The sequence below is a fragment of the Cyprinodon tularosa genome, unplaced genomic scaffold, assembly GCF_016077235.1.
Source record: "Cyprinodon tularosa strain WSP-4 unplaced genomic scaffold, ASM1607723v1 ctg337, whole genome shotgun sequence".
NCBI lineage: Eukaryota > Metazoa > Chordata > Actinopteri > Cyprinodontiformes > Cyprinodontidae > Cyprinodon > Cyprinodon tularosa.
In genome coordinates, this window is record NW_024039049.1 from 581,207 (window position 1) to 719,987 (window position 138,781).

A 138,781-nucleotide genomic window follows, 5' to 3' on the forward strand; every position below is an offset into this window, starting at 1 on the left:
GGGTTGACTGAAATATTTCTCTGCCTTTTCGATGGTCCCCGTCAGGTTTCACTTATTTAGGAATAAAAATCTCACCGCACCTAAAAGATCTATTCAATCTGAACTATACTCCTTTAGTGTAATCAATCAATCGTGATTTAGAAAGATGGTGCAGCCTCACTCTGTCTCTTTTGGGTCGTATACACTTAGTCAAAATGAACATTCTACCTCGCCTTCTGTACCTATTTCAGATGTTGCCTCTTGTTTTGTCTAAAAGGGTCTTGTCACAATTGAATGGTTCAATTATCTCATTTATTTGGAATAAGAAAATTCCCAGATTAAGGTATAGTTATCTTTGCTTACCTGTACGGAGGGGTGGTCTTGCCGCTCCTTCCCTTTCGTTATACCTTTGGGCAGCACAGTTTAAATTCCTTATGGAATGGTTTATCAGTGACCCTGACTCCATTTATCTGAGCGCTGAGGCCACCCCATTAAAGGGTATTCCTTTGCGGAACTTACTATATACATCCACTGAGAAAGCCTCAGTACTCATCCAAAACAATATGGTTTTAAGGAATATGATTGCTATCTGGCGTAGGGTCAGGCGGTTGGAAGGATACAGTAACTGCTTCTCCCTTCTCACTCCTATTCAAGAAAACCCTGACTTTTCTCCTGGTCTTAAAGGTGGTTTCGCAGACTGGTCTATAAAAGGGATTAAAAAGGTTGGTGACCTGGTTCATGAGGGCTCACTTCTTAAATTTAATCAGATGAGAGTGAAGTATGGTCTTACTAATAAGGATTTCTTGAAGTACCTCCAAGTAAAGAGCTTCATCAGTTCTAAATTGAGAAAGTATAGTGGGGGATTGGCTGTCTCTCCTATTGAATCGCTGATGTTAAAGACCACGCAGCTTAAGGGTATAACTAAAAAGATTTATGATATCTTAGGTGATCTTAAAACTGTTAACTCTAACAAAGTTAAGGACCTGTGGGAAGTGGATTTAGGCCCTATAGAGGATGTGGCCTGGGTTGAGTTGTGTAGCCGACCCTTCAAGGCGTTAGCATCGAATTCTACTTGGGAGAGACAATTTAAAATCCTACATAGAATATATATCACACCTGAGAAGAGACATAGAATGTTTCCAGCGTTATCAAACCTTTGTAACAAATGTCAGTCTGCTGTTGGTTCTTTGTTTCATTGCCTGTGGAGTTGTCCTCATATTCTGCAATTCTGGGAATCTGTTATAGACAAGTTACGGTTAATATTTAGGTACCAACTGCAATTGGGTGCAAGAACGTGTCTACTGGGTCTGAATGATGAGCTGCCGGATAACTTTCGTAACAGGGATCTTCTACATATATTGTTACACTGCGCTCGAAAGTGTATTATGGTGTTGTGGATTTCTGATAGAGTTCCATCCATAAGCCAGTGGACACAGACTATAATAAGTATCATTCCAATGGAAGCCTTCTCTACGGCGTTGAAAAACAAACCATTTCTTTTTCACCGGACATGGGACCCTTTTTTGGACTCTTTGGATGCGTCTGTGGCTCAGAGATTGAGACTGGGCTTAATTGACTTAGCCTGGCAAAAAGAGGACAATTCGTAGTGTTATGTTTGTTTTTCGGCTTTTGGACACCTGTTATTTATTTATTTATTTTTTTATTATTATTATTAATATTTTTTTTTATTATTGTTATTATTTTTTTTTTTTTTTTTTATTCTTATATATGTGTACATCCCTCTCATATGCTTGTAGAGTGTTTAATATTTGATGTTTCCCTGCTTTGCAAAAAAGCTAAAAAGTAAAAAAAAGTAAAAAAAAAAAAAGGACTATGTGGGATTAAATGTGATCTTGGGGGTGATGACTGGCCTGATTACATTAAATTCACCTGCCTAGCTCCCAGTTTCTCGTCTCTTCATCTGTTCCAACTGTGCCAGCCTCTATTTAACCAGCCTTCTTCCAGTCATCGGGGCCAGATTATTTGAGCCCTTGGTGAGAGTCTTCTAGCAGATAAAATTGTTTCTGATTTCCTGACCCGTTTTACTTTTGGACCTCTGAACCTGCCTGTTCCCGTTCTGATCTGTTTGCCTGACTTGTCCTCGGACTCCTGCGGGATTCTGCCTGTTGGCCGAACCTGGAACCGATTCCTGACACCGTCCTGGATTTCCCTACAGTCCCTGTTCGTATCTCTGATCTCCTGGCTCTGACTCCTGAGCACCTCCTCTACGATGACTTTGGCTTCGCCCTCTAGATTGTCCTGCCTTCCTTCGTCTGCTAGGTTCTGATCTCCTGCCAGTTGTCCGACCTTCGGGACTTTAGCGTCTGAGAATCTCTGGGCAGCGCCTGCTGTGTTTTATTGACAGGCGACCAGCTGGAACACTGACACAGACTGAACTTTAACACCAGGTTAGTGACTTGCGTGTTCATAATTATCCTCTGTCAGTTTTATGTGGTCACTTACCCTGTATTCTCTTTCTGCAGAGGTTACTGCCTTAGACGCCCTCGCTGTTCCCTGCAAATCAGTTTACTTAATATATGTTGTTGAGAAATCCAACTTTCTATCTGCTTTGAAAACTGGCTCCTCTGCCCTGAGACTTGACAATTAAATGTTTATACCGGAGCAAATGTCATATAATGTGACTCTGCTGTACAATATTTGGTGCTTCAGGTTTAAATTCCATTACAATATTAATCTATTAGGTTTTGTTTTCATTGATAAAATTATAGAAACACAATAAAGAAATCAGCTTTTTGGTGTTATTTTTGTTTTGAGGACTTGGGGAAAGAAATGGAAGAAAGTTCCCATCCCTGCATCAGAGCACTACAGATCTATGAACAGTTTTCTATGCTTGTAACCAAACTAGCAGCAGTAGTGGAATTTGGAGATGCAATCTACTTCTTAAATCTATCTTTGCTCTCCTCTAATTTATCCAGAAGTTCTGCAATCACACTTTTTCTCTCCTCCCAGCTTGGTGGTTGGCTGCATATTTAGCCTTCCCTGGAAATGCCTTTCCTAATAACTCTTTTTATTATTTGACAACTTCTCATTCCAAAGCAAACATGCAGGCGATCCTTCCTGATTGGTGATGAAACCAATTGATTCGCTCCATTCTTCTTTGAATCCTCTTTTCTCATCATCTATCTTCCTTTTTTTCCCTTTAGGATCCATGGCCAAAGACCAGACCAGGCCAGCTGACAGCTTTGCTAGGGCCCTGAGTCATCCTCAGTTTATTTTTAATATTTACTCCTAAAATCACTCAAGCCTTTGATGTTATCTTCTCTTTTTCTTGTGAGTTGCAGGTTATGATGCAAATCTCTGTTCACAGAAATGTTTACATTTATTGTTTAAATTAATTCATTATACACATTTATACAGCATTGGATACATAATAAATGTTTGTTTGACCTCCGTTGCATTTCCGAATTCTCCCGAGTGGTGCACGACTTTACACCAGTGAATAAAGTGAATTTGATTGGTCGATTATTGAGGGGGCGGGATTGTTGAGGCGGAAGGTTCGCAAGCAAGTTTTGTTGTGACTGGTTTGTGGGAAGCATCGTTGCTAACCAGTTAGCAACTTAGCGCTAGCAGGTTCCCAATGGGAAATTCCATTGGGACCAAGTAGCACTAAATTGGTGACTTAGAAACGACGCTGTCAAGGAACGCTATGGACAGCGGAAACATGCAAGAGGAGGAGAGTTTAGTGTCGGAGGTCGTGGATGAGTCTCCTCCGTCATCCATTTTTTATTTGTTGTGGAAGAGGACGCCAGGGCGGCAGAAGCTTGGTTTGGTGTAGAAGGCTTCCAGCCGTACATGTTTGAGCCCTTGCCTCGCAACGCTGCCAGTTCTGTTAGCTCTACGCCTGCCGAAGACACAGACGTCCATCCCCGTGAACACTGGGACGCAACTCAATGGGAAAGGAAAGGATTCTGATTTCAACCGTTGCGTATATTAGCTGCGACATATGAATCAAGATGCTATGACCGAAAACATTTGATTGACAGATGACCGTTGATATATGATTGGCCGAATTTAGGTGTTCAGGCTGACGTAGAACTAACTGGCCTGTAGAAGGTAACGAAATAAAAAAAACACAGGTTTTAGGACAGGATTAAAAAAATATATATACATAGAATTTTTCTAACTTTTGGGACAATATCTTCTGATAACGACTTTTATATACATGTTTAAGCCAGAATGATTTGACATTTAAATATGATTTCCCTATGATTTTAAAGTCTCCATTAATTTAACTATAATAACTGGACTCTTTTCACTTACAGTACTTTAGATCAAAAGGGCGATCATGAAGGATCATGAAGTGAACTATAATAAAAACTTTCATTTTCAATAATTTACCTTAAAGCCAACTTGCTCTTCTGTCTCAACAGATTTCGTTTTAGATGTTTTTACATGGAAAACATTGGAGATAAGACATCTATGTTTGAAAGGTTAAAAAAAGGGCACTTGCTTAATGTTACCAGATTATTCACCAAGATAGATGAACTGCACATAGTTTCAACATGTACTGTACAATGAAGCTGCCGTTACTCTGGAAAACAGTTTAAAAAGAATTTAAACAAAGGAGGGCCTCTAAGGTTCACATGCGTAAAAATAGCCTCTAGCCAAACAGCCGTAGATCAACGGATAGGAACGCTCTCAGTCATGCTATGATGATGTCAACTTCTAAGGAGTGAATTTTCTTCTCTTATTGCAAAGAGCAGGTTCTGTTAATGGGAATGTGGAAAATACGCAATCCAGACATTTTTTTTTTTACAGCAGCAGCACTGCTGTTTTCTCATTTATTTTCTTATTTGTTATATCATATTTTACTAATTGTTTTTAGATTAAAAAAAAATATTTTTCATTTATTTTTTTCTTCATATTTAATTTTCCAAATTGCATTTTTTCAGATTGTATTTTTCAGATAAAATTCTCTCTTTACTTCTGGGGGCGGACTTTCCTCTGGATTGAGGAGCAAAGATGGATTTCTATTGGTCTATTGGATGCTGGCGGCGACTGTTGGTCACTGCGTGGATCATGAGTGAGCATTTAAAGAACATTTAAAATAAAGAGAATCTAATTTGGGAATTACAATTTAAAGACAATGCAATGAATAAACCTTAATCTGAAAACTTTTAATTTGTGAAAAAAAAAACCTTTTTTTTTCTTCATTTCGAACATGCAAGAGAAAAACAAAAAAACAATAAAACAATGTTTAAAAACATTGGAGAGAAAAACAACAAACAATGTACCCTTCTTTCCTGAGTTGTGCGAAAAGGAGTAGGAAGAAGTAAAACTTATGTACTCCTACTACTTTAATTCTTGTATTTCTTCAATTTACAATATTTATAATTATGTTGTTATATTTATCCATATAAATACATACCTACATACACATATACATACATAAATATTTATACACATATACTTTCAGACATATATACAAATAAACAAAACAAAAAACACAAAACTTTCTACAATGCTTTCTAAAATGTTTGGGCATTGCTTTAGGTTCTCATTCAGTTTGTTCCACAATTTAACTCTGCAAATTGATAAACATAATCTTTTTCTTGTTGTTCTACATCTATTATTAAACTTGAATATAGAACTTTTGTCAAAGAAGTAAAATCTGAAAAAAGGAAGAAAGTCCCTCTTAGAGTAATTTGTTTCACCGAAGAATTTTTATTTCTTTATTTTATATTTAGTTTCCATTTCCAAAATCTGTTGTTTGCTTTCAACAACATCTGAACAAAATTTAACTCACTGATTGATCTGTGTTTGTTGTAAAGCCTGTTATAAATAAAATTTGACTGGTTGATTGACAGAACCAGATTCATCAAAACAGCTTCATTATAATAATATAATTATAATAGTGAGAATGGGGATGGAAGCCAGAGAGGCAGAGAACACCATCAAGCATGGGCGAAATTTTAATTTTCAGAAGTATGGGTGGTGGAAGTCTTTTTTAATATAACTAACTTCAGCGTCTTTGACCGTCCAATCACAGACCAGATTCAGTGATATTTCTCTCCAGGATGGAGTCACAGCCAAACAGGAACAGACCAGATGAAGCTACTATGAGAAAAAGCAGAGAGAGCAGAACGTTAGAGATTGAACTAACAGATTCTGCAGAGTGGGAGAATAGAGATAGAATGAAGCAGAATGATGAAAAAGGGGTCCCTATGTCCTCCAGCAGTCTATGCCTATAGCAGCATAACTATAGAGATAGCTCAGGATAACCTGAGCCACTCTAACTCTATTGAGAAGCACGTAGACATTACATTTTAGACCTTCAGAAAAAAGGATATTGTATATATCTTTTAATAATAAGTTTTTTTTTAGCAGACCTCTAGTTGGAGCTGATAGACTGGATACAAACGGTGTTATGTAGCGCTGTGGTGTAGCAAATAACAATCTCAAAAATTAAAACTATTAGTAGGGACATTAATGCTGCAGAGCAGCCAAGTGAATAGAGCCTTTATGGATTCTCAGTTCAGTTTGTTATCAACAAAAGTCAGACATGGTTTAGAGTTGCTGCTGTGACTGTAAACCGTTTTCAACAACACGATGGCAGAAACACCAAACAATGCATCACATTATGATTGATCTGGTATTCTTGGCTAAGATTATTGGAAATCATTACTGTCTCTTGTTTTTCTACAGAACTGTGAAAATGTGAATGTTCTTAATTTTTATGTTTCCTCACTGATTGGCAGAAACCAGGAAATAACAGTGAATTTAGCTTAAACAGTTAAATACTGCAAGTAGAAATCATTGCTATTATAACAGATTGTGATAATTGAACCTTGGCCAGGACTCCCTTAAAAAAGAGGTATTTTAATCTCCATGGGATTTTTTTCCCTGGTTAAATGAAGGTTAAATAAGAAAAACAAAAAATGTTTCTGGAACTATAATAAGACCTGAGAAGGGCAGATGGTGTGGAGATCTACAGAAAAACTAAATGCATCAATGAAATACATTTTAAAACAGTATTTATTTCTGTTTTGTGTGGAATTATAGTAAATAAGTACAATCCATTGTTATTTTAGCAGCTGGCTTATAAAGGTGAGTCCCAGCTGTATCCTACATGCTTCTGCCTTTGAAATCAGTGGAAAGGAAGCGATGGTCTGGACCTGGTCCCTCTGAAATGGGTCTAGAACTATAACCAACTATCTGTTGATTATAAAAAGTAATCCGTGTTGCTTTAATTCATCCTACTGTAATAATAATAATCTGAGATGCGGCTGTCAGGAAGTGGAGGTTGATGTTTCTTAGCCAGAAGAGCTTCAGGCCGTCCAGTGTCTGTCAGAGAAGCTCACTTAAAAAGAAAAGTACTTTTATTAGCAAAAATGTATTTTAACCTACTTTTTACACCTATTTAAGCTATATCTTTGTGCTGCTATGTTTCATACTTTATTTTTTATGACTTCTATTTTAAAAATTACCGGTTTCTCCAATCAGCACAAATACCGTTATATTTTCTGATACATACATTACCTACTCTACGGGTTAGTTTTTATACAATTATGCTAAAAAATAAAAATATAAAATCAGATTTTGGAAAAACTTTTGTTACTTTTCAATCTTGTTAGTTTTTTTTTTATTTCAGTACATAACTTTTTTTGATTTTTCTTAATTTTTTTTATTGAAATTTTTTTTTCATTTATTTTCTTTTTTATTTATTTCTTAGTAGTCCGTTTTTCCATTAATCAGTACATAACTTTTTTTCTTAATTTTTTATTGACATTTTTTAATTAGTTTTTTTTTTTATTTTTTCATTTATTTTATTTTATTTTTTTCTTAGTAGTCCGTTTTTTTCATTAATCAGTACTTAACTTTCTGTCTGAATGCAGAATTTTAGACATTAAATCTGATGTTTTCAGGGTTCTGCCCTCTGCTTGGGTTTATTTTTAGTTTCTGTGTCTTTGTAGTTTATTTCTACTGGTGCTGAGTTCTGTAGTTACTCTCTGCTGCCCCCTGGTGCTTGTTTTCCTTTCCCCTTGGCTTCCTTCTAGTTGTCCTGCCCACACCTGCTCCCAATCTGCTGATTAGCCTGCCTTGGTTATATTATCCACCTCTGCAGTCACTCAGTGCTGGTTTGTTGTTTTGGTGTCCCTTGTCTCTGGTTTCCCACGTGAGTTTCCCCTGAATCTTATTTTCGGTTCTCAATATTTGGCATTTCTGTATTTCTGCCTCAAATTTCCAAGACTCACCTGGGTATACATTTTGGGTACCATACCCACCTCTGCTAACATGCAAGGCCAGGTGCCAGTAGGAAATGAATGAGGCCTGCTCTTAGATATAGATGAACACTTGAGCATAAATACAGCTTAATTTATAAAATATGTTTTAGTAAGCATGCTCCTCTGGCCTGAATTATCCACACTGCAAACCTAGGAAAATGTTGTCAGTATGTAAAAATATGGCCCATAAATTTCACCACAATCAACAGATTAGAAAAACTCTTTCAGAGAATTTAATGTCACTGTTGGATGAAACAAAAAGGCTTTGCTTTCTACTTCTACCTGTTTTCTCTGCCCTACGTTCCCCCCTGGAATCGGCCAGAATAAAATGTTTAGACTTAGCTGTGATTTGTTTCTATTTATCACAAGTAGCTCAGCTCAGTCACTAGTCACTAATCCTTTAAGTTTTAAAATCTCTCACACAACTAGCTTAGAACATTTTTTTTTATTTCCATTTAATGTTATGCACGACAAATGCACTGCATTATAAAGTATAAATCAGACTAACCAGATCAGGCCAAGTAAAAAAAGAATATAAATAAATAAAACTCTTTGAATGAGAAGGTGTTTCCAAACTTTTGGTCTGTACTGTGTGTATGTATATATATATATATATATATATATATATGATCATTATTTACAGGCAGAGAACAAAAAACAAAAGCAGAACATAAAATATATATAGTAATGGAGGGGGTATCACGATTGCCTTGCTACCGTGATTCCTCGTGACCGCTTTGGGAAATGGTTCAGGAAGCGTAAGAACTTTGACGGGCATTTAAACAGCCTCAGTGTTCAGTCAAGATGTGGGAGTTTGTTGGAGAGTTGGACAGTGTTTGGATAGATTCTAAGAGTAGATTGGTTGAAAAAACAAACCTCTCTAGTTGGTTAAAACTGTTTAAGTTAGATCAAACAATGTAATTATCAAAATCTGAGCTAGCCGCCGGACACAGATGTAATTTTAATGTTAAGTATTATTGCTATCTGTCACCAATAGCCACCAGTGTTGGTAGAGTCAGCTGTAAGACATTCTTTCACTCCTGAGGTTGATGGTTAAAGACCTGTATTAGACTTTTGAAAGTTGCAATTTTACTTAAGTATTTTGGCTAATGCGACTATTGCTTTGCTCTAGTAGAAATATAGATTAGGTAAAAACACTGCCACATTAGATTGGCTCGTTTATCCAAAAGATTGGTTGAACACGCAACTTCCAACCCGATTAAAACCAAAAACCATTGAAAACCTAATGTTTGAATAAAATGACAAACACCTTTGATTTTAATCATCTTTGCCCAATTTGCACAAACACTTTTACTGCCTGCTTGAGCTTATTTCATTAAAATGGCAGAAAAAAAATAATGTACCTTCAATAAGAAAATATTTTATTATACTCACCAATCATGAACAATTGCAAAGGAACTTGAATAGAAAAAAAAAATTTGCAAAAAAGCCCGGATTTTATTACTAACTGTAGTTGTGCACTCCACCAGTAGGTGGCGTCATGTTCACCTGAAGCTTCATGAACTGTGGGGGGATCAATGAAGCAATTTGACCAAAAGGTTCAACGAGGCTTCATCCCAGCATCACTAATATATGAACATTGATGCTTTTATTTTGAAAGGTAGTCTCAGGCGTTTCTACCGTAACTCTTGTTGTTCGCGTGAAGCGCGTGCGATGCTGGCTGGGTGACCGCGGTAAATTGACTTTATTAAAGCACGTGTTTAGGTAAGTTTGGCGGACACGTGGAAGAGCTCATTGTGTCTGATGGGGGGGGGGGGGGAGGAGCCACCCCGCAGCAGCTCAGCTGTGGTACGCTCCGCGCTGGATGCGTTTGGCTCCACTGACCGGCGGATCATCCTCCTCATCCTCAGAACCACGCAGAGACCCCGGATCTTCCCTCTGGTCCCCCCCCTCCCTCCCTCCACGCAGCGAGCCGCAGCCTGCAGCCTGTCCGTCCTGATGAAGCAGAGTCTGGGCGAGCTGATGAGGATGAGCAGGATATGCCGGATGCTTTTTGCCACTTGTTTGGGATCCTTTATTCTGGTCATCTTCTATTTCCAAAGTATGTTCCAACCAGGTAGGAGCTTTTCCTTTTCTTTCTGCCACTTCCATGTGTTTGCAGCAGACAGACAGACAGACAGTTGGCACCCTGACACGTAGAGGCTCCAACCTCCCTGCTGCCGGATCGTGGATCAGGCGTCCGGAGCGCAGTCTCTGTGCGCTTTGTTCCAGTGGGGACTGATGTGCTTCCTCTCATCAGTGGCACATGGGCATGGGTGCGCTGACAGGGGGACAAAGCGCTGATTGAGGGGGGGCTTTGTCCTCTAAAAAGAAGGAATGAAATGTGATTTGGAGGAGGGAGGCGCTGCGGTTTGGACAGCGGCTCTGATCGGAGGAGCGCAGGCTGATCCCTGAGCAGAAACTCTCCAGGGAACATTTAGGATCATGTGTCTGTGATGAGAGAAGCGCCACACATCAAAGGAAACCTTCACCCCCCCACCCTCTAAATTCTGACTTTGTTGGTTTGTTTTGTTTCAATGAGGAGATCTGCTTAGTTTCTCTGCTAAACATCGGGTTTTTGTGTAATCCACGCCCCTGCGTGGAGGTGGCACAGCAGCGTGTCTGTGAGCTGAATGAAAGAAGGCTGTGCGCGCAGAGGCGCACATCGAGGGTTCCCCTCTGCTTGTCCGGATTTGAATTAAGGTGATTCAAAATATATTTTAAGAGACTCTGATTGTGACCCAAGAGGATAAGGGCCACTGAAAAACTAACAAATAGGTTAACTGTTTTTTAAGTATTATTTCTGTTTAATATGGGAAAAAAGTCAGAATTCTGAGATTAAAGTCAGAATTCTGACTTTAATCTCAGAATTCTGACTTTAATCTCAAATTCTGACTTTAATCTCAAATTCTGACTTTAATCTCAGAAATCGGACTTTAATCTCAGAAATCTGACTTTAATCTCAGAAATCTGACTTTAATCTCAAATTCTGACTTTAATCTCAAATTCTGACTTTAATCTCAGAAATCGGACTTTAATCTCAGAATTCTGACTTTAATCTCAAATTCTGACTTTAATCTCAAATTCTGACTTTAATCTCAGAAATCGGACTTTAATCTCAGAAATCTGACTTTAATCTCAGAAATCTGACTTTAATCTCAGAAATCTGACTTTAATCTCAGAAATCTGACTTTAATCTCAGAAATCTGACTTTAATCTCAAATTCTAACTTTAATCTCAAATTCTGACTATAATCTCAGAAATCTGACTTTAATCTCAGAATTCTGACTTTAATCTCAAATTCTGACTTTAATCTCAGAAATCTGACTTTAATCTCAGAAATCTAACTTTAATCTCAAATTCTGACTTTAATCTCAGAAATCTGACTTTAATCTCAAATTCTAACTTTAATCTCAAATTCTGACTTTAATCTCAAATTCTAACTTTAATCTCAAATTCTGACTTTAATCTCAAATTCTAACTTTAATCTCACAATTCTAACTTTATAATCTCACAATTCTAACTTTATAATCTCACAATTCTGACTTTATAATCTCACAATTCTGACTTTATAATCTCACAATTCTGACTTTATAATCTCACAATTCTGACTTTATAATCTCACAATTCTGACTTTATAATCTCACAATTCTGACTTTATAATCTCACAATTCTGACTTTATAATCTCACAATTCTGACTTTATAATCTCACAATTCTGACTTTATAATCTCACAATTCTGACTTTATAATCTCACAATTCTGACTTTATAATCTCACAATTCTGACTTTATAATCTCACAATTCTGACTTTATAATCTCACAATTCTGACTTTATAATCTCACAATTCTGACTTTATAATCTCACAATTCTGACTTTAATCTCACAATTCTAACTTTAATCTCAGAATTCTGACTTTAATCTGAGAATTGTGGATGTTAATGTAGATGGGCACCATGAAGGCAAAGATGGGAGTAGTTTGGGAGGAACAGGAATACATTGGTGGAAAATGATGGAATTAGGAGACTTTTTCTGTCCCTGAGGGTCCCTGCTGATGCTATTTGATTAATGGAAGATCAGAAGATGATTAGAACATGAAAGCTCGTCTCTAAAACAGACATGGATACAGCTTGATGCTAACATGTCAGAATTCAGACTTTTTTTCTCACTATACTGAAATAAAATTTAAAAATCAGTTAACCCTTTTTATATTCAGTGGCCCTAATCGTCTTCCGTAGACAAGAGCTCTAAATAAACACATATTAATATATATTTAGTTCAGTGCAATAAGAAAGGAGAGATTCAGAGGGAGAGGTTTCTCTGCTCAGATCAGACGCTCATTCTAAAACATGGTGGTGGCAGCATCATGCTGTTGTGAGAGTTACCCTCAGTAAAGCTGGGTCGTGGTTGATGGGGGGACCTGTTAAAGCAGAGGCTCCTAAAGAGGATTATTTTCACCATCATTTTGATGTAACACCACAGGGTGAACAGAGGATCAATAAATACGATTAATACATTTAACATTTATTTATGTATATGTATCTCATTGACATATGAAACAAACATTTGAATAATTAAATGTTCCAATAAATGATCACAAATCCATTTAAAATGATGATTTAAAGAATGAAATGTCACTTAAAAAATGTGTTTATGTGTAGATTCTGTTTGTTTATATGTAAAAATTTGTTGCGTTGTTAGTTTTGGGGCCAGAGACGGAAATATTTAGGGTGAAAAAGTCTTTGTTCTAGAATCCAGCGGGATAAAACCTTTATGTTCTAGAACGGTCCAGTCAAAGTCCAGAGAAATGTGACTCTTTGGTGGCTCCTTTTCCAGAATCATAGCAGCATTTATAAATACAGAAGTTGCTTTTATTTATTATTTTTATATTTTCACAAGAGTCTCTAACAGACTGTAATGGTACACCTGTTATTTTGTTTTAATCATTCAATTGTTCGTCTTTCTTTCATAAAATTCCAAACTTTTATTAAAGAAAATCAGTTTCCGCTCCTTGGAAAAGAGAAAAAGAAGATTTTCCTTTTGTTCAAAAATCTAAGACGTAAAAAATGTCGCATTACTGTTTTGTGCAAAAATATTTACGGTATATTTTAAAAGCAATATCTGTAAGGATGAAGAGCGTTGTTTGAGTTATTTTTTGGAAGGATGATGAAGGGTTGATTTATTCTGATCGGGAGCTTAACTGGGAATTAATTAAGCCTAAAATCACTTCAGTCCAGCTTAACGAGGTTGAGATGCAAAGAACGACGGACAAGACTTCAGTTTCTAGCTGTGCAGCTCAGGAAGAGACGGAGCCCAGAAAATCAAGTTTTGGAGGAAAATTTTTCAATTATTTCACGTTTTCTTCGCATTCTGGAAAAGTTTTTCTTTTAATCTCAATTTCTCCTGGTCTGAACAAAGTGGTTCACTCTTTCCATGAAGTTATGTGTCCTTTTAGATCCCACAGTAACATCTTCCTTATTTCACTTTTCCTTCCTGGTTCCATATGTCTCCTTTTTTATTATTTCTTTTTGTCTTCTTTTTTTCCTTCCTTCCTTCCTTCCTTCCTTCCTTCCTTCCTTCCTTCCTTCCTTCCTTCCTTCCTTCCTTCCTTCCTTCCTTCCTTCCTTCCTTCCTTCCTTCCTTCCTTCCTTCCTTCCTTCCTTCCTATGTTTCATATTTTCAGATTGAACAGAGCTAGCTCCTAATTCTCAGTCAGGAACTGTCATTAAAACTTTTTTTTTTTTGATGTATTTAATTGGATCTGGGCTGATTTCCTTTCCTGATTTTTAAAAATTTTTGTTGTTGTTTTTTTGCATCCAAGTGTTTTCAGCAGTTTTCCTGAGTTCCACAGGTAGCTTCAGTGGTCAGATGTTGGGATTTAAAGTGATTTAAATGGTGAAACGTAGCAGAGAACAGAGCAACGCTTCAGGCAGACAGTTATCAGATTAACCAGAAGCGCTGCCTTAGATCCAGGCAGACCTAGAGTGTCTAGATTTACTGGACTTTTATGACTCAACGGTTCTGCTGCTGCCGGCAGCGCAGACACTTATTATTTCTAATCCCCTGAAGGAAAATCGCCATGATGCTCCAATGTGGGAGGCTAGTAGTCACTCAGGAGAGCCGTTACTGTGACTGAAGAACCAGACTTTCTGTGGTTGGGAAGTTCTGTTTCTTATTATTCTGACATTTAAAGCAATCTTGCTTTACTTAAGTTATAAAAAGGGCTTGTTTTAATGGCATAATGTACTGTAGTCAAGGTCTGGCCTGTTGTTAGTGAGACAGATTTGCTCTGGTTTTTGTTTTAGTCCGATATTTCACCATTTGAAATATAAACAGCATAGACACCCCCTGAAACAATCAACCCAGGTTAATTCAGTTTGTTTTTTTATAGCACCATTGTCCAACACATGTCAGCTCAGGTCACTTCACAGAGACACTTCAACCAGACCATCTAAGGAAAACCAGCTGATTGCATCCAGTCATTGATTTTGCAGGATTCTCTCCTCCTGGGTGAACATGGCGACCGTAGATATTCTCTTGCAGTTTCTCATTGACTCCATTGCAATCCCTTACTGTGGGAATGCATGCAGTGACAGTGGATAGAAACAAAAAAAACTCCCTTTCAATAGATGGAAACCCCCAGCAGAATAAGGCTCAACTCTATCATCTACATTAGAGATCGAACTAACAGATTCTGCAGAGTGGGAGAATAGAGATAGAATGATGAAAAAGGGGTCCCTATGTCCTCCAGCAGTCTAAGCCTATAGCAGCAGAACTATAGAGATAGCTCTTCAGAGGAGAGGAGCCTGATAACTAAAAGATCTGCCTCCCATTCTACTTTTAGAAATTCTAGGAACCACTGACTGTTTGAAAACTAAAGGCTATATTTTAGACTTTAAAAAAGCCAGCTGGATTTACTGTCATTCACTTTTTTGAGTTTAATACAAATTGGTAAAGACCAAGAACATTTTGAAACTCCGTTACTTTATATTGGATGCAAACTGAAAATAAACATGCTGCACATTTTGTCTCTTTTATGGGCAAACCAAGTGCAAACACATGAATGTGCAAATACAAAAAGTGATGCGAACAAATAAACATGATGAATAAACACAAAGTTCACACCAAAACACAAAACGCATGCAAAAAAAATGTGGTGAAAAAGAGAAATACTGCAATTCAATAAAAAAGAGCGGCAAGTGCAAACACACTGCAAACACCTTAACTCCACCCTACATACTGTAAATGTGCTGAAAAAACAAAGCCTGCTGTAGAATGAATCTGATTGCATGATTTCTCCTTTGCAGTATCCTACCACTACGTGCGCGTTAGTCTCATTTCTGTGTTTGTGTTTGCTTATTTTTGTGAATGTTTCTTATTTCTGTATTTGCAACACGCATTCACCCTTTGGCCATTATACATTTGCGTATCCAGAAAGGAGAAAGTCATTAAAACCAGATTGATCTGATCCGTACATCCATGTTTATGATGTAAATTCAATAATTGAAATCAGTTAAAAAAAAAAAGGACTGAATTTGTTGAATTGGGAACAAGTTGGCCATCCAGAGGGACTAGAGAATAGAAGCACGTGTTCACTAGGGGTGTAAATAATCGTTTTGTATCGTTGCAAGGATGCAACAGCCGACGATCCGATGCATCGATTCATGTTTTTTTTCCCCCTCCGGTCTATTTTGATCCATTTGCTCCTGGATGTAATTCTCCTCCCGTGCTGCGGTGGCGCTAAACCTATTTTGCCCTCCTACCTGGTTATACTCTTACAGCAGTGTGTCGCAGTGAGCTTGATGCAGACATTTTTGATTTATGCTCAATATTGAAGCGTGGTCTGAGCTACACACTGTGGGTCTAGATACGGCCGAGGCGGCGAGGAAGTGGGGGCGAGTTTAGTCCGACGACGGAGGGACATGAGGGCCAAAAAGAGCGGAGATCCAGGTGGAAAAAGGGTCCCAGCGTTCTCGCGCATCTCGCTCTTCTAGCGGGTCAAACTTCACGAGTTGTTTTCTGCAATTTCGGTCATAAAAACAAAACAAGCCGGCCTCCTGTCTGCGGTCAGCTACAATTTGGGAGAGGAGCAGCGGAGCGTCTGTGGAGGGGGTGGGGCGTCTGGAGCCGAGGGATTGCTTTGCACTGATTTAATGCAGTATTTTTTGATGCAACTTTTCTACTTCTGTTATTTGTTGTTGTTTCTAAAAAAAAAAAATAAAAATAAATAAAAATATGCATTACGATATTACAGCTTTCATTGATTTATTTAAAACTTGAAACTTTGTTTAGCCTGTAAAATTAATAATAAAAAATAAATGAACCAATTAATCGAATCGTGGTGTATTCTTGAGTATCGAAAATAAACGAATCGTTGGGTCAGGAAATCGATACTGAATCAAATCGCCATGATGGATGTGATTTACACCCCTAGTGTTCACCACCGAGAACATTTATTTTAGGGCATCATAACCGACCAGTCTGTTAGACATCAGGTAATAGTATGTAGATTTTGTATGGTGTGAATTTAGTTCCTTTTTATATGAGGGGCCGTTTAGGACAGAAACTATTTTTCCTCTCACGTACACCAATAAAACCATGCACACACCTCAGTAGACACACACACACTCTAAAAAAAAACTATGTTTTCCTCTCAAACACACTACTATGACATGCACACATCACAGTAGAAACACTAAAATTGAATACATGTCTTATGTGTGTGTGTGCACTAATACTAGACTGTATGAGAGGGCATAAGTGTGTGTGTGTGCACTAATACTAGACTAAATGAGAGGATATACATATGTTTGTGTGTGTGCGCATATGTGTGTGTGTGTGTGTGTGTGTGCGCGCGCGCGCGTGTGTGTATGTGACTGATATCGTAGCAGACTGAATGAGAGGCTTGTACTTGTGTGTGAGAGTTCAACCTGTCACGGAAGAGGCGGGGCAAATTGGCTAGCGCATGCGTGGAACCCAAACTGAGCAATATAATGTAAAACGGGGTGGGCAATAGGGGGCAGCACACAAGCCAGTTACCTGCTGAGCCAACAATAATGAGCTTCCGAGAAGAAGACATAGCATGGCTGATACAAAACCTGAAAATTATAGACCAATTGCATTAACCTCAAATATTTGTAAAATAATGGAGAAAATGAATTTTGAAAGAATGATTTATTATATAGAATCTAATGGATATTTATCAAAATATCAAAGTGGTTTTAGGATGGGTAGGAATACTATGGATGCAGTTTTGAGTTTGGAATTTGAAATCAGAAAAGCTCAAATTAGTAAAGAAAGTATTGTAGCAGTGTTTTTTGATATTGAAAAGGCAAATGATATGTTGTGGAAAGAAGGTTTATTAATAAAAATGTTAAAGATGGAAATTACTGGTAGGATGTATTGGTGGATCAAAGATTTTCAAACTGAAAGACAAATATAAGTTCAAATAGGTAAATATCATTCTGAGAAATATATTGCTGAAAATGGTACTCCACAGGGAAGTATAATAAGTCCTTTATTATTTTCGGTAATGATAGATGATGTATTTCAAAATATAGATAATGGAATGGGTTTTTCTCTTTTTACTGATGATGGAGCAATGTGGAAGAGAGGTAGGAATTTGGAATTTATTACTAAAAAGATGCAACAAGCAATTGTTAAAGTTGAATGGTCATTAAAATGGGGATTTAAATTCTCAGTGGATAAGACTAAAACAATGTTCTTTTCAAGGAGGAAAATTAATGATCGTAAATTAAAATTATATAATCAAGAAATAGAAAGAGTGAAGCAATTAAAATTTTTAGGGGTTTGGTTTGACGAAAGAATAACATGGAATATACACATTCAAAAAATTTTAGACAAATGCAAGAAAGTAATAAATATTATGAGATGCTTAATTGGTAGGGAGTGGGGAGCAGATAGAGTAGCTCTAAAGAATATATATACAGGATTAATTCGATCGGTGATAGACTATAGTATTGTGTATAATTCAGCAGCAGAGACAAATCTTGAAAACTGGATCGGATTCAATATCAAGCATTGCGATTATGTACAGGAGCAATTAAAACTACTCCAACAGCAGCATTGTTAGTAGAAATGGGAGAAATGCCACTTGCATTTAGAAGAGAGCAATTAACATTAAACTATTGGGCTAATTTAAAAGGTCATAGAAATGATCACCCAACCCTGCAAGTAATAAAACCCTGTTGGGAAAAAGAAGTAAAAGATATTATAAGTTTTGGTCGGACTGTGCAAGAAAAAATAACAGAATTCAAAATAGATCAGATTAGTATAAGCCAAACAGTTCCATTATCAGTTATACAACCATGGATAATTACAGATGCTAGGGTAGATTTTACTTTGTTGGAAAGAAGAAAGGATAAGGAATTCATATTAAACTCATATATAGTACAGGATTATATTAATCATTATTATTAGTATGTAAATTTATACAGATGCCTCTAAAAATATAACAAATCAAATAGGAGTAGCCTTTATCGTACCAAAATTTAATGTTAAAATTAGGAAAAGGATAAGTGATGGACTTTCAGTTTATACGGGAGAAATGATTGCAATATTATTAGCTGTTCAATAGGTGGAAGAAGTTAAGCCATTAAGATCAGTCATATGTTCAGATTCTAGTTCATCTTTAATTAGTTTGCAGTATAGTCACTCAGAAAGCAGGCCAGATATAGAACAGAATAGAAATTCAACAGACACAATATAGAATAAATATGATGGGTTTAGTTATAAATTTTGTATGGAAGCTCATTATTGTTGGCTCAGCAGGTAACTGGCTTGTGTGCTGCCCCCTATTGCCCACCCCGTTTTACATAATATTGCTCAGTTTGGGTTCCACGCATGCGCTAGCCAATTTGCCCCGCCTCTTCCGTGACAGGTTGAACTCTCACACACAAGTACAAGCCTCTCATTCAGTCTGCTACGATATCAGTCACATACACACACGCGCGCGCGCGCGCGCACACACATATGTATAGCCTCTCATTCAGTCTAGTATTAGTTCACACCCACACACACACACACACACACACACACACATATGCGCGCACACACAAGCATATGTATATCCTCTCATTTAGTCTAGTATTAGTTCACACACACACACACACTTATGCCCTCTCATACAGTCTAGTATTAGTGCACGCACACACACACACTTATGCCCTCTCATACAGTCTAGTATTAGTGCACACACACACACTTATGCCCTCTCATACAGTCTAGTATTAGTGCACACACACACACTTATGCCCTCTCATACAGTCTAGTATTAGTGCACACACACACACTTATGCCCTCTCATACAGTCTAGTATTAGTGCACACACACACACTTATGCCCTCTCATACAGTTTAGTATTAGTGCACACACACACACTTATGCCCTCTCATACAGTCTAGTATTAGTGCACACACACACATAAGACATGTATTCAATTTTAGTTTTGTGATTGTGTGTGAGTGTTTCTACTGTGATGTGTGCATGTCATAGTAGTGTGTTTGAGAGGAAAAATAGTTTCTGTCCTAAACGGCCCCTCATATTTTTAGTTGCATTTTCCGATATGCCGATATTTTAAAACTCCTGTAGCCGATAACCGATATCGATACTGATGTTAAAGCTGGACAAAAATAAGCAGTCATTGAAAATAGCAGTTTTGTTATCCATTTCTGACACTTTGAAAAATAATATACTCAAATATATTTTCATATGCTGATATCAAATAGATTTTTAAAAACACGGTATCGATCTATTTTACTTTCAAAATCTCGTGAAATTTCATCGTTCTGTTACAAACTCTCGTGATATTTTGCAAATTCTTGTGAGATTTTGTTAGTAAAATAGATCGATACCGCGTCAATATATCAACATATAAAATATGGCAACATTTGGTGAATTTTGGGGGGATTTCGTAGCATAACGATGACATATAGCAATATTTCATTAGTAAAAGAGATTGATATGGTGTTTTTAAATGGCAATATATCAGCATATGAAGATATTGGGATATTTTAATGGATCAATATTTTTTCCCTCGTTTTTAGAAATTTTTAAGTCTGTAAAAAAGAAGTTTTTGAGGAAGAAGTATTTTTTTTTTTTTTTTGACTTTAGAAACTCAGCTGATCAAATATCGGGTTAAATATCGGTGGGGGGGCCGATGTCCGATATTCAGTTTTAAGGCCGATACCGATAGGGGGCCGATTATATCGTGCATCCCTACTATTTTTAATCCAGAAATGAAAATTTGGAGAAAACTTTTAATGAAAAAATGTTTTTGAGAGTAACATTTAGATTTTTCAGATTTTATTTCATCATATTTTTTTTACAGTTTTGTAAAATGTAGCTTCCATATTGTGTTGCGTTACCTGGCACCCAGTCTTATCTGATGTTTCATGTTCGGATCTGCTTAAAAGCCGCCATTGTTCCAGTCAACAACCAATTATTCAGTATTTCCTAAAAGCTGTGAGTGACTCATGGTGAAAATGTAACTAAAACATATTTGACCTCCGCTGTCTGTCCTGAACTGTCGTCATAACCCATCGACTCTCCAAGTGAGGTTAGCGATGATTCTGTCTTTATCGTTTAAGGTGGCTCTGTTAAGGTGCCCCCCCACACGGACATAATTAACGTCCTTTAACCTCTACGTCTTGTTTAACATCATTAAATTGTCTCCCAGGCAGAAATCGGATTATTTGAATTGAACCCAGACTTTATTAGGGAGACCCCTGCATCCTGATCTCACAGGTTTGCCAACCTTTGCAGACATTGCATCAGAATCCACACACACACATTTTCACACGTAGCTCACTAAGCTGATGTCTTACTCAGCAGTGACGATGACAGGCCTCTGGGTGCTGTGATTGGAAAGGAGCCGTCCTCAGCAGGATGTTTGTGCAGGAGTCTGGATGTGGACTGAAACGCTGCAGCATGTATTTATGCTGTATTATACTGGTGCTATTGGAGAGTGTGTGTTTAGTGATGTTTACTTCCCCTAAAACACTCGTTCTTGCCTCTGTCATTAGTTGTTTGCTTTTTAACCCCTCCTGAAATGAATTAATCACCTCCACTTGCCCCGACTCCACGCCGCCCTCACTCTCGCTTTTCTCCTTTGCCTTGGGGACAAGCACCACTGCCGTCCATCAGATGGAGTGTCTCGCAGCGTCTCTATGGTTCAGGCATGTTTCTCTGGCCTGGGAATCCTCTTCAGCCCCTCTGTGTAAACTCTCACCTCTCTCCCAGGACCTCGGGGGTTCTGACCTCGTATAAAAAAGATGGGAACAAGCAACACCATCGTTTTTTATTTATGTTTCACTCCTTTTCTGCTTCTTTTCTCCGGTCTCACCAATCCCTTCTGTTTCTTTACAACTTTAAACAGTGCTACTTGGTTCCCAATGGAATTTCCCATTGGGAACCTATTAGCACTAAGCTGCTAACTGGTTAGCAAGATGCTTCCGACAAACCACCCACAACCAAATTTGCTTGCAAACCTTCTGCCACAACAATCCCGCCCCCTTGAAAAAAAACGACCAATCACATTCACTTAATTCATGCGTGTAACGTCGGGTCCCCCTCTGAATAATAAGGAAATTTTACTGGTTTTAATGGTCGCTTCCCTACGACTTTAAAACAACATTTACAATTTGTGACCTCTTCGTAATAATTGCAAAAAACAAAAATCCCAAAACCGCCTAAAACCCGCATCAGATGCTTAGTAGATCAATAATAATAAATGGAATTCATTTAATTGACCTGATCCTGAAATACATGATCAGATTATATATAAAACATATATCATAATATTTTTGTCCCAATTATATAAAATGAATACTACAGTGACTGAGTGGTGCAAACCCACTGCAGATACCTAAACACGCTGCAAACATGAACAATTAGCCGCGCAAATACGAAAAGGTGGCTAATACAGAAAAATCATTCAATCACAGAAGATGGAGAGAAGGAAAATACAAATGCACTGCAAATACGAGAATGATGCAAACACAAAAAAATATGCAGTGAAAATACGGCAAGTATAAAAAAAAACATGGAAGTTAAGGAAAACTGCAAACTAGCTCTGAATAGCAGAAGTGCTCCAGACCACTAGGGGGAGTCAACCATCACCTCATAATTGGACTAAACCTTCAGTAAAGCCATAAATGGACAATTAGAGAGATTTATGGTTTTGAAAGATATATTTTAAAAAAATGTAGCCTTTTTCCCTCCTAATGCCCTCTGGGTAATAAGCACCAGGTTTGCAGGGTGTTTGCACCTCATGGCCAAACATTTAAACTTTCCTATAAAAACTTCAGAATGTATCTTTCCATTGAAAATAGAAAGAAATCCTGCAAAGGCATTAATTGCACAGAAACGCTGGTAGTTAATTGTGAAAGAAGCAATTAAACGGTGTCAAACGTTCACACATTCGTTACTTAAGTAGAAGTATAGATACTGCAGTTTAAAAACACTCTGGTAAAAGTTAAAGTATCAACTTGACCTCTTTACTCAAGTAAAAGTGGAAAAAGTATGTGCTCCAAAAACTACTTTAAGTATAAAAGTACGGAAGAGGATTAGGGCCACTGGAAAAAAAAAAAAAAAAAGAGTTAACTGATTTTTAAATTTTATTTCAGTTTAACATGGGAAAGTCAGAATTCTGACTTTTTTTTCTCAGAATTCTGACTTAAATTTCAGAATTGTGACTGAATTCTGACAATAAAAAGACTTTAATCTCAGAATTCTGACTAAAATTTCAGAATTCTGACTGAATTCTGACAATAAAAAGACTTTAATCTCAGAATTCTGACTTAAATTTCAGAATTCTGACTGAATTCTGACAATAAAAAGACTTTAATCTCAGAATTCTGACTAAAATTTCAGAATTCTGACTGAATTCTGACAATAAAAAGACTTTAATCTCAGAATTCTGACTTTAATCTCAGAATTCTGACTTTAATCTCAGAATTCTGACAATAAAAAAAGTCTGAATTCTGAGATTAAAGTCAGAATTCTGACTTTTTTTCCCATACTCTGCTGAAATAAATAAAAAAAAAAATCATTTTTTTTATTTTCAGTGGCCCTAATCCTCTTCCGTATAAAAGTATAAAATAACCTTTAAAAAAAATCAGCCAGATGCCGCTATATGAATGAAAGCTCAATTTTTGGACTATTTCTATAATTCTCTGAGATAGAGCCAAGGATGAGGGAGGTCTTGTTGGTCTCCGTCTCCCGATACGCTCTCGCCTGTGTCCGACCTTTCAGACGTTTCAACATCTTTTTCTTAATCCCACATTGTAGCATGGCATAGACAATTCACGTTAGCAGTTTGAAGAACTCCTGCTTGCTTCTGATGATTTCCTTTAGCTAACCGAGTGTTTGCGTTCTATGACTCATCCAATCACACTAGTTTTCACTAGATGTGGGCGGAGCCAATGATCTGCATTGGATGGAGCACATGACGGGAAATAAACATTTAGAAACATTAAACCGAAGCCGAGAGTAACGAGTAACGATTGATTTTAAAAATTTAAGGAATAGAAAGTACAGATACTGGTGTGAAAATGTAATTAAGTCAGAAGTAGGAAGAAAAATAAGTAATGGAGTAAAGTATAGATACCTAAAAGGTGTACTTGAGTACAGTAACGAGGTTTTTGTACTTCGTTAATCTGTAATTAAAACAGCGCCACCTGGCAGCAGTCTTCCAGCTTTGCTTTAAACAGTGAAATGCTGATGCTGGTTGGACCAAATGAACCAGTTTGGTATCTGAAGGCGAGCTGCAGGTGGTTGATCTATCTACTCTGGAACGGCAAATCAAAGAAACAGAAGGGATTGCTGTTAAAAGGAGATTTCCCCGCCTGCCGCGATGCTTCCTCTGAATGGGGCGGCTTGTTTGCTTTAGCTACTGCTTGCTGACAGCTGTGAGCGAGGAGCCGTGCTCTGCTCTGTCTCTGCGCTCCAATTGAGCTTAAGGTCACTTTATAGCTGTGATGGATCTTTTCAGCCTCATCGGTCTGAAGCTCGGCTCCTTTAAAGGTGTTGTAGCTCCACAGAGCGGCACCGCTAATAAGGCAGTTAGCTCTGCAGGCTGCTTGTTTTGTCTCGGTGAAGTGCCCCGGGGATATTTTGAACCCTGGTGTGTGTGGAAGTCTGTGTGCGAGAGAGAAGGAATGGCAGCTCTGTTTACCACATCTTTTTTTAACCCCAGCTTGTGCCTGGAAACCTGCCACAAAGTTTAAAGTCACGTTTCCTGTCTCCCAAAAAGCCGCTGCGCCTCTAGAGGGGTCAGCTGCAGCCAGGGTGACCCTAGCAACCGCATTTCTCATCACCATGATTATTCTCCTCCACTTTGGTGTTTGTGGTAAGCAAGAGCAAAGGAAATTAAATAACACATGTGAGGTGGAGAGAAGGAATGGGCAGAGACTTAAAAAACAGAAAATTCTTTGACCCGGAATTTCTAAAGGAAGCTTGAAATTCCTCACCTTTCCTGGTCTGTGGTGGAAATGTTATGTGGAGCGAATGGGAGGACACAAGCAGAGCTCTAACGGTTGAACTGCAATGTAAGAAATAGATTAAAAGTTTACAACAAAGTGCACTTTGCCGACACGGTTCCAAACAATCCGACAAATAAAATCCCATTCAGTTCGATTTTAGATGGACATTAACTTCATCCTCTATGGAGGGCTATTGGCCAGGGTGTAACTGAGTGATGAAAGTTGGTGGGGGCGCTCTAAGGGTGGGGGCTGATGGACCTACAGCTACTCCACCCGAACGCTTTCATTCACTGCGTTCTTTCGCAATATGGAACCGGACGACAATGGAGCAGACGGTACACTCGGGTTTTGGCGATTTTTATATCGTGGTGAAGTTGGATATTCTATCTCCGCAGAGTCAGCGGGATCTAGCAAACGGTTGATCCAACTGAGGGACTCCGATATCGGCCAGCGTCTCTCAGCTGCTCCCTGCTCCAATAGCTTCCAAGTCATGTGACCCAGTGACTCGATTATAATGCATCCTTAGAAGTCCAGAAAAATATGGATATGCTGCAATTTAAATATAGCATAGCTCAGTCTGTCTAACTAACTCTAAGATTTTTTGGTGGCATCTCAAATTTTTTTAACCAACCCGTCTCCAAACTTTTACTCAAACATTCATCAAAGTATCTGCTGGTTAATATTCACTGAGTGCTGCTGTTTGTCTCTCCTCCAATCACGTAGCTACTTTGTACGTCAGTGAAATGCGACGGCAAATCAGATGTCTGAAAGTGACAGATCCGATGATGTCACACCGAAAGGCGGGACACGGGAGCAGCGTGAGAGGAAAAAAAAACACAGACTCAAAACAAGCTAAAAAATCACCTACATTCGAAGAAAACGACCCAAACGCGTTGTCGGCGCCATTTTTGTTTTGTACACATTCTCGCGTGATTTGAAAAGATTTTCCACCAGATGGTGTGATTTTTGTCGGGGATTTGGCGCGAGTCAGACACATTTCCAGAAAAATATGGATATGCTGCAATTTAAATATAGCATAGCAGATTTTTTTTTTTTTTATTGTAAAGTTTTCGGAAACTTGGAGATATATTTTATTGCATGCTGCATATCCCAGTGAGGGCTCGATGTTAACCATCGCCCGATCTCCCGGGCAAGTCGTTTTTATTGTTGGGAGAGTACAAATTTCATTGCAATTTCCCGCCAGATGCCGTGATTTTTGTCCACCTAGCGGTAATTTTGATGTCGTTACCAAAACGACAAACAAGCTAAAAAACGCCATTGTACCTGTGTTTCTGTATCATTTTATTCGCATAATCACTCAAAAATCACCTACATTCGAAGAAAAGGACCCAAACGTGTTGCTGGCGCCATTTTTGTTGTTTTGTACACATTCTCGCGTGATTTGAAAAAGCCCGGTGATTTTCCGCCAGATGGCGTGATTTTTGTCCACCTAGCGGTAATTTTGATGTAGTTACCAAAATGACAAACAAGCTAAAAAACGCTATTGTACGTGTGTTTCTGTATCATTTTATTTGCATAATCACTCAAAAATCACCTACATTCGAAGAAAACGACCCAAACGCGTTCTCGGCGCCATTTTTGTTGTTTTGTAAACATTCTCGCGTGATTTGAAAAAGCTGCGCGATTTCCCGCCAGATGGCGTGATTTTTGTCCGGGAATTGGCGCGAATCAGACATTTTTTTTCCACTTGGCAGGCTAAAAAACAACAAGGCAAAAAATGTAAGTACAGAAACACACCTAACCTTGCTCCGCATATCCATCTGGAAACCTTCCGTTGAAGTAATTTTGGGAAGGGGCGAAAATACTGGTTAGCTGATTGGCCTATGTTGGTGATAGACGGGCCAAATAAACCAATCAGATCAACGAAGCATATGACGTACTAACAGAGCGACGACGAAGAGGAGCCAATTGATAGATCAAACTCTTGCCGAAACCAGTCGGGAGAAGAGCAAAAACATCTTTTCCTCTGAGAAAAGCCTCCAGAGCAGTGTTTTGCTCTTCTTTCAGTGAAGAAATACTCTGTAATTCTGATAAAACTTGCTCGATAGCCACGCTAACGCTAGTTTCATCGGCTGAAGCCGCCATGTTCTTTAGACTGAACTGTCGCGCTTCTCGTTGCGTCACACCTCAACCCGCCTCAAAGCCAACGCTGATTGGACGTTCGTTTGGTGAACGGCTCCAAATTTTCTTTAACGGAGAGTCTCCAGACTGATCTGCGAGTGAAACCTTGAAAGCTCGCGAGATCAGGATGGTCTCACCAGGCTATAACACCCACCACCTATTTTACCCTCCGCCCACTTAGCATCGGAGATCCTTTTTACCCACCACCCATTCTCATCCATTCACTAAACAAAAAAACATTTAAAAAACAAACATGTTTCATTGATATATATACAAAAATGAATATTAGGAACTATATTTATCAAACATTATACTAGGCAAGTAAAAATTGTTTCTGGGCAAATGAAATGTGAAAGTCACTTGCCCTTTGGACAAGTGGTAAAAATCTTTAACGTCAACCCCTGCCAGTAAATCCGTTTCACCTTTAAATATGCAGCTCTACCTCCTTCTCTCTCTGCTCTGTTTAAAAAGATCTATAACAAAATTTCTAGATCTGTAGAAGCTCTGCACTCTGATTCTGTCTGTTCAATAAGAAAACATTTTAACCTGGAACTGGGAGTCATGGTCCTTTGGAAGCTCAGCTTTTTTTAAGTAGTATAGAAGAACAAACTTTGTTTTCTCAAGCTTCTTGCATTATGATACTTACTTGTTTAAACTTACAATCTGTACCATTTTTAGCTGAAAAAGCTCCGTCTGTCTAACAGATTTTTTGGTGGCATCTCTAATTTTTTTAACCAACCCGTCTCCAAACTTTTACTCAAACATTCATCGAAACATCTGCTGGTTAATATTCAATGAGTGCTGCTGTGTGTCTCTCCTCCAATCACGTAGCAGATGTCTGAAAGTGACAGATCTGATGATGTCACACCGAGAGGCGGGACATGGGAGCAGCAGGAGAGAAATAAAAAAACAGACTCAAAACAAGCTGAACACAGTTAGCTGCACCCGACCTCTGCTACCTTTGGCTAAAGTAAATGAGTGGAAAGTGGAAAAAAGCGTAAATTATTGGTGGGGACTGTCCACACCGCCTCTGGTTATAGGAGACAACATTAGATTGATTAATGTATCATGAAACAGATAAACATACAAAAGTTGATTTAATACATCGTTAAATCATTTAATGTTTAATTAAATGAACCAGTAAATGTAAAATGAAATGAATAAATGTCTCAATAATTGTTCCATTAAATAATTAAACATAGCATTTATTTATTTAACCTGTTTTAACGTCACATTTTATTCCGTATCTAACAGCGAGCTTATTTGTGAACAAAACAAACACGTTGTACCTCTTTGGAACCATTAAAACAAGAAATAGATTTAAGCATGTTTAGATGAAGATCATTCATATTGGGAATTGGATCCGTTTGCAGCAGCTTTATTGGACCATTTTCAGTAGTAAATGTGAATTTGGTTCAGGCAGTTGTAGAGGACGGCCCCATCGTTAGAATGAGTTGTTGACCAACAGCTAGAGTCTGGTCTTCATTAGAGAGGTGAGGAAAGGGATGCCACAAAATAGGCCTCGAGAGTAAACGGCCAGGGCAAGGCAAGGCAAGTATATTTATATAGAGAAATTCAGTCCACGGACAAGGACCCACTGTTTGGACCCGAGGGACACGTGAAAGGAGGCGCAGAAGGGAGAAATCATTATTAACCCTTTATAGGGCACTCAGGGAAGTTTTCAGCCAATAGTGTTGTTGAAATCCAGGACAAGACCTTTGCAACGTTAAAAAAATATGGATATTTTGATGGGAAAAATGAATTTTAATGTAATAACAACAAACGACAACTTGCTCGAATATATATCTAAAAAAAAATAAGAGTTAAGTGTTTCTAGAAGAAATTCATAAAGATTCTGAGACTGAAAAACATATTTTTTTTGGGGTCCAGCATAACCTTAGATGCATTAATGCTGATACTGGCACTGACATTTTTTAGTGTATAAACCTAAATATAATTGTTAACTATGCTTATTAAATTTTTAACTTTACTTTTTAACTTTTCAATTAGCTTTTTACTTTTTTCCTTGACTTAACTTTTTTTTCCAACTTAATTTCCAGCAGATAATATATCATTCAAGGCTCATCTAATTGGTCAAATGCTAAAATCAGATGTACAGACATGTAGCAGGATCTTTGCTGAATGGATATAGATCTAGTGCTTCTAGACCTCACTTTTATGTGAGGTCTAGAAGCACTGTTATGTGCTTTATGAAAAAGCATCCAACACTGAACCCAGAGAACCGACAGCAGACAGTGTTACGCATTTCCTCAACCCAGACTAGCAATTAGGCCTAAAAGTGAGAAAAAGAGACAGTCTAGGATATAAAGTGAGCAAGAAGGCCCTAAAGTGCCCCCGCCCCCTGATAGCTTCAAGTGTGCGTCATCAGTGAGTCGACCTGCCTGGGGGATTTAAGAGACACTTGCCTGATGTCTCACAGCAGCGGACTTCCACATCCCCCCCCCCCCCCCCCCCCCCCCCCCCCCACTGCCCCTTTGCTGTCTGAAAAAGCCACAGCGCCTGGGGAACAGCAGTCTACTGTGTCTGCGGTTCTCCTCAGCTAACAGTGCTGATGAAATGACACAGATGATCATATTTTCCAGATGGTTTTCGCTTTAAGCTTCATTTTGATTTAAAATGTTAGAAGAAAAAAAAAGGAGAGTCTATTAGAGCGGATCTGCGTTACACTTCAGCGTTAACCCAAATTGTTCAGACCGGATAACTTACTCAATACCGACCAGACTTCTTTAAACATTTTTCTGCTATTAGTAGATTTCAGTGAAACTTGGTGAACTTGGTCTCATGTTCGGCCTTTTCCTCCCTGGGATGGAGGATGAGGATGTTTATGATGGGAAATGTCAGCGTCAGTCATGTTGTTTTTCCACAGCTGCCAGCCATGCAAGGTAAAGAGCATCTTGGGTCAGTCGGGTCGCCTAATGGATGTTTTGACAGCTAACTGTCCGAGTCATTTTCCCCACGGCAAGAACCGAGCTCTGCCAAATAGGCAGGTGTGTGACGGGCTGGATGGAAGGTCCTAAACAGAAACCCTGCAGCCCAGTGGCTGCTGAAGTTTTCTCCAGGGGGCGCTATAAATTCAAAATAGACGTATACCAAAAAACAAATCAAATGCATCTAAAGATTAAATATTTATCTTCCACATCTAAAAAATTTATATTAATATATTTCCCAAAAAAAATGTAAATTTAAATTTACAATAAATTTTTTTTACTAATATCCTAATCAGGGTTGTTGGGTGGGTGGGGCGGCGCCCTAGCGCCCTCTATTGACCATCCGCTACTGCTGCTAACACATGTCAGACCATCATGCTCGGCAGTGACATCTGGACTGTCTATTGAAGGTAAAAAAATTGTTTTTATGTCTTAACTAGGGGTGTAAATAATAATGGTTTTGTATCGATGCATCGATCCAACAGCCGACGATCCGATGCATCGACGCGTCCGCAAGAGAATCGATTCATGTTTTTTTTTTTTTCCTCCGGTCTATTTTTATCCATTTGCTCCTGGGCGTAATTCTCCTCCCGTGCTGCGATGGCGCTAAAACTATTTTGCCCTCCTACCTCGCTTCCTGGTTATACTGTTACAGCAGTGTGTTGAAGTGAGCTTGATGCAGACATTTTTGATTTATGCTCAATATTGAAGCGTGGTCTGTGCTACACGCTGTGGGTCTAGATACGGCCGAGGCGGCGAGGAAGTGGGGGCGAGTTTAGTCTGACGACGGAGGGACATGAGGGCCAAAAAGAGCGGAGATTCAGGTGGAAAAAGGGTCCCAGCGTTCTTGCGCACCTTGCTCTTCTAGCGGGTCAAACTTCACGAGTTGTTTTCCGCAATTTCGGTCATAAAAACAAACCAAGCCGGCCTCCTGTCTGCGGCGCTGTCTGCGGTCAGCTACAATTAGGGAGAGGAGCAGCGGAGCGTCTGTGGAGGGGGCGGGACGTCTGGAGCCGAGGTATTGCATTGCACTGATTTAATGCAGTATTTCTGCAGTATTTTTTGATGCAACTTTTCTACTTCTCTTATTTGCTGTTGTTTCTAAAAAAAAAACGCATAACGATATTACAGCTTTCATTGATTTATTTCAAACTTGAAACTTTGTTTAGCCTGTAAGTTCTAAAACAAAACAAAAATTATCGATGAATCGAATCGAATTGAATCGTGGTGTATTCTTGAGTATCGAAAATAACCGAATCGTTGGGTCAGGAAATCGATACTGAATTGAATCGCCATGATGGATGTGATTTACACCCCTAGTCTTAACTTTTGATTTGGTTTAGAGTTAACTAAGAAGGTGTTTAAAGCAGCTGGGAGCTCCTGTGTGTGTCAGAATAAAGAGGGTGACAGCAGCGTCCCTGTCTGCCAGATGTAGGGGAGACTGTGTGATGTTGAATCATGGCTTTAATTAAGTGGAGTTGGGCTGAACTGTGTCTCGTTAAAACTCTTTTCCAGCCTCTGTATTTATGCAGAACCTCCTCTCTTTCAGCTTCTTGCTTCTGTGGATTTTAAACAGACTTTGGCTGCAGTTTACACCAAAAACACAAAATAAATGAAACATCACCGGATTACTTTAGTTACAATATTCAATGCAGCATGATCCCCTCTGCTAAAACAAAAGGAAATACAGCGATTATTACGTAAAAATAGCATTATTTACGCAAAATGACACTACATAGATATTTAAAAATAGGGATGCACGATATTGGGATTTTGGCCGATATCCGATATGCCGATATTTTAAAACTCATGTAGCCGATAACCGATATCGATACCGATGTTAAAGCTGGACAAAAATAAGTAGTCATTGAAAATAGCAGTTTTGTTATCCATTTCTGACACTTTGAAAAATAATATACTCAAATATATTTTCATATGCTGATATCAAATTGATTTTTAAAAACGCGGTATCGATCTATTTTACTTTCAAAATCTGGTGAAATTTCATCGTTCTGTTACAAACTCTCGTGATATTTTGCAAATTCTTGTGAGATTTTGTTAGTAAAATAGATCGATACCGCGTCAATATATCAACATATAAAAATATGGCAACATTTGGTGAATTTTCGGGGGATTTCGTAGCATAACGATGACATATAGCAATATTTCATTAGTAAAAGAGATTGATATGGTGTTTTTAAATGGCAATATATCAGCATATGAAGATATTGGGATATTTTAATGGATCAATATTTTTTCCCTCGTCTTTAGAAGTTTTTAAGTCTGTAAAAAAGACGTTTTTGAGGAAGAAGTAGTAGTATTTTTTTTTTTTTTAGACTTTAGAAACTCAGAAGCTGATCAAATATCGGGTTAAATATCGGTGGGGTGGCCGATGTCCGATATTCAGTTTTAAGGCCGATACCGATAGGGGGCCGATTATATCGCGCATCCCTAATAAAAAATATAACTTGTTAAATTTAGTTGTAGTTTTAACTTGTTAACTTTCGCATTGTGTGCCTTCTAAAGCCTTAGAAGTACCACAGTAATGCAGGATGGTTTTATATGTCGAGCTGCACAGCTGCTCATTTCATTGATGCTTCTTCAGGTGTTTTTGGTGATTTTCTGTGTGGCGAGTTTGCAGATTAAAATATTGCATCTGATGAAGGTAAAGAATCCTTCGGCTCTTTGCAACCTTTCTGCTCACATGGAGGTCATGAAAGTCTCGAGCTCTGGGCACCAACTGATGGATGCAGGCCGGTCAGGCTGAGTTTCTGCCTATAGGAGAGATATTTTATTCAACCCTGATTTATCAGGATAGCCTCTGATTTAAAAACACCTTTTTCTCTGAGGAGTCCTGGCCTGAAGTCAGAATCTGGATGTTTTATTCATGTCTGAAGGATGAACGGTAGATAAACGTTGATCTTTTGTGGTTTTCTGGGAGACCAACATGCTAGAGGGACTGAAGTTTCCCTCCGAATGGAAAATCCTCCTGTAGGAGGTGAAGTTTGTCCCAGAGGAGACGGAGGCTGTAGTTTCTCTTCTACCAGGAGCATCACTGTGTGTATACCTTTGCTATTTGATGATCAATTTCATAAATACATACTTTAACGCTGAAATTTCTATTTTTTTTTTCTGTCTACTTTTTGGGGTTGTTTTTTATTTTTGTTTTTTTTGGAAAGGCTGACATGATGTCATGTTTTGTGTTCCACCATATATTTCCTGATCCTTAATGAGATCCTCAGCTGTGAATACTTTGAGCAAAAAGGTTTAGGGGTCCCTTAAAGGAAAAATCCGCTCGTATTTGGAATAAAAACGTCTGAAAGTTCTTTAAATTTTCATGTGAATGTGCTTTACTGGAGGCATCCATGTTTATCAAAGAACACTACTGCCACCTACTGGTTTGTGACGTCACGGTGCGGTATCGGCTGTTGATCAAGTCCCAGTGCTGTATCTGGTGTTTGTCACAACGCGCTATTATCCAAGTCATCTTGAAAACATTCTTCTTCCAAATGTTGGCTACATATTACGGGTTTTTTCTCTGGCCAGAAGTTCGATGGCAAATCCTCCCTCTTCAAGTTGGCGATCCAACGACCAACCCGTCCGTGGAGGATCAGGAACCAGAAAGGTGGAATAACTCTTTTTTTCCCTTTTACCCGATGTATTCCAGCATCCAGCTGCCATGCACGTGGGCATTGTCAGTTTCACTATAGCTCTGGTGAATTTCAATGGTGAAGTCCTCTGGAAATCTTCAATAATTGTTGTTGATTGCAGATGTGTCTAGTAGTTCCCATTGATTTAGCTTGGAAAGCGGGGAGAATGGCGCTAGGCTTACCGCACCGTGACGTCACTGCTGGAAGATGGCAGAGGGAGGGGCTACTATATTTGGGCAAAAATGGCTGCTCCCAGACTCAGTGGTCGCACAAAAATTTTCAAATTTATAAATTCATCAAATCACTGCAAATGTATTAGTTTTAAGGTATAAATGATGATCCATTGATTATTCCTTGCTGACCGGACTTTTCCTTTAAGATACACAGACTAATGCTCCCAGCATAAAAAAAGCTTTTGGGTTGGGGTGGTTTTTCAAAAAAAAAAAAAAAAACACCAGGATTTTAGGATGGTGTGATTTATATTTATTTTTACTTTTTCCACATTATGAAACAGAACTGATGGGAAAATGTTCTTTTGTTCTGGGAAAAACTCTCTGACAAAGACGTTAAATCGATTTAAGCTTTAAAAAAAAGCCTGTAATGCCCTAAAGGATCAATGTCTGAACAAACTGTTTAGGCTTTTTAACATGACGGGGAATAAACAGAAGCTGCTGTTTGCATGACAGAGAATGAACGGCCGGCTCTGTCCTCCTGGAAGAGCCTAAAGACTCAGGCTGCTGAGGAATGACTTGGTTGGAAACTCGTGACTTGTCTGCCTTCACCGAGTTGCTTCAACACCAGAAGTTTGATTGGACGTCAGCGCATCATTAAACTAGTTTATTTACACTCTAATCTCAATCTTCTCAGCTCTCAGATTAAAAACCAGCATGTTTAATCAAAAAGAAATGGGAAAGTCTTTAAAGTGCTCTTTTTTTTAAATTAAATAGCTTGGTTTTCTCCACACATTCTGTTATATTTCCATTATAGCAGCTTCCCCAGGCTTGGTCAGTGAGCCAGCATGGCTGCTTTGGCCCGTCGACTCGGTGGTTCTGCCACAGACTTGGCTGCCGACCCATGGTGCAGCGGGGCATACAGAAGCCGCTCAGCTGGCCGCACAGATGGATTCTCAAAGACTCCTCTCATGATCGGTGTGTGAGGTCAAAGCGGACATGTTGGCAGAGCCAGGCGAAGGAAACTTTCCATACTTTTCTGACTCAGCGAAAAACTCGTCATCTCTTATAGCTGGAGCTGCACAGGCGCACGCCGCCTCGCTGAATTTATGCTTCTCCCATTAGAGCGAACTTTGTGTAAATTCCCACAATTAAATGTTTTAATTTAAGACGAAAAAAGCAAAAGAAAAGGTGCAGTTGTCATTTAAGGTTAATGAAAAAGTTTAAATGCATTTCGCCATGGGCTGGTATGAAACTCATACTAGCCCATGGCGAAATGATAACCTTAAATAAAAAAATATCACAATTTAAAAAATACTGCTCTAATTCTTATTTTTTTAATGTTAGAAGAAAAAAAAAAAAGAAAAATAGTGTTTGACTCCAGTATCTCTAGTCAGTCAGCTTTAATTATCATTGGAAGCTGTTTTTTTTACATCACATCACTTGCTTCCCTTTTAATTCACATTCATAGCTAACGCACTAAAGCCAGATCTAAAGCATACTTTGGTTCTGTGCAGTATCTTCTTTTGATTAAAACTAATCAAATCCAACAAATCTGACACGTTCTGATCGACAATTATTGACGCTAAAGGGAAAATTTACCTTGAATTTATTAAATAATTATCAAATTTTATTGCATCACCTTTATTTCAAAATGGCCGTGAGCTAAATAAACATTCTGGCATGCATGTTAAACTACGTTAAATACTTCTGTGCATTTTTTGAACTACCACTGCACAATAAAATCACACATTCGTGAGAAACTGCTGCTTCAAGAGGAGAAAATAACGACAGATTTTTTTTCCGCGCGTGAAGGAAAATGCGTTTCGACAGGTCGGCCGGAGACCAACTTTTTCTGTAAGCCTAGTCCTGATTGGGCCATGCAGTCACCATCACACAGGAAGTAGTGTATGGAAGCTTTTGACTGATGATTAACACTTACACCACCTACCGTAAAGAGGCCTCCGCCACTGTCCCGCCTCCAGCTGGCGTCTTCACTTATGGATGACCAGCTGTCAGTCAAAGGCCAGTGGACTGGCTCTACAGTCTCTGGGGTTCTCAAAGGTCCATTGGAGTTGCCCAACCAGTCCACATGTGCTTTGTGGACCTGGAGAAGGGATTTGATCTGTCCCTCGTGGTGCCAGTCAGGGGCCCTTTACTAGGGGCCATCCGGTCTCTGTAGAAGCGGAGCAGGAGTGTGGTCCGCATTGCTGGCATTAAATAGCCCCGTGAGACCATCCTGATCTTGGGAGCTTTCAAGGTTTCACTCGCAGATCAGTCTGGAGACTCTCCGTTGAAGAAAATTTGGAGCCGTTCACCAAACGAACGTCCAATCAGCGTTGGCTTTGAGGCGGGTTGAGGTGTGACGCAACGAGAAGCGCGACAGTTCAGTCTAAAGAACATGGCGGCTTCAGCCGATGAAGCTAGCGTTAGCGTGGCTATCGAGCAAGTTTTATGGGAATTACAGAGTATTTCTTCACTGAAAGAAGAGCAAAACACTGCTCTGGAGGCTTTTCTCAGAGGAAAAGATGTTTTTGCTCTTCTCCCGACTGGTTTCGGCAAGAGTTTGATCCATCAATTGTAGGGCTGAAACGATTCATCGAGTAACTCGATTACAAAAAATCCTCGAGGAAATTTATCTGCCTCGAAGCTTCGCTAAATTTATTGTATTGTAATAAGCAATGCTGTTAAATACGCAGCACACTGGTCTAGCCGGAGGGTTTTTGTGTTGCACAACGCTACCACTTCCGTTAGCGCCTGGAGCGCTTGTGCTAAGTTTGTAGCTATGGAGGGAACCGGAGAATGCTCAGAAGGTGAACCCCGAAAGCGACAAAAAATGTCAAAAGTTTGGGAACATTTTAGGCTAAACAGAAAGGACAACACAGCGCAATGCATCCACTGCAAAGCAGAATTGGCGTACCACAACAGCACGACATCAATGTTGCAGCATCTGAAGAGAAAACACCCGCTACATGCATCCAACTCGTACACGGTTGCCAACAGGTAACGTTTATGTTCTCTTTGCTAACTACGTTGTGTGATAATCTGCCATGTTATAGATGTAAATTGAGGCACATTATTTTGCTAACGTTACATCTAAACATAGCGGTTACTTAACCGGGTGTAGTGTAAATTGTATGTGAGGGTGGAACTGAGAGAAATTATGCAGGACTTAATGTAAGTTTGTTAATAAAAATACGCAGCAACAGATTACAGGCATAAGCTGAAAAGCATTTATTTATTGGTGTCTTTCCATCCTGAAAAGTTAGTCTTTTCTTCTCGCTACTGTTATGTATGAATTAGAAATTTTTGATTAATATTTTTTGTAGTAATTCTATATTTGTTTATACCTAAGCAATCAAGAATAAATAATAGCATCGTTTTAATAAAAATAGCAACATTTTTGCATTTTATCATGACTAGTTAAGGCTGCAGAACTCTGTACAAACTCAAACCTTTACATTTAGACATTTTTATAAGCATATTTGTGAGCCTGCCACTTTATTATTTGAATATAATTTAATATCTTATAACTTTTCTTCAGGTTAAAGCAAACTACTGTTACAAGTAAACTTTCTAAACTACAAACATTTAACTGTTAGGGATGCTCAAAAAGGAGATATTGGACTGATCTGGACTAACTGGTGTTATTGCAGATTTGCCAATAGTTTATTTTATAATTTTTTTTTATCCGATTACTCGATTAATCGTAAGAATAATCGATAGATTACTCGATTACTAAAATATTAGTTTACAACAGCCCTAATCGATTGGCTCCTCTTCGTCGTCGCTCTGTTAGTACGTCATATGCTTCGTTGATCTGATTGGTTTATTTGGCCCGTCTATCACCAACATAGGCCAATCAGCTAACCAGTATTTTCGCCCCTTCCCAAAATTACTTCAACGGAAGGTTTCCAGATGGATTCTAACTTTATGTGGGGCAGCTGGCCTTTATGAAATATGATCAAATGTTGTATGACCTCTGCGTCATATAAACCATCTCCCTACAGCAGAGCATGTCTGAACTCTTCTGTGAATACTGAGCGTCCGTATGGACAGAATGAGAGACTTTATTTAAAGATGCAGCTGTAAATAGAAGCAGTCATCACAGATCTATGATATTAGAATACAGCTAATGACATAGGATAAGCTCTTATTTTCCACATCTAATCTCCTTTTTTTTATTAAAACTGAAGCTCAGTGGTTTGGATTAAAATAACATTTTGACTGATTCTTTGCATGTCCCAATGCAAGTGGTTCCTCCTCATGGTTTGGCTCGCTGAGACACCCCAGCCTGTTACTAAGAGCCTCAGGAAGATAAATGGGAGTAGTTCTGCAAACTCCAGTCTCCTGATGAACCCTTCTGTAGACATAACCATAGGTTGACTTGGGCTTCTACTGCTGTGTTCACACCGAAGGCGTCAGGGGCGTCAAAGCTTCTGGTTTACTTGCAAAGTTTATGGGGTCCAGCGGCGCATTTTGAGCGTTCTGGCATCGGAGCATGTCTTTCGATGCTGGAGTTAGATAAATTGAACTTTTCCCGCAGCGTCAACCAATCAGAAAAGCTGATCATCTGCTGCCACCAACTCCTTTGTTTCTAGATGTTGGAGCTTGGCCTGTTTTTCAGTGTAGTCCTGTTTCTCTGACTGTGACTAACTGGATGTGCTCTCTTCATCCTCTCTCAGACGGGTCCAATCTATATCCGCTCTACACTATGCGTATCTCCTGTTTGGTACCTAATGGCAGAAACTCTGGCTGTAGCTCCGTCCACAACGCCTCGGACACTATCCCAGACACCATGCAGGACGATAGTTTGTAGCTCTGTGCGACGTCTGCACCTGAAGCTAAAACACGCAGCGCCACAGCCAGTCTTTGGGGAACACTCACGGGTGAACTGTGTGTCGTCCGACGTTGGATGAGGGGTTGTAGACGGCGAACAAGCTTGTCAAACTGACACACAGACACCCACAATCCTAGCTAGTTCCTGATTGGCCCTCTTGCATTGATGCGTGGAATAACACAGCTTCAATATTGGGCATAAGTCAAAAATATCGGCTGGTTTTCCTTAGATAGAAAACTTTGAATAAATCTGACTGGATGATCTGGTGAACTGTAACTCTAGATGACATGTGTTGTGAATTGGCGCTATAGAAATAAAGTGAGTTGAATTGATTCAGGAGTTTATTGGGGGAGACAGACACTACCTGCAAGCTGTCATTGCTTCTGCAGACATTCTGTAAAATAAATAAATACCAAGCAGTTAAACTCCAAAGGTTTAAAAAAAGAAACAAAAAACTGGAAGAAGTAAATAAAGCCAAGCTGCTCTCTAGCTTGAAGTTACAGAACAGAGCAGCTAAACAACCAGAATAGAGCGTCCAGAGCCTCAAAGCAGCAAAGCAACTTCACCACAGTTTGATCAAGTGTCCAGATTTCTGCGTTTCAGCATTTTTGATGCCAAAAATGCCTTTGATGTGAACGCAGCATAACAGTAAAGTGTTTAAAATCCTCCCTGTAGGTGAGCTTTGGATGGAATACCAGGAGAAAACTGACATGTTTCTCTGAAGTCCCCAATCAGCTCGCTTGCTCTGCAATTTGACCAAGTAGATGAGCCCTTGAATGCTAGGTTACCTACTGGAATTAAGTTGGGGAAAAAGTTAACAACAAAAAAGCTAATTGAAAAGTTAAAAAAGTTAATAAGCTTAGTTAACAATTCTATTTAGGGTTATAAACTCAAAATGTCAGTGCCATTGTCAGCATTAATGCCTCTAAGGTTATGTTGGACTAAAGAAAATCTGTTTCTTTCATTCTCAGTGTTTTTCATTAATTTCTTCTAGAAGCACTTTTGTTATTTTTCTTCATATATAATCGGGCAAGTTGGCGTTTCTTGTTATTACAGTGAAATTAATTTTTGCCATCAAAAAGATAAGATCTTGTCCTGGATTCCAATAACACTATTGGATTGACATTTTCATCTTTAAAGTATTTCAGTGTCCTCTAAAGGGTTAAGTTTGAGGTCCAACTGTTTGATCTGTACTTGCTTTTATTCTGCGTTGCCTTGCCTTAAAGTCTTTCCTTTCTGGAATGCCTTTTTTTTTTTCTAATTTCCTTTTATAAAACATTTTCTTTGCAACAATAATGAAACACAGATCACTCCATATCCAGGCTACATTAAGCCTCTTTTGTGGTAGAGATAAGAAGTTTATTCCTTTTTTCCACTTTAACCAACAGGATGTACAATAAGCATTAATTGCGACTCCGTCTCTGGAAACTGAACCTGATGTCTCGGTTTTAAACCCAACAGTCTGAACAGAACTGGTTGTTTTCTGTGACTGAGTCACATCCTAACAGCGGTGACTGTGTCTGGCTGACTGTGTGTTTAGACTCATACAGCAGAAGGTTGTCATACCAAAGACTTAACAACAGCTGTCTGCTTTGCCTCTATTTGCTTTTTGTTTATTTTCTGATATAAATATAATATAGTGTCAATCATAAAGCCATTTTCTGAAAAGTGTCACTTATTAAAAAAAAAACCCAAATCAAATCAGTATTGTTCATCAATGGAACTCAAACCTTTTATCTTTTGAGGTTGGTGTTTATCACTCCAATTTATTCAAGCACTTGGAGAAAGTCGGCCTTTCTGGTCAACAACTGGTCTGGTTTAAGAGGCAGGGAATGTTTTTATATCAATAGGTAGCTTTATATCAGAAACCACACAAATCTGAAATGGAATTAAAATAAACTTGCCTTGCTTTAGTGAATGTAACCCATCCCCTACTAGGAGAAGCTGACTCAGTTATTTGTTTTCTGTGTAAGTTTGGGGTTTAATGAAAATGAGATTTAAAAAAATTATATGAAAACTAAGTTTTAAAGAAAAGGGTTTTTTTTTACACCAAGTTCCAATATGTTTGCAGGTCATTGAGACAGTCTCATTGGGAGCTGCCTTTTTTTTTAATAACGAATTTTAAACACTGATTTGTTTTTTTTTTACACATTGGTTTCCTTACTTCCTTACTTAAAAATTTTCCGCTGCAAAAATATTTTGATGCAAAAAATTCAACGGCAAATGTGTTGACCTTCTGGTGAACTCAAGCCAAAGCAATCAACGCTCGATGCAGTCGAACAGCTTCTAGCCAATGAAATGAGCTCATTTGGTCACGTGACACAACAGTTGGGCGTAGCTTTGTTCCCGGCTAAATGAAGCTGAATGAGGAGTTTTTCTTGTTAAATAGATGATTACAGAACATCAGGTAGCTGCTAATAGACGGCAATTAGAGTTTTTCATCTAATGGGACTGAGTGGAATAACTTAGCCGATCACAGCTAGTGCGGCACCCCCGTCTGCCAAGGCTCTTGGTTTGATCCGGAACAAGTGCGCGGTGACAAACTGTTATTTTCTTTTCTGACCAAATCATTGGCTAGAAGCTGCTCGACTAGCCTCGTGAGACCATCCTGATCTTGCGAGCTTTCAAGGTTTCACTCGCTAATCAGTCCGGAGACTCTCAGCTGATGAAAATTTGGAGCCGTTCACCAAACGAACGTCCAATCAGCGTTGGCTTTGAGGCGGGTTGAGGTGTGACGCAACGAGAAGCGCGACAGTTCAGTCTAAAGAACATGGCGGCTTCAGCCGATGAAACTAGCGTTAGCGTGGCTATCGAGCAAGTTTTATCGGAATTACAGAGTTTTTCTTCACTGAGAGAAGAGCAAAACACTGCTCTGGAGGCTTTTCTCAGAGGAAAAGATATTTCTGCTCTTCTCCTGACTGGTTTCAGCAAGAGTAGCCTGGCTGTTAGTACGTCATATGCTACGTTGATCTGATTGGTTTATTTGGCCCGTCTATCACCAACATAGGCCAATCAGCTAACCAGTATTTCCGCTCCTTCCCAAAATTACTTCAACGGAAGGTTTCCAGATGGATATGCGGAGCAAATCCATCTGGCGGAGTCAGGTTAATGCTCGACTGCATCAAGTGTAGATTGCTTTGGCTAGAGTTCACCAAAAGGTCAACACAATCACAGCTGGATTTTTTTGCAGGGGAATTTCCACTAGATAAAAATTCAGTGTAAGGAATTCAATTCGTAAAAAAAATGTCAGTGTTTAAAATGTGGTGTATAAAAAAAAAAGGCAGATTCCAATGAAACAGTTTTTCTCCCGTAGAGCAGGGCTTTTAGAACAGATAACAGGAAGGCTGGAACGATTATAGCAGAGTTGTTAGAAGCTATTTTAACCTTTGCCTTTTATAAAACATATTTTTAAATGTCGCCAGTCCCTTGGAATGATCAAAGTTGGAGAAATGCTCTACTTTGAGGAACATTACTCTAACGGACCACATCAATGTGCTAGTGGCTAATATGTCCACTCTATCATGTTGCCAAAGTTTTTAAATGACTAAACCAAAAACAAATGCTGCGACTGCATCTAATATAAATACTTTATCCAGTCATGTTGGAAAGGCTGGAAAAAACATTTTGAATGTTGTCTTGTTTAATGATGTAGGTCAGGTACAGAAACCTGAATCAACCTTCATTCCAATCAGTGATAAAAACTTTCTTCAAGCCAGGGATGGCTGTTATCCAAAGCATAGTGCAGTAGCACTTTACATGCAGATAGAAGCAGCCCTGCAGCTCCCACCTGGAGGAGAAAAGCAGTTTGCTCCTAAGCTTTATTTAGGGTAAACATTCAGACCCAGAATTTTGGATTCAAATAGCGTGGGAACCACTGAGGGGAAAAGGGATTAAAACATCCATAAAAATACGGTAAAATCTAATTCCTGTCCGTCACACTGAAGACTCTTGAGCTGTGAGTTCCTACCTTAATCCTATTTATGCCTTAAGCGTTTTCACATTGCGCCATTCTGCAACAACAGACTGCAGGGTATTTTGTTGGGACTCTATGCTACAGAGTGACACAGTAGTGCAGGATTGTGATGCATTCTCACTTTTTATTTTCAGTCCTCCTGTGTTTCTTAGATCAGTCAATTCGATTTTTAATGAGGCTGTAAGACATGATACCATTTCCCAATTCTTGGCAGCATTTGATTGTCACATAAACCAGCCTGCCCTACATGTTTGGACAGGTCAAGAGTTTCCCCAGAGCTGCTTGTTTAGGCCTATTGATACGCCCCACTGTTACACAACCCAACCGCCACTAAAACATCACTGTCACTGCAGACGCTTCCCTCATCTGGAAAGGTGGGTTAATCAAACTAAAAGTGAAACTTCAACAATCACAGATTATTCACCCAATAGCTGTCTGGAAACGTGGACTCCTCTAAGAGCATTGATATCTAAATCCCAGAAGATCCATTGATTGTTCAATATAAAATAAATGTAACCAAAAATGTGTGTTTGAAAAGAAAAGAACGTAGCCTGTTCCTGACGCAGTAGAAAACTGAATTTCACCCAACTGATCAAAGTGAGACGGACGGATGGAGAGTGAGATCGATGGATGGATCCGTGCCGCATCGGCAGTGATGCGGTCGCTGTATCGGACTGTCGTGGTGAAGAGGGAGCTGAGTCGGGGGGCAAAGCTCTGGATTTACCGATGGATCTGCGTTTCCAACCTCTTGGTGATCCGGATCCGGGTAATGAATGAAAGGACAAGATCACAAATACAAGCGGCTGAAATGAGTTTCCTTCTCAGGGTGGCTGGGTGCTAACCTGACTCCGCCAGATGGATTTGCTCCGCATATCCATCTGGAAACCTTCCGTTGAAGTAATTTTGGGAAGGGGCGAAAATACTGGTTAGCTGATTGGCCTATGTTGGTGATAGACGGGCCAAATAAACCAATCAGATCAACGAAGAATATGACGTACTAACAGAGCGACGACGAAAACACAACCACAAGCCAGGCTACTCTTGCTGAAACCAGTCGGGAGAAGAGCAAAAACATCTTTTCCTCTGAGAAAAGCCTCCAGAGCAGTGTTTTGCTCTTCTTTCAGTGAAGAAATACTCTGTAATTCCGATAAAACTTGCTCGATAGCCACGCTAACGCTAGTTTCATCGGCTGAAGCCGCCATGTTCTTTAGACTGAACTGTCGCGCTTCTCGTTGTGTCACACCTCAACCCGCCTCAAAGCCAACGCTGATTGGACGTTCGTTTGGTGAACGGCTCCAAATTTTCTTTAACGGAGAGTCTCCAGACTGATTAGCGAGTGAAACCTTGAAAGCTCGCGAGATCAGGATGGTCTCAGCACAGCTGATATTTCCCAGTGAGAGCAGAACGTTAGAGATTGAACTAACAGATTCTGCAGAGTGGGGGAATAGAGATAGAATGAAGCAGAATGATGAAAAAGGGGTCCCTATGTCCTCCAGCAGTCTAAGCCTATAGCAGCAGAACTATGGAGATAGCTCAGGATAACCTGAGTAATTTGGATGAGGCATCAGAAAGGTAGAGCCAAGTAGAAACCTTTATCTGGACTAATTTCTCCCCCACCGGATGGTTAAGGTACCACCATAGTGATAGTTTAACTGAGTTTAAGCTATTTTGCCAAGAAGAATGGACATATTCGAAGAAGACAGCTGATTACTGCAGTCAGAGGTTGTTCAAAATCAGAAATCCAAGACTTGTTTATTTTTTTTTTCGTGGAGGCAAACAGTTAAGATTTTGTGTGAAAGTATTTCATGCATCTTTTAAGAAGTGAACCCTGGTCGCTGTTTTTATTCAACAACAAAATTGTAGACAAAAAAATTCTCTGAATAGAGTCTCTGGGATATTGCTTATATAAACGCCACATATTCCTTCCTCCTCTCATCCTCCGTCTGCTCGCCTCTGGCTCCTCCTGTTATTCTCCCTCTTCTCTGCCCTTTGATCTTCTCCTCTCTCCTTTTGTTGCATCCTTGTCCTTCCACTGCTCCCGTCATTTTGTCGCCAAGAACCTGAAAGTAATCAGTCACTCAGAGCTTGTGGGTAGCTCTCTGCACCCTCTCCATGTGTATGTGGGAGGATTGTATATATGCACCTGAGGGCTGCCTATCCGTGGGCCTCATGAATCATCACTGATGGTGATCAGGGAATATTTATGATGTCTGGCTCAGCACCTGGTGCTTGCTAATGGAAACGGGCAAAGGACTGGAAGGGGCGTCAGGTACAGAGATTGACAAAGAGTAATGGCAGGAAGTGGGGATGCAGAGGCGTCCATACTTTCCTCCTACGACCAGATTGCTTGTCGGATGGGTCAGGGTTGCCATGGAGAGGGAGTCGAACCAGAGGCCTGTAGAGCGGGGTCCTCGCTGGTTGAAGTGCAGCAGGCTTCTGACAGCGAGTGCGTCTGGAGGAGCTTTGGAGTCTGTTCACACCTCGTTTTCTGTGTGGGAGGTGGAAATCAACCGAAATGTGAGCAGAAGCATAAATTACGCCCAGTCAGAGAATCTCTGTGTTTTCAGTTTGTTTACTCGGTGTCGTCTCTCAGAGTAACTTTTCAGTGACATTGAGATGGAAAATGTTTTGCTCCATTTTGCTCTTTCTAAATGTGATTTTTACAGCATTTTATTGGCTCTGTGATGTATAACTTCTTCTGCTCCGACAGAACAGAGGCTTTAACTGCGGCTACAGAAAACATCATAAAAGCTGGAAGAGGACATTCGACAGTGGAAGACTAGAGATCTTCACTGATACTGATTCTATGGGGGGAATTTAGTTTCATTATTGTTGTAAGCAAAGAGAACATTTTGGAAATACCCATACATCCATTTTCTACGGTTTATTCCTTGTCAGGGTCACAGTGCGGCCAAAGCCTATCTCAGGCAGGCTACGGCGAGAGGCGGGGTCCATCCTGGACAGGTCGCCAGTCTATCGCGGGGCAACACAACTATGCACACACACTCACACTGGAAAAAATCCAAATCTAGATAAGTAATTTTTTCTTAAAACAAGTGCATTTGTTCTTGGATGGATGAGGTAAAGGAGACATTTTGCCAATGGAAAAAGACAATTTACACTTAAAATTAGAAAACACAACTGAATTGTCTTTATTCAAGTGCATATTATCTAAATATCTTATTTTAAGAGTAAAATTGCTCATTCCGTTGGAAAACCATCTCATTTACCTGCTCAAATTAGGGTAAATACACTTAATTTAAGACATTTTTTACTAATTTTTAGATCGTTTTTGCAGTGCACACCTAAAGAGAATTTAGAGCAGCCAATTAACCTAATAGTCATGTTTTTGGCTTGTGGGAGGAAGCTGGAGTACCCGTAGAGAATTGTTCTACCATACAGGCCGAATCCAATGAAACAGAAAAATTAAAAAAAAGAAACTTTGCTGGGTTTTTTTAGATTTTATTTTTTCTAATAATTTATAGCAAAATTATTATTTTAAATTTCATTTTCCTTTTGAGTTTCAAAAACATTTTCACATTACGTTCTACTGATCACATTTTTTTCACTTCAAGCCCTATAGGAAGGTTGTTTCTGACGTCCAGCCAACCAATAGATTAGATTAAATGAGCTTTATTGATCTCACAGCGGAGAAATTCACTGGTCACATATTGGCATAGTACTTAAAGAAGGTGCAAACAAGGAGGAAAAGGTGCATTAGGAATAAAAATAAATATAAATAAATCACAAAATAAGAGATTATGATGCATCATCTATCCTCGAACCCCAGAAGTGAAGCAAATATAAACATTTATTTCAAATGCGGTTTTAAATGAAAGAAATTCTTAAAATGTAACCTGGTAAAAAAAAAAAAAATGAAATCAAAAATATATATAAAAAATTTGAAAATATTTTCTTCAAAGAATCTAAAACATAAAATCTGAGAAAATAGAAAAGTTATTTTCTATACCTTTCAAAATAAAGGTTTTTGAACCCGTTGTCTGATACCAATAACAATGAAACAAAAATTCGCCTCATAAAATAAGATACTTATATATATTCTAAGGATTTAAGTTCGACATAATATATGTTTGCGGGTCAAGTTCTTAACCCTTTAAAGCCCGATCCAAGAATAAAACAAAACAGAAAATTACTTTTTTTTTTGTTTGAAGTCCTTATTTGGCCTTTTAACAAAATATGTAAAAAGAAAAAACAGAAATACATTTTTGATATCAATTATTTATTAGTATGTGATAAGTCAAGATATTTTTTTGTGTAGTCTTCTGCCCTCTGTTATCAGGTATATCTGATTGTGTACAATAGGATTTTGAGCAAAGTTTTTACCATTAAATTATGCAAAAGGTGTCAGACGCAAAACATTTCAGAAACCATATGTATCAAATATGATACATTTGGCATTATAGGGTTAAATGAAAGAAATTCTTAAAACGTAACCTGATAAAAATAATTTTTTAAAAAATGAAATCAAAAATGTATATAAAAAATTTGAAAATATTTTCTTCAAAGAATCTAAAACATAAAATCTGAGAAAATAGAAAAGTTATTTTCTATACCTTTCAAAATAAAAGTTTTTGAACCCGTTGTCTGATACCAATAACAATGAAACAAAAATTTGCCTCATAAAATAAAATACTGATATATATTATTATTATTATTATTTTTATTATTATTATATATTCTAAGGATGTTTGCAGGTCAAGTTCTTAAAAATCTAAATATATTATGTATCTTTTTTTATAATGTTAAAAGTATCAAAATTAAGTATAAAAACTTAACCTTTTTAATTTTTTTTTTTTTTTTTTTTTTTTTTTTTTACTTAAGTTAAGTTTTTCTAAAGAAAAAAGCCAAAAGTCGGTCCTGTCCAGTAAAGCTGCCATCGGTGCTTTAGTCAAAGAAACAACCTGGAAGCGTCTTTCTGGCTAATATCGTCCATCATATTTATTCCTTCTTAATGCTTAGAGACCAACAGGCAAACGGGCGCCTCCTCTTTATCGTATTAATCCCACCAGTCAGACACCCGCATAAAAACAATTATATTGCAACAGTTTGGTTTTGTTTGTCATTTTGATTGCCTCCCTTTGCATTCAGCGTTACATCCCTACAGCTGCTGCAACTGTATTTGACTGCTTTTCATTTTGCTTTCATAAGCACTTCATAAGGTGTCCTTCATCATCCAGGCTGCTGGGGCCTTAATGGGCTCCAGTGAAACATATCTAAAGGCTGAACTAAGCCTGAAGCGTCTTCCTTTGGAAATGAGACACACAGAGCGTTGCTATTAAAGCGTATGCAGCATTTTTATGGAGGGAATTTTGTGCCTTATTGTTCCAAGCGTAGAGCAGATTTAGTAAAAACGTATATGAAAAAAAAATATGATTAGGAAATGAAAATTCTTGAAAAAATTGTAATTTTTTAGCTAATTCTTTGTTGTTGTTTTTTTATTTTATATAATTTTTTCCCCCCCAGATTGAGTTTTAAATGAATTTCATTCTGTTCAAATTGCAAAACTGCTTCCGTTCTGGGGTTTGGGTTAAGTATCGGGATTGAAGTGAAGATAATTTAATCAGTAAATTGCAATTTAAGCACTGGAAAAATGATCTAGAAATAAGTGAAAAAAATTCTTAAATTAAGTATATTTACCCTTGAATTGAATAGGTAAATCAAATGATCTGCCAATGGAATGAGTATTTTAACATTTAAAATAAGATATTTAGATAAAATGCACTTAAAATGAGACAATGCAATTGTGTTTTCTTATTTTAAATGTATATTGTCTTGTTCTATTGGCAAAATGTCTCTTTTACCATCTCAATTCAAGAACAAATGCACTTATTTTAAGAAAAAATTACTTGTATAGATTTTGATTTTTTTCCAGTGAGGAAAATGTTCAATCTGAAAAAGAGAAATTTGAAAAAAAAAAAAAATTAAGAACAGCTAAATTATTCTCAAAACATTTTTTATTATGATATTTTCCCAAGTTTAATTTCTGGATTCAATTTCTTCCAATTGCGCAAAACAATTTCTTCCAATTGTTTTGCGCTTCCTCATTAGAGATTGAAGTAAGTTACTAGCAGCACTTTATGCTTCCAGGTTCCTTTTGTTTGTAGCAAAGATAAAAACTGTGTTTGCACTTTTCTCTAATGTTCAAAAACTGCCTTTCATTGATCCCGGCATCTATGGAGGCTCTGTGGTTTAATCTGAGAATCCCAGTTCTTCATCGCTCATGTCTCGCCTCTATAGATCTGCTCTAATATTCTGATACGATAGAGTTTGACACGTGTTCCTGTTTGGCTGCGATGCTTAATCAATTTCCCACGCATCCCCTGCCAAGTCTGCCCTGCGTTAGAACTGACTAGCGGAGGACAGATGTTTTCCCTCCTCCGTGTCTCACAGGGTCTGAAACTTGGGCACAAAGGGTTTCTTTTGCTCTGCCGTCTATTTTAAGATGGTAAAAAAACTAGAAGCTTTACATAGACTATAATTTCCAAGCATATAACAGCAGCATGTGTTTAACGCTCCTGAGTGCAGTGAGATGGAAACCTCACCAACAGAAACACGAGTTCAGAATAGCTTTTAGCAGAAGCAATCAGTCGAGTCGGTTCATTTGAGTTTATTTATTTTATCGCAGATTAACAGCACATGTAAACTCAAGGCTCTTTTCTTAATCAGATCATCCAGCTTTGTTCAACGTTTCCCATCTAAGGAAAACCAGCTGACTGCATCGAGTCATTGACTTTAAACAAATGTGAGACCTGTTCAACAAACATCTCTGGCATTATTTTCTTTCACTGCAAATAAATTCAATCTAAGGCTACGTTCGCACTGCAGGCATTGATGCTCAATTCCCATTTTTTTTTGCGTTGTCGTTCATATTTCCAAATATATGCGACTTGTATGTGATCTCCTGTGTGAACTGCATTCATACAACCTAAGTGTCCCGCATGCACAGTAGAGGACGCAATGACATCACAGGCCAGCGTGCTCTGTGTTTACGGAAGTAAACATAGATGGTATGTTTACCATAAAAGTACCATAAAAACTTGGGATGCACGATATAATCGGCCCCCTATCAGTATCGGCCTTAAAACTGAATATCGGACATCGGCCACCCCACCGATATTTAAAAAATTCTACTTCTTCTTCTTCCTCAAAAACTTCTTTTTTACAGACTTAAAAACTTCTAAAGACGAGGGAAAAAATATTGATCCATTAAAATATCCCAATATCTTCATATGCTGATATATTGCCATTTAAAAACACCATATCAATCTCTTTTACTAATGAAATATTGCTATATGTCATCGTTATGCTACGAAATCCCCCGAAAATTCACCAAATGTTGCCATATTTTTATATGTTGATATATTGACGCGGAATCGATCTATTTTACTAACAAAATCTCACAAGAATTTGCAAAATATCACGAGAGTTTGTAACAGAACGATGAAATTTCATGAGATTTTGAAAGTAAAATAGATCGATACCGCGTTTTTAAAAATCTATTTGATATCAGCATATGAAAATATATTTGAGTTTATTATTTTTCAAAGTGTCAGAAATGGATAACAAAACTGCTATTTTCAATGACTACTTATTTTTGTCCAGCTTTAACATCGGTATCGATATCGGTTATCGGCTACAGGAGTTTTAAAATATCGGATATCGGCCAAAATCCCAATATCGTGCATCCCTAATAAAAACTTAATATTTTTAATATGGTTAGACATAAATACTGCTCTCTGCATCATCATGCGCCATGGTTGTTGTATTTCTTGCCGCTTCTGCGTAGCAAGACGCAGAATATTGACCACTGTCTGTTATTAACGCCGTTCAGGTCGGATAAACGCGACGCAGGTTGCATTTGAAAAGATCAGATTCGTATCGGATTCAGGACCATATAGCCAAGTGGCCTGAGTCGCATTGAAAAAAATCGGATCTGTGTTGTTCAGACTGTCATGATATGGGCAAAAAAATCGGATTTGGGTCACTTCAGGCTGCGATGTGAACTAGCCTAAGTCATTTTTTCTTAAAATAAGTGCATTATCTCTTAAATTGAGAAGGTAAGTCAGACAGTTTGCCAATGGAATGAGAAAATTTACTTTTAAAATAAGAAAAAAACAACTGCAATGCGGTGGCGGCTGGTGGAGTTTTCTCCAGGGGGCGCTATGAATTCAAAATAGACGTTTACCAAAAACCAATCAAACGTATACTAAGTAATTACACCAGTATATTTATATGAATACCGACAACAAAAAACATTATAAAAACAAACAGTTTCATGTCCAGGTTTAAAGTTTGTCCATAAATCTTTCCCTTCTGAGGCTGTGAAGGTAAATCTGTGTTTTTTCCAATAGTGTCACAAACCTAAAAAAATAATGAAGAATCTATTAGTCAGCTTTATATTTTTAAAATATATAAAGACAATTTATTTTCTGAGAATGTGGTATTTAAGAGCAACTATGCAAATGAAAAACTTCTAGAAAAAGTAGACTTTTTGATGTCCCACTTCCCACTTTTCTAATTTCCATTTATGTTCATCACTGCCCCTCTGTGGTTTTTTGCGGGTACTGCACCTTCATCCGTGTCAACTATTAAAGGCACACTATGCAACATTTTTCAGTTAATTAATGTGTTCCATAACGTTTTGGAAGATTAAATGAGTCATTTCAGGTTGAACAAAGGTATTATCGGCCGCCCTGGTGGTCTGTAGGGGAAATACCGTACTTGCAATTGCAGGAGCCCTCGGCCCGCACCCACAGGCTCAGAAGTCTCGTGCATCGCGAGAGTCGGTCTTGCTTTACGGCGAGAACTTGGCTAACTACAATCTTTGTTATTTAGACACATGCATAACAAATAACTTATTAAGATAATATCCTAACGTTGAATCTTTGGCTTATCTAAGACTTTTATTTGTTATTCAGTAAATCTTTGCTGAAGTTAAACTTAAAAACAAGATAATTTCCTCATTTGACCGATGATATGGGCAGTGATCTAATCATGGCGTTATTGTTCTGATCCATTCATTGTAGGAAAGTCGGGTCTGGTTTTAATTGAAAGGCTTAAACAGGATAAAACACGAGTTCAAACTTTTTCTCTCAAAGGAATCAATGCTCTGAAGAGCAGAGCTTTTCTCTTTCCCTTTCATTCCAGGTTCTATTGTCAGTTAGGGAAGAAAAAACCCAGTTTGCTCGTTTGTCATCGTCCCACTAATGAACTCTATTTTCACCTGGACTCGGCCAACAGCTTTCACCAAAATGATTTTATCAGATCCTGTTTCATTCAGGCATCTGCAGATACTGAAGCTAACAGTTTGCTCTGTGTCTTTCAAGGCATTGTTCCTAAATATCTACTAATGTTCTCTTATTTTACCTGAAGGCTTTTCTTTTGGTTCCATCATATTAATCTGAAGTCAGTCCTGAGCCATGCAGACTGTAATACGTGTCCAAAAAAGGAATGTTTTAAGGAAAAGGATGTGTTTGCATCAAAGTAGAGGATTTACTGCACAGGAAAAAAACTGTTTGAATCATGAAAAAGCTGTGTACCATCTAAACTTTAGCCAGGCGTACACTGTACCATTTTACAAATGTTGCATGAAGCTACAGTTCACACTGTAAAATGAAACCGCAGGAGGTCACCGATGAGCGGACTGTGGTCCAGATCCGGACCCAACCTGATTTAAAACATTTATAATTTACCGCATGTTGTCCAACGACAGTGTCTAACTTCACTTGCTCCTCTTCTCCTGTTAATACGGTAAAGCCCTGGGGAGCGTCCGGCTCCAGGCTGCACGTGATCCAAATGAGCCAATGAGCTGTCAGTCTGGGTTGCTGCTGCTGCTACTTTTAGACCCAGCAGGCAAACCTGTGGCAAGCCGGGCGATGGGAAAGAAGGAGAAGACCATGAGAAAAAGAGAGCAGAGAAAGTGTGGACTGCTGGAAGAACTGCGGTGAACTGGTGAAAGAAAAGTGAAATGGCGTGCTCAAAGATGCTGCTTTACTTTAGATTTTAAAATGGAAATTTTTTTTTTTTTTAGATTTTTTTTATAAAAAATGTCAATGTATAACATGGGTTCATAAACACCTCATTTTATTTCAGTGTTTAATTCTGTTAAAAGTAACAGATTATAATTATAAATGTCTCCGGACCTTTACTGGTTGATTTTGTTTATTCAGACCACGCTGGTTTTTATTTTGTTACCGCAGGGTTTAAAAGTTCCCAGCTCACGATGTTTGTTCTCACTGTGCAACCCGACGCTCTGATGCGATCTACCTGCTCACACTGTACGTCTAAAAACCAGGTGGGACTCAGCTCCGCAGTGAGATGGCGCTACTCGGACTCGTCTATCCGGAAACGAGTAGCAGAGGAATATGAAGCTCACTAGAGTGAAACGCGCTGCCTTGGATATTTGGGCAATTTAGTGCTGAAAGCCCTAAAAAGAAAAGGAGACGACATATTTGGACAAAGACATGGCTGAGCAAACGTGGCTACTACGGTCTGTCAGTTTGACAGAAAGAACTCCATTTTTCTCATTGCCCCCCACCATGATGCTGGGTTTTCCTCTGAGAGGAAGAAGAAGAATCCTTGTTTGCCCACTGAGCGATTTGCCTGCGACCACCTTAAGACGGCCCACTGAACTTCAAACGTCTGATTTTCTCCGACCCTATGATTCCTGATGTGGAGGTGGTCGTTAGAGGCTGATCGCCCCTCGTTACCCCCTCTACACCACGCACCATCAGGATGAAAGTCGGCACGATCGAAAAATTCTTGCACGACTTGAAAGTCGGCCCAAAAACGGCAAAAACAGTCTATGCCAGGCTTTAGCGGCCTTTAAAGGCTGGTTGGTTCTGATGGATCATTGCTGATGCCATCTCAGATCTTATGATGATTATATATAATGAAAGATCAAAGCAAAGAGCTCCATGATGTATTACTGAACAACAGGAAATTGCTTTTAGTATTATGGACTGTTGTGACCATAAAGTAGATTATAATCAGTTTCCCTCCATAAAAGTATTATCCTCCAAAATCTTGCACACAGTGCTGCTTTGGTTTTTACTGGAAAAATTGTGCAGCTTTATTATTTTGTGGCCTGCATCCCTGAGTTATAATTCAATGTTTGGTTTGCCAGTTGAGTTTCCTGGGTTGCTATTAGAGACATGGATAAAAAGTTGGATTGATCAGGTGTGGAAATGCATATTTCTACAGGAAGTCAATATACAGAAATGAAGTTGATTTTTATAAGGCAGCTGAAAGATCATCATTTGGAGATTTTATAAATGTGACCAGAAAATATCAGAAGACTGAGAAAGTGAAGCTGGTTTCCAAAAATCAAATACATTTGGTATAACGGTTGTTCTATAAACTGCAGGAAACGATGGATCGCCATCAATCCGCATTTGGCTCAGAGGTTCACATCCAGTATGTCTGAGATACAGCACCTAGAAAACATTTAATTCTTATCGAAACCTTTGAATTTCATTAAATTCTTTTACAGAATACCATAGAATTATAAAAAAAAAAAATTCAGGCCGTGTTTGCAAACTAAATCCAAACCAATTAATCTCCCACTGCTGGAAAATAAAGCCATTTTCAAAGGCATCAACCAACGCTTTGATGGCGAGAGCCGTTTAAAGTGAAAAGATTGAGAAACATAATGAAGAGAGAAAGCAGAAGAAAGACAAAAAGGTAATAGGTTCATTTCATTCGCTGCCATAATGAGGAATTGATTTCCCTAAATGCATCGGGGGATGAAAGCGGAGCGTGTGCTAACTGCTGCCGCCTCTGTAGGAGCTAATGAAGAGGAAAATGACAACTTTCTTTCTGCATACGCTGAAAGCCGATGACTCTGAAAAGTAACACTTTACTCTTATATGGAGCTAAAATTAGACATTGCATCAGTTTTTTAAACCAAATTCACTAATAAATTCAAACGTTTGTATATGCACGTCTATCTCCGCTGATGATAAAGGACGTTTACTGATTGCTAGTCATGCAAACAGAAATAGAAGCACTGTCCAAGCTCTAACACAAACTGAAATTTATTGCACTGCTCAGTTAAGGCCGCTGTAACCAGATGCTGCACACCCACTCATTTCGAGGCTATTTTCATCCATACATGCACACACACTCCCTGCATGTTAATTATCCATGATCATACAGAGCTTATAGCTTATCTTCTACGCTGTGCACGCTCATTTAGACATCCACACAGAAAACAAACCAAAACAGACAATATGTTTGCAAACAAACAAACTCTAAAGGATTTTATAGAGTGAAGGAAAACTAAAGATGAATGTGTGAATATATAACCAGCCTTGTACTTGGATACCCCAAATAAAAATCCATCATTTCCTTTTTTTTTAAATTACCTATCATCTTATCTGAGACGTTCCGGAGAGAAAACAAAGGTTTTCCAGTCAACATCAGCCGGCCAGTCACCCAAACGTAAAGCTTTTTGCATTTAAACAAGTCAAAGTGCATGATTAAAAAAAAACAGACCTTAAAATAAATATTAAACACCCACAACATTACCTGTTATAACAGCTAACAAAGAAAAAGAGCAACGCAGTCGTATCAATTTTACTGTCGTTTTCTAAAATTGTAGTGAGATGGAGATTAAAAAGTTTTTAAAAAAAAACTTTAAAGACTAAAAGACAAAATTGTATAATCATTTGTTTTAACTTAAACCCAAATTAAATGCATAGGATGCATATTTAGCTTATTTAGCCAATAATCTATGGAAAGCTAATAGTATATATAAACTCCATTCAAAGGCGATGTCTGTCAGAATAAACACATCCTCTCCTCATCACCTATCAGACACAGACTGGTAATCTGTGATAGCGGGCATTTTCCCGGTGGGCGGGTCCTAATTTCAGCGTGCGATGGCCGGCCCTCCTTAAATCACACCGACCCCAACACTTCCTCTCCGGCCGAAGCTCCTACCTGTGACAGTAAATACAGGTGCTGGTCATAAAATTAGAATATCATGAAAAAATAGATTGATTTCAGTAATTCCATTTAAAAAGTGTAACTTGTATATTATATTCATACATTACATACAAACTCATATATTTCAGATGTTTATTTTGTTTAATTTTGATGATTACAAATTACAAAGGAGGCCCAACTAAATACTGAGTGCTGTACATGCTCATACTTTTCATGTTCATACTTTTCAGTTGGCCAATATTTCTATAAATCCTTTGTTTTTATTGGTCTTCAGTAATATTCTAATTTTCTGATATGATGAATTTGAGATTTTCATTTGTTGTCATTTGTAATCATCAAAATTAAACAAAATAAACATCTGAAATATATGAGTTTGTATGTAATGTATGAATATAATATACAAGTTTCACTTTTTAAATGGAATTACTGAAATCAATCTACTTTTTCATGATATTCTAATTTTATGACCAGCACCTGTATATAGCCCATCCTGGTGACGGTTGGCATACAGTGTCATTTTCTATTTCTTCTAACTGTAAAATCTTTGCAACAAACTAAATTATAATAAAACTAAACTGCTTTTTTTAAACCAAACTACAATGTTTGTCTGATATTTGGCGTATTTATGTTAGAATATTTAGTAAAACTATGTTGCGGTGCATGATGGGGTTTTGCATCTGTTTACGTTATTCCATTTCTTTGCCCACATGCCGCCTAGACTGGCAATGAACGCTGAAACGCCGCTGAGCTTTCATGGATTCGTTCTTGAAGAACTGCCTGTCTGCCTCTATATTGTATAGTTTTATGTTGGTGTTTTTACAACAATCAGGCTGATGTTGAAGACCTAGTATATGTGTGTGGGTGTCTCACTGGCTTCATGCAGTGTGTACGTCACGTAGCAGCAGCCACTGTGGCGTCCGTGTTAATAACCAAAGGCGGTAAAACCGCATTATGGAAGTCTTGGTGATGGTTGTCGTATGATGCTTGAAGATAAATTGGTTGATACACCATGTGTAATTGTATTTTGTTTCACATTTGAGACGCATGCACTTGACTGAGCTCCTATTTTGGGCAGATGGGGTGGGTCCATAAATGGGCTGTTGTAGATGAAAAAACGCCAGGGCCGAAAATCGTTCCCAGTCCGAGCCTGTCACCTATTTTCTGTTTGCATATGGCTTCCATTAACCTTGTCCATTCATTTTAACTGTCGCTGTAGACGGGCCAACGTTGGCCCTGGCCGCTGCAGACGGGCCAACGTCAGCCCTGGCCGCTGCAGACGGGCCAACGTCAGCCCTGGCCGCTGCAGCCCGCTCTCTGCGTAGCCATTTGTGAAGCACCGCTGGCTCTAATGGATGATTTGATTGTTTTATTTGGCAAAATGTTCATTGGATTTGTGTTTATCTGACTGTGTTGATTAATATTCCCCCAATAAATAAAGTAATAAGTAATTATCATCTAGAGACTATTGATAACAGGAGGTGAATTGCAGTTCCAGACTAGCTTTGAATGTGGTGATGTCATCAGTACGCTTCTGTTCCAGTTGACCCAGATTTATTCTGCTGCCGTTCTCCCAGAGTCCAGACTTTCCTGTGTTCTTGTCAAGAACGGACTTGGTAAGAACACGAGTCCGTAGTGGCGTATCTACGGATTGAGAAACGACCGGTCTCTGATATGATCCTTTCAGTTCTTTTAACCTGATATTATGTACAGTACAGCTATACATGGATGACCTCAGCTTTCCTTCTACAATCCTCCCAGGATTATAAAACATGATGCACTTTGCTTTGCTGCCAACGGGTTTATTGTGTTTCCCGCTACCAGTCATATAACAGCCTTTGGGTTTTTTACATAAATCAGCCTTCCTTCTCTTCGTTTTAGACCTTGGCACTTTTTAAACATTTTTCTTGAAGGTTTTTAGGCGTTTTCTCTATATTTAGTCTATTTGAGGCAGCCGAGCATCTGGAGGGAGCCCATCTGCCACCCAGCGGCCCTCGCCTTGAGCTGAATTTACCCAAAAACCTTAATTTGGAGCGGCCACACCCCAGAGATGAGTTAGAGTGACTGATCTGCTCGTACCAACAGAGAAAGGGAAAATTGTATGCCTCAAAAAAGCTGCTTTGTGCAGCAGGAGTTTACTAGCATTTCCCTCCTACTGCCTAGAAAAGGATCTCTGTGTTTGCAGCAGCATTTTTAACTCAACCAAGCAGGCTTATGCTCAGCTGCTGTGGCACATTTCCTCCATGACAGCTTCATTTCTCACTGGAGTTCTCTCCTCCTTATAGAAAGAACGATACTTAGATATAAACCTGCCACCATTGGTTGAAGAACTAGAAATATTTCTCCTTCTCCACCACATTTTCACTCTATTTTGAAGAGAAGCAATGTTGCCTGTTTAATACGGTTTCATTGTTGTGGGGAAGAATAAACCCAGTGGTTCATAAACACTGGACTTAAACTTGGTATTTCACACATTCAATCCTTCTGGAATGGTCTTTAAAATCATGTATTATCATTTTTAGGAGTAAAGACTATTTTTGACACACTCTTCTTTCTTCAAATTCTTGTATATTTGACTTTATTTTTACAAACATTCATATGGCATTTAAATTATTTTTCTGTCTCTTAAACGACACATAAAATAATTTGCTGAAACAAATTATTCCCTGCCTGGAGGCGAGTCCCTGATTGGTGGAAGAGAGATCCTATTGGTGTTAGCAAGGCGGGCTAATGGAGTACAATATAGAAGTAGGACAAATTTCTGCTTTGTTCAGTTTATTCATGCGACATGTCATCTTGATATTAAAATCAATCAAATCCTCTGATGGATAGTTAAAGGTTTCTATCTAAGGAAGCCAGCTGACATTACAGGATTTGCTCCTGCAATGTTGATGACTGATGAGCAGGTAAAGAAAATGCAAGATGTTCCCTCGCATTGTGTCATTAACTCTGCAAGAATCCCTTCTACAGAGCAAGCACGCAGTGAAAGTGGAACAGAAAAACTAAATTTTAATAGGAAGAAACCTTCAGGGGAAGCAAGCTCGATGTGAGTGGCCATCTGCCGAGGCCAACTGGAGGTTCGAGCAGACAAAGGCAGACGTACAGAAGAAACACAGAGGCCCTGATCCATGAATACTTTCCATTTAAAAAAAGTTAACAGTAAATTTGCTCCACAGGTGGTTCTGTCTAGGATAGAAAGGGCTACACTGATTAGCCAGTTTTCATTTTAAGAGTGAGAAAGAGCGCACATCCAGTTAGTCACAGCAAAAGTTGAGCCCATAGATTTGATCTGGTGAGAAACAGGACTAAATGCTGAAAACCATGCCCCAATCTACCATCTATAATTAAAGTTGCTGATTGTAGCAGCCCAGCTGATCCAGAACTACATCTGGATTGAACACCAGGCTAGATGAAGCTACTCTTATGAGAAAAAGCAGATAGAACATAAAGATGGAAGTTAAACAGAAATGTTATAGATTCAAAGAATAAAAATAGAATGAATCAAAATGATGGAAAAGGGGTCCCTATGTCCTCCAGCAGTCTAAGCCTATAGCAGCATAATTGCTAACAGGATAACCTGAGGCACTCTAACTATAAGCTTTGTCAAAAAGGAAAGTTTTAGCCAGATGTTGTTTCTGATAACAGAAGAACAAAAAACTCATATCTGACAAATGTATACTATGAACGTTTTACTATAACAAAGATGTTTTTCCGGAGGATGTGCTGGCATAAATTCTTCTTCAGCCTAACTCTATTCTTCACTCTTTATAATTCTATTTATTCACTTCAGTCTTTAATGAAGTGACTTATTTGGTGGTGTTAGAGTAAACAGGCTTGAAAATAAATGCCAACAGGTCGTAGTATTTCTTAGTTTCAAATCTCAGTATAAAGAGATGGTTTGTGGTGATGTGGTAAAGTGTGAAATGGAATTTCACGTGGGCTTGTATGTGCTTCAGAAATATTAGCCCCATTCACACTAGCCTTTTGAGCAGTCAGAGCACGGTAACCAAGGTAACTGTTGAGGGTAAATGGAACGCAAAACTGAACCGAACCGTGCCAGACACAACCGGACCACACTAAACTGGTACTAGTTCAACATTATTGGCCTAGCGCGGCTCATCTGTGGCTCAGTTGTCTGATAAAGAAGAGCGCATGAGCAGACTGCATCATCTCCTATTTACAGTTAGCTTCCAGGCGCTGGCGATAGTGCACATCAGTGAGCTGCTTGCTAACCACCACAAAACAAAAGAACTGTTAATAATAATCGAAATCTTCTCAACACTACATTTTTTAAAAAGGCTTCAAAAGAGCGCGTTGCGACCTGACATGACGCGTTGACTGAGGCTCTTTTTGCAATTTGGGTGGATGATGCTATCCTGCTGCAGTGGGTAGCACTGCTGCCTTGCAACAAGAAGGTTCTGGGTCCGATTCCCAGCCCGGGGTCTTTATTCATGGAGTTTGCATGTTCTCCCTGAGAATGCGTGGGTTCTCTCCGGGTACTCCAGCTTCCTCCCACAGTCCAAAAAACTTGACTGTTAGGTTTCTCTAGATTCTCCTTAGGTGTGAGTGTGTGCGTAAATGGTTGGTTGTCCTGTTTGTCTCTGTGTTGCCCTGCGATGGACTGGAGACCTCTCGCCCATTGACTGCTGGAGATCGACACCAGCACCCCTCGCGACCCCAATTGGGACAAGCGTGTCAGATAATGGATGGATGGATGCTATCCAGGTGATGTTGGACGGAACAAAATATAATCACCAAGTTTTCCTACAAGAGAGCAGTAGTACCATAGATCGTCACTAGGAGGCGAGGAACCGCGCTAGCCTGGTGTGTAAACGGTCGTAAAGACGGTTAACTGATCCAAGCTCAGTCCGAACGGCACAAATCGGTTTCAGAAGGAAGGGGCAATTGATTGCTTCAATCCAGAAACAACAACCTCATCACGCAATTATAAATCTGCCATCTATAGCTGCAGCCTTACTAGTGTTTTCTAGTGACTTTAGTTACTCTGAAGTGAAACCAGTTAGTTTTCCTTTAGTGCTGCCCTGCTGCTCCTTCAACCTGCACGCTTTTTTCTGAGCGGAACGGCTCATATTTCAGGTTATTCAGCTCCGAGTGGAAACAAGGTCAGAAGCTTTGTTGTGATTCTACACATGCCTGCTGAGTCGCAGTCCTGGCCATAAAAAGCGTGCCGACACACCCATCTTTCAGCTTGTTAAGACAAAATCTTTTTGTCTATAAATGTTTGGTTGTAACTCTGCTGAGGGAGCGCCAGAAAAGAAATATAAAACAATTAAAAGAGCAACATGCTGAGAGCAGCCTTAAAACCGGTGGCTTAATTTCTTTCCACCACTGGAATCCATCATTGTTCATTCATTGGGATCTCCTGCAGATCTACGTTTATAGACACGGATTAAAACAAGAATTTCAATTGTTTTCCTTGTTGAGCATAAAATGCAGATAGCTGCTAACAAACAGGGACTTAAATGCACATTAAATGCAGTTTAACCAGAGTTTACTGCTCCCCTGGAGCTCCCAAACACTGATCTGCACATTTATATGGAGGCAATTTTGTTCCATGATTGTTGCAGAAAACACATTTTGGAAATGGAAAAAAATAAAACAAAATTATGAATGGAAAATTTGCAGAAAAAAAGTTTTGTTTTTTGTTTTTTAAACTGAGAAAAACTTTTTAATCAAAAGATTTTAAAATTAACTTTGCTGTGTTCTATTTTACTTTTCAATTAATTTTATTCTTCATTTCACAATGTAGTTATTTTTTCTCCTTTTCAGATTTCTTTTTCATTTTTATGAATTCTGTTCTTTTCAAATAGCATTTTCGCAATCTTTTCACTACTGTAAGTAAATAATTTTTACTTACATAGAACCTTTCACAGACATAGAGGTCAGAAAGTGCTTCATAAAATTAAAATACAAATAAAAATACATTTACAGTCAAAAGACATTATCGTAAAACAACCCTTAATCCCCTGGAATTAAAATGCTTTCTTAAACAAATAGGTTTTCAGTTCAATCTTAAAAACATCAACAGAATAGAGTAATCGAGTACTTTGGGGGGGGGACTCAGGACTGGAGCAGCAACGTTTTGTTGGTCAATAGGGAGCGTTTGTTGATTTTAAACCCAAATAGAAAATAATGCAATTTGTTAAACTGGATCTAAAATAGGAGAAATTTGGAAATATATCATCTGTAAAAACAAGTTTTAGAAAATATCAATCAATCAATTAATGATCGATACATATATCCTCTCAATGGAGTAATCTAGAATTGGTAAAAAATTGAAAAGATCTCACAGATAAAAGGAAAGAAAATGATTAAAAGTCAGGAATAAAAAATGAATTTTGTGGCGATATTTGCTGCTAACATTCATCCTTAATGAAGATGTTTTTAGGTTTGATTTAAAAATGCTGGAGGCGCTCCAGAGATCTATAGATCTGGCATTAATAAAAGTTAGAGGTGAAAAATAAAATGTTTCATTTGCAGTTTAACCATTAGGGGAGAAACTTGCTCAAATAAGACCAAAGCTAATTTGTTGTGGGGATTCTTTTAATAGTTTAAATCTACTGTAAACAAGCACTTATTAGCCTTTCGACTTAAAGTCCTGCAGGTCGTTTAAAGGATATTTTATCTCCTGAAAGCTGTCGCTTCCTCTGAAAGGCAGATGCTGGAGGAATTTTCATTTCTGACAGCTAGAAAACTGTGGGCTCCTCTGTCTTCTACCACATTGACACAAACCTCGCCGTGCTTTTCCACCGCCTCCCGCTCCTCTTCTCTCCCACCTGAAAGGCTCACTGTATCACTCTTGGTGACGTAGGTCTAGGTGTTGTGTCAACAGCACAGCAATGCTGAGCTGACATTAACTGACAAAGGCTGCTTAGTGAGCTGGAAACGCTGAATCCACTGGGATGGGAATGATGGACTTTATGCAATAAACACATACTTTGATTAAGCCATAAAATTAATAGATTCCTATGCCATAATATGTACATGGTTACATGCAGAATTTTAGCAAATTTCTTCCAGTCTTTTCAGCATTTGTTTCTCTCAGTAAGTGAATTCAAACTTCTGAAAGTTCTTTAAATCTGAAATGATTCCATCCTGTTCAATAAATGATCAGTGTTTTTAATTCAGAGTAATTTTCATGTGAATGTGCTTTACTGGAGGCATCCATGTTTGCCAAAGAACACTACTGCCACCTACTGGTTAGTGACATTGTCACGGTGCGGTATCGGCTGTTGATCAAGTCCCAGTGCTGTATCTGGTGTTTGTCACAATGCGCTATTATTAACATTCTTCTTCCAAATGTTGGCTACATAACTCTACAGGTTGGTTACTGGGGGGGAAACGGTTTTGAAAAATCAGAGCCATGCAGGACTAGGGGTGTAAATCAAATCCATCATGGCGATTCGATTCAGTATCGATTTTCTGACCAAACGATTCGATTATTTTCAATACTCAAGAATACACCACGATTCGAAATTTTTTTTTTTATTAATTTATTTTTTTTAGACCTTACAAACTAAACAAAGTTTCAAGTTTGAGATAAATCAATGAAAGCTGTAATATTGTTATGCATTTAAAAAAAAAGAAAAAACAGCAAATAACAGAAGTAGAAAAGTTGCTTTAAAAAAATCCTGCACAAAATCAGTGCAATGAGTGCAATTCAATACCTCGGCTCCAGACGTCCCGCCCCCTCCACAGATGCTCCGCTTCTCCTCTCCCAAATTGGAGCTGACCGCAAACTAGGGGTGGGTATTGCCAAAGAAGTCACGATGCGATTCTATCACGATGTATCACAATATTTAAATTATCGCAATGCATTGCAATATTTTCTCCTCCATGTTTTGTTTTTGAATGACTCGGCGCAGTATCCCGCGGCCGGAAATGCTTGTGACACAAGGCAGGGTGCGTCAACACATCTGCAGCGACATCTACTGGACTGGAAGTTGTATTACACTTGTTTTTGGCTGATGTTCGCCAACCATTCATGCAATTTTATTTATTCTAGGGATGCACGATATAATCGGCCCCCTATCGGTATCGGCCTTAAAACTGAATATCGGATATCGGCCACCCCACCGATATTTAACCCGATATTTTATCACCAGTGTTGGGCACGTTCCTTTGAAAAAGTAATTAGTTATAGTTACTAGTTACTTCTCCCAAAAAGTAACTGAGTTACTAACTGAGTTACTCCACAATAAAAGTAACTAGTTACTAGTAAAAGTAACTATTGCGTTACTTTTGCGTTTCTCGCCCCCGTAAACCTCACCACCCGGCCCCCACCTTCTCACCGTTTGTTTCCAAAGCCAGCTGAATAGAGCGGACGACAAAGACAAGAACCTGCAGAGAGTTTAGCATTTATTGTAACTCAATGTAAATGACATCAGGGGGGAACGCCATGGGAAGTTTTATAACAGGACATTCAGATCCGGTGAGTTTATGAAATTAATAACTGGGGATGTCTAATTCTGAAATCCTGTGTGTTTGGGTTGTTATAGATACTGTAACATCTATCCATCTATCTATCTAGATGTATACTCTGTGTGTGACATAAAATATGGATCTCCATCCCTGCCACAAAGGCCATCAAATAATGTTTAAAATAAAAAATACAGTAGGTTGAGAAGGCAGAGTCTCCATCCATCCATCCATCCATCCATCCATCCATCCATCCATCCATCCATCCATCCATCCATCCATCCATCCATCCATCCATCCATCCATCCATCCATCCATCCATCCATCCATCCATCCATCCATCCATCCATCCATCCATCCATCCATCCATCCATCCATCCATCCATCCATCCATCCATCCATCCATCCATCCATCCATCCATCCATCCATCCATCCATCCATCCATCCATCCATCCAGATTTCTCCATATAGGCTATCATTTCTGGCTGTTGTCAGGTTCATTTGATCGTTCACGCTCTACATAGTTCTCCTGTGGCGCGAGCACAGAGCGACTGTTGCGCGCCTTTAGCTAGCATGCGCGTTTCCTGTCTCTTGCGCGGTGACTCTTGCCGCCTGCGCTGTGTGGAGATGCAGAGGAAACCGTTATCTGATGGGGAAACGCAGCTTGACGTAACACCGGTATTTCCATGTGGAAAACGCTGTTTTGCTGCTGGAGTCATCCTGACTCTCCATCTCTCTGTGTGTGCTGTACGTTAACACCCGCCAGCAGAAACACCCACCTATTCAACTGACAGATGGATTCTCATCCTCCCCTCTCTCATGACAAGGCACGCACCTCTTGATGACCTAAAAAATAATCTTTAATATCTCTTAAACAAAAGTAGGACAAACTATATTTTTTTCTGCACAAATCTGCACTAACGTTGCACTAACCATTCAGTCTATTTGCAGAGTTTTTTGACGTGGGTGGGGTGTCAGCTTCACGCAGCTGCGCGCGAGTCCTAGCATGAAAAAAGGTTCATTGTGCGACCTGAGTAACGCGCAGTAACGGGGTGTCTGCAATGGTAACTGCGTTATAGTTACAGTCAAAGTAATTAGATTACTCGTTACTAAAACAAGGTAACGGCGTTAGTAACGCCGTTAGTTTCAACGCCGTTAGTCCCATCACTGTTTATCAGCTTCTGAGTTTCTAAAGTCTAAAAAAAAAACAAAAAACTACTTCTTCCTCAAAAACTTATTTTTTACAGACTTAAAAACTTCTAAAAACGAGGGAAAAAATATTGATCCATTAAAATATCCCAATATCTTCATATGCTGATATATTGCCATTTAAAAACACCATATCAATCTCTTTTACTAATGAAATATTGCTATATGTCATCGTTATGCTACGAAATCCCCCGAAAATTCACGAAATGTTGCCATATTTTTATATGTTGATATATTGACGCGGTATCGATCTATTTTACTAACAAAATCTCACAAGAATTTGCAAAATATCACGAGAGTTTGTAACAGAACGATGACATTTCACCAGATTTTGAAAGTAAAATAGATTGATACCGCGTTTTCAAAAATATATTTGATATCAGCATATGAAAATATATTTGAGTTTATTATTTTTCAAAGTGTCAGAAATGGATAACAAAACTGCTATTTTCAATGACTACTTATTTTTGTCCAGCTTTAACATCGGTATCGATATCGGTTATCGGCTACATGAGTTTTAAAATATCGGCATATCGGATATCGGCCAAAATCCCAATATCGTGCATCCCTAATTTATTCATTTTTTAAAAATTAATAATCGATACTTGGCGTCAGGAATCGATGCACTAGATCACAAAAAATAGAATCACGATGCATCATCATGACGATTATTTTGCACACCCCTACCGCAGACAGGAGGCCGGCTTGTTTTGTTTTTATGACCAAAATTGCGGAAAACAACTCGTGAAGTTTGACCCGCTAGAAGAGAACGCTGGGACCCTTTTTTCACCTGGATCTCCGCTCTTTTTGGTCCTCATGTCCCTCCGTCATCGGACTAAACTCGCCCCCACTTCCTCGCCGCCTCGGCCGTATCTAGACCCACAGCGTGTAGCACAGACCACGCTTCAATATTGAGCATAAATCAAAAATGTCTGCATCAAGCTCACTGCGACACACTGCTGTAAGAGTATAACCAGGAAGCGAGGTAGGAGGGCAAAATAGGTTTAGCGCCACCGCAGCACGGGAGGAGAATTACGCCCAGGAGCAAATGGATAAAAATAGACCGGAGGGAAAAAAAACATGAATCGATTCTCTTGCGGACGTGTCGATGCATCGGATCGTCGGCTGTTCGATCGATGCAACGATACAAAACGATTATTATTTACACCCCTAATAAATACTAATTGCACTAAAAGTTGCACGTAGAATAAATTATGTGTTCTGAAAGGCAAAGCTAAGCACTGCTAGATCTGTTGTCAATATTGAAAAGGGAAATTGAACTATTAAAGTATTTCTGATTCTGATATAAAGAAACAAATTCCTAACATCAGTATTGTTGCTATTTCTGACCATATTCATGGTCATACAGCAGCTGCTCCGTGTTCAGAGCAAAGCGTGTTTAAACTTCATACTGAATGTTCTGAATGTCCTACACTTATTTCCATACCATGATTTGGTTGGTTTGAAATGATTGTGAGGCCAGTTTAAATCCCTTAGCAGACTTATAAACTGCTGCGGTGTTCTTTCTAAAGACCTCAGGCAGCTTTATAAATCTCTCCAAAGCTTTTACTCTCACTTCAACAGTCAGGAGCCTTTCTGAGGTTTAAACAGGAAGGACTTCCTTTATTCCTTCCTTTAATGTTGGATATATTCTAATTATGTCCAATGAATGTGGTATGCTGGTGCTAAACTTTATATTATCTATATACAAGATGTTTATGGCTAAATATGAATATAAAAACGGGCAGGAACTGCAAAAAGGGAAAAGTCTAATTAAAGGTTCTCCGTTTTCTTTCACTTCTGTTTTACATTGGTTGAATTCTTTGTATTCACACTACATTAATTAATGTTACGGGGATTAAAGCTAATGAGCTTTTCAGCTCATTACATAAATAGTCCATATTTATATAATCTTATGATTATGTCAGTTTTCTAAAGGATGTTCCCTATAAAAATAAACCAGATGTGAATTCCAGAGGCAGGCCATGTTTCTGCTCAGACTTACACACTTCCTGCTGTTTTACGCTTGTTGAGTCGGTGTGCCGCGTGTCAGCGCACCATGGGGGGGGTGGGGGCGTCCTTCCATGCAATAATCCAGCTCACAACAGGATGCAGGTTATAAACACCGCAGCTCTTGTGCTGCATTCGATTGTCTAGATTCAGCTTTAAATGTGAGAAGCGCCATGCAAAAGAAACAAAAGGGCTTTTATGATGCATTTAATGGATTAAAGTCTGAAAGTTTGGCAACAGAATGTAGGGTTTCTTTTTTTAGGCTTTTTTTACTGTAATTCATAAAATGGCCGCCGCGTTAACTCCTACTCATTTCCTGCCATATTGACTGCTGGCATTGCTGCAGAGACGTCGTTAGAGGAGAGACGGGATTCAACTGATTGGCTTTCTAATCATGTTGGAGGAAGAAACTTTGATCTGCGTTCTTAAGATTAAATGTTTTTCTTTTCCTGCTAAAGAGATAAACTTCAATGTAATTTTAGCACAAATACTTCTTTACTGCAGTGGAAGTGTTGTCTATCCCAAGGGCGTAGGTTTGATTTCAACTTTGGCAGGGACACTATTGGTCTTCAGTTTCATGGGTCTGATGTCATTGGTCCTTTGCAAAAATATGCATGCTCCTTTTTTATGCTTAATGTGAGCATCAGGATGCATTTTGTTTAAAGAGAACAGCAACATTTCTTCCTACATGAATACAAATCTTATAAGCACTACACTAGGGCTGCAACAACGAATCGATAAAATCGATAAAAATCGACTTTTAAAAGCGTTGGCAACGAATTTCATCATCGATTAGTTGTGTCGCGCGATTATTGCGTCATCCGCCGCGCCGTCATCACTGCCTCTTGACTGAAAGAGGAAGAAAAAAAAATATGGCAGAGCGAGTCAGCGCCACAGGAGCAGTGTTGCCAACTCAGCGACTTTTCAGACCCCTCCAGCGACTATTTTTCAAAAAAGCGACTAGCGACAAATCTGGCGAATTTTTTCGGTGTCACTGGCGGCTTTTGGAGACTCTTACGTGAAAGCATGTGTCGTTCCTACTCTGCCGTGGGGCGCCTCCCCCACCCCAACCGCGTTTTCCCGCAGGAGTCCCTCTCAGCGCTGCAGTCAAAGCCTCAGTGTCCAGACTGCAAATGAAGCGCGCATGCACCGGGATTGACGGCGCAAATTGATCACAATAATTAAAATAGCCTGCACTTTGTAAAGCGAAAAAAGTGATAACATGCAACTTTTTTCAAAAGAAATGAACATGGCACGGAACCACCATGTTTGTTTGGTTTTAAAGTGGGGAAACGTAACGTTAGTTTCTCAGGTAGCTCATCTGATGCTTTCCTTACCGTGTTAGTAGGTTACAGACAGTGATAAGGTTGGCTACTTATTTTACTTTTAATTTCATTTCAATTAGCTTAAGCAGTGTTTATATTTTCTTTATAAATAAATTAACTTGCAAATTATGAGGGCAAGGCTTTTAAAGTTTAAATCTTCTGGCAAAGATAAAGTAAAGAAGATCCTGCAATTTATGGAAGTAAAGCAGAATAAAATCCAGCAAGATCAGTAATATGTCAATTAATTATCTGCCACATTCCCATGTAAATATCTGTCTTTGGAGGATGTGTTTTTTAGCACCCCTAGTTCTCTCATTTTTATTCCAAATACAATTTATAATTTGAATCACAGGGCTATTTTTATCTCTATGGTTCAGTATTTTCTCAAGTAGCAACTTTAACTGCTATACTTTCCTGTCTTAAAAGGCAGAACTCTTCTAGTCTAAAAAAACCTCATTTGTTGAAATGGGGGGGCCTATTGTTTGAACCCCTTAGGGGCTTTTAAAAACAAAAATGTCTTTTTTTGCGCTTTATGAAACAAAGTAGCCTATATTTTGTGGATGTACAGCTACATTTCTCATGTAAGTTTGCGTAGTTTTAACACAAACATTTATTTTTCATATTGCACCAGTACAGTTAATGAGCAACCTGTACTTGTGTGCTTGTTTGTTCTGTCTAAAATGTTTATTTTGGAATAAAGAGGTTAATATAAAAAATATTTTTTGTCCGATTCATCGATTAATCGAAAAAATAATCGTCCGATTCATCGATTTTTAAAATAATCGTTAGTTGCAGCCCTACACTACACACTAGATGCTGTTTATCAATGTTTAAAGTATCACTGGCTCTGATGAATGTGGAATTAGGACTTTTTCCACTTTGAAAAGGTTTGCATTTAAGCTTACCAGCGACTAAGTCAGTGCCTATTTAACCAAATATAGTCTAAATATGTCTGTTTTATGTGGAATTATCCTGTGTTTTCTACTAAAGATATAGAATTGTGCAGAGGTAAGCCCCATTCTTACTTTTTTTTTTTTTATCTAATATGCTCTCTCTGTATCATGCTAAATAATACATTAAAGGGATGGCAAACAAATGTATTGTATTTACATGAGCACTGGAAATATAAGAGGAACTGACACTGAGCATTTAAAATATTAAATTCATTATAAAAGTTGTACATCTGGGCTATATTTATGCTGTGTAGCCCATTTCATGTATTTTATCTGGGGCTGAAACAATTAATCATATTAACCGATTATTTGAATAATCGTCAATTAATTTAGTAATTGATTAATCGTTAACTGGACTATAGGGCCACTAAAATGTGCCTTTGGCTGACAGAGCGACCCACTTAGAGCAGGAATTATACCATGATTTAAAACAATTTGTAAACATTTTGCATTTAAGATAAAAAAAAAAAAAAAAAAGTTTTTGTCTGTCAATATTCTCCATCCAGAACTCTTCAAGAGGAAATGTTTGTTTCACCTGGTTTCTTCTCGTAAAATATCTTCTTTAAGGGGCCTTTGGCTATCTGATTAAAAGATAAAAGAAAAGAAATCGGAAAAGTTGTTAACTTACATTTGTCAAGTTCCACAAATGAAAAAAGTCTGTCCTGCTTCTTCACAGAACTCCAATAAGAAGCTTTTGCCTCTTTTAGCATAGATATATTTTTTAAATTTTTTTATTTGGACTAGTTTCTTAGCCCGATAATTTATTTTAGCATCTTTTTTTTTTTTTTTTGAGCTCCAAGCACGCACTCTTACAGAATAGAAAACAAGCAATAAGAAAGAGAGAAGGGGGAACTTAAGGCAGAATAATCAGAGTTAAACAGTGCAGCACAGTTGATGCGCTGCTATGTGAAAGGGACAGAAAAGACCAGGCAGCTGCAGCTACCAGGCAGAAGAACTGCAGAGGAAAAGAAGCGACCGCTGCAACAATGCTGGATAGTAAATTATAAACATGTTGTTCACATCGAATTATTGGTCCAAAATTTTGGTAGGGACATGTCCCTATGGTCCCTATGCAAACCTACATCCATGGTCTATCCATACTTTACAGGAGTGATTATTTTTTAGACACTTTATACTTTCTACTTCTTACATTTTAAAAATAGACTTGTAAGTTTTGTTTCATTTAAGCTTATTTTCATTATGGTATTTAAAAAATAAAAATAAAAACCATCAAAATAATTAGTTTCATCCAGACAGTTCATATCTTTATGGATGGACTCAGTGCTGCCCCAACTTGTTGCTCACCACATACCAAAAGAAATAGTTTAAATTAAATGTGACACTGTTACCATTAGTTATAAAACTAAGAAAATGAAGCTTTTTGAATTCAAAGTGTCAGAAATAGCGTTGAGTTTCAGGCTTTATACAGCAGCCAAACAAAGCCTTGTTACTTGCTGCTCCTTAAACTCAACACTATTTCTGATATTTTTTTCTCGATAACAAGATGATAATTTTCTCATCATAACGAGATGATTGGTGTGTGTTAAAACTGATTACATCCTTCAATACCGCTACAGCAGGAGAGGATCTATAGGTCATGACCGCCTGTACGACATTCTGAAAATTCTGTGTTTAACCTTTAGGTAACGAGACGACGTCGTTGGTTTGATGGTTAGCGCTGATCACTGTGGTTCTCCACAGGTAACCCTGTAGCATGAAGATTTATCATTAACCTCAACAAACTGAAATCAGTCAAAAAGGAATAAACAGTTTGTTTCTTTCTACTCCAACTGTCAAAATCAGTAAAAATGTCACTTATTACATATTAAATAGAGTCGGATATGCTTACATCCAGCACACTTTATTTTATCATAATAATCTGATTGCATGAATATTTCTTGAAAAAGCTGTTTTTCTCTGTCTCGCTTTATTTTAACGTTTATAGAGAATAAATTTTTAAACTCCCACCTAAAATAACTCTCATTGAGTGGAGGTTATTTCCTGTAAGACCGTTAGATGATGAGGAATAATTTGGACCATTTCAGTCTCTCTGTGTGTCGGTGGGTTTAACCTTTCTGTTGCTGCTGGCAGACAAAGTCGTCCGATGAAGCCGATGTGCTGAAGTCTGAACTCATCGACCCATTTGCATAAATGATTATTTAATTATGCTAAAATCGATGTGACTAATGAGCCACGATGAGTTAGAATGTGAAGGTCAGATGCTGCAGATCAGTTTCACTAAACTATTCAGCAAGGAGGAGACAAAGGCCACGAGCCGCTTAGTTCATCTGGTATTGAGTTTTTATTAAAACATTATCAGTTTAATTTATTCGGCCCTCAATTTTTCTCTGTTGTAGCAGAAGAACCTTTTGGTAGAATAACTTGTGGATGGTGAATATCTGTTAAGGAAATAAGCCGTGAAATATAAACTCACCTTTAAATTGACTTAGTTCACTTATTATTAGGATAAAATTTTCAGAGACAAAATGGAATTTAAATGTGGGTTTAAAGTGGCATTTTTACTAGAATAAACATTTACAAGTAAATACGGAAGAGGATTAGGGCCACTGAAAAAAAAAAAAAGTTAACTGTTAACAGTTACCTTTTTTTTTTTTTCAGTGGCCCTAATCCTCTTCCGTAAGTAAAAATGCCAACATTTACAAATATTTACAATGCCAAATAAAACATACAATTTAAGGAGAAAAAAGTTTAAACATGCACATTTGCAGAACAATGCGAATTTATATTGCATGTCAAAGTATGCTACCTAGAACACATGCAAATGCATCATTAATTGGGGGCTTTAGCGATGGAATGAGAAGTTTTTAATGTAAAATTAATGATACAATAAATTAGCATGTTTACTCGTAAATTTGCCTTAAGTGTCGTTAATTTTCTACTTTTTCCTTGTAAATTTGTGTGTTTATAATCTCGTAAATTTGCGTTGATTGTTGTAAATCTGCCACTTTAAACTCAAAAATTTCAATTCTAATTTTATTTTATTTTTTTTCCGTCTTCGAATAGCCCCAGTCTGCATGTTACGGAGCCCCCTAGGGGACATGGGGAATTTTTTTCTTTTGCATTCCTTCGCAAAAGTATTGCGTTACCTCGCAAAACCTTTTGCGTTCCCATGCAAAACCTTTTGCGTGAGAACGCAAAACCTTACTTCGGTAAAGTTAGAAAGATATTCACAGATTCCGACTTCCGGGATCAATGCCTCTCGTTGTTGAAACACAAATACCGCCTCTTTCATGTCCTGATAGCACAGACTACGTTTTACAAGAATCAAAAAGCGTTATTTTCGAGAAAAACGAGCCGTTCTCCGAGCTGAATGTATTACATTGATCTCTATGCACAGGCAGCGGCCAGGCGAGTGGTTAGGGACCGTCTGCAAATGGTAAAACAACAGCAAAATGTTGCAAATAAAAATCAATAACTTCACTGCCATAGAGTGCAGAGACTCCAAAATCACCACACACACCAAGGGGCTCTTGGTGATCGCACTGGTTTGGAAAAATACACCTCTTTTTTTTTAGATTTTTTTTGTTTTGGGAGTTAACGCTATACTTTTATGAGGGAACGCAAAAGAAAAAAAAATTTCCCATGTCCCCTAGGGGGCTGCGTAGCATGTGACCTCCTCTGATCAAGAACATCAATTAAAAAGATATGTGCTTTAAGCTTAATTTCCTGTTTTAATTGTTTAGACTCTTATTTTGAAATCAGAAAGGAAGTCTCAGTTGTGTTTATCGTGTCTAGATAGCTGTTTTTTCAAAATCGATAAAAATGTCTTCACTAAATTTTAATAATTTCTCTGTAGAATAGATATTTAGTGAACATGGCCAATAAAATGTATATTTTTTAAATAACGGTTACATTTTACAGTACGAAAAAAAAAATTCTATAGAAATCAAAATAAAAGACAAATACAGAAAAAGTAAGGGCCCCATTCTGTAATCCATAATTAACAAACAGGGCTTTAAACAAGGAAATGAAATTAATTCACAAAGAACATTCCTGCATTCATTCTCAGATATCCGGTTCATGAAAACCACAAAATATGCTTAAATCAGAGGAAACCAGCCTTCCGCTCACATCTATCCAGTAGACTTTGTCAGTTGCTTCTGTACATGTACACTAATAAGGCCCAAGCAGCAAAGCGCTGCGAAGGCCTACTGTATTTCGAAAGTTGCTTATTAATATTATTACGGTTCATTTGGCATTTTGAACGCATTTTACGGGGACTTCGCATATTCAAAAACTCACAAAAACAAGACTTCCCGCCATAACAGTATGACAAAACTGCCCCAGGTCATGACTTTATTGAGGATTGTTAAATTTGGTACATATGTATACACAACAGGACTTACAAAAAAGTCAATTGGAGCCATGGTCCAAACCCAAAAGGAAGTCGGCCATTTTGGATCAAAGATACCATTTTCTGTTTTTAAGTCATGTTGTATCTCAGTTAAGGGCTCTTGGTTTTTTTGAGTTACACTTCAAATTCACTTTGCATGGACTATAGTCATAGCAGACTAAAAGTTATCAAAATTATTATTCTACATGAAAGCATGTGTGCGTGGCTAAGCATCAAACTCTAAACTCCAGTCATACAACAGTAGCAGAAGGAGAAGGAGGGGAGGATGAAGAGGATCAGGAGAAGCAGCAGCAGGCATAGGCCAGGAAGGAGCGTGGAGGCAGCGGTCGCTTGGTTCCCGCGGTCGCAATATACCAGGCGGTGCGAGCTGCGAGGGCCGCGCAATGCCGCTTGTTATGGTTTGAATTTCCAAACACAAAAACCAAACAGAAAAAGAGATGTTGCCATGTTGCTCAAAAAACATCCACGCTCAAACTGCAGATAATATGATAATTTGTTTACCGATCAACACTAAATTCAATAAATCGCCGCAAACGTATTAGTTTTTAAGATTGTTCTAGAACTTAAAAAAATAATAGCAGTTTTCCCCTACATATTCTCATGACTTTGCAGAAGGTATCGTTTCCTTCTTTCAGGGAGTTCTGTTGGGTTTACGTTTGAAGATAGTGATTAGAAAGCCTCTGAAAGGAATAACGTAGTTTTAAATATTCAGGACTCACTTCATCATCTTTATTTAAAAAAATGGAAATAAACAAATTGATCAAACTGGATCGTTTTCTACTGAATACTACAGCTACTTTAAAACACTGTTTTTAAAACCAGAAAACAGTTTCTGTTTCTTTAAGTTTTGCTTAAATCTTTACATCCATTAGAAGAATAATGAATATCATAATACTACGGTGGCCCTAATGTGCAAACTGCAAATACAAATGTAAAAGCGCAACTACATAAAGCAAAGCGCAACTACATTAAGGAAAACATAATTACATTAACCTACCGGAAAAGGTAGGTACCAGTGGGAAACATGAGACATCGCTGATTGGAACGACGGCGCCGTTTGACCCTTGAACCGGAAGTCATTCTGCCTGCTGCGGCTTTTGAAAACATGGATACTAACTGAAATTTGGTGATTAGTCTTGAGCATATCCAGTATCACCTCGTACGTATGTCCTGATTCAAAATCTTCCTAGATAATGGCAGCTATGTTTGGGACGCCAACAATATCCATGTTTTCAAAAGCCGCAGCAGGCAGAATGACTTCCGGTTCAAGGGTCAAACGGCGCCGTCGTCCAATCAGCGATTTCTCATGTTTCCCACTGGTACCTACCTTTTCCGGTAGGTTAATGTAATTGTGTTTTCCTTAATGTAGTTGCGCTTTTAGATTTGTAGTTGCAGTTTGCACTTCAGGGCCACCGTATAATACTCATACTTTTAACCTCTTTTAGTTATTTTAAACAACTGAAATTGAAGGTGGGTCATCAGACGGGTTTGTTGCAGAAACAAGATAGAAACAGGATATTTGCTAAAGGGTAAATTTATTCCATTAAAAGGAGAACACAGGGATCAGAGAGACGGCAACAGAAAATAGCAGCTGTGTGAGAAAGAAGCAAAGGGTTTATATGCTGTAGAAATGTGATTATGTTCTGGAAACCAGGTGGGAACTTCTGACAGAATGAATGGCAGCTGAGTGGGAGCAAGGAGAGAGTATCAGAGAGTTTAGAACAGAAGCTATGAAACCAGCAGCTCTGTTCAGGGCAAACGACGGAGAAACAGGCCGGTCAGGAAACTAATCCGTAAAATCATGTCATGTTTATAGGTTTGTGTTTGTACCTTTAACACGCGTTTGTGGGCAGGTTCTATCAAGCTGACCCTCTGCTGCTGCTGCTGTTCCCTCTGCAGGGTAAAAACTTAGTCAACCCAAACATCAGAGATGCTCTAGATTACTGGAGAAGATCCAACGGACTTTATCTCATTAGAAGATAATTACACCTAGAAGACCATCCATATTCTTTGGGTCTTGATCATCGATTAAGATGATTATAATTAACATCAGTTGTAGATTTATATTTAAAGTAATCAACATAATTCAAGGAGTTTATTTCTAGTCCGTGAGGCAGACACCCTGTCTACTTTTAAGGCTAGGCTTAAAACTTTCATTTTTGATAAAGCTTCTAGTTAGAGTGGCTCAGGTTATCCTGAGCTATCTCTATAGTTCTGCTGCTATAGGCTTAGACTGCTGGAGGACATAGGGACCCCTTTTTCATCATTCTGCTTCATTCTATCTCTATTCTCCCATTTTTCAGTTGTGCTTCTTTTCATCTCTTTGATATGAAAAACGGCTAAGAGCTCGTCTGGTTGACTGTTTCTTTCCCAGACAGATCCACCTGTGGAGCTAGTTTACCGATATGTTTTCTAACATAGAAAGTATTTATAGATCAGTGATTTTATGTTACTCTTTCGTGTCTGCTTCTGTCTTCTTGAGCTATGAGTGGATCTGGGCAGAAGGCCGCTCACACTGAGCCTGGTTCTGGCTCTGATGGAGGCTTCTTCCTGTTAAAATTGAGTTTTTGAGAAATTGGACCAAGTGAGTTTAAATTGTTAATTGGAGATGAATCTATAGAAGCCGTTAAGCCTAGAACCGGAGGACATACTGAATGCACTTTTTTTGCGGTGAAAAAATGTTCCAGATTATTTAGATTTATCTCAATTTCCACAAAACCACCTCAGGTTCCACTGTGTCCTTAAGTAATGTTAAAAAGCCAAAGCTAGATAGAATAGCTGCGTTAAAGACGTAATAACTTTATGGTAAACCAAAAAGCTCCCCTCCCTCTGCAGACATCGCTCCACCTGGGTCTCATCCGTCTTCCAATTTCTCCTGCATTGTTTTCGCTGTAGGAGCAGCAGCAATTGCTCCTTATGTTCAGCTTGAAGCTATTACTCATCTCCTCAGCAATCACTTCACGTTCGCCTCTTCCTCTGTCAGAGTCTGACTAATCCGTCTTCATGTCGTCCTCCTTGGCCTTCGCTCAGGACAGCAGAACTGTTTCCTGTTTTTAACAATTATCAGACCACTGTGCTTTATGCTGAATGTAAGTGATCTAAAAAAAATTAATTTATACCTTTACTGTAGGGCTGAATTAATCTGAAACAATTAATCTGAAACAATTAATCTGACTGTGCACTCAATTCAGAGGAATTTAATACACAGTCAAAGCTTTCATTGAAAACTAATCTTAAACTAATTGAAATAATTTTCAAAAAATTAGGCAAACAAACGTAAATTTTTTTAATGGGGCTGAAACGATCTGATTATTGAAATAATTGTCAACTAATTTAGTAAGTGATTTATTATTAACTGGAGTATAGAGAGTATAAAATGTCTTTAGCTGATAGAGAAACCCACTTACAACAGGAATTATATCAAAATTATAAGAAAAAATACATTATTTTGCATTTAAGATAAAAAATAAACTTTCTCTTATGTCAATGTGCTCTATTCAGAACTCCTCAAGTTGAAAAGTTTTATTTCACCTGGTTTAATTCTGTAAAAAATCCTTTTTTATATCCAATTATTATTGTAAAAAATAACCGTAACATTAGCTGTATTCCTGCTTTCTTGACTTAAGACTTTTGTTTTGAATCAGGCGTTTTTGCGGCCAGCAAAGTGGCCTAAAAAAAAACAAATCCCAACCATTGGTTGGACTTTTTGTCGTGTTCCACAGATAAAGAGCTGCGGCTCCAACATTTTCGCTTCTCCTTTGAAGAAATAATTGCAGACCTGGAGGAAAAGATGATGATTAATGATAATGAGTGTCTCTTTATCCTGTAATTCAAAGCAAAGGGTAGTAAAGTCGTCTGTGTTTTAATATTATGCAGAATAAACTCACCTGGATGCTGTTCAATAATAAACTAGTTTTAATGAGGCTCATTGCTTTTCCAATTTATCCCATTTAAATGCTTTTCTACTTTGTGACAGCATTAACATTTTAAACAATATTTTATTTTATCTTACTTTTGGAAGCATTTCCTATTGAGTGCACAGAAGTTTATAGATTGTATTAATTAGGACAAACCGTTTGCATAGAGTATCATCAAATGTAGCGGGGGGCCAGAAGGGGGCCAGCTTTGTTTCATGGGGGCCCAGGAAAACATGAAATAAAAAACAGGGCAGGGATTAAAATATATTAAGAATAGCTGCGTGAAGTGAAATTTTGTTTTCAATTAGCTTTAATTAAAATTATTAGGTTAATATACATTCAGATTCAGGAATTTTACATTTTTTTGACTTAATTTAAGTAAAAATGGCCGTTTTCTGTAAAATCTGATTTAGAACTTAAGAAAAACTGATAATTATTTATTTATGTTTGTATTATTTCATTTATTTTTTAAACTGATAAATTCAGTTGTAAACATTTTATTCTTTTTTTTTTAATTTGTTTTGAAAAAAAAATAATTAAGCAGATGAAAACTGGGATCAATACCACTGAATATATATTCTTATTGTTTTGTAAAAAAAAATAGTAAAACAGAATTTGTAAAGAAAAAAAAATGAAATGAATCCAAAGGACCAATCAGTAACCAGATCCAGTCTTATGGCTTCAGTACAGCGGCCATAACAGGATCTACAGGGGCACTGGCCCCCGTTGGCCCCTGTCTAAAAGCGCCCATGATCAACACACTGGCCGTTAAAGTGAACTACTGAAACAAAATGAATCCCAAATCATTATTTTATACCAGAAATACAAGACAGACTTTACCTTTGATCTATTTTAATGTGTTTTTGCGTTTTTCTTCCATTTCTAAATTAAATTCCGAAATAAAGTCAAATCTTTATTCTGGACGGGTTAGATGGTGCTGTTGTTTTTTTTGTTATCAGTCGTCAATGCTTTTTTTAAAAATAAATTGGTTTTATTGACAGTCCGTATGGGAACCCGCTGCTGACATCTTTTCTTCTAAATTACATCTACGGCTAAACTAGTAGAAAAAGTCTGATGCAGTAACGCCTTTTTAACCTGAGGAGGGCGCCAAACAACGGTTTCAGACACGAAAGCAGAACCTTAACAAATATAAAGTGAAAGTGTAGACAGCAGTAAAGGACGACTTCTTGTAAAGTTTAGCAGCAAATCAAGGGATGTTTAGTGCTTTAATTAAAGCAACTATTAACTGCATAAAAAAAAAATATCCTTAAGATATTAATGTTAGTTTTAATTGTTCGAATATTTAAAAAAAATTTATGGTGTAAACGACTAGTGGTAATGAAGTTATACAGAAAAATGTAGCATAAACAATGAAAGCATGTAAGGCGGTGGTAGTGTGGTGATGTGGGAATGGGGCCTTTAGCAGAACATAAGCATCGTTTAAATGTTTCTACCCCAGTATAGCCGGTATCTCCTCCATCAAATCATCCCAAACCTCCTCCTTAAACACAACAATACGCTCTGTGGACCCTGTTTCTATGGTAACCAGGTGTCAATGCTGCGTAGCTCTTTTTAGGACCTGGGGCCTGTTTCAATAAGGAAGTTCAACCAACTCTGAGTTAAAACTTGAACTCTGAGTTGACTTATCCTGAGATTGGAAACTCTGAGTTTTGGGTTTCAGAACAGCTGAAATTAGTTAGTTCAATCAACTCTAAATTGTCTGACTCTGAGTTAAGCTCGTGCACCACAACTATAAAAAGCCATTATCAATGGAGCACAGATATTACGAGTCACCATGGCAACAGCTTCAGACAAAAAAAGGTGTGCATATTTGTCACCAGCAGAACTGGATGTGCTTATGCAAGCATATGCAGAATTTGAACATGTATTTAAAAAAAAAAGCAACACGGCTGCAGCGGCGAAGGAGAGAGAGTTAGCTTGGGTGAAAATAGCTGCTCGAGTCAATGCGTAAGTTTACATTTTAATTACTTTTATACAGTGTTGGGTGTAATGAATTAAGTTACTTAAGTCATATAAATACTGTAATTAAATTAAAGACTATAAAACAATAGTGGATTTAATATCAAATTTTAAAAGGTATATTGTGATTTGAACTTTCTCCCTCTAGTTACACACTTTGGTCAATTTAAGATTAATTCATGCAATTGAATATTGTTTATTTGAAAGCATTAGAAGTGCAGTTTCTTGTCTCTCCTTGTATTGTTCAAGTTGTTGAGGTTGATTTGGGATTTAGAAAGTAATAAGTAAGTAAAACAAATTAGTAAGTAGACCAATACTTTCTAGAGACAGTAATTATTACATTAATCTAATTAGACTTGTTAAAGATAAAATTTGTAGTTAGTAATTAAGAACTATTTTAGAGTAACTTACCCAACTGTTATAATATCAGAGGTGAAACTGGAAGAACAGTATTTTATTAAACCTAATTTAGTTTTCATGGATAGGTGCAATCCTGCAGGCATCAAAAGAACATGGCAGCAGCTGAAAATGAAATATAAAAACATACTTCAAGCAGGTAAGCCTTGAGCACATCATGGGAGTAGAGTAGCTACCTGGCTTTACAAACAGGATCATCCATTAAAGGACATGCCATTTCATTCCCTTTGATGCGCTCTATGTGACTGAAATGTGTGCAATGAATACTGTAGGTCCCCAAACAATCAATGAGGTGTTTAAACACCACCTCCTCTTTAAAAAAGGGGAGGAGACCAAAATAAACTCTGGATTTTCTGAAGAAAACCTGCTCCCGACCAGGTTAGGTTCACAGAGTAAATTGCCATGGTAACTGACTCTGAGTATAAGTAACCTCTCTTTCAGAAACGGGCTTGACTTACTCTGCTTTCTCAGGTTTAACTTACCTCCCTTTCTGAAACAGAAAACCCAGAGTTTCCCTCATTTCAGGGTTAACAAACTCAGAGTTTTCACTTAACCTGCTTTCTGAAACAGGCCCCTGGTGGCAGCTGGTAAACTGCAGAAACTCTGTGATGCTCAGTCTGATTGGACCAAAGACTGATTTATAATCTGCTGGTAAAACGGATTAAATTCATGCTGGCATTGTATTTATTATCTTTAAACTATTAAGCTAAATACCAGATATTTTTTTAAGCCTTCATTCCAGTTTTAAATGAGTCTGTTTCTGTTTCCCTCTTTCACGATGGATCAGTTCATTAGCTACAGATTTGCACCGATTGTCATTTAGTTGTTGAGCTTTTAAATGATGCAGCTGCTAATAGACTTGAAAGAGTAAACGTCTGCATCAATGCCGCATTTCCTCACCTTAAGGTCTCCCCTGAAGAAAGTAGAAAGGTTTTATTTTTCTAGTTTGTTTTTTTCTCCAGCCTTAGATGTTTTATGCATGACGCCGTGGAGCTGAGATGAAAGGCAGGCAGGATCAGCTCAGGCTGGACTCTGCAGTTTCTACTAAATGTTGCTGTCAGTTGTTGCGTGATGACTTTGTTTGGCTGGATGCGTTTCTGCCTGCATTCCTTCCTCAGACGGTATCTGAAGCCTCCGTGGTATTCTGGGATCTCTTGTGATTGGAAATTCTGGGAGTTTGAATGATGCTCTGAACCGTATCCTGACAGGAGTCTTCAGTGAATCATCTCTTTCACCCTTTTTTTTTCCTTCACTAAATCTTCAAATACAGGAAACTTGATTCCACCTAAAAGTTCAAAGATGTCATGAAGATAACTGTTAATAACTGCAAAACAATAAATAAATAAAGACATGAAGAACAAGAAAATCATCTTTCTTCTTCCCATGTGATCAGGAACGTGTGTTCAGAATCAGAATCCATACAGCTGGGCCTCATTAGACCAACTAGGACGGGACCAGTTGGTCTGAGCCTCACCAGTCGAAGGGGTTGAAACCAGCAGAGATGGGAAGTAATGAAGTACAAATACTTCGTTACTGTACTCAAGTAGATTTTTCTGATATTTTTACTTTACTTTACTACTTATTTTTATGGCGACTTTTTACTTCTACTCCTTACATTTTTACACAAATATCTGTACTTTCTACTCCTTACATTTAAAAAAGTTGGCTCGTTACTTTAGTTTTGAATCATTTCAATGGAGTTACCGTTATTATTTTTCACGTCATCAATACCAAATTCAATCTAACTGGATGGGAATCTACGTTGCATTTGACGCACCGCTACAAGATGAATCGACAGATTCGGCGGTATTCATTGGCGGCAAATCATTGCAGCTTGGTGGCGGTGGCGTTAGCATAGTAGCATGGACGACGAGATGATTGAAAATGAACACAACGGAGATCTAGTCCTATTGGCAGACATCCATTTAAAATGTAGGCAACGGCATGAAAAAAGTGGTTTCTACTTTTACTTTTATACTTTAAGTAAATTTACAAGCCTGTACTTTGTTACTTTTACTTGAGTAAAGAAGTTTAATCAGTTCTTCCACTTTTACCAGAGTATTTTTAACACAAGTATCTGTACTTTTACTCAAGTACGGAAAGTGAGTACTTTTGCCATCTCTGGAAACCAGTGGCAGCTGGGGGTGGCTTTATCTTTAAAATAACTTCAAAAAGAGCAGCATCCATATTTGTTCTTAGTGTTTCACTGAATTATTCATGTATGAAAGCAGCTAAAAAGTTCTTTATTTCCAGTTAATAATCGTATAATAAGTAGTTTTTTTTTTTTTTTTACTCTAATCTGATCTGCTGTGTTTTACCTTCCTCTGTAGATCTGATTATGCAGATTGATGAGAAAACACATTTGATGTAAAGCTTTTCTGCCTCCACCAGCAAGCATAGACTGCGGAAACTGCGGTAACTACCTCATGTCTTCATCGTTCATAGGAGCCGGCGGTGCGCAGGCTAATTGCCTGTGTGTTTTTCTCTTGCATTTAGTCGTCATTAATGTGATTAAATCTGCTGTTTTTAATTTGAAAACCCTGCATGGAGCCAATCATCACTCCGCAGTGGATTGGTTTAATCGTCAGCACACAGGCTGAAGAACTTCTTTCATAGAGCTTAGGTTGATGAAGTTGTGCCAACATGGCTAATTAAAGCATCTCTACTCCTCTGTTTGCCTTCTGTTGTTCATCCACCGGGTGATAGAATCACCTTAACATGCAAACACAAAGCAGCAGATCAGTGAATATCAGAGTCTAGAGCTGAACAATGCTGTTACTCTGGCCATGTGGAAGCAGCGCATCAGGCTCCCCAGCTGAGAAGTAAAGATTAGCAACAAATTAATCCTCCTCCAGCGGTCCATAATCCTCTGCTGATAGATTGCGGCAGATGTTGTGCATGGCTGCAGGCCTGTTCGCAGTCTTGTATACGAGGGGCATTGATTCAAAATCACAGGCTGTGAAATTACAATGTTCTCAGAGAGCTCTGACTTGTTGGCTTTTCTTAGGACCAGTTTTCATCTCCTCATTTATGGTCAGGAGCTCCAAACCCTGGAGGTACGACACGGCCGGCGTTTTCTGCCAGTAAACTACGGTGTAGCTTACAATGAGTCCTAACATCGATCTGTCGTCAGTAACTGAAGCAGATCAGCCGTTCCTCTGCTGCATTGTTTTACAGCTCATTCATGTCTGCGTCTGTTCCACCATCACAGTTTTTAACTCTTTTCAACAATCTGAAAATAACGACTTTTTAATTTTTAATAGTGTTGCACCGATGCCATTTTTTGGCTCCGATACCTGACTGTGCAGTATTGGCCCATACCAATACCATGTGTGTGTATGACGAACTGCATAGTACCTGGATGTAAAATAATTGCCATCATGGCTTTGTTAGCTGCTGCCTACCTTTGTGAAGCAGGAAAAAGACTAAAACAAAGTTTTTATTGCCTACCTGGAATGGGTGACAATAGTTGAAGAAACCTTTGGCTCTCAAAATGGTATCAGTCCTATTTGTTGGTACTCGCCGATACAGATACCACCATTTTAGTGCTGGATCGGGGCCCCGCCTGATACTGGTATCGATGCAACACAACTTTTTAACCAAATGCAGACGTTGTCTGCACATAAATCATGTTGTCTTTCAATGGTTTTTGAACCAGTTTACTCGGGGTGAGTATTGGTATGTGTGCGGCGATACGATGAGCGTGACAATATGATTTTGTCACTGTATTGCAATATTTTTCTTGCTATCAAAATTAAATGTTTAGATAAAAAAGTAACTTTTGTATATGTTTATCAGATGATATTGATCATTCAGTTATTTTGAGGGATGCACAATATAATCGGCCCCCTATCGGTATCGGCCTTAAAACTGAATATCGGACATCGGCCACCCCACCGATATTTAACGCGATATTTGATCAGCTTCTGAGTTTCTAAAGTCTAAAAAAAAAAATATACTACTTCTTCTTCCTCAAAAACTTCTTTTATACCGACTTAAAAACTTCTAAAGACGAGGGAAAAAATATTGATACATTAAAATATCCCAATATCTTCCTATGCTGATATATTGCCATTTAAAAACACCATATCAATCTCTTTTACTAATGAAATATTGCTATATGTCATCGTTATGCTACGAAATCCCCCGAAAATTCACCAAATGTTGCCATATTTTTATATGTTGATATATTGACGCGGTATCGATCTATTTTACTAACAAAATCTCACAAGAATTTGCAAAATATCACGAGAGTTTGTAACAGAACGATGAAATTTCACCAGATTTTGAAAGTAAAATAGATCGATACCGCGTTTTTAAAAATCAATTTGATATCAGCATATGAAAATACATTTGAGTATATTATTTTTCAAGGTGTCAGAAATGGATAACAAAACTGCTATTTTCAATGACTGCTTATTTTTGTCCAGCTTTAACATCGGTATCGATATCGGTTATCGGCTACATGAGTTTTAAAATATCGGCATATCGGATATCGGCCAAAATCCCAATATCGTGCATCCCTAGTTATTTTGGTATCCATGTTGCTTTGGGGTTTGAGTCAGACCACGTCTTCCACTGTGACTTTCTCAACTACAAATACAGCTAAAGGGCTCCACTGTCAAAAAAAAATATAATATATATATATATATATATATATATATATATATATATATATATATATATATCCTCCAGATGATTAGTGCATGTTTGTTAGAGGCAGCAGCTGTCAGCACCGAGGGAATGGTTTTCCATGACCTTAGCCGGCTCTGAGCTGAGGAATGCAGCCGGTCGGAACAGGTGAGAGGATAGGGGGGGCTGGGAGGGCTTCCCAAAGGGCTGGCTTTCTGATTCACTACAGGTGCCTTTAGAGAATAAAAATGGAGTCACTCTGTTAGTCAGCGGACGGACCTCAGACAGGATTATCAGAGAATGTTCAGCAGTCTGTCTAGGATGTGTGTAATGGAGGAAATGCCTGGAGGCATCAGAGCAGAACGGAGACGATCCAGTGGGGACGGATCTGACTGGATTCTGCCCTAATAGCTGTTTAAAGAAAAGTGGATTTTTCTCCTTGTCCAACGATGGACATGGAAACATGTGGTAGACATTAGGAACAGTCTTAACAGTGCTGTTAAGTAAACATTTTTACGGCTCTTATAGGGTGAATGTGTGTCATAATGAGAAGCCAGGTGTGAGGACAGAAGTGAGCCATAATGCAAACTCTATGACTGGTTGATCGGTTCAGTTATTGATCTGTTTTTCCAAATTTCTTTCTGGAGAAATGACCAAAAACTGTTCCCAGGACTCCAAGTGGTGAAGTTAGAGGAGTCTCATCAAAATAAGGCTCCAAATACGGTTTGAGAAAGACATTACCGCAAGCTGTTCACATCTGACGGGTTTTATACTCTGGAATAAAAACGCATCTAGGCTACGAACTCAGAGATCATTTTAAAGCAGCAGAAGTTACTCCTGGTTCTCTGTCGTTCTTCCCATTTTGCAATTGAGACATTTCTGATGAAGCTTAAAGTCAAGTGTAACCAGTAGTACTTTTATTAAAGTAATACCAACGATTTAAGGTACAAGCTGACAGATGTTCCTGCCAATTACACACACAAATATAGACTTAAAACTTTCCTTTTTGATAAAGCTTCTAGTTACAGTGGCTCAGGTTATCCTGAGCTATCTCTATAGCTATGCTGCTATAGGCTTAGACTGCTGGAGGACATAGGGACCCCTTTTTCATCATTCTGCTTCATTCTATCTCTGTTTGGCTGTGACTCCATCCTGGAGAGAAATATCAGCTGTGCTGCTGCCATCAACACCTTTGTTTCTAGATGTTGGAGCTTGGCCTGTTTTCCAGTGTAGTCCTGTTTCTCTGACTGTGACTAACTGGATGTGCTCTCTTCATCCTCTGACATGGGAGCTGGCTCGGAGCTCGTCTGCCTGGCTGTGAAACTTTGAATCAATCTGATCTTGATGATCTGGTGAACTGGAAAGTGACCTGAGATGACATGATGTGAATTGGAACTATAGAAATAAACTGAATAGAATCTAATTGAAGTGACTAAATAATACCCTGTGGTGTTAAGGTCATCAAATATGCCGCTTTTTTGGCTGTGGTAGGAAGGAGTACTTCCATTTCTTTAGCAGATGTGCACCACACAGCATCAATAATAATTTGGGACAGAGATGTTTTAACTGCCTCTATCTCTTTGTTTATTAATAAACGTCTCTTTTTGGTAAAACCAACATATTCTAGCTTCCGTCACCATTAGTGCATGTCTACTTGGTGCCAGCAGATACAGATCAGGTCAATGCGGCGTGGCTGTTGCTTTACTCAAACACCGGATCCTCATTACTTGCTCAGTCTGTTTGCTTTGTGCTGATTCTGTTCGCTGGTACTTGAAATGATTCGTAAACCTGTGGGGGAGTTGAAAGGAACTCCAGGATCACATCCAGACTGCATGAACTGCATTATTGAAGACGGGCTTCAGCTCCCAGACCATCAATCAGAAGTGTTTCTGTAGAGGAGTGCTTGTTAGCATAAGACGGACAGGCATTGGTTGCTTCTCTCTCTTTCCCCTCGTCTGCTGAAGGTCACAACTGTCTGTTCAGGTTTATTACACTAACAAGCACTCAGCTGGCTTCCAGCAGGGCTCTGTTGTTGGGGCCTGGGTCCTGCCAATGGTCAGATCAAAGTCGTCCTGCAGGGCATGTCCAGTCAAACTGGGGTCAGTGGCAACCTTTGCAGACCCTGCTGTTTAATTTCATAAAATCTGCAGTTTTTTTTTACTCTTTCTGTCCTTTGTGTTGACGTCTGCTGAGATGGCAGGAAACCTGTGTGTAATCTTTACTACAGGGAAGGGAAATGCCAGACAGAGCGACAGATCTTCACTAATATTTGGTGCAGAGGCAGGTCCAGATTTATGTTTGCATTTGACAGATTCATCACATCTTGAATGTGAGCAGACAGATGAACAAATGTCTGCTCACATTTATTACCAGAAGCACGATCCGTACCAGAAGCTCGATCCGAACCGGAAGCTCGATCCATACCAGAAGCTCCATCCGTACCAGAACCACGATCTGTACCAGAAGCTCGATCCGTACCAGAAAGAAGCATGATCCGTCCCGGAAAGAAGCACGATCCGTCCCGGAAAGAAGCACGATCCGTACCGGAAAGAAGCTCGATCCGTACCGGAAAGAAGCTCGATCCGTGCCGGAAAGAAGCTCGATCCGTGCCGGAAAGAAGCTCGATCCGTACCGGAAAGAAGCTCGATCCGTCCCGGAAAGAAGCTCGATCCGTCCCGGAAAGAAGCTCGATCCGTACCGGAAAGAAGCACGATCCGTACCAGAGGCACGATCCGTACCGGAAAGTAGCTCGATCCGTACCGGAAAGTAGCTCGATCCGTACCGGAAAGAAGCACGATCCGTACCGGAAAGAAGCACGATCCGTACCGGAAAGAAGCACGATCCGTACCGGAAAGAAGCACGATCCGTACCGGAAAGAAGCTCGATCCGTACCGGAAAGAAGCTCGATCCGTACCGGAAAGAAGCTCGATCCGTACCGGAAAGAAGCTCGATCCGTACCGGAAAGAAGCTCGATCCGTACCAGATAGTAGCTCGATCCGTACCAGAAGCTCTTTTGCTAAACCAGATCTACATCCAAGTCACCCTTGATTTTATTTTTGAAAAAAAAAACCTAAATTACATTCTTCTCTTCTTAAAATTAGTAAGCGTACTAAACTACAATATCTAAAGGTTAGTAATGTATTTCCTTAGAAAATAACAGCATTAAAATTCTTTGTTTTATCACTAGTCTATGCAGGAAATGGGATCCTACGCTACTTCCAGGAGCTAACTTTGTCAGCTTTGGATTTAAACACAAATGTATTCATTTTGAGTTTTATTTTTTCCCTTCGTGTTAACATAATGGTATATAGTGCGTAATCTAAAGAAAGAAACAACAAAAATGCAGATAAACATGGTTTAATCAGATTTAGCCGGACTGCTCTTAGCATGCAAAAAGTATAAAAACATCAAAAGTGTGTAAGAAAAGTCATTAATAATGGTTTAAAGGTGTGTATTAGCATTCTTTAGTGAGTTAAGGATAGAAATAAGTATTAGTACTTAGTAATTAGTACCATAATTAGTTAATTTATGGTGACCTGCATTAATATCTGCTTGTGCAAATGAGCCAATGGTACGGATGGTGCTTCCTGTGGGATCGGGTAGGGACATGTGCAAAGAGAAAATTAAACAGAGGGCAGAGGCGCCTTTGAGGGCGGAGCCTTCCATGAGCGATGCCGACGGACAAACTTTCCATGCAATTAGAGCAGCGCAACAGCAAGTGCGTTGAGATCTTGAAGATTCATGGGAAGAGCAGGCGTTCCTGTTGAGCTTCTGTCTCCTAGAGCTGCAGGAACTTTTGGGGGATTTTGTTCTTGGGGTCGATTTGATTCTTTTTGCTTTTTCTACATAGTTGTATATAAATTACACAAAGTATTACTTTCATTTCTCCTGTTTATAAACAGTTAAAGGCAACCAGTATGGCAACATTACTTTAAGAGGCTACATATTTACTAGCTGCCTCTATAACAGTTATTGCTCTGATTTCTCAGGTCTGAAAAACTTCCTAAGCTTCTGTTTGTGAGGATTATTTTTATTGATGTTTGAGTTTGTTAAACTCCATTATTATTACCTGCCTTTTACATCAATGTTCTTTATTGAAGCGCTGCTGTGATTCTACTGTCCTTCTTTTTCTTTCCGCTTCTGCCTCATTAAACTATTATTACCTCAGAGCCCAAAACAAGTTTAAAAATATGCATTAATTCACTCCTTACTTGTTTATTCCTATGTGTAAAGAAGAATCTGCTCTCTGTTTTTCTATTTCATTTAATGAAATGAACTTTGGAAGAAAAAAGAAAAATAGTTTTGACCAAAGTCTGCAACAATCCAAAGCTCTGAAGGAATAATAGTTCAAACACAGTATTGAACTTAAGACCCTCAGCTTCCAGTTTATTATCTGTGTGTTTCTTACCTGGGACCAAATGCTGGAGGATTTTTTTGTGGCTGGATTTTCCTCCACAACCTTCTTTGCATTGTTGATAATAAAAAAATGAAATTCTACTCAGTTTGTTTCTATAGCTCCAATTCAGAACACATGTTATCTTAGGTTTACAGAGACAACTCAATCAGATCATCCAGTCAGATTGATTCAAAGTTTTCTGTCTAAGGAAAACCAGCTGATTGCATTGACTCACTGACTCTTCAGCAATCCCTCACACTAAGCATGCTTGTAGCGACAGTGGAGAGGAAAAACTCCCTTTAAACAGGAAGAAACCTCCAGCAGAACCAGGCTCAGTGTGAGCGGCCATCTGCTGAGGCCCACTGGGGTTCAAGGAGACAGAAGCAGACGTAGAAAAAGAAGCATAGATACAAAAGGCAACTGTCAACCAGCTCCACAGGCGGCCCCGTCCAGGAAACACACAGCCAGGCAGACGAGCTCCGAGCCAGCTCCCATGTCAGAGGATGAAGGGAGCACATCCAGTTAGTCACAGTCAGAGAAACAGGACTACACTGGAAAACAGGCCAAGCTCCAACATCTAGAAACAAAGGTGTTGATGGCAGCAGCACAGCTGATATTTCTCTCCAGGATGGAGTCACAGCCAAACAGGAACAGACCAGATGAAGCTACTATGAGAAAAAGCAGAGAGAGCAGAACGTTAGAGATTGAACTAACAGATTCTGCAGAGTGGGAGAATAGAGATAGAATGAAGCAGAATGATGAAAAAGGGTCCCTATGTCCTCCAGCAGTCTAAGCCTATAGCAGCATAGCTACAATAGCAGCCATTCAAAATGGTCCTTCCCAGTCAAACGCCAGCCGAATGGCTGCCCACTTCCCTGCAACTCCCAGCAATATCCCCTCCAACTTCCAGCCACTAGAGTCACCCCCTAAGTCTCCTAGGTGTGAATATATTTTTTTACTCTGATGCTTCTCTTTAGATCTTAATGTCCACAAATCAGGACAGAAAGGAAACGATGCAGTTTGTAATACATTTAATTGATTAATGGTTATCAACTTAATGAAGAACTTACTGGATTTCCAAGTGTAAGGTTGTATTTTTTTGGGGGGATAACATCTTTAGCAGGTCAGCCTGAAGTGGAATCAACAAGCATAACTGTCATTTTCCTATTGTTTAAATGAAGCTGAAACGAATAGCCGACAAAGACAGCTTTATGCCTCACTGATAATTCAGGCTTTAGTGTTCATTTGTTTTGTTCCCCATCAGTTTTCCACACTTCAGAATCTCATATTCATCAGACAGAAGACCATCCATCATTATTTAGTATTTTCCTTGCCTGTCAGGCCTGCGCTGCCCTTCATCATCTCCCCACAGAGTGCGGTGGGATCGAAGTGTAGCGCTGGCTGCTCCTGCTGATCTGCTGCCAGCAGCGGCTCTGCATGCCGTTGTGTAAGGAGCTGAACTCCTGCCAAACGAATCATAAAGTGCAGCTTTGCCCTTGGCATGTAGTCTGCTGGCTCTCATTATTCATCCCTTGTAGCTCCAGGCTCCTTACCTGCAGCAAAGCGTTACTCCCTACGGTGATACCAAATGTCATAGAAGCCGAATCTGGGAGAGTTTACAGAATTCATAACCTCATATTATATTTCTGTGTTTGCCATGATTCAAGCTAAGCTAGCTCATGTTTTGTTTAACCGTTCCTTCTTTACACTACAGGCTGCAGAGGTGCTTTGTGTTTGGCATTAAATCACATGCAACAAGCTCAAAGACGGCTAACGTCTGATGGTACCTTGGATGTTGCTGCCTTCTAAACTGAGCTTCATGCTGGGAGCGATGAAAGGGCAAAGTATTCACTAGAAGAAAACCTTTTCCTGTAATGATGTAGATTTTAGAAGGTATTGCTTTTAAACCGAGGAGATTGCCTCTTTTTGTAAAAGAAATGGGTTTTGTCTGGAAGTCTATAAAAGAGGCTTCGTTTGCTGAAACAAATCAACATCTCAGTGTGATTCATCAACCAAACACACAAGCATGGCTCTCATGTTAAGATCTGTTCGGTGCCACTGATGCTTTTTTCTGTCTGAATGTGGAAAATTCAGCCCTGGAGAAAATCTCCTACCAAAGCTCAGCATGTTCCCTCTACAATGAGGAAAGTAATAAGTAGAGGTGCGCATTAATCAGATCCTTTATCGTAATCAATTTAGATTTGTTGTCTAAGCAATAAATTCAAATGATTGATTCTTTTTCCTTAATTTTTTTTCCATTCAGAGATTAAATGCAGCTGCTATGAGATGTAATTAAAGCTATAGAGGAGGGTCTTCTATTTCAGGGTGGATCATTTAACTAAGTGGTCCTCTTAACTGTCAATCATTCTGGTGAGATGTTTACGTAAGGCCGTCCTATGTGCTCGTCCCGTTAGCGATCTTTTTCTGCGCACTTTCAGGCGTATATCTGAGCTACGGTTTCAGACGGTCATTGAAGCTCACCTTTCTCACCGCGGTTCTTTGAAAATACCTTGATATATTGTTTATTCTTAATGCACCTTTTTCCTCCTTGTTTGCACCTTCTTTAATTACTAGGCCAATATGTGACCAGTGAATTTCTGCGCTGTGAGATCAATAAAGCTCATCTAATCTAAAATGGCCGAGAGTCGGCAGAGAAAAAGTCTACGAAGTGCATGAGAAGGAGAAAAAACCTGAGGGAAGTCGGCCCCCACCTTCTTCAAATCAGACAAAATTAGTGTCAAACGTTTGTGCAGCAAAAATTTTCGTTTGTGCCGCTATCGTTTTAAAGATATAAAGAAATATTTCTAGATATTTCTATGTCTTACATTTATAAAAATTGTCTCGTTACTTTAGTTTTGAATCATTTCAATGGAGTTACCGTTATTATTTTTCACGTCATCAATACCAAATTCAATCTAATTGGATGGGAATCTACGTTGCATTTGACGCACCACTACAAGATGAATCGACAGATTCGGCGGTATTCATTGGCGGCAAATCATTGCAGCTTGGTGGCGGTGGCGTTAGCATAGTAGCATGGACGACGAGATGATTGAAAATGAACACAACGGAGATCTAGTCCTATTGGCAGACATCCATTTAAAATGTAGGCAACGGCATGAAAAAAGTGGTTTCTACTTTTACTTTTATACTTTAAGTAAATTTACAAGCCTGTACTTTGTTACTTTTACTTGAGTAAAGAAGTTTAATCAGTACTTCCACTTTTACCAGAGTATTTTTTAACACAAGTATCTGTACTTTTACTCAAGTACGGAAAGTGAGTACTTTTGCCATCTCTGGCACAAACGAAGCACAAACGAAAACTTTTGCTGCACAAACGGAGCTGAGTTAATTGACACCAATTTTGTCTGATTTGAATAAGGTGGGGGGGGCTGGTTGACCTTTTGACCTTTACGTTTTCAAAAATATCTTCAAATCCAAAGCAGCACAAACGAAAATGTTTGCTGCACAAACGTAGCACAAACGTTTGACGCTAATTTTGTCTGATCTTAATAAGGTGGGGGGGCCAACTTCATTCAGGTGAAGAAAAAGGCCTCAGAAGAGGCAGATGTATCCCAGAATGCTTTGCGCTGAGAGCTCCCCCTCGCAAAGCAGGGAGGGGGAGCAGCCATAGGGGCAGCAGCCTATGGCGGCTGTCGCCATAGGCTGCTGCTACAAGACAGCGGCGACTAATAACAAAGATGGCGCAGGCAGCGTGCAGTGGAGGAGGAGTTCCGTTCCCAGTGGGGAGTTAAGAGCAGAGATCATCTGTCCGAACGGTCAGTTAACTATAAAGTGATTGATCGATATAGTGATGGAGGGATTTAGGGAGGACATTCGGACAGAGTAAGCTTGTATAGAACTTTTAAACAGAGTGTGCACGAGGAGAAACAGGCTGCTGCATGCATTTAATAGGCGTTCCCTCTCGGTAGCGGGTACAGGGTTGTGCATGTGCATTTTTCTTTAAAGTGTAGAGGGCAGTTCTTTCTAAAAATTCGCAAAAATCCTCCTTAATGTCTTTATTGAAGAGTGTTTTTATTTCATTAGGATAATACAACAAAATATCTTGAACTGCGCCCTAGTTACCAGGATTTAAGTTTTGTTCTTAATCACCAACCAGTAGCCAATTCAGTGAAAACCAGAGATTGGATGCTGAGATATTGCTGCCCCTCCTTTTCTGAAATGCAAATGCTCAAATAATTAGTTTATACTTGGAATATTTGTAATTTTCCGTAGGAATGGCAGCCATAGTGGGAATTAAAGGCAGGGAATAGCCCTGATCTCTAAAGTCAGAGTACCAACCTTAAGAAGCATTGTGGTAGAAGTAGATCCCATAGAGTGTTTCTGTCTAAGTTTGTTTTGCTCCACAATTACAGGTCAGCAGATTAAGGGACGTAACGGTACATTTAGGACGCAGAAAGAAGAGTTAAACATTTCCTCCTGGCAGATAGATTAAGGTTTCTGGTATTACAGGCTAACAAAGAAACAAAACGACCCCCATTCCAAAGGGTCGGATCGCTCGTCAGGTTTAATTAACATGTTTTCTAAACCAAAACAAGGCTTTGCTTTGGTCCACCCTATAAAACCTGGAACTCAACGCTATTTCTGAAATTTTGAATTGAAAAAGCTTCCTGGATAGAAAGAAAAACGTCTTTAAACTTGTAAAAAAAACTCCATTGGATTGATTTTTGTAACTATTTTGGATAGATTAAAGGTCTACAAACCATTGAATGATATGAAACTAGAGAAACTCACCTTTCTAATGATGTGAAGCACGTTCTGTAGCACCTTGTTCACCGCTCCACACCAAGAAACCAAAGAACTACAAAGCTTTAGATCAAAAATAGCTTTCTGCTTCTTTTTCTCAAAGATATATCATTTATAAAACATGCTTTGAGTTTTGTTTTACTCATTTTATGACTTATTTAACCGTGCAAAGCACATATAACCCTCTAACAGCCCATATAACAGCAAGGGTATCATAGATATTACGCAAGTTTCAAAGACATCTATCAGCTCGTTTGTTTTTTTTTTACCTGATGTTTATTCAGAAACATGAACAAAAAAGTTTAAAGCTGAAGGTGTCACAAAATTATACAAATTCAAACTTCTATGTTTGACATAGAAACACAACTTATCTTTGTGCTTTACCGTTAATCCAGAATCACCCAAGTTTTTTTTTCTCTACATTTAGTTAAAAAAAGGATCTAATTCGTTTTTTTTTGTTTTTTTTTGTGATTCCTTTCTGTTCACGGTTCAAAATTTTGATGCTTAACAGGGTAAATGTTCTACAGTGAAAATCAGCTCTAATTAAACAATCTTATGTTAAAACATTAAAAAGAAAAATGGGTTTGTTTTGGGCTCCTAAAATAGCCGCTCAGCTGGTCGATTAATTCACTAAAACTTCAGGTGAATAAATTAGATAAAGTTCTAGCAGCGGTGGTGATTTATAGAGTCTGAGGCGTCTGCTTGGTTTTTAAAAAGGATTTTCAGGTGTTTCACAGTTTATTCAGAATCAGAAAAACAAAGCTAGGATCAGATCAGAGGTTTTCCATATTTAATCACCAATAAATCAGATAAAGCAGCAGTTCCACTTTATTGATATGTTTTTATCTCAAACCTTTACACAGCCACCAACAGTTAGCATTTAGAGCTAATAACTGGATTGATTGATTGACTTTATAGATCTCACATTGGTGAAATTTACTCCTTAAATCAGTTCAAATAGTCAAAGAAGAAGAAGGTGCATGGGATAAATATACAGTATATACTAGGAATCAGAATCAGGGTTGCACCGATGCCGACAACAGTATAGGGCGGGGCAGCGATCCAGCACTTAAAATGGTTTTATCGGTATCTGTGAGCACCAACCAATAGGGCACCGATACCATTTTGAGAGCCAAAAGTTTCTTCAACTATTTTTACCCATTCCAGGTAGGCAATAAAAAGTTCTACTGGATTCACTTTGTTTTAGTCTTTTTCCTGCTTCACAAAGGTAGGAAGCAGCTTGACATGAAGCCATGATGGCAATTATTTTACATCCAGGTAGGATGAAGTTCTTTATATACACACTAGAGACTGACATTTTTTCGGGAATCCCACGGGATTCCCGTGGGATGGGAGTCAGTATTAGTAACAATCACGTGACAGGATAAAACATTAACGGGAGCAGACGGGAGCGGGAACAAACCAATAGTAACTAAAAAAAATTAGGATTGATGCCAAAAAATAAAGTAGAAAAAAAATCCAGTGCTGGCGCCGCCATTTTGTAGTTTTTTTCCTTGAAGTCTACACTATAATGCGAGTCAAAAAAACTACACGACTCAAAAACCAACAGTGCTTCCGATCTGAGTTTTTCACCCGCGCTCAAAAGAAATTCAGATTCAATGTATTGGCAGAAATCTTATTGAAGACAACAAGAATGGGAGCGGTGCAGGAGCAGGAGTCATTCTGAATGGGAGCGGGAGTAATTTCACCAGGAGTGGGACGGGACAGGATTTAGATTTCTACTCTGGCCCGGGATCGGGACGGGACAGGAGTGAAAATCCACTCCCGTGTCAGTCTCTAATACACACACATCAATTTCAAACAGATGTATCGGTATCGGCCAACACTGCACAGCCAGGTATTGGGTGTCTAGGCCAAAAATTGGCATCGGTGCAATACTAGTGTGTGTGTGTGTGTGTATATATATATATAATTATTAATTATTCTCTATTGCAGTAGTTGTGCGGTTGTAGTGTGGCATTGTAAAGTCTGGTTGCAGCAGGGATGAATAACCTGCGTTAGCGCTCCTTCCTATAAAAAGGTTCTGTTCTTGACAAAGTTGAATTGTGAATTAGCCTCAAAACGCTCTGAGCTGATCAAGTTATTCTGTTTAGAGGCACAGATTTTAGATAAGGTTAGGAAGGGAATCATTCCATTGTTTTATCAAGGCCTTAGCTGTTCGCTATTAAAGTATTTTAATGCGGTTCTTTAAACAGCCGATTTTCTCCACTGATTGGAAGATCAGCAGAGCTACTGTAAAACAAGGCATCTGGTTTTTTTATGCACGAGCTCTGAGCTCATTACTGATTCAGCCAGAGAAGCAACCATCAAATCTGTCGACGATCTCTCATCTCTTTGCATATTTCTGGACCCGTTCATGTGGTTCGGCTTCGGAGCTTTGCTGGGTGCTGATTGGGTTTCAGCTCCTGACTCCAGGTCGCTTCATGCATAATTCTGCTTAAATCTTTGGCAGCCTTTTTTAATCAAAGTGTTTCTTAGAATCTAATATCAAAAACATTTTAGAAATACTTTTGACTTTTCAAAGTCAGGCTCTTTTCGTCCATTTGGCTGAAGAAGAAAAAGCCACATCAAACCGCTGATGATCATACATGGTTGAATATTTATCCCTCATGAAGATAACAGACTTCTTTTTTTCTCCTTACTGACTCTCTAACTGTTCTTCTTCTTTTCCAGTCATGCAGAAGAACCCGTTTGTGGTGGACGGCTGCTGCAGGAAAGGGTCCCGTAATTCTCTGCAGGATCTCTACAGCCCCTCACAGGTAGGAAACCAAACACCCACACACAATTCATGCATTCTCCCTCTGCAATCAATAATTAAAAAATACTTTAAAGTATCCTCCTTTGAAATACTTGGCTTAATAAAGAAAAAGACTTTCAAAGAAACTGAACATCCTGGATAGATGTTAACATGTCTGCAGCCTGTCTGTGGTCGCCATGAGCGGGATGAAAACAAAACATTCTTTATCAAATGTCTTTTGTGTTTTCTCACATTTTAATAAAGTAACAAACCTCGATGAATTTAATGAAGGAATTGTCTACTAACCTTTTATTTGGGGCATTAAAGTAAAAGAGATTGAAGACACTACATTAAATAGCACAATTCATTGAAAATAGCATAAAAAAACCCATGTTGTTCCCTGACTTCTGGGGCGCATGAAAGATGGCTGCCATCTTGTGGCGGCCATTAGCCTACGTAGCCAAACGTAACCAATGTGCTGCATATTTTTGTTCAAACCGACATACTGTTGATGTCGGGATTTCCCCTCAGAAGAATGATGAACGTATTGTTTGTGTTTTATCAACAGAATATTACTTTAGTATAAGGTCACCAGGTTTCTGATCACATTTTAATGTTTAAACAACAAAAAGCAAGTGTAAAAGCCTGGAATATGTCTCTTAACGCTGGGAAACAAAGTTCAGTGGATTGTTTTTTAACTTTTTGGGGGGGAAACTTAAATTAAAAAATATGCTGATGAAGATTCTCAGTCCTCCAGGTCATAATCATAGTCATAAAAGTTCAAAAAAATATCCACTGGACTTGGTTCCTCTCCAGGAAGCTTTCGCAATTTAAATGTCTTTTTTTTTTTTTTTTTTTACTTTTACGGAATTAAATTTAAAAATATATATTTCTTGGTTTATCTTTTTAAATTGCTATCATTATTATTTTTTCATTGTTATATTCATACTTAGTTTTTTCTTTGGTAAATTGGGAGCGTCTGTTTTGAGCTTGAAGTGAAAAGAATGAGAAACTTTTGTAGCAGTTATGTTTACAGCTTTAAATCCGTCTTTCAGGCACTTCTTGTAAAAATGAAGGAGACAAAATATATGAATGCTATTTATATGAACAGTGTTTTTGTCATTGTTTTGGTTTGAATGGTCATAATGGCCGTGGAGAAAGTGAACCTCAGTGTTGAATAGGGATGGAACGGTTTATAAAAATCGTCCAAACCGTTCGGTTCGACTGTCTCGGTTCGGTTCATGCGCTGCTCCTTTTTCTCATAGGCGAAGCATTTACACTCCAGAGCAGAAGGTGGCGGTACTGCGACCAAAGCCAACCACCAGTAGTAAACAAGAAGAAGAAGAAGCGAAGCAGCTTAGCCGGGTGTAGCAGAAAAAAATCAGGCCGTTTCTCAATTCAGAGTAATGCGAGTACGTACTGCGAGTAATGCGAGTACGCGAGTACGTACTCGCGTTCTCGTCAAGTCCGTTCTTGGCAAGAACGCAGGAAGATCAGACTTGACGAGAACGCGAGCACGCAAGCACGTATGTGTATTGGAACAGAAGCGTACTCGTGACGTCATCACATGCAACGTTCTTTAGCATTTCTTTAACAGTCAAAACTATTTATTCCCTACCCAAAACATTTTGAAAACAATATTTTTAATTTCTAAAGCTTAAAAAACATAAAAAAAATTACCGAACCGTGGGTATAAAACCAGCAATGGTGGGCCGAAATTAAAGCAAAAAAACGCCATCAGAACGAGCGCTACTTCACACATAACTAGACCGAGAGAAGTGCACTACAGACGGGGTAAATTTAGCCCTGGCTGCGGTTACCCTCGGAGGTCTGCTGGTCACTCTGGTCCGCTCATCGTCTGACTTTTTTTTATTTCGCACTAACGCTGTAAACAGGCCACACAGGGAGGCTTCAATGTATAATGTTATCGCCTCAAACGATTTCAAAGCGTACTTTTGAAGAACAACAGCAGCAGAAAAGGGAATGTTTAACTTACCACTGTGAGCGCTGTCTCCAATCAAGCTGCGGCCGCGGGGCATTCTGGGGAAGCGGTCAGTCTGAAGAACGCACAAGTCTGCTCTGATGCATGCTGGATAAAGAGGGCGGGGCGAGAACAACATCCGGGGATTTGATGCGTTCTCGATCTGGCGTTCTCGAGAATTGGAACGGTACTCGGGCTGAGGCTGATGACGTGCCACGAGTACACGAGCACACGAGAACGCTCAAGAACGCATATTGAGAAACAGCCTCAGTTGTTGTGGAGAATTGTGTGGGTATGGCGAGTGGGAAAGAACAGGAGTTGGAAGACGCGCCAGCAGCACTTTATAGGTCTGCTGTATGGGACCACTTTGCATTTAGAGTGACCTACGATGACGGCCGAAAGAAAGTTGTGGATAAAAGTGCAACAGTGTGCGAGCATTGTGCAACACGTTTTGTTTATGCTAACAGCAACATGACCAACATGTCATGCTAACCCTAAAATCCCTCATACTCCGTCAGCGCTCCGCCCCGCTGCGCTCCAGACCGGCTGCTCAAAGCAAAGCCTACAGCCTCCACTGTGGCTCCCGTCCGCTCCGCTCTGAGTTCCTTGGAGATGGTAGAGGGCATGCGCCAGATGATTAAATTCAAAGCAGCAAAACATGCGGAAATGATCCAGGGTTTCAGCGGATCATTAAAATTAATTGCAATGCATTAATTTTTTGGGGGATTTTTTCATTAATTTCATTAATTTTAATGGGATTTCCGGGAAACAATCAACATATACCGAACCGAAAACCGTGACCACGAAACCGTGAACCGAACCGTGGATTTTGTGAACCGTTCCACCCCTAGTGTTGAAGTTCCCGATGATGCAGCGTTTGGTATTAACATGTTTTTTAACCTCATTCCTGCACAATCAACCTTCTTTCTGTTGTTATTGAACAATAAAGCACAACTTCCAAAGAAAGAAATAGACTGATGTTGTTTTAAGATTTCTGACTATTAGATTTTTATCTTTATTTGTTATATATCTTTTTTTCATGTGAAATAAAATCACCATAAAGGAGAGACTTTTAATGTCAGCCTGCAGGCACTCAGGTACTTTCATCATGTTTTATAGTCAGTTAATTAAAGTGTTTTAGAAAATAATTGTAAAGAGTGAAGAGAGGAATGTGTCTGGATGCGCTTCAGCAGAAAAGACCTGCTTGGATTTTTACTCCCCCAGGAAACCCTTCAGTCCCGTTCAGTTAGTTTATAAAACCTGATGTTGCTTTTACTGTCCTTTACTGGAACGCTGATGGCATTGGCCAGAAGGAGTAACTGATGGGGTTTCAGTAAAGAACAGCAAACTGAGGCGCAGGGCTGCGTCTGCGTAGGAAGCTTCACATCATCCAGGGTTTAGAGACGAAGGCGTTTGATTAGGTGGATTTATTCCTTTTCTCTCTTTGCATTTAAACGGCGCTGGAAAGTCGAGAAAAGATGGAGGAGAAGAGATTTCAAAGGGATGATCGTTCTGGTTTGCTCTTTGATGCAGGAGGCAGAGCTGAACCTGCAAAACAAGAATAAATCCAATTGCAATAACATAAAAAGCTAAACTGTCTCATGACGTGACGAACCAGTTTACTGCAGATTTCACTAATATTCTGCATCACATCTGTTCTGGTTTTAAAAGCCCAGTTTAGACGTTAAACAGTTACTATTTATGTATTTGAATTCTGAGGAAAGGATTTTACAGGTTAGACTGACAGAGGATGTAAACAGACGGACCTTTGGAGGGAAAACAGGCTCTCTTCATGCAAACGACGGAAAACAGGCTTTAAATGTGATGATGGTGAAGATGGAAGGAGGGATGAGAAAATCTAAACAAGCGAACCACTTTCAGGCAAACTGTCCAAGTTATTCCTACAGCGGACTTTAAGACGGTAAAATAGAATCAGGACTCTAACTTTCTAGCTGATTAGATTTAAACTTTGCCAACCTGATAATGATTTATGCCTCAACAGATAAAAGCTTCTTTCTCAGCTCAGCAAGAATCTAATCTAATCTAATCTGATCTCTAAGCAATAACTAAAGTCAGTGTTTATGGAAAATGACTTTATATGCTTCCAGTGAGGTTAAGGTACCTTAGAAATTATTTTAATAAGTTTGATCTATTTTAAGTTCATCTAAATTGTTCCCCAGATGTCTATTTTAAATTTTTATGAGTTGAACACATTTGGTAGCTTGAAAAGTTCCTTTTAATTTCTCCTGACATCCTCTCATCAGTTCTAACTGATGGTGGAGAACACTGAGATTAATATACTGCAGATTACTGGGATTAATATACTGCAGATTACTGGGATTAATATACTGTAGATTACTGAGAATATTTTACTGCAGATTACTGGGATTAATGCACTAAGATTAATATACTGCAGATTACTGGGATTAATATACTGCAGATTACTGGGATTAATATACTGTAGATTACTGAGAATATTTTACTGCAGATTACTGGGATTAATGCACTAAGATTAATATACTGCAGATTACTGGGATTAATATACTGTAGATTACTGAGAATATTTTACTGCAGATTACTGGGATTAATGCACTAAGATTAATATACCGTAGATTACTGAGATTAATATACTGTAGATTACTGAGATTAATATCCTGTAGATTGCTGAGAATATTTTACTGTAGATTACTGGGATTAATGCACTAAGATTAATATACCGTAGATTACTGAGATTAATATACTGTAGATTACTGAGATTAATATCCTGTAGATTGCTGAGAATATTTTACTGTAGATTACTGGGATTAATGCACTAAGATTAATATACCGTAGATTACTGAGATTAATATACCGTAGATTACTGAGATTAATATACCGTAGATTACTGAGATTAATATACTGTAGATTACTGGGATTAATATACTGTAGATTACTGAGATTAATATACTGTAGATTACTGGGATTAATATACTGTAGATTACTGAGAATATTTTACTGCAGATTACTGGGATTAATGCACTAAGATTAATATACCGTAGATTACTGAGATTAATATACTGTAGATTACTGAGATTAATATCCTGTAGATTGCTGAGAATATTTTACTGTAGATTACTGGGATTAATGCACTAAGATTAATATACCGTAGATTACTGAGATTAATATACTGTAGATTACTGAGATTAATATACTGTAGATTGCTGAGAATATTTTACTGCAGATTACTGGCATTAATGAACTAAGCTTAATATACTGTAGATTACTGGGATTAATATACTGTAGATTACTGAGAATATTTCACTGTAGATTACTGGGATTAATGCACTAAGATTAATATACCGTAGATTACTGAGATTAATATACTGTAGATTACTGAGATTGATATACTGTAGATTACTGAGATTAATATACTGTAGATTGCTGAGAATATTTTACTGCAGATTACTGGCATTAATGAACTAAGCTTAATATACTGTAGATTACTGGGATTAATATACTGTAGATTACTGAGAATATTTCACTGTAGATTACTGGGATTAATGCACTAAGATTAATATACCGTAGATTACTGAGATTAATATACTGTAGATTACTGAGAATATTTCACTGTAGATTACTGGGATTAATGCACTAAGATTAATATACCGTAGATTACTGAGATTAATATACTGTAGATTACTGAGATTGATATACTGTAGATTGCTGAGAATATTTTACTGCAGATTACTGGCATTAATGAACTAAGCTTAATATACTGTAGATTACTGGGATTAATATACTGTAGATTACTGAGAATATTTTACTGTAGATTACTGGGATTAATGCACTAAGATTAATATACCGTAGATTACTGAGATTAATATACTGTAGATTACTGGGATTAATATACTGTAGATTACTGAGATTAATATACTGTAGATTACTGGGATTAATATACTGTAGATTACTGGGATTAATATACTGTAGATTACTGAGATTAATATACTGTAGATTACTGGGATTAATATACTGTAGATTACTGAGAATATTTTACTGTAGATTACTGGGATTAATGCACTAAGATTAATATACCGTAGATTACTGAGATTAATATACTGTAGATTACTGGGATTAATATACTGTAGATTACTGGGATTAATATACTGTAGATTGCTGAGAATATTTTACTGTAGATTACTGGGATTAATGCACTAAGATTAATATACCGTAGATTACTGAGATTAATATACTGTAGATTACTGAGATTAATATACTGTAGATTGCTGAGAATATTTTACTGTAGATTACTGGGATTAATGCACTAAGATTAATATACCGTAGATTACTGAGATTAATATACCGTAGATTACTGAGATTAATATACTGTAGATTGCTGAGAATATTTTACTGCAGATTACTGGCATTAATGAACTAAGCTTAATATACTGTAGATTACTGGGATTAATATACTGTAGATTACTGAGAATATTTCACTGTAGATTACTGGGATTAATGCACTAAGATTAATATACCGTAGATTACTGAGATTAATATACTGTAGATTACTGAGATTAATATACTGTAGATTACTGAGATTAATATACTGTAGATTACTGGGATTAATATACTGTAGATTACTGAGAATATTTTACTGTAGATTACTGGGATTAACACGCTGAGATTAACACACTGAGATTAATACACTTGAGATTATTGGGATTAATGCACTAAGATTAATATACTGTAGATTACTGGGATTAATACACTGAGATTAATACACTTCAGATTATTGGGATTAATGCACTAAGATTAATATACCGTAGATTACTGAGATTAATATACTGTAGATTACTGGGATTAACACACTGAGATTAATACACTGAGATTAATACACTTCAGATTATTGGGATTAATGCACTAAGATTAATATACTGTAGATTAGTGAGATTAATACACTGAGATTAATACACTTCAGATTATTGGGATTAATTCACTAAGAATAATATACTGTAGATTACTAGGATTAACACACTGAGATTAATATACTGTAGATTACTGAGATAAATACACTGAGATTAATACAGTATACTGTAGGTGGAACAAAGAATAAGACTGCAGACAATAGAAGCAGCTAAAAAGCGCCCGCTGCTGCATTTTTTATGCTTGTCTGTGCAGTCAGTTCATCCAGATTACCATCCTGCCTTCAAAGATTATTTCTCTGTGGGAGCCGCTCAGACCCCCACATACCGGCGCTGCGCTGTCACTGGGAATCCCCAGCAGCAGCTGCCTCAGGCCCGCTCGCCTCTCCAGGGTTTTCCCCTCCTGTTGGTGGCGGCTGGAAGTAGATGTTAGCGTTTTTCAGGTCTGTGCTACAAACTGCAGGCAGCAGGATAATAAAAGCCAACATATTCTTTTGGCAGGTTTCTACATTTGAAGTTAATTTAGGCGTTAATAAACTGTTTCAGAGGAGTGATCATAGCGCTCTGCATCAGCAGTGCTGCGTCTGACTCCCTGCCAGCTCCCAGATCAGCTTCTCTCATTGGTTGATGTGGCGCGTCCAGCAACTACAGTTACATTTTTCCAACTCAAGCAGCTGCTGCTTGTGAAACGCCTCAGATGCTTAGAAGCTCATGAGGCGCTACTTCAGCTGCTCGAAACGCGCTGCTGAACCTTGATGCATGTCAACCATAGACTTTGAGTGTAACACGCCTGATTCTTCCTTTATAATCCTGATGGTTTCTGATTTCTAGGCAAGACAAACATTGAAATCCTGAAGATCCGTCAAATTCCCAGATCTTACATCATTTAGGTGCTTTTTTTTGCCACCATTAGGGTTGTAAAAAATAAAAATCTATATTTCTTTACAACCAATACTAAGAAAGTGAATTATTCATAAATACTCATTTGGACAAAAATCTCTGCAAATGGACTCTTTTATATTTCTGGGCCATCCTCAAAGAGCAGCTGCCGACTCAGAGACCATCAGCCCCCCCCCTCCCTGCAGAAAAGCATCTGAACTGAACAATTAGCTGCATACAAATGTGACCCTTCGACAATCACTAAGCCTTGTTCAGACTATGTTCCTCAGCTGTGGAATCAAGTTAGAAAATATGTTTTTGGGGGATTTTTTGGTTCCCTCGGGGGGGGGGGGGGGGGGGGGGGGGACAGCAAGTAAGATGCTTTCATAAAGAAAAAAATGCAATAGCTTGGAGGGTTTGTCATTATGTTGTCTGTTGTACCCTGTTATTAGACTTTTCACACACAGGCGAGGCTCGTTCCTGCGCTTTGCATTCTGGTCTGCATAAATTCTACATAGATCCAAGCTGCAAACATCTGTACAGATCTATCTGGACTGGATCTGGTATCACATTGTAATTCCAAACAGTCTGACTGAAAATCCATGCATCATTTTTTCCTCGTGCAGCGGCGTTAAATGCATGAAGCTGTGTGATCATGTCGTTAGCGTGCTGACGGCTCTGAGACGGGTCTCTGAAATTAGCCTCGTCCTCCAGGGATCCGTTTGCTCTCATGATGAGTCGATGGTAACACGTGCTTCCTCTCCGCTCGCCGCTGTTCGACGGGTAGAACAAAGGTTTTTTTTACTTTTAACTGACAAACTCTTAACTTTTATTTCCTGCATTTTATTATTTAACAGACCAGCATAAGATAGCTCATAGGACTGTCCTGCATGGAGCGTTGTTCACCTTTCCACAAAACATGAACAGCCTGCTGTTTTCTGTTGTCCTTCCCACAGCATGAAGCTGCAGTAAACATTAATGTGTTGATTCCACACCAAAATAATAATTAAAAAACACTGCTTAAGGCCACTGCTGCTATTTCTTATCCTATTAGAGTTAATTGTGTCACAAACATTCAGATTAAATTTAGAGAAAAGAGGAATAGAACTGATGATGATGACATGTTGGATCGATATGGATGTGAAGGGGAGATTCTAAAAGAGAATAGAAGAACTTAATGCAGATGTATGGAAATCCCTAAAGTCTATAAATGGGCAGAAATATAAGCTGCTTGCTGCAGGTTTGTTGTTTGCTGTTTGCTTTCTGTCACTGGATCCATTCATTGCATCCCTGCAGTCGCCTTAGGCAGCAGCATCAGCTTTGCTATGAGCATAGAAATCAGCTCATGTGCTTCTTTAATATCTTTATTTTTGCTGTCGGCAGATATCAGAAGGATAGAAAAGGAGTTTTTCTGACTTCATGGTTGAGTTGCTTTATTTCTGGATTGATGTTTTAATGTTAGGATTCAGAGAGAAAACTGAAGTCATGGGGAAAAAACGTGCAAATGTCAGCATTAGAAGCGTCTCCATAAAGGATATGATATAAAAGTTATATTTACTGCAGCCATTTCAGGTCTAACAGAGGAACACATATATCATTTATATTTAATGACTGTAGATTTTATATTTTATCTCTTTGGATTATTTTTTATATTTATGGTTAATAATTTGTTCATTTCTTCTTTTAAATTGTTACATTCATTTGTGAATTTTAATACAGGGATATTAGTGATAGTAATAAGAGATTAATCGTAATTTTAGGGCTTTATTCTCATAATGTTACGACTTTATTCTCGTAGTTTATGACTTTATTCTTGTAATAATACGACTTTATTTTTAAAAATATTTTGACTTTATTCTCATAATTTTATAACTTTATTCTCGAATTGTTACGACTTTAGTCTCGTAATGTTACGACTTTATTCTTGTAATCTAACTACTTTATTCTCGTACGTTTATGACTTTATTCTCATAATGTTACGACTTTATTTTTATATAATTTTATGACTTTATTCTCAAAATTTTACGACTTTATTCTCGAATTGTTACGTCTTTAGTCTTGTAATGTTACGACTCTATTCTTGTAATCTAACTACTTTATTCTCGTAAGTTTATGACTTTATTCTCATAATGTTACAACTTTATTTTTATATAATTTTATGACTTTATTCTCAAAATTTCACGACTTTATTCTCGAATTGTTACGTCTTTAGTCTCGGAATTTTATGACTTTATTGTTGTAATTTTTTTACTTTATTCTCATAGTGTTACGACTTTAATCTCGTAAGTTTATGACTTTATTCTCGTAAGGTTACGACTTTATTCTCATAATCTTACGACTTTAATCTCATAAGTTTGACTTTATTCTCATAATGTTACGACTTTATTCTAGTAGTTATGACTTTATTCTCGTAAGGTTACGACTTTATTCTCATAATCTTACAACTTTAATCTCGTAAGTTCATGACTTTATTCTCATAATGTTACGACTTTATTCTCGTAAGTTTGACTTTATTCTCATAATGTTCCGACTTTATTTTTTATATAATTTTATGACTCTATCCTCAAAATGTTACGACTTTATTCTCGAATTGTTACATCTTTAGTCTCGTAATTTTATTACTTTATTCTCGTAATTTTATGACTTTATTCTCGTAATTTTACGACTTTATTCTCGAATTGTTACGTCTTTAGTCTCGGAATTTTATGACTTTATTGTTGTAATTTTTTTACTTTATTCTCATAGTGTTACGACTTTAATCTCGTAAGTTTATGACTTTATTCTCGTAAGGTTACGACTTTATTCTCATAATCTTACGACTTTAATCTCGTAAGTTAATGACTTTATTCTCATAATGTTACGACTTTATTCTAGTAGTTATGACTTTATTCTCGTAAGGTTACGACTTTATTCTCATAATCTTACAACTTTAATCTCGTAAGTTCATGACTTTATTCTCATAATGTTACGACTTTATTCTAGTAGTTATGACTTTATTCTCGTAAGGTTACGACTTTATTCTCATAATCTTACAACTTTAATCTCGTAAGTTCATGACTTTATTCTCATAATGTTACGACTTTATTCTCGTAAGTTTGACTTTATTCTCATAATGTTCCGACTTTATTTTTTATATAATTTTATGACTCTATCCTCAAAATGTTACGACTTTATTCTCGAATTGTTACATCTTTAGTCTCGTAATTTTATTACTTTATTCTCGTAATTTTATGACTTTATTCTCGTAATTTTACGACTTTATTCTCGAATTGTTACGTCTTTAGTCTCGGAATTTTATGACTTTATTGTTGTAATTTTTTTACTTGATTCTCATTGTGTTACGACTTTAATCTCGTAAGTTTATGACTTTATTCTCGTAAGGTTACGACTTTATTCTCATAATCTTATGACTTTAATCTCGTAAGTTAATGACTTTATTCTCATAATGTTACGACTTTATTCTAGTAGTTATGACTTTATTCTCGTAAGGTTACGACTTTATTCTCATAATCTTACAACTTTAATCTCGTAAGTTCATGACTTTATTCTCAAAATGTTACGACTTTATTCTCGTAAGTTTGACTTTATTCTCATAATATTCCGACTTTATTTTTTATATAATTTTATGACTCTATCCTCAAAAAGTCACGACTTTATTCTCGAATTGTTACATCTTTAGTCTCGTAATTTTATTACTTTATTCTCGTAATTTTATGACTTTATTCTCGTAATTTTACGACTTTATTCTCGAATTGTTACGACTTTAGTCTCATAATGTTATGACTTTATTCTCGTACTTTTTTAATTTATTGTCATAATGTTACGACTTTATTCTCGTAAGTTTGACTTTATTCTCATAATGTTACAACTTTAATCTCGTAAGTTCATGACTTTATTCTCATAATGTTTATTCTCGTTATTTTATGACTTTGTTCTCGAATCAGACTGATGCACTAATTCCTGCTGAGAGGCTTTATTTTCAACCTGACTCTTTTCTGTTACAAAAATAATACAGTTTTTGCTTATTTATAAATTTAAAGCTGTATTTTGGGTTTTCATTAGCTGTTACAGAAAAACAACCGGGTGGCTCTGTAAAGTGTAATAAATAAGCTCCGCATTTCAAACTGAATTACAGAGATAAATGAGACTGAAACTCATTAAGTTGCTTTTGTTTCTGCTGTTTGTTCGGCCTTATTGCTGATCTGAGCTTTAATGCATCTTATTTTGCTCGCGCAGGAGATGCTAATGCTTCTGCTGAGATTTTTCCAGCTCTGTTTTTTTTGTGAAGCTGCATAAATATAAAGCAGGGTTATAATTCAGCCATTTCTCTGGATAAATACAGTAAAGCAAACATTTCCCTCAACTCTTTCCTTGAGCAAAGGGAGCCTAGGCGTAGGGTCTGCAGCCTCCCGTGTGGCCAGGCTTCTCATAAATGCCATATTGGAGAGTTAATGCGCTGCCTTGGCCGTAGTAAAGGATACATTTGCCTCATAAACTGTTAGCATTGTTTAGTTTTACAGCAGAGGCTCACCTTGCTGCGGGTGAGGCATTGCCCAGCTGAACTCCAGGTGCCTCTCTGGACACTGGCAGCTTTATCCTACATGTTTAATGAATGCCTGCTCAGTGTGCGAGGAAGAAAGCCGCTTGATGAACACCCATCGATTTTTGTAGAGATGGATAGTGAGCGCAGCTAATGAACTAGCACAAGAGAGATGGAGCGCTACTTTAGGGGGGAAAAAAAAGAGAAAAAAAGTCCATCTTCAACTTAACGTAAAAACTCAGCTGCAGAGATTTGTTCTCCAACCGTCCAGCCTGAGCATGAATCATCATCAGGCATCTTCTATAAACGCCGTTCAGACAAAGGGGAGAACTACGGACGCAACGAAAGACCATTCTTACTGAACAAGCTGAGTCTGATGATAAATACACTTACAAAAACCCTCACTTTAAGGATGACTTTTTCATTTTCAGTTTACAGGCTCACTTGTTAAGACATGAGTCCTTTTGAGAGCTTCACTGGAACGTTTTTACACCAGCAGACAGCAGCTGAGCTGCCCTTTTCTGCTTTATCTAACTCTTATTACATGGAACGCTCCTCAGGGTTGGATGAAGGTCAGCTGACACAGGAAGCATTACCTGCAGCGGGTAAAAGTTGATGGCGGGTCCATTAGGCCGGGTGGTTGGATCATGTACAACTGGATGGACCTGGTGGGTGTATAAGAACATGATTATTTTATGGAAGAACATTTGCAAAGATAGGCATGTACTGTCTAGAGGCCCAACAGTGTCTGAAGATTATTAAAGCTTTTTTTTTTTTACGTATATACACTCACCGGCCACTTTATTAGGCACACCTTGCTAGTACTGGGTTGGACCCCCTTTTGTCTTTAGATCTGCCTTCATCCTTTGTGGCATTACCCTCGTGAGACCATCCGGATCTCGCGAGCTTTCAAGGTTTCACTCGCAGATCAGTCTGGAGACCGTTAAAGAAAATTTGGAGCCATTCACCAAACGAACGTCCAATCAGCGTTGGCTTTGAGGCGGGTTGAGGTGTGACGCAACGAGAAGAGCGACAGTTCAGTTTAAAGAACATGGCGGCTTCAGCCGATGAAACTAGCGTTAGCGTGGCTATCGAGCAAGTTTTATGGGAATTACAGAGTATTTCTTCACTGAAAGAAGAGCAAAACACTGCTCTGGAGGCTTTTCTCAGAGGAAAAGATGTTTTTGCTCTTCTCCCGACTGGTTTCAGCAAGAGTTTGATCTATCAATTGGCTCCTCTTCGTCGTCGCTCTGTTAGTACGTCATATGCTTGGTTGATCTGATTGGTTTATTTGGCCCGTCTATCACCAACATAGGCCAATCAGCTAACCAGTATTTTCGCCCCTTCAACAGAAGGTTTCCAGATGGATATACGGAGCAAATCCATCTGGCGGAGTCAGGTTATTGTGGCATAGCTTTAACAAGCTACTGGAAACATTCCTCAGAGTTTGGTCTTTATAAACATGATAGCATCACTCCGATGCTGGAAATGTATTTGCTGCACATCCATGGTGGGAACTTTCCATTCCACCTCATCCCAATTTAGATCTGGTGAGGCCATTTGAGCACAGTAAACTCATTGTCATGATCAAGAGACCAGTCTGAGATGATTTGCACTTTATCACATGGTGCGTTATCCTGCTAGAAGTAGGCATAAGAAGATCGGTGCCCTGTGCTAATGAAGGGATGGACATTGTCAGCAGGAAGACTCGGGGAGGTTCTTGCTTGAACAGAATTCTCAGGTGGCACTAAAGTTCCCCAATGTTCGAGACTAAGAAATACCCAGTACCTATGTGGTGTAGAAATATGGTCTTGAGAGATCTGTCAAGTAATACACAACTCTATGGTGTAACAAACCTGCATGTTATAGATGGATGACTGCTTCAAAATGACCTGATTAAAATGGTTTTATTGTCTTTCCTGTCTTTGTCAAAGTTCTCAAGGAACCTTCAACCATCAAAAACATACTTAAGCTTCTTGTCCTTTAAAACCAACTGACACTAAAGTGCTTCAAAAAGAAGCGGTAGTAAAATAAAGCAGGGTCATGTGCCGCCAATTCTCATTATCCCATGGTGGGAAGTAGGGATGCACGATATAATCGGCCCCCTATCGGTATTGGCCTTAAAACTGAATATCGGACATCGGCCACCCCACCGATATTTAACCCGATATTTGATCAGCTTCTGAGTTTCTAAAGTCTAAAAAAAAAATAAATAAAAAAATACTACTTCTTCTTCCTCAAAAACTTCTTTTTTACAGACTTAAAAACTTCTAAAGACGAGGGAAAAAATATTGATACATTAAAATATCCCAATATCTTCCTATGCTGATATATTGCCATTTAAAAACACCATATCAATCTCTTTTACTAATGAAATATTGCTATATGTCATCGTTATGCTACGAAATCCCCCGAAAATTCACGAAATTTTGCCATATTTTTATATGTTGATATATTGACGCGGTATCTATCTATTTTACTAACAAAATCTCACAAGAATTTGCAAAAAATCACGAGAGTTTGTAACAGAACGATGAAATTTCACCAGATTTTGAAAGTAAAATAGATCGATACCGCGTTTTTAAATTAAATTTGATATCAGCATATGAAAATATATTTGAGTTTATTATTTTTCAAAGTGTCAGAAATGGATAACAAAACTGCTATTTTCAATGACTACTTATTTTTGTCCAGCTTTAACATCGGTATCGATATCGGTTATCGGCTACATGAGTTTTAAAATATCGGCATATCGGATATCGGCCAAAATCCCAATATCCTGCATCCCTAGTGGGAAGTGAAGCCTGGACCACGTGCTCTGAGCTATTGGCCAAGTTAGTGTAGATCAAATCCAAATTCTGATAGGAGGTACCAGGACACTCGGGTTTTACAGTTTGTTGTGTATGAAGCTGCATAGCTGCAGATCAGGAGGGATGCCCAAGCTGAACACTTTGCTGAAAGCTCCAACAATTCCCTGGTGAGAATGAGAAATAGACCATGGAGCGAGGGGAGAAGGGGGGATGCTCTGATGAATAATATCTGCCCCTGCAGGGTGTAGATGGCAGAGTACCTCTGAATCAGTACCTGGGGAGCGAATACCAGAGCACAATGCCAGATGTTGACGGTGGCTTATGTTTGCTTTACCTCCAAACTATTTGGTTTTTCTTAAAGTCCTGCTTTGGTTTTTACTGCAGCAGTTTGTTTTGGACATGTGATGTTTGAGTCAGAGATTCATTTTGATTTTCTAAAGGTTAGAAGGAAATAAAGGGAAATAAAGGGACTGATCAGTATAGCTGTTAATCTTCCTTTAGATCTACCTCAGCTAGCAGCCATTTAAAACCGCGCCCCTCCACCTGTATCTTTCTGGAATCACTTCTTCCCTCCTCTCTTTAATCTCTCCCTTTGCAACCATCAGCGGATCAGAAGGAAGCTTTTCATTACCACCCTCACTCGGTGCCGATCCTGGGATCGTATTTCAAACTCGGAGCGGCTCTCAGGGAGAATAATGCTGCAGTGGCAGAGAAATGAATACTTGAGATATGGAAGCACGTAACTCTGCATATCTCATCACTTTTTCTTACATTCCAACAATAAATAATAGGCGAGAAGAGACTGTGGAATGCACAATGAGCTCTTTAATTAACTGATACGGGAAAATAAGACGAGCCTGTTTGTGTTTTCGATGAGGATCATGGAGGTGCTATCGGGTTCCAACACAAAGATCTTCTGTCCTGCTCTGCATCCAGAGTTTCCCAGGCAGACTGGGAGCATCGTTTCCTCTGATCTGTAGATCTGGTTGTGCAGGATGTCCTTGCTGGAAGGCGTTGAACTCCATCCCTCTGCCGCTCAGCTCTGAACTGACTGTGCTAAAGAAAAGCCTCCTTCCAGCTTTAACATGTTAGGATTGTTTTTTTTTTTTTATTCACAGTAAACATTTTTCACTGAGGCTGAAATATTTGCTTTATTCTCATTTAATTTGCAACAATAATGCATTCAACATCTACCTGGTTCAACTGAGGTCAGCATGTTTGGATGTTTTAGAGCCTGGAATGGACATCTTAGTTGCTGCTGTTCTTTATAAAAGTCCAGTCAGCAAGGAATAATCAATAGATCATTATTTATACCTAAAACTAATACGTTTGAGGTGATTTAATTAATTTAGAGTTGATCAGTAAAAAAATTAAAATACTTTTTCGTTGCGATCACCGAGTTAGTGTATTTGCTTTTATTAATACGTAGATGTTGTTGTTATTACCGAACTGCACAAACTCATGGTTAGAGGATATGCTAATGGAAATATTGACCGATGTGCAAACCCATTCTCCAAATCGGAAACTCAATTGCAGTCGTTTAAAAATTGACATGCAAAAATATCTGTGATCATTGTTGCCACATAGGAAGCCTTGGTGCGATGATAGAGGGTGGAGAGACGTCTATAAGCATCTAAACACGTTCAGTTCATTTTCCAGAGGAAAGGAATCCGAGGTAAAGAAGTATGGAGTAAATGTTGTTACAATATTTTTACAATGGAACTACAAAATAAATGGACATTTTTAAAAACTTCCTAACCTTTTGTAGGACACTCAATCAAAAACAATCACTGGGCCTAATATGGTAAGAAAATAAAGAATAAAAAATAACTTACTGACTAAAAGAAACCCAATTTTTATTTACAACATAACCCTCAAGACATTAATAATGATACAGGAACCTTTTCACTTTTAAACTTTGATTATAAGGTTTAACTTGATTTATTATTTTCTGAATTCAGGGGCGGATTTAGGAAATTAGAGGCCCTAGGCTAAGACAGGCAGGGGCCCTCTGAATGGAGAAGACAACACATCAGACAGACCCATTCTACAGATAGAGAAATGTTAATAGAATAGACATCCATGATCTGTTCTAGGTTGTGTCCCTCTCTTCTTGTCCCTTTTCTTCTTGTTTTCCTCTCTATGTTTTGTACTCAGCTGACTTTTCATGCTGTCTCTAAAGGAATGATGATGTCAATGTTCTCTGTATCTGTGGTGTCTATTGGTGCTATAGAATGTTATCCTCTTATTTATAAGTTTGTATTACGTTTAGTTTATTTCTATTTTGCTAATTATGTCATCTCAGATCACTTTATAGAGACAATTCAACCAGATCATCCAGTCAGATTGATTCAAAGTTTTCTATCTAAGGAAAACCAGCTGATTGCATCGACTCATTGACTCTTCAGCAATCCCTCACACTAAGCATGCTTGTAGCGACAGTGGAGAGGAAAAACTCCATTTGAACAGGAAGAAACCTCCAGCAGAACCAGGCTCAGTGTGAGCGGCCATCTGCTGAGGCCCACTGGGGTTCAAGGAAACATAGAAAAAGAAGCATAGATACAAAAGGCAACTATTAAAGGTGGCCTCATCAATGAAACAAACAGCCAGCCATTGAACTAACAGATTCTGCAGAGTGGGAGAATAGAGATAGAATGAAGCAGAATGATGAAAAAGGGGTCCCTATGTCCTCCAGCAGTCTAAGCCTATAGCAGCAGAACTATAGAGATAGCTCAGGATAACTGAGCCACTCTAACTAGAAGCTTTATCAAAAAGGAAAGTTTTAAGCCTAGCCTTAAAAGTAGACAGGGTGTCTGCCTCACGGACTAAAACTGGTAGTTGGTTCCACAGGAGAGGAGCCTGATAACTAAAAGATCTGCCTCCCATTCTACTTTTAGAAATTCTAGGAACCACTAGTAAACCTGCAGATTGAGAGCGAAGTGCTCTGTTAGGAACATAAGGAACAATCAGATCTCTGATATCAGATGGAGCTTGGCCATTTAAGGATTTATATGTGAGAAGGAGGATTTTAAATTCTATTCTGGATTTAACAGGAAGCCAATGAAGAGAAGCCAAGATAGGAGAGATAAGATCTCTCTTTTTCATTTTAATCAGAACTCTGGCTGCAGCATTTTGGATCAGCTGAAGGCTTTTGACTACAGTTTGTGGACTTCCTGATAGTAAAGAATTACAATAGTCCAGCCTTGAAGAAACAAATGCATTTTTCCTTTAGTCATCCATCGATTTACCAATAAACATGAACTCTTTCTGTTGAAATTTCAGTTCTTACATTCACAAAAACCTGTGAGTAAAGATAGCAGACAAATAAAATCGCAGTTTAACATAACTTATTAATGCAAAAAACTATTATTGATCAACATATATGTTGATGCATGACACTTCAGTGTCGTTTAGTCAGTGGAGTTTATGTCATGTGTTCAACTGACTCCTTTTTTTGTCAAACATGCATGAATTTCTATTTTTCTAATGTTTCCATCACAAAATTCTCTCCAGAAGCTGTCGTCCTCAATCTCCAGTGGTTGTTTCTCTGTAAGCTGTTTTATGTCAGAGCCTCGGGGTTAACGCTAAAAGGTCACATTGGTTTGGAATCACAGAAAACATGCAGGTCACAGCAAAACTGTTTTAAATTCTGTGTGAAAAACAGAAAAGTGCCCTAGAAGGAAAATCAGACCCGGGATGAAAAATTCAACAGGCATAAGAAATGGTTCTTGCAGATGTAGATCCCTCTGGCTGTCTTCATTGCACCTCTGCAGCAGCCGACTCCCACCATGCTCTGCTCCATTACAGGCTTCACTGAGAATACAAATGTGCCCCTAATAGATGACGGGTGTAAGCTAAACACTGAATGTGGGCTTCATTCACTTCTACCTATATTTCAATCATAACATTAGGTTAATATATGAGAAAAAGGCAGTCAATAAAGAGATGAGTGGGATAAGGGATGGGATTAATCATGCCTTATCTGTCTGGGTGTGCTGCCATCTTCCCCTCTTCATCTACCGATTCTTTTTTTCATTGACTTAATTCACTTTGCAGAGCTTTAATGGCTCTCTAAGTGACAGCAAATGTCTTAAGTGATCCTCTCTGTGCTTCTGAGGAAGGAGGAGGTGTCTTTGGTTCAAAATTCTCCAAACGTAAAGGAAAAATGGATTTAAAGGATTACAGCCCTCTACAAAGAGGCTGCTTTCTGAATACTGGCGGGCTGATTAAAAAGAGGTTTTCTTCTTTCCTTTGGTGCCCTGAGTTAGATTTCACCTAGAATCATCGACCACAAGGCCAACCAAAGGACAGAACGAGAAAAAATGACGTGATAATCACTGAATAATTCCACAAAATAATTATTTTCTTTTTGGCTTTAAAAATAAACATGTCCCACTAATCCACCAATAACATTAAAGGAATAGTACACCCAAAACATGATTAGCCTTCATTTTCTACTCACCCCCATGCTGAACAACACTCTGGAGTACTTTTTTGATATCTCAAATGCATCTGGAGATCTGGGAGGCTTCTTGCTGTCTGCTGACATTCAAATAATGGAGGTCTATGGCGCCCGAGGCAGAAAGGTCCATAAAAGTCCACAAAAAACGTGTCAATATTCCTCCATACTGCTCGTCCAATGTATTCCAAGTGTCCTGAGTGGGTAGCGTCCAGAATTTACTCGAAACGAAGTCATTTAGAATGTTGTTAGAGCATAAACAGTAGTGTATAGGATTTCCTAAAAGCGCGTTCACGAGTCTACGGAAACCGCGGCAGACCAAACCAGATGAAAGTGCGCATTCAGCGTCTGCTCTGCCGATAATGCAAGCGTAGAAGAAGAAATGTGCTGTTTACCTGTGCAAAGAAAGAAACAACGAAAGAAAAATGTCTGAGGACTTCAGTGTTGAGGAAGAGCATGAGTTCTTTGCCGAGCTGAATGTGCACTTTCATCTGGTTTGGTCTGCCGCGGTTTCCGTAGACTCATGAACGCGCTTTCAGGAAATCCTATACACTACTGTTTATGCTCTAAAAACATTCTAAAGGACTTCGTTCGGATGCTCAATTCCCTCCCTGCCCTGCCCGCCTTCGCCCCCCCCTGACCCCCCAATACCCCCGTCCCCCACTACTTCCCCCATTATTCACTATTTGCATCATTTGCACCACTGTTTGCACTGCAGACATCATGACTGCTACTCAGCTCATGCTACCATCTGCATTATTTGCACTATAGCCACTGTACTGTGCAGTAATAATAATTGCTGTACATGTTACAGTTGCATCGTTTACATTGACTATTTGCAATATCCATCAGGACCACTGTAATGTTACTTTGTAAAAATTTACCGTTACACTTCCCATCTGTATATTTGTAATCTGCTTTAGTATTTAAACTAGTTTGTTGTTAGATTTTTAGTTATCCGAGCAGATACCTTTATTTATTTCTATATCTTAGGTTTTTATTTCCATTTACTTATTTTTTTTTATGCTATGGTTCATTGTATTTTATTATGCACCGTGGGGTTGAGAGGACTGCAATTTCATCTGTGTTGTATGTTTACCATGTAGCACATTTGACAAAATGTTGAGTTGTCTTTAGCCTAACTGCTTTTGTTTTCTGGAATTTATCGTCAAATAAAGCTTAGTATCATTAGCATAGCAGCAGAAGTTAATCCCATAATGTTCTGACCCCACGACTGATCCCTCTAGATCAGAGGTCACATATTAGCGGACCGGTTCCGGACCCACCTGCTGGTTAATCCAGACCCAACCTGATTTAAATCATTTATAAATTATCACATCTTGTCCGACAGTGTCTAACTTCACTTGCGCCTCTTCTCCAGTTAATACGGTAAAGCCCTGGGGAGCGTCCGGCTCCAGGCTGCACGTGATCCAAATGAGCCAATGAGCTGTCAGTCTGGGTTGCTGCTGCTGCTACTTTTAGACACAGCAGGCAAACCTGTGGCAAGCCGGGCGATGGGAAAGAAGGAGAAGACCATGAGAAAAAGAGAGCAGAGAAAGTGTGGACTGCTGGAAGAACTGCGGTGAACTGGTGAAAGAAAAGTGAAATGGCGTGCTCAAAGATGACCCTGCACATTTAGAGGATGTTTGGCTCAACCTGCTGCTGTGAAGCAGGATTCTCCACCATGAACAGAATCAACAATAAATCTGGATCCAGGCTCAAAATGAGCTCCTTGATATGTGCTTGAGAATGGCTTAGTCTCCGGTTAAACCCAGGTTTAAAGCCTTGCAGGGCAGCCTAAAGCCCACTGCCAACATTAAGACAGAAAAAAGAAAGAAAAAACAGTCAGTTCAGGTGTTCTATAAAGAAAAAATCAGTCAGGGAATTGTCTGCATACCAAACTGAAAGATTGTTGTTCTCTACTTCAAAAACAGTTTAGATTTTAAAATGGAAAAATTTTCTATTTTTTTATATTTTATATTTAAAAATTCAATGATTAACATGGATACATAAATACCTCATTTTATTTCACTGTTAAATTCTGTTTAAAGTTGCGCATTACAATTAAAAACATCTCCGGACCTTTACTGGTTGTTGATTTTTAATTGGTTACTTCGCTTTAGAACCTCATTGAAATTCATCAAATAGGTCTAAATCATTGCATACAGTCAATGCTGATGATGATAATGAATTATTTTCTAAACATTTCAATAATTCTTTTTTTAATCAATCTAAGCAAAACTGGTGAAGTTAAAATATATATATTTGTATGGATTGACGAAGAAATATGCTGCACTCTCTGACCAATGGCAGATATTTTGACACAGACCGTTAACTAACAAAGCAGGAAGTATAATCTATTATTTAATTAAAGCCATTTGTTAGAAAAGCCACTTTTACAGAAACATTTAGATTGGTTTTATTAGTGTTTGATCAAACATTTGGTGGATATTCTGAACAGGATATTCAAACAGCCTGGTTCCAGCTGGGAGCATAGATATACTTTTATAGAAGGCCCTTCTGAATGCAGATCTCTCTCTTCCTCTCCTCATAATTTGTGCAGTTGGACCCATCGGCCCTCCACCAGGCCAGGAGAGACCAGGTGATGGATGCTTGCAGGGTTAACAGTGCTTCCAGTCGTAAGCGGAGGGTCCTGACACCCGGAGACCTCAGAAACCTCGTGGTGGACGACGACCATGAGCTCATCTACTGCTACGTCCCCAAGGTGGCCTGCACCAACTGGAAACGCGTCATGATGGTGCTCACCGGCAGGGGCAAATACAGGTGGGAGGCAGATTTTAACTGGACCAGATGGCATTTCATTATTCACACAATGTTTAATCAACTTTTTTAGTCGAATCAAGTTTTGATTTTAAAGAAGTCAATCTTGATGTTGTGACATTTAAAGGGGAACGCCATTTTTTTACATTGGGCCCTTGATTTTCCGTTATTCCATCATGTTCTACTCACCCATATGAGTTTAGTGTCATTTGGAGCCGTTCTGAAGATATTCCGTTAGGTTATATCCAGTAACGTCTTCCTATGGGCAACGACTTGAAGGCACAAACTAAACTGTTCATCATTTATTCTTTATGGTACGCCAGCATTCAGAACATGGAGGCCAATCACTGTCCTCCAGACATCCGCCGTTATTTTTTTTATATTTATATGTTTATAAAACAAAGCGGCGCGTGTATGACGTCATACGACAAGTTGACTGCCCATAGGAAGACGTTACTTGGATATAACCTAACGGAATATCTTCAGATCGGCTCCAAATGACACAAAACTCATATGGGAGAGTAGAACATGATGGAATGACATAATATCAAGGGCCCAATGGGAAAAAAACGGCGTTCCCCTCTAAGCGTCTCACTGGTGTGATAACATCCCCAAATGGGACCTCTGCTATCCAACAAAGCCCATTCTGAGATTAATTTAAAGCAATAGATAATTTATAATTTTTATTTTTTTATAAACTTGTGACTTTATCCTATTTTAAACTAGGCTATGCTTACAGGATGTGCAGGGATCTGAGTTGCCCAGTAATTGCATCTCCTTGTCCTTGTGCCTTTCCTGCGCAGTGATCCCATGGAAATCCCCGCTAATCAGGCCCACGTTCCTTCCAACCTGAAGACGCTGAATCAGTACAGCATCGCCGAGATCAACCATCGCCTCAAGAACTACTTCAAGTTCCTCTTTGTCCGTGAGCCCTTTGAGAGGCTGGTCTCTGCTTACCGTAACAAGTTCACCCTCAAGTATAATTCCTCCTTCCATAAGCGCTTCGGCACCCGGATCATCAGACGCTACCGTAAGAACGCCACCCAGGAAGCCTTGGTCAACGGCGACGATGTCAAATTCAAGGAATTTGTTGATTACCTGGTGGACCCGGCCACACACCGCGGTCGCCCTCTCAACGAGCACTGGCAGACAGTTTACCAGCTTTGTCATCCGTGTCACATCCACTATGACATGGTGGGCAAGTATGAGACCCTCGAAGAGGATGCCAACCACATATTGGGGCTGGTGGGTGTTGGCGAGTCCCTGCGCTTCCCAAGCTACGCCAAGTCCACCCGTACCACAGACACCATGACTGCTCAGTTCTTCAGCAATATCAGCGCTCAGCAACAGGTCCAACTCTACCAGCTTTACAAAATGGACTTCCTCATGTTCAACTACTCTATTCCCAGCTACCTGAGGCTGGACTGAATGACAACAGAGCTGGTACTCTGACAATGGCTGCCTTGTTTGCAGAAAGCCAACAAAATGGGTGAAGGGAAAATTTGTTGGGAAGAGAACTTGATTTTGAACAAACTGTAATTGTGCTTTGTTGGTGTTGTCTGCAAACGGATATTTAACCAGTCCTGAAGGATTGGAACGACGCATGCTTCTGTGGGCGTTTAGCTGAAGGATGTTCACACCAGGAGCACTGATTTAACAGGAATGTGGGTTAAAAGTAACCCAACACCTACATAAACTGACATTTCTGGGTGAAGCAGGTCTTCAAGAAGAACTTCTCTTCAGAAGATGAACTCAATGGAGGGGATTCTTCTGATTATATTTACGACATCCGAGGCTGCGGCGGATCCTGCAAAGCAAACAGCAGCCTAACACTGACTCGAATGCATTGCGAGAGCTAAGCTCATCCTTTTTTCCCCCCTAATCTTAGAAACTCCGTCAAATTGTAAAGCAGTTCTTGTCCTTTGCTGCACAGTCAGCATGGGGAGTTAATTCCCCTTACCTACCATCCATTACATCAGATTCACGTCAGGAGAAAATTGGCTTATCACATTCTCAAGGGTGCCTTATAAAATACGGCTCCTTCTTTTACAACCATGAACTCACCAGCTGTAACTATAGCCTTCAGTCATGTGTTTTACCAAAGTCAGTTTTACCACCAGATCGGGACGTTGGCTATGCAGAACTCATTTCCACAAGACTTTGAAGAATCCGTCAATTCTCTTCCTGCAGATTGATCCGAACGGCCAAACCCCTGAAACATTTCAAGAAGCTGGATGTAGAAAAGAACAGGAAGCGTGAATCTGATTAGCATCCTAAAAGAAATGAGACGAGGTTTCAGAAGAGTGATAGTCACTGGATGCCACCATGCCCCTCGTAGGGGCCCAGTGGACACAAGCAGGAACACACCCAACAGCCGAGCTACCAGTCAAAGATATATTTAAGTAATCACACCTTTTGCCGTCTTTCTTATATTTTGCTTCTGTTGTCTTATGAAACGTTGCTGCAAGCAGCAGAAATAAAACCGTATTTAATTAACTTTGCTGTCTGGATTAAGAGTGATTTGAAGTGCTTATTGAACCACAGAAATCCTTTCTTTTTCTACAGCTGAGCCTCTGTTGCCCCCCATACAGCAATTTATGAGGTTGTTCTCAGTTGCAGCTGGCTGTGTGCAGTCTTCAGGTCCTTGACGCCACTCAGAGTGGAGTTTCAAGGCTTTGTTTGTGAAGATTAATGGGAACCGCCGTTGAACAGCCTGGAAGATAACAAGCTATAGCAAACCCACAAGGCTATAGTGTACGTTTTTATTACTAACAAGGGAGAGGTTCTGGTGGAGGTTGGATCTAACCAGGTATCTATTATTTTGTTTCAGTCTTTGAAAATGACAAAAATGATCCTGTTACTAGCCTTTTCTTATAAGTAATAGTAATTTGATAAAAGTCAAAAATATTTTGTTGATCTCAAAGGAATATAGAATGTTTTTCTAAGTCATATGTTCTCTTAGATTCTGTTAGATGTTGAGAGCCGTAGGCTCTGTGTCCAGATCTGGAGAAGTCGAGTTGTTCTTGGCTCATTCCAGGGGTCTGCAATCCAAACAGTTCAAAGAGCCAAATTGGACCAAAAATAACTGGGCTAAAACTTGTCACAAGTTTTTAACTTTCAGGAAACTCAGTTTGAGAAATCCTAGCTTTCACACCTTTGGAGTGAGACTCACTCTCTCACTCCTATCAGAAATCTAAGCCTTGGCGTTTTCATTGGGTAGATCAATGGAAAAGAGAGAGGCTGTTGTTCTTATTCAGGTCAGAGGACTTGGTACTACGGTTGGCTTCCATCATCAATCAGGTTGATCACTTTATTTATAGAATACATTTTTAGGATGATGTTTTTATGTGTGGCAGAGGTTCCTAGAAGATATCCTGTAACTTAATGCATCCCAAGATGGTCTTGGGATGCATTAAGTTTGTCTACTAGAAACAGGTGAGCCATGGGGTCTATCCACAACCAGGTCTCAGTTGTACCTCCTTCTAAAGAACCCTGCTAAATATCAATTGGCAATTCTATTTTGCTTTGAAAGTCCACTTTTAGTGAAACCGCTCTTTAATATCTCAGTTTAACTATATAATAAATATTTAGATTTGACCTGTTAGAGAAAAATGACAGTGGATGTTAAGGCTTAAACACATCTATCTGTGTGCCTGTTGTAACCTATAGTATAAAAACAGTGAACCTTTACCTTTTTTTATGTTTTACTCCAAGTCAGATATCTGGCTATGATTGAAACGAGAAGCTACTCTACTGGCCTCATCCACCACAGGTATGATCAATGTATTCCAAGCAAGATTCAATTCAGTTTATTTAAATTGCCACAATACAACGCATGTCAGCTTAAGGCCCTTTCCAGTTCACCAGATCATCCAGTCAGATTGATTCAAAGTTTTCTATCTAAGGAAAACCAGCTGATTGCATCGACTCATTGACTGAAAGGCACAGACAAAGCATGCTTGTAGCGACAATGGAGAGGAAAAACTCCCCTTGAACAGGAAGAAACCTCCAGCAGAACCAGGCTCAGTGTGAGCGGCCATCTGCTGAGGCCCACTGGGGTTCAAGGAGACAGAAGCAGACATAGAAAAAGAAGCATAGATACAAAAGGCAACTGTCAACCAGCTCCACAGGCGGCCCCGTCCAGGAAACACACAGCCAGGCAGACGAGCTCCGAGCCAGCTCCCATGTCAGAGGATGAAGAGAGCACATCCAGTTAGTCACAGTCAGAGAAACAGGACTACACTGGAAAACAGGCCAAGCTCCAACATCTAGAAACAAAGGTGTTGATGGCAGCAGCACAGCTGATATTTCTCTCCAGGATGGAGTCACAGCCAAACAGGAACAGACCAGATGAAGCTACTATGAGAAAAAGCAGAGAGAGCAGAACGTTAGAGATTGAACTAACAGATTCTGCAGAGTGGGAGAATAGAGATAGAATGAAGCAGAATGATGAAAAAGGGGTCCCTATGTCCTCCAGCAGTCTAAGCCTATAGCAGCAGAACTATAGAGATAGCTCAGGATAACCTGAGCCACTCTAACTAGAAGCTTTATCAGAAAGGAAAGTTTTAAGCCTGGCCTTCAGAGAGCACAAAATATAGAAATGCTTCCCTTGCACATCAGCTGTCCTGCTGATTTTTAATACCATGCTGTGTCCTACTCAGCAGTTTAGCAAAGCGTCTGAGGCTCCATTTAGACAGCTTATTTAGCCTCTAACATGGAAAACGAACAATACACAAAGGACCTCTTAGCTTGCAAACAAGCTATAATAAAAAACCCATTTTGCTTCGGTCTGTTTTTTTCCTCTTGTACCTCATGTATTAAAAAAGGAGAAAATAATGAAACTGAAGTGTACGATGTCCAGTTCGTCTGAATGCTCACAGGAAATCATCATCACAGAGCCTTGTCTTTTCACTGGGAGAAAAACAAGTTAGTCGGTTAAAAGAGTTTTTGTTCGTATTTTTAGCTGCACATCCTGCCTGACTCCAGCCCTGTATGCTGCTCCATCGTCTCATAGTGTAGGAGTATTTATAGTCAAAGCAGCAGCTATATTTTTACTTGTTTTTAGCTATGTCTGCAATTAGACTGAGCTAAAGGTTTGCTGTTTGCCAAAAAGAACAGAAGATGTCTTTAACACTGTTTTATTTTTACCCCATTAGAGAAGTATTCTGTATTCCTTTTGGTGCACTATCCTTTTTTTTAATACTTTTGTCTTGATCTATAAAATAAACGGTCAGAAGATGTTGGGAAGTTGGTTTAGAAAACAATATCCAAGCTTTAAAAATGTTAACATTTTCAGCCACCTGAACATGAAAAGAAGTTGAAATGACTGCAAACCTTCATATTGGTCCGGATAAACTGACTGAAGTTTCTGAAAGTTTTGTTTCTGGATTTCTTTTCTCAAATTATTTAAAAATTATCCTCTTTGCTCACAGGATTGATGGAACCAAATTCACCCCATAGATACCACTGGAAAAGAAATGGTCTACTAGAAAATTACCTTCTTTAAGTTGACATTACAGTGAACAGTGTAACTGTCGAAATTAATGTTTAATCCAAGCAATTTGGAAAATAACTAATAATCTCGATCAATAACATCCTGATTGCAATTTGCTTTATTTTATAGTTAGTGATAAACAAGCCAATCTTAACTTAATAAATCAGATACATCCAGCGTTTTTCAGGGATCTGCTTTGTTGAACTACTAACCACTGGTGCTTGGCTGGAGTTCTGTAAAGTCCCTGCCTTCTTGCTAAGCTAGTTACCTCTGCTTTGCTCTTCTACCTTTTTTTTCTGGAGTTTTTCTTTTGGGAACTTGACAAACTGCTTGGTGCAATATCGCATTCAACCACAATCAAAGTCTGTAGGCATAAATTATTGGGAAAGATTTTTGTTTAAACACCGACCGGCCATGACGTAGATGAGCTGAAATGAAATAGAAGTTACCAGCCTGTTCTCAATATGTAAGGACTACAAAGTAAAAGTAAATAAAAAGAAAATGAAAAACAATCCACTGGACTTTGTTTCTACATCTGTAGACGTTTCGCTTCTCATTCAGGAAGCTTTTTCAATTCAAAATGTAGCCCAACAAAGCCTGCTTTTAGTTTAGAAAACATGCAAATTGAAACAGACGAACGGGTCCACCTCACTGGAATGGGGGTTGTTTGGCTTCTTTGTTAGCCTGCAATGAGCTATACCTGTCTATGTCTCTGAAAGGGGGGTCGATAAAGGGCATTGTTGGCCTGGCTGAATAGGCGAGGGATAGGGCTGCGATAATTGAGGGATGGGATTAACTCAATTGCTGCACCTACAATGCAGCAATTAAGTCAATCCATTCTCGCTATCACATTCCAAAAGGGTGGACCCATTCGTCCATTTCAATTTGCATGTATAAAACCTCAAACTGTTTGAAATTTTGATTTGAAAAAGTTTCCTGGATGAGAAGCGAAACGTCTTCAAACTTGGAAACAAAGTGGATTGTTTCTTAACTTTTCTGGAATGACTCTGACCTGGATGACTGAGAATCTTCCCCAGCATATTTAAAAAGATAATCACCCCAATGAATTATAGATAGACAAGATCTCTACATAATTCCATAGTAACCATTGAAGATCCAAACATCAGGTGAGAACATCGGGCAGGACAACTACTGGTCACTGTAGCTTCTGTGGCAAAGTGGCAACAACAAGCTCACTGCTGATAACCTGACTCCGACAGATGGATTTACTCCGCATATCCATCTGGAAACCTTCCCTTGAAGTAATTTTGGGAAGGGGCGAAAATACTGGTTAGCTGATTGGCCTATGTTGGTGATAGACGGGCCAAATAAACCAATCAGATCAACGAAGCATATGACGTACTAACAGAGCGACGACGAAGAGGAGCCAATTGATAGATCAAACTCTTGCTTAAACCAGTCGGGAGAAGAGCAAAAACATCTTTTCCTCTGAGAAAAGCCTCCAGAGCAGTGTTTTGCTCTTCTTTCAGTGAAGAAATACTCTGTAATTGCGATAAAACTTGCTCGATAGCCACGCTAACGCTAGTTTCATCGGCTGAAGCTGCCATGTTCTTTAGACTGAACTGTCGCGCTTCTCGTTGCGTCACACCTCAACCCGCCTCAAAGCCAACGCTGATTGGACGTTCGTTTGGTGAACGGCTCCAAATTTTCCTTAACGGAGAGTCTCCAGACTGATTAGCGAGTGAAACCTTGAAAGCTTGCGAGATCAGGATGGTCTCACGAGGCTACACTGCTGAACAAAAGCCGTAAAAAGTTCATTTAGCTTAGAGGCATGTAGGACACACCAAACATCAATCAGAAGGCTCTTTGGTCAAACGAGACCTAAATTTCTATATTTTTATCCTGGTATTTGGTGCAAAATGAAGAGCTTAACCACCTGAGACCCTGCAAATCTTAGCAGGTATAAACAGTGGATGGACAGAGGCTACAGATACAGTCCTGTGTAGGATGTGTGTGTTTGCAAATAATCTAACAGGCATTAAAAACCGTCTTAACAACAGAATCACATTTCCTTTATGGAGCTTCACACGGTGTTATTTATTGCATAATAATGAGATAAAATGGTTATAGTAACAGTAAATATCTGCTCTCTAGTGGCTGAAGTCTTCTTTATTCTTTGCATGTGCAACATTAAAACTGATATATTTCAGTTAGCACACAGATGCTTTTAAGTACTTAATTAAGGTGCATCCATGTTGGTGTGGTTGGTAGCTTTACATCAAGGAGAACATGCTCTGATTTTACCCTGACGCCATCTGTGTCCTTCTAGCTGTTTCACATGCTGCCTCAGATGTCAGGAGGATCTTTGAGTTGTTTTTCTTATTTCCTGGCTCTAAGTGGTGCATGCAGTACTGTTTCTGTGAGGCTGAGGTGGATAGATGGTGGCTCCGTTTGTGTTTTATGTGTGTGCAGCTTCACATTCTGCGCTGCACCCACTCTGCCTCAGTAGGACGGTCTCTAAGGGAAGAAACGACACTTGTTTCAATCATGCACCATTTATTTATTTATTTATGTGTTTGCAGAAAACTACTCGGTGTCACTACGGCAACAGTAAGCCACACTATGCATATCTTACCCTTCTCATGGGACAACCTTTTCCAACCTGTTTGGGTTTTTTTATTTATTCTTTCTTATTGAAATCCAGGAGGCTCATAAACTGTTGTAGGTGGTGAAATGATCACACAGTGACATAAAAAGCTGCCCACTCTGAGGTCTACTCAATAAAATGACTACATTTTACCAAGCCTTTGTGTCCTTCTGTTTTGAGTGGATCTCAAAGGAAGCGGTTCTTTATAAGCACGACTCAGGCTTAATCCCATGAATACTGAAGTAAATTTCAATTTAGATCTCTTTATTGTTTCTGGGATGAATGTTGATAAGGTTTAAAAAGCTATGCATGCCAAAGAACTCTGCCGTTAGGTACATTCTTTTTGCTGCCAGGGGCCCCGCCGTGACGCAGTTTCCTTAGGGTGCTGCCTTTTTTTCTCTGTGGAAAGATAGGAGCCACATTGTGGAGGAAGGGGGGGGGCATGGAGCGTATTGCACACTTTATCCTTGACAGGGTACAACCAAGAAAAGCACATATAATAATGAGACAAACATTTCAGCAGAGGGTAACCACTGCAGTCTGAGAGTCACATGTGAGTCTATCTGGTGTTTGAGCATCAGTTGTGTGTGTGTGAGTCAGTGCGTTCAATTTGTCCATGAACGCTGTCCAGAGGCCATAGACCTTGATAGGTTGGAAGTTTATCAACTGATGCTATAGTTCTAAACAGATCCACAGGCATGGCCACAGGAAATGGGGGTGCTGCAGCACCTCCAATTGGTGAAAGGGAGATTTAAAGGCATACTATGCAACATTTTTCAGTTAATTAATGTGTTCCATAATGTTTTGGATGATTAAATGAGTCATTTTAGGTCGAACAAAGGTTTTCTCGGCCGCCCTGGTGGTCTGTAGGGGAACTACCGTACTTGCAATTGCAGGAGCCCTCGGCCCGCACCCACAGGCTCAGAAGTCTTGTGCATCGCGAGAGTCGGTCTTGCTTTACTGCGAGAACTGCTACATCCCCCCCAGTGAAAGGCATGCTCGTTGCTAGCGCAGTGGCGATATTTCTGCAGTTATCATGGCGGAACCAGCGAGAAAACAGAAAAATTTTTAAACTCGAAAATTGGAACAAAATAGTCACTTACCGCAGTGGACATGGTGATTCGTTGCATTCGCCTGTCTGCTAAGCTCAAAGCAACCGCGCCTGGCTTGACGGAGAAACCAGGAGAACAGCTGAGCATATTTACGACAGCGCACTTTTACTTTCGCCCTCTGGGGGGAGCCTCGCTGGAAAATCAACACCTTTTGCATCGTATACCTTTAAAAAAATAAATGTATAAAAAATACTTTGCAAAATGTATGAATTTCTGGTAAATTTTGGGAAATTATTTAAACTTTTTTTAATTTTACTATTATGTGTATTTGGATTCTAATTTCATTATTTTGAGGCCTAATCAACACAAGTTTGCGGAAGTTAGATCGTCATAGCAACATCAAGCTAGTGGTTGCTGGGTAAAGAGGTATCCCGCTCGCAATAGCGGACTAGTAAATTGACATTGTCTAATGACAGAAACAAGGAGGAAATATGGCATACTGGACCCTTCAGCTATAACATGCAGGGGAGTTTTGATAAGGGGGAGGCCGAAATCCAAAATACACTTTCGATTTGAGAGCAAGACAGACAGAAGCCTTGAAGTCTTTGTCGCTGGGCTCCACATGGTGATGTAATGTACTGGATTCGGACCCAAGATTTAACCACGACAGGTCAGTGACATTTAAAGTGTTTTTTGAAAAAGCAGGGTTTGAACAGCAGTGGTTCTCGAGCGTGCATCTCTCAAATACAAAGCAGAACGTCCTAGAGGCAGAGTGACAGGTTAGAATGATCCTGTTTGGCAGCTGATATTTCCTGGAGAGAAATATCAGCTGTGCTGCTGCCATCAACACCTTTGTTTCTAGATGTTGGAGCTTGGCCTGTTTTCCAGTGTAGTCCTGTTTCTCTAACTGTGACTAACTGGATGTGCTCTCTTCATCCTCTGACATGGGAGCTGGCTCGGAGCTCGTCTGCCTGGCTGTGTGTTTCCTGGACGGGGCCGCCTGTGGAGCTGGTTGACAGTTGCCTTTTGTATCTATGCTTCTTTTTCTATGTCTGCTTCTGTCTCCTTGAACCCCAGTGGGCCTCAGCAGATGGCCGCTCACACTGAGCCTGGTTCTGCTGGAGGTTTCTTCCTGTTCAAAGGGAGTTTTTCCTCTCCACTGTCGCTACAAGCATGCTCAGTGTGAGGGATTGCTGAGGAGTCCATGAGTCGATGCAATCAGCTGGTTTTCCTTAGAAAACTTTGAATCAATCTGACTGGATGATCTGATAAACTGAACAGTGCTTTGAGGTGACTTGTGTTGTGAATTGGAGCTACATAAATAAACTTAATTGAATTAGAACTGAAGGACTAACCTGGTAATTAGAGAAGCCAGAGCACTGAGTGTAAGCCAGAAACGGGCAGGAGGCTTTAGGGACAGAGACGTCCAGTTGTTTGCAGGGGGAGACCGTTGAGCGGTCGACAAACTTAGGGTTGTTATCACTGAATAAATCCTAATCCTAAAGTAGTAACTTTTCCCCCCCATGGAATTAACAAATCTATTTATGTGTAATCTGAAAATAATTTCAGTAGTTCGTTATGCACTGCAAATATAACTAAATGAAAATAAAATTATCCACGTCTCTTATATTAAACAAACCGAAAATAAACAGAGCCCAGGCTTAGTGGGAGTTCCTCTCTGCAGCAATCCCTCCTAAATGACCCTTTAGCAACAGTGTCTGAGGCTGTTAGACTCTGGTTATTGTCCTGAATAGAATAGGTTAAACTGGCACTACCTTATACTGAGTATTATCTATAACAATATGAAAAAGACTGAAAGCTCAGACCAAACCAGGCTCACTGTAAAGACAGAAAAATCATCCTAACCCTAATAAAGTTAACAGCAGCACTAGCTCCTTCTGTGGCTTTTTCTAATGATCTAAGCAAGCTATTTGCTAATTGATGTCCCTATATTCCCTTTTTATTGTTTTTTTTAAACATAAGTCTTTTGAACGGAGGTTGTTACTAAAGGTTATAATCAGAAAGCTGTGGCTTCCCTGCTCCTAAACAAAGCTACAGTCAGAGCTACAGCTGCTGTGTTTGTCTCTCAGCCCACGTCTCCATCTGTGCTCCATCGCTTTCATCACACCAACCCATCCTCTGCTGCCCGCCATGTTTTCTTTAAAGCAGGCTTGGTTGAGGGAGGCGGCCGTCACTGAACGGCAAGAAAAAGATAAAAGAAGGAAAAGATAAAAGTCTTTTCATTCATAAATAACCCTTTAACCCGTTCTTTACTATCAGTTTGGGATGATTAGGAGAGTGGATGCCTAGTGGTTAGAGCATAGAGCTTGGAATCCAGAGGTTCTGAGTTCATACCCCACTCCCACAGACTGCCACTCTGGGTCTCTGAGCAAGACCCTTAACCCCACGCTGCTCCCCGTGGCGCCACACAATGGCAGCCCACTGCTCCCTAAGGTGATGGGTTAAATATAGGGATGCACGATATAATCGGCCCCCTATCGGTATCGGCCTTAAAACTGAATATCGGACATCGGCCCCCCCACCGATATTTAACCCGATATTTGATCAGCTTCTGAGTTTCTAAAGTCTAAAAAAAAAAAAAAATACTACTTCTTCTTCTTCCTGAAAAACTTCTTTTTTACAGACTTAAAAACTTCTAAAGACGAGGGAAAAAATATTGATCCATTAAAATATCCCAATATCTTCATATGCTGATATATTGCCATTTAAAAACACCATATCAATCTCTTTCACTAATGAAATATTGCTATATGTCATCGTTATGCTACGAAATCCCCCCAAAATTCACGAAATTTTGCCATATTTTTATATGTTGATATATTGATGCGGTATCGATCTATTTTACTAACAAAATCTCACAAGAATTTGCAAAATATCACGAGTTTGTAACAGAACGATGAAATTTCACCAGATTTTGAAAGTAAAATAGATTGATACCGCGTTTTTAAAAAACAATTTGATATCAGCATATGAAAATATATTTGAGTATATTATTTTTCAAAGTGTCAGAAATGGATAAGAAAACTGCTATTTTCAATGACTACTTATTTTTGTCCAGCTTTAACATCGGTATCGATATCGGTTATCGGCTACATGAGTTTTAAAATATCGGCATATCGGATATCGGCCAAAATCCCAATATCGTGCATCCCTAGTTAAATGCAGAGGTTAATTTCTCCAATGTGAGATCAATAAAATTCAATTATTATTAATTATTATTGGCATTAAAATAATGACTCCTACCTCACTGGACGAAGAAGCAGTCAGGAGAAACTATGTTGAAAAGTGTATACTGTGAGCAATAAAGAAGGTAATCAAAACCTGTGGCGGTTTTCCTGGATGATGTCCAGGAACAAGGAAAAGAATTGAAGAAAGTTCCCATCCCTACATCAGAGCACTACCTGTTCGATCTATGAAAGGTTTTCTATGCTTGCAACCAAACAAGCAGCAGTAGTGCTCTCCTCTAATTTATCCGGAAGTTCTGCAATCACGCTTTTTCTCTCCCTCCCAGCTTAGTGGTTGGCTGCCTATTTAGCATGCTTTCCCTGGAAAAGCCTTTTTCTATTTACTCTTTTTATTTTATCCTTCCTCATTGGTAATGAAAGCAAATGATTCACTCTATTCTGTTCCTCTGTTCTTATCAGCTATCTTCCTCTTTTTCCCTTTGGGATCCATGGTCCAAGACACACCCAGGACTTTGTTTACAACAGCCACCTGCTTGGCACTGCGCCGCGCTGAAACGTGTTGCAGGCTATGATGCAAATCTTCCTTGGAAAAATATGTTTGCATTTATTGTATAAATTTATTTATGATACACATTTTTCCTGCATTGGAAACATAAAAAATGTTTGTTTGACCTTCTCTACACCTTATTAAAACAAACAAACAAGAAGAATACATCTCTTTCATTTTCAACATTTTTGAAAATGCTCCAGGGAGCCACAAGGTGGCGCTAAACGGCCGCGGTTTGCCCACTCCTGATCTAGTCGAACACAAAGCAGCTGATAATCTGTGTATGGGAGAAAGGTCTGATGGTTAGGTGCTGCTTAACGTAAAGAAATGAACCCAAACCATTTTGCTCCAGCTCAAGGACAATACAGTTATGATCCGAAGCACATCGATTAGTGCACCTCTTAATAACTAATGGAACAAAATGAAAGTTTTGGGAATGTCTCTGTAGAGTCATCTTTGTCTCATATTAAATAAATCTTTTGATGATGTAACACATTTAGTTTCTTACTCTGCATTTAAAGCACTGCTCCAAATCCCCTCCACTGTGGAACTGGCCTGTGCTCAGGGCTGCAGTCATTCCTGTCGTCTGCGTAGCTCAACACACATTTTTCCACTCTGGCCTCTAATTATAATCTTTGACACAGATCTCCATAAACAGCCATGTTCTCCACCAGCGGCTCAACATTCTACTGGAAAGTGTCTTTAGTCGTCTTTCCTTTGATTGAGGAGACAGTGACATAAAGGCACATTTTATTCTGTTTTAACAAATGATTCTCATGTTATTCTCATTTTATTGGAAAATTATTATTAATCTTTGATTTTTTTGTAATCATTCCCAAACCTGGACTCTTCTAGATCCTGATGCTATAAACCTGTCATCTCATCAAGGCGGCGTCTGCCCTTTGTCTCCTAGTGAGGGAAACATTGGAACATCATCGACCTATTTCAATTCAAAATACTAATTAGCTTTAGTTTGGTTTTCGTCCCTTTGAAGCTTTAATCTTGAAATCAGAGGGACCTATAATAAGGCCTGTTTATTTCCGTTAACCAAGAATTAACCACAGACCAATATGGAGGAAAGAGGAAGGCAATGAATCAACGATGGACTTAACCAACAGGCCCGTATTAAGTTTCACTGCAGCGTTAGCAAAGGTAGAATGAAATTACAGAGAACTGTGTTTGGATGGGTGTCTGACTGCAACCCAGCACCCCCCCCCCCAACACACACTCACACACCACACACAAACACCTACAAACCCGCCCTGATATCCTAGTGAGGACTCCCATTGACTTCTATTGATTTGCAGTTATTTTCAACCCTTTCTATGCCCTAACCCTAAAAATAATTCTAAACCTAACCATTACCAATGCATACCTCACCCTAACCCATTGACACCTTAGCCCTAAACCTAACCATTAGCAAAGTAGCATGGGAGGACCAGCAAAATGTCTTCATTTTGCAACAACTATTCCTCAATCTGATGGTGAAATTAAAAAAAGGGTCCTCACTCTGAGGGCTAGACAGGTACGCACACACACACACAGGCAGCAGTGCTCCTTCTGTCTAACCTTGTGGTTCCGACTGAAATACATGTTGGCCTACCACCCTCTGCAGCTGTAAACTCTGTCATTACAAGGAGGTTACGCAGCAACTGTGGTGTGTATGTGTGGGCGGGGTGGGGGGGATTCATTGTTTTCTTTTCCAACAGGGGTTGAAAAACCACAAAACAGCTAGATAGCTTAAGTTGCACAGGTTACAGGTTAGACTCACGTGAGAAGTTTCCAAAAATGATCGTCGTCTTACATTTATCATCTTCTAATTCCCCTCCAATAATAAGAGTAAAAAGGAATCAAGGTAATTATAAAGGAGTCCTGTTCATCGCAGACAAGGCCCCAGCATTTAGATGCATCAGCTTATTTTGCAGGTTTAGGCAGAAATCTGCAGGATGCATCGAGTGAGAAAGAAGTCTGGCTTTTTAAATACTAGAATGAACTTGAAAACTTGAAAAGAGTCCAGAGACGACAAAGAAAGGAAATCCCATAAATATAACCCACTGATGAGGCCATCCGTGGAGGAAATGATCACAGACTGAAAGGAGAACCAAATTTCTAGGTGCATCTGATTAAAGGCTGGAAGCTGCTGCCTATCATAGACTTAACAAAATAAGCAGCAGTACTGGCATCAGACACATTATCTAACATGAAAACTGTTTTTGAAGAAAACCCTTAATCAAGAAAGGGATTATTGTCCAGAGGCGTCAACTAACAAATACTTCCTTACCTTCCTTAATCTTTACTTTTTACTTCTACTCCTTATATTTAAAAATTAGACTCATTATTTTTGTTTCATTTAGGCTCATTTTCATTATGGCCTATTGGTATTAAAAGAATAAAAGCATCCATTATTTTAATTTGTTTAATAATTTGTTTCATCCAGACAGTTAATGTCTTTGTGGTTGGACTCGGTGCTGCCCCAACTTCTTGTTAACCACATACCAAAATAAATAGTTTTTAAGATGATGCAAAGTTAAATATGAAAACATGAATTTTTTCAAACACATTAATTTTCCAAACACATCCCCAACCACTGTGAAAAATAGAATTCATCTACAGCCACTATCATTGATCTTCACCGCTCCTCTTCCGTCTCGCATCTTTTTAAGAAAATTAGTTTTAACCTGTTTTCAAAATTTTCTCCTGTGTGGATTTTTTATAATTTTTTCCAGAATCTCACAACATTTAAACATCCTTTTCATGTTTGGTCAAGGAAATTAGATTATGATATTTAGATTATCCCTGATGGTCTCTCAGTAAAATGTTTAGCTGTCTGGTAGCGGTTTATTTCTAGCTTTAATACGTTAACTGTGAGGTTTGAAACCAGATCAGATCCTTAAAGGAATAGTACACCCAAAACATGATTAGCCTTCATTTTCTACTCACCCCCATGCTGAACAACACTCTGGAGTACTTTTTTGATATCTCAAATGCATCTGGAGATCTGGGAGGCTTCTTGCTGTCTGCTGACATTCAAATAATGGAGGTCTATGGTGACCGAGACAGAAAGGTCCATAAAAGTCCACAAAAAACGTGTCAATATTCCTCCATACTGCTCGTCCAATGTATTCCAAGTGTCCTGAGTGGGTAGCGTCCAGAATTTACTCGAAACGAAGTCATTTAGAATGTTTTTAGAGCATAAACAGTAGTGTATAGGATTTCCTGAAAGCGCGCACATTCGCGCTCACGACGCTACGGAAGCCGGCAGACCAAACCAGATGAAAGTGCGCATTCAGCGTCTGCTCTGCCAATAATGCAAGCGTAGAAGAAGAAATGTGCTGTTTACCTGTGCAAAGAAAGAAACAACGAAAGAAAAATGTCTGAGGACTTCAGTGTTGAGGAAGAGCATGAGTTCTTTGCCGAGCTGAATGCGCACTTTCATCTGGTTTGGTCTGCCGGCTTCCGTAGCGTCGTGATCGCGCATGTGCGCGCTTTCAGGAAATCCTATACACTACTGTTTATGCTCTAAAAACATTCTAAATGACTTCGTTTCGAGTAAATTATGGACGCTACCCACTCAGGACACTTGGAATACATTGGACGAGCAGTATGGAGGAATATTGACACGTTTTTTGTGGACTTTTATGGACCTTTCTGCCTCGGGCGCCATAGACCTCCATTATTTGAATGTCAGCAGACAGCAAGAAGCCTCCCAGATATCCAGATGCATTTGAGATATCAAAAAAGTACTCCAGAGTGTTGTTCAGCATGGGGGTGAGTAGAAAATGAATGCTAATCAGGTTTTGGGTGTACTATTCCTTTAAACAGGCAGGAATGAATGAATTATGGGTTAGTGAGTCCAGATAAATAACCACAGCGGTTTGACTGATGCTCTGCTCCCAGATTTCATGACTCTGTTATGGTTAAATCTGTAAACTTTAGAGAAATGTTTTTCTTTATTAGATTTTTAATGCTTTCAATTTTTAGTTATATCATCTGCAAATAAAACAAAGTTGAACACTATCCATCTCAATGTATTGCCTTACCATGATAGTCTATTCCTAACCCTTAAGTTGGGGTTTCCCTTACCGTATACCTAAACTACTATTAGTTGTTTTACTTCAACCATTCTTTAACATCAGTAGTTTAACCCAACGGTATAATTTACCCAACAATCTAAGTCTTTTTTATTGAAACTATTATACATCCGTTCTCCTTACTCCTCTTCTCTTGGGTCCCTACCTTGTCTTGGAGTTAGCGGTGTCTTGGCTTTTGCATTGTGGTGTTTACTTCCCTGCCAGTCTTTTTAGAGCATCGGCTTAAGAAGAATCTAGCCTTGAAGGATTTGAGGAGATAAGCAAAGCGTTGGATTTCCTTTCTGGAGAAACCTCGGCCATTTGACTCGAGCAAAATGGGATACAGCTGCACTATGACCTGGTGATGGTAGTCGCTGCCCCGTGCTTTCACCTGGGCAGGCGGGGGGAAGCACAGTAAGGTAGGAGGGGGGAAGCAAGCATGCCCTTACCGGGTCGAGTTTGGTTGCTCTGTCCCTGGCTGGCTCCGGACCCGGATCCATGTCTGTTGAGTCTTCTGATCCTCGGGAAGACTGAAAATGGTTCTCTTTCTCCGTACAGCCTGGAACACTGCATTTACGCCCATAGTTCTGGCTCATTTTCAATAGAGAAACTGCCTGCTTTGTAATTCTTGTAGAAGTAAACCCAACTGTAGACTAAACAGCTAAACTGGTGTCTTCCATCTACCTCTATTCATGTTCTTGGGCTAGTGAACCAGTGGGCTGTTCTGTATGTAAATTTTTGGGCATGACAAAAGTACAGGCCAAAACCAAATAAAGCAACATCCCCGAATTGATGTCAATTCGGTGCTTCGTTTGAATTCGTCCGTTTTATGGTGGAGGTTTAGAATTGTGAGATTTGCAGAGAAAGGAGGTGTCTGTACGTCCATTTCACCCACTGGACTATCGTTATTCATCTATGACAATGGAAACTAGATTTTGCGTTGTGTGACCCCTTTAGGAGTCATCCAGGTTTTTGTCTTCAAGACATGCCTGTAATCTATGTAATGGTTTAGCTTCATTTGGATTTATAGACAGACAAGGCTAGGTATCATCAGCATAACAGTGGAAATTAATCCCATGCTGTCTAATAATTCTACAGATTGGGAGCATATATATTGTAAAGAGAATTTGTCCTAGCACTGATCCTTGTGGTACTCCACAGGTAACCCTGGAGCAGAGGAAGATAATTCATTAACGTGGACAAACTGAAATCGGTCAAATAAGATCTTAACCAGTCTAGTGCTTTTCCTTTAATTCGTACAAAATAGTCAAGTCGTTCTAAATGAATAATATGATCATCTGTATCAAATGCAGCGCTGAGATCTAACAGGACAAGTACAGATACAAGTCTGAGGCCATGAGAATATCATTAGTAACTTTCACTAGTTCTGTTTCAGTGCTATGATGAGCTCTAAAGCCAGACTGAAACTCTTCAAAAAGTTTATTATGGTGTAAGTGGTTGCACACTTGTTTGGCAACTACTTTCTAAAAAATTTTAGAACAAAGGAAGATTGGATATAGGTCTATAATTGACCAAGTCATCTGGGTTAAGAGACGGATTCCTAAGCAAAGGTTTAATTACAGCAACCTTAAAAGCCTTTGTTACATATATCAAAGAAGTCTAAACCCGGTATAGATTCTATGACAAACTTAGTTGCTGCCTCAAAAAAAGTATGACCTCAGAACTTTGCTATGTAGATTCACTGTATTGTATAACATAAATAATTGGCTAAAACAAATCCTAGTATAGTGTGACCTAAAAAAATAGGTAAAACGAGTCATAGTATAGTTTGACCTAAACAATTGGCTAAAACTGGTCACAGTATAGTATGACCTCATTGATTGCCTTAAATGACTCATAGTATAGTATAGTATGACCTCAAACATTGGATAAAACTCATCATAGGTCGTAGTATCGTATGACCTCCAAAATTGACTAAAACAAGTCATGGTAAAGTATAATCTAAATAATAGGCTAAAAAGAGTCCTAGTACGGTATGACCTTGAAAACAGGATAAATAGAGTCATAGTCATATGACTTAAATAATTAAAATTAGAGTATAGTATGAGCTCAAAAATTGACTAAAAAGGCACATGGTGTAGTGTGACCTCAAAAATTGTCTAAAAAGGCATATAGTTTAGCTGCATGTCCTAAAAGAGCACTTCGCTCTCAATCTGCAATCTGCAAATTCTCTTTACTCCATCCAGACAGTGTGTTGCCCACGACCAAAATCTAATAAATTTGTAAAGATCTCCAAAGGAGTAAATCATGATAATCTAATTAAATAAAAATAACTTCAATTGGGGAAAAAGTTAAAATGATTAAATGCGATCTGTTTAACATAAGATTTCCTCTAAAAGTCTGCGGGTTAATGACTTGATTTGTGATAATCACATTGATTTATGTTGCCTTACAGAAACCTGGCTGCAGCAAAAGAATAATGTGAGCATAAATGAGGCAGCTCCTTTAAGCTATTTAAATTTTCACATACCCAGAAGTTCTGGGAGAGGAGAAGGAGTAACAACAATCTTTCGTCGTCTTGCCCACGACCAAAATCAAATAAATTTGTAAAGATTTCCAAAGGAGTAAATCATGATAATCTAATTAAAATCAAAATAACTCCAATTGGGGAAAAAGTTAAAACAAATAAATGTGGTCTGTTTAACATAAGATCTCTTTTGTCTAAAAGTCTGCAGGTTAATGACTTGATTTGTGATAATCACATTGACTTGTGTTGCCTTACAGAAACCTGTCTGCAGCAAGATGATTATGTGAGCATAAATGAGGCAACTCCTTCAAGCTATTTAAATTTTCACATACCCAGAAATTCTGGGTAGGGAGGAGGGGTAGCAAAATCTTCA

The 138,781-nt window shown here is 38.8% G+C and overlaps 1 protein-coding gene across 2 annotated transcripts; it reads left to right on the plus strand.

Annotated features, from left to right (window-relative positions):
* The first annotated feature begins 9,911 nt into the window (after nucleotides 1–9,911).
* Nucleotides 9,912–121,439, plus strand: chst11 (carbohydrate (chondroitin 4) sulfotransferase 11). Of its 2 annotated transcripts, none has more exons than XM_038294244.1 (4): nucleotides 9,912–10,287; nucleotides 96,532–96,617; nucleotides 118,726–118,946; nucleotides 119,747–121,439. In XM_038294244.1, the coding sequence occupies exons 1-4, from the start codon at nucleotides 9,990–9,992 to the stop codon at nucleotides 120,369–120,371; spliced, it is 1,230 nt and encodes a 409-aa protein (XP_038150172.1). In that variant the 5' UTR covers nucleotides 9,912–9,989; the 3' UTR covers nucleotides 120,372–121,439. The 2 variants fall into 2 exon arrangements, with proteins under 2 accessions (XP_038150172.1, XP_038150171.1); XM_038294243.1 differs by having other exon boundaries at nucleotides 9,914–10,302.
* Nucleotides 121,440–138,781: the final 17,342 nt, after the last annotated feature.

Bases quoted from the DNA above. Each gene is read 5' to 3' on its own strand.
- chst11 (XM_038294243.1), top strand. From the start codon at position 9,990: ATGGGGGGGGGGGGGGAGGAGCCACCCCGCAGCAGCTCAGCTGTGGTA. The intron at 10,303-96,531 runs GTAGGAGCTTTT...CTTCTTTTCCAG, and splicing joins CCAAAGTATGTTCCAACCAG to TCATGCAGAAGAACCCGTTT. The intron at 118,947-119,746 runs GTGGGAGGCAGA...TTTCCTGCGCAG, and splicing joins ACCGGCAGGGGCAAATACAG to TGATCCCATGGAAATCCCCG.